The sequence below is a fragment of the Mixophyes fleayi genome, chromosome 4 (assembly GCF_038048845.1).
Source record: "Mixophyes fleayi isolate aMixFle1 chromosome 4, aMixFle1.hap1, whole genome shotgun sequence".
Taxonomy (NCBI): Eukaryota; Metazoa; Chordata; class Amphibia; order Anura; family Limnodynastidae; genus Mixophyes; species Mixophyes fleayi.
Window position 1 is genome coordinate 10,092,968 of NC_134405.1, and position 121,896 is coordinate 10,214,863.

Here is a 121,896-nt window from a genome sequence, read left to right on the forward strand (position 1 = left end):
TGGTAGGGTTTCCTCCAGCGGCACCATGACGCCTGGCCCAGAGTCCTTTTCGTTGATGTCTTGTACACCAGGAGCCTCCAAACTAGAATAGCTCCCCTGGCATTCTCCTCCCCTATATTATTTTCTCTGTCCCCAGCAAGTAGGGTCAAATGTCTGAAACCTTCCCCTTACAGAAGGGGTCTCCCAGTCAACACTTTAACTGCTAGACATACTGTCCCTGTTATCTTGATTATACAATAGAATGACTTGACTCAATTAGCTGTTTTGGCTGGATACACTACACATGGGGTTACAATAGTACATCAAGGAATGACACTGCACGCTTACATGGAACAATAAGACTTTTGACACATTATATCAGCAGAGTTACACAATATAAGTCTGTGATACCTTTTGATACAATTACATTTATATTGATACATGTTGATACATTTCCCCATGCCATTTCAACCAATATATTACTGTGGAGGCACATTGCATATCATTTAGAAGTTCTAACCTCATTACCTCTCAGATTACCTGTTGACCTAGCTAATTAACATGGGCTGCCAGCTAGTTAACTCAGACATTGTTCTGATTACAAACCAAATCTCAGCTGCATCTCATACAATAGACATTTCAGACAAATGGTAATTACATTAGCTAACACAAGCCAAATGACTGCTGCTGTTCTGATATTTTCACACAGTATGGCAATATTCTTTATATCTATACTACATACCATATCGCAGGTAATAACAAGGGCAAAATGTACCTAATAACATGAATAATAATACACATAATACACAGATACTCTGGTTTATATACTTAGACTGGGCCAAGGATTCAAAAGTACATTAAACTGTGAGAAACGGGTGATGAATACAAAGTTCTCAGTCCAGTAGCACCCCGTTTCATCACAATACTGCAACCCACCACTGCCTGCCAGATCATACATACTGCACCCCACCACTGCCTGCCAGATCATACATACTGCACCCCACCACTGCCTGCCAGATCATACATACTGCACCCCACCACTGCCTGCCAGATCATACATACTGCACCCCACCACTGCCTGCCAGATCATACATACTGCACCCCACCACTGCATGCCAGATCATACATACTGTACCCCACCACTGCCTGCCAGATCATACATACATACTGTACCCCACCACTGCCTACCAGATCATACATACTGCACCCCACCATTGCCTGACAGAACATACATAAATGCTGCACCCCACCACTGCCTGCCATAACATACATACATAGTGCACCTCACCACTTTCTGCCAGAACATACATACATACATACATACATACATACATACACACACACACATACATACATACATACACACATATATACTGCACCCCACCACTGCCTGCCAGATCATTCATACATACATACATACTGCACCCCACCACTGCCTGCCAGATCATACATACATACTGCACCCCATCACCGCCTGCCAGATCATACATACATACTGCACCCCACCACTGCCTGCCAGATCATACATACATACTGTACCCCACCACTGCCTGCCAGATCATACATACATACTGCACCCCACCACTGCCTGCCAGATCATACAGACATACCTAACTGTTATGGACGTATTCAGAAATAATTCAAAAAACGAAGTCTCCTCAGAAAATTCTCAATTTATTATGTATGCGCAATACAGACCATTCAATTCAAATAGAACAATGGTAATTTCATATTAATTTTTGCAAGCATTTTATGCCCTAAAACCACAAACTAATACGTAGGTAAAGCATCATGTAAGACTTTTAGACCAATAATATCACTCCACATATCAGGATCTCTCAACATCTCCCATCACCCCCCAGATATAGGCATAATCCAAGTAGACCTTGCAACATCTTATCAGGAGTTATCTTACTGTACCACAGCTTCCCCATTTCCTAACATGAACTTCGTAGAGCACATTTCAGTTTAAATACGTTACACTTTGTAATACATTTTAGACATGTTTCCCCATATACGCTAAGCAACACTGTCTGAAAAGCAGCTTAATTTGTCAAAATATATATATATATATATATATATATATATATATATATATATATATATATATGCACTGTAGTTTATTAACTCTTAAGCATCCTACTATTATTTTATAACCAGCTTTAATTCAACTTCCATTTGTGTGAATTGAGTATCCATATCACATACTGCACCCCACCACTGCCTGCTAGAACATATATACATACTGCACCCAACCACTGCCTGCCAGATCATACATAAATTCTGCACCCCACCACTGCCTGCCAGATCATACATACATACATACATACTGCACCCCACCACTGCCTGCCAGATCATACATACATACATACATACATACATACTGCACTCCACCACTGCCTGCCAGATCATACATACATACATACATACTGCACCCCATCACTGCCTGCCAGATCATATATACATACATACTGTACCACACGACTGCATGTCAGATCATATATACATAAACACTGCACCCCACCACTGCCTGCTAGTACATACATACATACATACATACATACATACTGCACCCCATCACTGCATGTCAGATCATATATACATACATACTGCACCCCACCACTGCCTGTCAGATCATATATACATAAACACTGCACCCCACCACTGCCTGCCAGATCATACATACATACATACATACATACATACTGCACCCCACCACTGCCTGCCAGATCATACATCATCATCATCATCATCATCATTTATTTATATAGCGCCAACATATTCCGTAGCGCTTTACAATTGGGGACAAACGTAATAAACTAATAAACAAACTGGGTAAAACAGACAAAGAGGTGAGAAGGCCCTGCTCGCAAGCTTACAATCTATGGGACAATGGGAGATTGACACATGAGGTTAAGTATACATTTTGCATCTTGGCCCAGCCAGACTGCAAAGGTAGGGTGACTCATAAGCTAAATGATCCTGTCACACAACAATGTTGGTCCGGGGGTAGTTGTCTTGTGTGAAATTGTGTAACAGGCTAAAGGTAGTGAGGTTAAGATGGTGGTTGAGGAATATTATAAGCTTGTCTGAATAGGTAGGTTTTCAGAGAACGCTTGAAAGTTTGTAGAACAGAGGAGAGTCTTATTGTGCGAGGGAGAGAGTTCCATAGAGTGGGTGCAGCCCGAAAAAAGTCCTGTAACCGGGAATGGGAGGATGTAATGAGGGTGGATGAGAGACGCAGATCTTTTGCAGAACGGAGTTGCCGAGTTGGGAGATATTTTGAGACAAGAGAGGAGATGTATGTTGGTGCAGCTTTGTTGATGGCCTTGTAGGTTAGTAAAAGTATTTTATATTGGATTCGGTAGAAGACAGGCAGCCAGTGTAGAGACATACAGAGTGATTCAACAGAGGAATAGCTATTTGCAAGGAAAATCAGTCTTGCCGAAGCATGCAAAATAGATTTTAGGGGTTTGAGTCTGTTTTTGGGAAGACCAGTAAGGAGGGAATTGCAATAGTCAATGCGGGAGATGATTAGTGCATGAATTAAGGTTTTAGCAGTGTCTTGTGTGAGATATGTGCGGATTCTGGAAATGTTCTTTAGATGTATGTAACATGATTTAGATATAGAGTCAATGTGGGGAACAAAGGATAGGCGTGAATCAAGGATTACACCTAGGCAGCGAGCTTGTGGGATTTATGGTCATGTTATCAACAGAGATAGAAATGTCAGGTATGCTCTTGTTGGCGGGTGGGAATATTATTAACTCTGTTTTAGAAAGATTAAGTTTGAGTTGACGAGAGGACATCCAAGATGATATGGCAGAAAGACAGTCAGTTACACGGGACAACACAGATGTCGAGATATCAGGAGAGGATAGATAGATTTGGGTATCATCCGCATAGAGATGATACTGAAAGCCAAAGGAACTTATTAGATTTCCAAGAGAAGCGGTATAGATAGAGAACAGCAGAGGACCTAGCACTGAGCCTTGTGGTACTCCAACTGATAGGGGAAGCGGAGCAGATGTGGCTCCAGAGAAATTAACAGTGAAAGAGCGATTAGAGAGGTAAGATGAGAACCAGGATAGAACTGTGTCTTGAAGACCTAGGGATTGCAGCGTTTGTATGAGAAGAGAGTGGTCAACGGTGTCAAATGCAGCCGAGAGATCAAGGAGAATTAGGAGAGAGTAATGGCGTTCAGTCTTAGCAGTGATCAGATCATTAACAACCTTGGTCAGCGCAGTCTCTGTGGAGTGTTGAGAACGAAAGCCAGACTGAAGAGGATCCAACAGGTTGTTTGCGGAAAGAAAGCGTGTGAGGCGAGTGTAGGCAAGTCTCTCTAGAAGCTTGGAGGGGCAAGGGAGCTGAGAGATGGGACGGTAATTTGAGAGAGAGTTTGGGTCGGAGTTTTGTTTTTTTAGAATAGGAGTAATCACTGCATGCTTGTATAGTGATGGAAAGATGCCAGTAGAGAGTGAGAGATTACAGACTTGAGTTAGAGGTGAAATGAGCACAGAAGACAGGGATCTACCAATTTGCGAGGGAATAGGATCAAGAGGACAGGAGGTAGAGTAGGAAGATAAGAAGAGCGTAGAAATTTCCTCTTCATTTGTGGGGTCAAATGAAGAAAGGGTGTCAGAGGGTAGTAGGAAGGAAATGAGCTGATGGCTTGTTGAGGAGGAGGATACCATTTCTAGTCTGATCTTATCAATCTTGTCCTTGAAGTAGGTAGCAAGATCCTGAGCACTGATAGTAGATGGAGGGTTCGGGGTGGGAGGATTGAGAAGATGATTAAATGTATTGAAAAGGCGTTTGGGGTTAGAAGCCTGAGCATAGATAAGAGATTGAAAGTATGTTTGTTTTGCAGTGTCCAGAGCATTTCGATAGGAGTGGTAGACAGAAGTATATGTGAAGAAGTCATTAGAGCTTCGAGATTTACGCCAGTGACGTTCTGCTTTACGGGACAGTTTTTGAAGATTTCGTGTTGCTTTGGTGTGCCACGGTTGACATCGAAGTCGACGTGTAGTATGAAGTGACGCTGGAGCCACTTGATCAAGGGCCGTTGCTAAGGTTAGGTGAAAATGAGGTACTGCCATCTCAGGGGATGAGAATGTAGAGATAGGGGAGAGAAGGTGTTGGAGAGAGGTGGAAAATTGTTGAAGATTAATAGAATTAAGATTTCTACGAGTATGAGGAGGCTTGGTAGAGTTAGACAGTAGAGAGGTTAGAGCAGTGGGGGTGAGAGTGTAGCTGATAAGGTGATGATCCGAGAGGGGGAAGGGTGTATTAATAAAATTAGAAACTGAGCATAGTCTAGAGAAAACAAGATCAAGGCAGTGGCCATCCTTATGAGTAGATGATTCAATCCACTGGGAGAGGTCAAGTGAGGATGTTAGAGAGAGTAGTTTGGAAGCAGCTTTGGAAGGTGGATTATCAATGGGGATGTTGAAGTCACCCATGATGATGGTGGGGATGTCTGAAGATAAGAAGTGAGGGAGCCATGCAGAGAAATCCTCAATAAATTGTTGGTGTGCTCCAGGGGGACGATAGATCACCGCAACACGTAGGGAGAATGGATTAAAAATGCGAATAGCATGTACTTCAAAAGATGTGAACGTGAGTGATGGGACATTTGGTAGAACTGTGTATGTGCACTGTGGGGAGAGAAGTAGTCCAACCCCACCTCCTTGTCTGCCTTCAGGTCTGGAGGTGTGGGTGAGATGGAGGCCACCATGTGAAAGTGCTGCAGGTGAGGCAGTGTCTGATTGCATGAGCCATGTTTCTGTTATTGCCAGAAGGTTGAGGTTTTTTGAGAGGAAGAGATCATGAACGGAGGTAAGTTTGTTACAAACAGATCGTGCATTCCAAAGGGCACATTTAAAGGACTTGGGAAGAGAGGGTAGACAGGTGATGTGTTTGAGGTTTGCTTTAGAACGGTAGTGTTCTGATGTATGTGTGTGTGAGGAGTGTGGGGGACCTGGATTAGGTGATATATCACCAGCTAATAGAAGCAGAGTGAGCGAAAGATAGGCAAGGGGATTGTAAGATGTGTGGCCTTTTATTTTCTGGCGACAGGTGGAGGCTGTACTTGTTAGAGATAATAAATAGGACAACAGTTCATGGGTGTTAAATAGAGGTGAGTGGAGTAATGCAGGTGCAATATGAACAAGTTTGTGTGTTGGTGGAGGGGTGAAAGATGACACAGTCCTAAAGATCATGCCATGAAAAGAGACTAAGAAAAGCAATTTGTGAAACATTGTGATAAAAGGGGTAAAAGCAAAAAGCAAGGGTATTTTAAGAATTACCTCTTAGCAGTATTCCATATAAATAGACAAGTAGTGCAGAAATAGGCTGTGGCAGATGTTGCTTATTGCTGGGAGTAAAAGCAAGTCAAATGTAGTCCAATGTTTGTCCAACTGTGTTGTCTAACTGTGCATTTTCGTCCACTTTGTGAGAAAATCCCACTTAGTGTAGTCTAACCCCACATACGTCTCCCCATAGAATGAAGCTAAGATGTAGTCAGTCTAATTTAGGAATACACTACAGATGTGCTAATTGGTCAGCTAATCAAAGGAAAAGAAAACATTTGTGGGATAGGATGGAGGAGGCCAGATACCTATCATAAATTAGGCAGCAATAAAAGACTGTGCCAACCTAAGTTTAAACAGATAACAGTTTCCTATAACATACTTAAACACAGATTGCAGGGATGAAATTCACAGAATAATGATCAGAGTAGTAGTAGTAGCAGCATGGATGAACATACTTAAACACAGATTGCAGGGATGAAATTCACAGAATAATGATCAGAGTAGTAGTAGTAGCAGCATGGATGAACATACTTAAACACAGATTGCAGGGATGAAATTCACAGAATAATGATCAGAGTAGTAGTAGTAGCAGCATGGATGAACATACTTAAACACAGATTGCAGGGATGAAATTCACAGAATAATGATCAGAGTAGTAGTAGTAGCAGCATGGATGAACATACTTAAACACAGATTGCAGGGATGAAATTCACAGAATAATGATCAGAGTAGTAGTAGTAGCAGCATGGATGAACATACTTAAACACAGATTGCAGGGATGAAATTCACAGAATAATGATCAGAGTAGTAGTAGTAGCAGCATGGATGAACATACTTAAACACAGATTGCATACATCGCATACATACATACATACATACATACTGCACCCCACCACTGCCTGCCAGATCATACATACATACATACATACATACATACTGCACCCCACCACTGCCTGCCAGATCATACAGACATACCTAACTGTTATGGACGTATTCAGAAATAATTCAAAAAACGAAGTCTCTTCAGAATATTCTCAATTTATTATGTATGTGCAATACAGACCATTCAATTCAAATAGAACAATGGTAATTTCATATTACTTTTGCAAGCATTTTATGCCCTGAAACCACAAACTAATACGTAGGTAAAGCATCATGTAAGACTTTTAGACCAATAATATCACTCCACATATCAGGATCTCTCAACATCTCCCATCACCCCCCAGATATAGGCATAATCCAAGTAGACCTTGAAACATCATATCAGACGTTAACTTACTGTACCACAGCTTCCCCATTTCAGTTTAAATACGTTACACTTTGTAATACATTTTAGACATGTTTCCCCATACACGTTAAGCAACACTGTCTGAAAAGCAGAAAAGCAGCTTAATTTGTCAATATATATATATATATAATACAAAGAGACAGGGGGCACCACACATAGTGTATTATCAGTGATAAACAATGAAGAGGTATCTCCAACGATAAGAAAACCCCGTACCAAATATGTGAAAAAATATAGCAGATATGATTATCAGGCTGACCGTACTATGGATCCACCTCAGGTCTGGATAACAGGAATCCACGATCATAGACCAAGTGATAGATGACGATCTGCGGACTCAAATAAATCCACAATAGTGTAACACAGTATAAAAAGAGACCGAACTAGTCTCAGAATACCACAGATTTAATGGCACCATATAAAAAATACAAATGCCCGTACATTAAGCACAATAAAACAAGCTTAACTGTCCGCTGGCACACACGTGGAAGATAAGGGTAGCAGCCGGCAACACCTCAGAATATCCAGTAATGAGCACAGGGACCAAGAACCTCTCCAACGCGTTTCGTCTTGTAGGTAAGACTTTATCAAGGAGTAATGAATCCAACATAATCGCGGGCTCCTAAATACTTAAGTCCTTCTGCAGAAAAGCCAATGCAAGCACGATCTTGGCATGTAGGCGGTAACCTCCAGCTCCCGATACGTCACATCCGGAACTCCACTTCCGGTATAGCGATTTTATGTGAAGACAGATTTTATGTTTGGATAACATCAGAAGGGGATATTCCCAATATATATATATATATATATATGCACTGTAGTTCATTAACAAGCATCCTACTATTATTTTATAACCAGCTTTAATTCAACTTCCCTTTGTGTGAATTGAGTATCCATATCACATACTGCACAGCACCACTACCTGCTAGAACATACATACATACATACATACATACATGCTGCACCCATCCACTGCCTGCCAGATCATACATACATTCTGCACCCCACCACTGCCTGCAAGATAATACATACATACATACATACATACTGCAACCCATCACTGCCTGCCAGATCATATATACATACTGCACCCCACCACTGCCTGTCAGATCATATATACATACACACTGCACCCCACCACTGCCTGCCAGAACATACATACATACATACATACATACATACATACTGCACCCCACCACTGCCTGCTAGTAGATACATACATACATACATACTGCACCCCACCACTGCCTGCCAGATCATACATACATACATACATACATACTGCACACCACCACTGCCTGCCAGATCATACATACTGCACACCACCACTGCCTGCCAGATCATATATACATACAAACTGCACCGCACGACTGCATGTCAGATAATATATACATAAACAAGGCACCCCACCACTGCCTGCTAGTACATACATACATACATACATACATACTGCATCCCATCACTGCCTGCCAGATCATATATACATACAAACTACACCGCATGACTGCATGTCAGATCATATAAACATACATACTGCACCCCACCACTGCCTGCCAGATCATACATTACATACATACATACTGCACCCCACCATGCCTGTAAGTACATACATACATACATACATACATACATACTGCACCCCACCACTGCCTGCCAGAACATACATACATACATACTGTTCCCCACCACTGCCTGCCAGATCATACATACATACTGCACCCCACCACTGCCTGCCAGATCATACATACATACATACATACTGCACCCCACCACTGCCTGTAAGTACATACATACATACATACATACATACATACATGCATACATACTGCACCCACCACTGCCTGCCAGAACATACATACATACTGTTCCCCACCACTGCCTGCCAGATCATACATACATACTGCACCCCACCACTGCCTATCAGATCATATTACATACATACATACTGCACCCCACCACTGCCTGCCAGATCATACATACATACATACATACATACATACTGCACCCCACCACTGCCTGCCAGAACATACATACATACTGTTCCCCACCACTGCCTGCCAGATCATACATACATACTGCACCCCACCACTGCCTGCCAGATCATACATACATACATAAATACATACTGCACTCCACACTGCCTGCCAGATCATACATACATACTGCACCCCACCACTGCCTGCTAGTACATAAATACATACTGTACCCCACCACTGCCTGCCAGATTCATACATTACATACTGCACCCCACCACTGCCTGCTAGTACATAAATACATACTGTACCCCACCACTGCCCTGCCAGATCATTCATACATATTCCACCCGACCACTACCTGTCAGATCAGAAATACATACTGCACTCCACCACTGCCTGTAAGTACATTCATACATACATACATACTGCACCACACTACTGCCTGCAAGTTCAATACATGCATTCTACACCCACCACTGCCTGCCAGATCATAAATACCTACTGCACTCCACCACTGCCTGTAAGTACATTCCTACATACATACTGCATCCCATCACTGCCTGCCAGATCATATATACATACATGCTGCACCCCACCACTGCCTGATAGATCATGTTTACATACTCCACACCACACTGCCTGCGAGAACATTCATACATACATACTGCATCCAGCCACTGCCTGCCAGAACATGCATACATACTGCATCCCACCACTGCCTGTAAGTACATACCTACATACTGCCCCCCACAACTGTCTGCCAGATCATACATACATACATACTGCACCCTACCACTGCCTGTGAGAACATATACACATAATCCACCCTACACTGCCTGTCAGTACATACATACATACTGCACCCCACCCCTGCCTGTCAGTTCATGCATACATACTGCACCCCACCACTGCCTGTCAGTTCATGCATACATACTGCACCCCACCACTGCCTGTCAGTACATGCATACATACCAGTGGCGAATCCAGGGGGGGCGATCGCCCCCCCCTAGCAGGGGCTTGCTGCCGGCGGCTGCACACTGTGCAGGTCCGTTCAGCAGTGACAGTGTGCTGCCCAGCTGCTCTGATTGTGTTTTAAACACAATCAGAGCAGCGGGGCAGCACACTGTCACTGCGAGCGGACCTGCACATACTGTGCAGCCGCCGGCAGCCTTAGAAATTAAAAAGGGGGCGGGGCTTAAATCGCCCCCCCCTAAAATCTTCCGGGGTATAGGAAAAAGTCTGGATCCGCCCCTGATACATACTAGCACCCCACCAATGCCTGCCAGTACATGCATACATACTGCACCCTACCCTGCCTGTGGAACATGCATACCTTACTGCACCCCACCACTGCCTGCCAGTACATGGATACATACTGCACTCCACACTGCCTGCCAGATTATACATACATCCATACATACATACTGCAGCCACCATTGCCTGTCAGTACATGCATACATACTGCCACCCCAACCACTGCCTTCCAGTACATGCATACATACTGCACCCTACCACTGCCTGAAAGTACATACATACTGCACCCCACCACTTCTGCCAGATCATACATACTGCACCCCATCACTGCCTGCCAGATCATATATACATACTGCCACCCCACCACTGCCTGCCAGATCAATGCATACATACTCCACCTCACCCACTGCCTGCCATATCATAAATACCTACTGCACTCCACCACTGCCTGTAAGTACATTCATACATACATACTGCACCCCACCACTGCCTGCCAGATCAAACCTACATACATACTGCACTCCCACCACTGCTGCCAAAACATACATACTGCACCCCAGCACTGCCTGCCAGTACATGCATACATACTGCACCCTACCACTGCCTGTGAGAACATATATACATACTCCACTCTACACTGCCTGTCAGTACATGCATACATACATACATCCTCCTCCCACCACTGCCTGTCAGTACATGCATACATACTGCACCCCACCTGCCTTCCAGTACATGCATACATACTGCACCCCACACCTGCCTTCCAGTACATGCATACATACTGCACCCCACTACTGCCGGCCAGTACATGCATACATACTGCACCCCACCACTTCTGCCAGTACATGCATACATACTGCACCCACCACTGTCTGCCAGTACATGGTCCACGCGCCATTCCCATCCTCTCCCGGGGCTACACCTCACCCTCTTGCTCCCGCTCTCCCCAGCACTCTGCCCACCTTGCCAACCTCATCCCTATCTCTCCTCTTCCCTCCTTCCCCCTTCTCCTGTGCCCTGTGGAATGCCAGATCCGTCCGCAACAAACTCACCGCCATCCATGATCGCTTCTTGTCCAACTCTTAACTTCTTGCCATTACGGAAACCTGTCTCTCCGACTCTGATACTGCCTCCCCCGTCGCCCTCTAATATGGTGGCCTCTCCTTTACCCACTTCACCAGACCCGGAGCCTGTCCAGGCGGTGGTGTGGGCTTCCTCCTCTCCCCCGCCTGGACTTTTCGTGTCATCCCCCTGAACCCTCCCTTTCCTTCTCCTCTTTTGAAGCCCACATCTATCCGTCTCTTCGACCCCATCCACCTCTGTGTCACTGTCATCTACCGCCCCCCTGGGTCCCACCTCTCTCTTCATCGACAACTTCGCCACCTGGCTTCCTCACCACCTCTCCTCTGACCTCCCCTCCATCATCCTCGGCGACTTTAACTTCCCTATCGACAACCCCACTGACCCTGCGTCCATTAAACTGCTCACACTCTCCTCCTCCCTTGGCCTCACACAATGGACCTCCTCCTCTACCCACTGCCTTGGTCACTCCCTCGACCTAGTCTTCTCCTACCTCTGTAATCTCTCTGACTTCTCCATCTCTCCCTTTCCTCTATCCGACCACCACCTTCTTTCTTTCTCTCTCTCCTCCTCTCCTGCTTCCCACCCCATGCCCACTCTACTCACTCCAGGCGCAACCTTGACGCCCTCGATCCTGCTACTCTGTCCTCTACTCTTGACACTCTCCTGTCTCCCCTTTCCTCCCAGGCCTGCCCCAACCTGGCAGTCTCCTTCTACAACCACACCCTCACCTCCGCTCTTGATGCCATCGCCCCGGCCCACTCTGTCAAACCCCGTTGCTCCAAACCCCAACCTTGGCACTCCTAATTCACCCGCTTCCTCCAAAAATGCTCCCGTATGGCTGAACGACACTGGAGAAATTCCTGCTCCCTGGCTGATTTTCTCCACTTCAAGTTCATCCTCTCTTCCTATAGCTCTGCTCTCTCTCTCGCCAAACAATCTTTCTTAAATCCCTATCTCCTCCCAGTCCTCCAACCCCTGCCGCCTCTTCGGCCACCTTCAACATCCTCCTGTTGTCGTCCCCCGCCCCTCCTCTCCCCTCCTCCCTGACCGCCACTGACTTTGCCTCCTTATTCTCCTCTAAAATCGAGGCCATCCATCTCAAATCTCCTCCTCCCCTCGCCTCTCCACCTACCTCTCTGATCACTCCCTCCTCGATCCTCTCCAATCTGGCTTCCGCCCCTCCACTCCACTGAAACTGCCCTGGCCATAGTCACCAACGATCTCCTCTCTGCCAAAGCTAGGGGGCCACTTCTCCCTTCTCATTCTCTTGGATCTCTCAGCGGCCTTCGACACCGTTGACCACCTGCTCTTGCTCCACACCCTTCAATCCTTTGGCCTCTCCGGCTCCGCCCTGTCCTGGTTCACCTCTTACCTTGCTGACCGTACCTTCTCCACCTCTGGATCTATCTCCCCCACTCCTCCTCCCTTCCAGTAGGGGTCCCCCAATCCTCTGTTCTCTGACCCCTACTATTCTCTCTTTACACCTCTTCCCTGGGTGTACTCATCAGCTCCTTTGGTCTCAAGTACCACCTTTATGCGGATGACACCCAACTTTACCTTTCCTCTCCCGATCTCTCTCCCTCCCTCCTCTCCAGGGTGTCCGCCTGCCTCTCCGCCATCTCCTCCTGGATGTCCTCTAGATTCCTTCAAACTTAATCTCACTAAAACCGAACTTATTGTCTTTCCCCCGCTCACTCCCCCTCCCCTTCCGACCTTTCTATCACCGTTCTCAACTCCTCTATTTCCCCTGTTTCTCAACTTCGCTGCCTCGGCGTCACCCTGGACGCCTCTCTCTCCTTTGCCCCTCATATCCTCTCTCTCGCTAATTCCTGCCGCTTCCAGCTGCGCAACATCGCACGCATTCGGCCCTTCCTCTCCCAAGATGCCACTAAAGCTCTTGTCCACTCTCTTATTATCTCCCGCTTGGACTACTGTAACCTCCTCCTTACTGGCCTCCCCCGCTTTCATCTCGCTCCCCTTCGCTCCGTACTCAATGCTGCCGCTCGGCTCATTTTCCTTTCTCGCCGCTCCTCTTCTGTCTTCCCCTCTACCAATCCCTCCACGGCTCCCCATCCCCTACAGAATCATGTTCAAGTTCCTCACTCTTACTTTCAAGGCCCTCTCCAACTCCACTGCTCCCTACATCTCCAACCTAATCCCCATTCACGCTCAATCCCGCCCTCTGCGTTCGGCTAACGACCACCGCCTCTCTTCCCCCCTGGTTACCTCCTCCCATGCTCGCATCCAAGACTTCTCCTGCGCTGCCCCCCTCCACTGGAACCATCAGAACTTCCCCCAACTTGTCCAGCTTCAAACGGGTCTTAAAAACCCACCTCTTCCTTAAAGCCCTCCAGTCCCCCACCTAATTGACCTCCTCCCAGTCTCCCCCTACCCCCCTCCCACTCCTGCCCTCTTCCTCCCTCCTTTTCATTCTCCTCTCCCCCCCTCTCCGTCTCTGCCTCCGTTCTCCCCATTCCCTCCTCCTACCATTGCATCTCTGTCCGTCCTACCCTCCCCTTAGATTGTACGCTCCTTTGAGCAGGGCCTCCTCTCCTTCTGTTCTCCACCACCTTAACTCTGCTCTCCAGCTCCTTGTCTCTTCCGTGAGGTCCTCCTGCCCTTCTACCCCTCTCTCTACCCCGCTGGGGGCTCTCACCTCTCATCTAGCTGTACATTGAGCTTCTGAGTTACTGTGCTTTTTGGTAACTGTACCGTGCTGTCTCACCCTGTATCGTGTTTCTGTCTGTCCCTGTACGGCGCTACGGATACCTAGTGGCGCCCTATAAATAAAAATGAATAGTAATAATAATACATGCATACATACAGCACCCCATCACTGCATGCCAGTACATGCATACATAATGTACCCCACCACTGCCTGCCAGAACATGCATACATACTGCACCCCACCCCTGCCTGCTAGATCATATATACATACTGCACCCTACCACTGCCCGTGACAACATGCATACATACTGCACCCTACCACTGCCTGTGAGAACATGCATGCATTCTTCACCCAACCACTGCTTTCCAGATCATACATACATACATACATACATACATACATAATGCACCCCACCACTGCCTGCTAGATCATACATACAAACGGCACTCTACCACTGCCTGCCAGAACATACATACTGCACCCCACCACTGCCTGCCAGATCTTACATACATACAGCACCCCACCACTGCCTGCCAGAACATGCATACCTATTGCACCCTACCACTGCCTGTGAGAACATACATAGATACTGCACCCTACCACTGCCTGTGAGAACATGCATACATACTGCACCCTACCACTGCCTGTGAGAACATGCATACATACTGCACCCTACCACTGCCTGTGAGAACATGCATGCATACTGTACGACACCACTGCCTGCCAGATCATATACATACATACTGCACCCCACCACTGCCTACCAGAACATACATACATACTGCACCCCACCACTAGCTGCCAGAACCTACATGCATACTGCACCCCACCGCTGCCTGCCAGAACATACATACATAATGCACGCCACAGCTGCCTGCCAGAACATACATACATACATACTGCACCCCACCACTAGCTGCCAGAACCTACATGCATACTGCACCCCACCGCTGCCTGCCAGAACATACATGCATACTGCACCCCACCGCTGCCTGCCAGAACATACATACATACTGCACGCCACAGCTGCCTGCCAGAACATACATACATATTGCACCCCACCGCTGCCTACCAGAACATACATACATACTGCACCCCACCACCGCCTGCCAGATAATACATACATACTGCACCACTCAGTGTGGCACATTAGACAAAGTTGTGGGAATACAGGGTTAGCATGTGATGAAAAGCTCATGGGCATATTTAGGTGACCTTTAAAGAAAAGCTGGTAAGAATGGGGTGCCATGTGAGAGAGACTGGTACACAGGCGGTGTCGAGAGAAAAAACTGGTGCACTTGGTAGTGACGTGTGCATGTGATCACACAGCTGGTGGGCAGTGGGGTATGAGTGAGAGAAAGCCATGCACTGAAATGGAGGGTGCTAGGCTTAGAGGAAATCTGAGGAAAAATTACTTTACCAAAATGGTAGTGGATAGGTGGGATAGGCACCCAACAGAGGTGATAGAGGTAATAATAATTATAATATAATAGAGCAACTTAATATTAGGGATTAAAAAATAGAGGAAACTAGATGGCCCAAATGATTCTTATCGGATGCCAATTTTCTGTGTTCATGTTTCTGAATTTGATTTCATACATATTTTAACTTTACAAAAAGCTCTGAAATTTCATAGACCAAAAACCTTACTGTTTAACATTTACAAATAAGGTTTCTTACACGTACACACCATTTAAAATGTAAGGAAACAATTGAAACTCTTTCACTCGAATTCCAAAAAACAATGAAATTACGACAATTAAGGCAGAAACCTTAATGGACGTGTTCGTTGCGCAATACAGCCATGGTATGTCATCACATCCTGCGGTTAGCTGCAGATTCAGCACTATCATGGAGTCAGATTGCTGTCACTCACACAATACAGCCATGGTATGTCATCACATCCTGCGGTTAGCTGCATATTCAGCACAGTTATGGAGTGAGATTGCTGTTACTCACACAATGATGGAGCTGCTAATTCACAGATTTGTTTGTTTGTGTGTGTGTGTGTGTGTGTGTGTGTGTATATATATATATTTATATTTATATATTATTTATTTATTCTTTCCGACACCCCTGCACTGATTGGGATGAAACCAACGTGAGGTGGTCCAGTTGGATCCTGAAAGAAACAAACACAAAAAGAGTTCCCCCAGCACACTGCTATAGCCAGCAACAGATCTGCTATTTCTACTGTAGATAAAAATGCAAAAGTCTCAGTTGCACACATTTGCAAATGTATGTTTAAGCCATCCGCCACTCCACGGCGCTTTTGCTAATATAGGGTAGTCCTAACTCTAAACAATGAGAGTCCCATATATTTGGGCCACACATATGTGTTTTTAAATTGAGAGCCAACTTACCAAAGAGGCACCTGCTATAGCCTATAAATTGATTGAGCAACTTTCATTTCTTTATTTGTCTGAGAGGCATGTTGGTGTCAGTAGCTGAGGGGGAGTGCTGACATTGGATTGCTATTTGGAGGTTTCTGGGGTACCTCTTTGGTAAGTTAGCTCTCAATTTAAAAACACATATGTATGGCCCAAATATATGGGACTCTCATTGTTTAGAGTTAGGACCACCCTATTAGCAAAATCACCGTGGAGTAGTGGGTGGCTTAAACATACATTTGCAAATGTGTGTAACTGAGACTTTTGCATTTTTATCTACAGTAGAAATAGCAGATCTGTTGCTGGCTATAGCAGTGTGCTGGGGGAACTCTTTTTGTGTTTGTTCTTTTTAGGATAACCCCACCCTTTCACGCACCTGCTATAGCCTATAAATTGATTGAGCAACTTTCATTTCTTTACCAGTTGGATCCTGGCCAGGTATTAGTGGAGGGTTAGGGTCTGTGACTGGATCACTTTTAAATAACTTATTGAGTAAATATATTTAAATTATTAGAGCAGTGCGTCAATTTATATCATCGCAAAATGTACTGATTTTGATGTTGTGTCATCTTTGTGTATTAAAAATGTACTGATGCAGTAGCCATGCTGGAGGAAATATGTTTGTGTAAGAAATGAGGAAAGGAAATCCTAAATTAAGTTAATTAATTGTTTTCATCTCAGAAGTGACAAACACCTGCTTTGACCTGAAAGTGCGGCAGGAGGTCATTACCTCTTAGCATGTCTAGTTAGGGAGACAGGAAACTTCCTGAGGTTGTTCTGAAAGTTAAATTGTGTTAGATGCAAGATTAGATTACATCCTGATGTTAAATATCTGATGTAATATCTCAGTCTTTGCGAAGCCATCTAGTATCAGGGGGCGGTATTACCCCCCAATAACGTGCGTCAGAATGTGTATAAAAGGGGCACTGTCTTACCCTGTAATGTATAATTTTCTATATGACTTCTGGATGATCACTAGTACCACAAACTGGTGTGTAAAAGTCCTCGTCAGGACTCTTGAGCAGCAGTCCTGATCCATAGTAAGCGGTCAGGAGGTACCAGCCAGCCCACAGCAAAGAGGCATTACAGCAGCTATACCAGCTACCCCAGAAGTAGACAGTTATGGGTGCCGAAAAGGAGACCGGTGGTGGCAGCCGAATTTGCCTACAACTATTGCGCAGTTGACATTCGCAGGTAGTGTGTGTCTGGTGGCAAGGTGACACCAGACAACATTCAATTACTGATGATGAAAAGGAAACCAAGATAAGCAGGAATAACATCCCTCCATTCCTCCTTTCCCCTACAGACCGGGTGGCAAAGTAAGTCCATCCGGTCACAGGGTCCTGTTCGGACCTCCAGTCAGTGTACTCTTGGCAGAATTTGACCCAAGGAGCCTGTTCCGGCCTTCCACTAGATGGATTTGAATGAAAACTTCACATACTGGTAACACAGGATCCCTGAAGACATACTAGGGAGTTGAGGTCCTGGTCGGACCTCCCATTGGTGTACACTGGCCAGAACTTTGACCCAGGGAGCCTGTCCCGGGCTTCCACTGGATGGATTTGGATGACATTTAATATAAAAACAAAAACGACACTGGGCAGCCACATCATGGGTGTGTTGGAAGAGCTCCTAAGCTGCTAATTATTTTTAAAATGTTGACAGTTACATCCAACTAATTAATAACTTTAGAACTTGAGGATTTAAACCCAGGCAAGGCCGGGGACTTCAGCTAATATGTGTATATATATTTATTCATTTTTATTTTAATCATATTGGCATCAGAGTTACGACTGGTATTTAGAACAGGTATTTCTGCAGACAAAAGGTCCATTTGTTGATTTATCAGGATTAGGTATATGGGGAGTGATGCTGATAGCAGGAAATACTATGTCAAATGCCTGCTCTGGCCAAAGGCCCAGCAGGGGTTCGTTACTGTGTGGCCTTTTTGTCCAGAGTGTTCAAACCTTTCTGAACATTGTAAACAGCATTTGACGCAGGACAACACAGCGTCTAAAGAATTTCATAGATAAATGTAAATATTGTTGGCTTTGCAAAACATGTAAATCCATGTTTGTGTAAACACACTGCATCCTGATTCTAAAAATAGTCTGTGTCCAAACTGTATAAAAGTCACTGGCTTGTATTAAAAAGTTGTTCTTTTGATTTCATCTGACTTGAGTGAGCAATGGTACCTTCAACCAGTGTGAGAGCAAATAAACATCTTGCTTCAAAGACCTGCTTGAAAACATCTTTAATATTGCTGTATTCCTGTGACCTACAGATTAGACCCTAAATCTAATCCGTTCTCCAGCTGTTTCTGAGGTTGGACCCAGCTTTTTTCAGTACCACCGCTCTGCTTGTTACCCTGCAGCTCTGGTCAGTGTGATTAGGCCAGGGGAAATCCATCCACAGCATCCCTGATCCATAGTAGGAGGTCGGGACTACCGGCCCAGGTACACCAGCAACGAGGTACGCTAGCAGCGTCAGTTACCCAGAAGAAACACGGTTCTGGATGCCGGTGTAGGAGTCGAGTGGTTGCAGCATTTGTAAGTCCCTCCTACTGCGGCAAGAGGGCGCATTTCAGATAACGAATGGGAACGGTGGCAAAGTAATCCCAGCTGGTTCCCAGTAACAAGAGACAGGGTGGCTTAGGCGGTCCATCCTGCCACAGTGCATAGAAAAAAAGGTCAGTACATTCCCCACCACACTGTTGAAAGTTAGGAGGGGTAAAGGGGGAGGAGGGTCATGAGGCTTTATTGAAAAACAGACATGTATAGGAAGAAGGGTAGGAAGGAGAAAATGTCAGTCCTCATTTTCTTCCTCAGGACTGTCCTTGATGGAATAGACTCTTAGCAGACTGCAGATCAGCCTGTGACAGTCCTGGATAGTCTTCTGCTTTTTCAAAATAAGGCGATTCCTGGCAAGCCATAAAGTGTACTTAACACTGTTCATATATCGTCAGTCCTCCATGATTGCCCTATATGAGTCGGTAGCAGAAATAGTCCATAAAGTACTGACTTGTACGATTGGCAGTTCCTGGACACACTGGGCCGGATTCATTAAGTTTACTCATGCAGTGTCGGACTGGGGCATGAAGGGCCCACCAGGGGCTGCAACGCCAGGGGCCCACCAGAAGTGGTGTGACCAGCCATCAAAGAGGCGGAACCAGAAACTAGAGGGGGAGTGATCAGCCCACAAAGGACAGCTAGCACCCTAGTGTAGTATAAAAAGAATGCAGTGTGTACATAAAGAGTACACAGCCTTGACCAGCCCCATAGATTGGGCAGAACAGTCACCAAAAAAAGAAAAAAAACAAACAAACAGGATTTTCCCACTAGACTCATTTGACAGACTGTCCTACCTGTTCTTGTCACCACCTGTGGCTGCTGGTTTCTTTAGTTGCGGCTTGTCTGAATCCTGGAATTTTGGGTGCCCTATCTGGAAAAAAATGGGTACATTTAGAAAATTCCAACCAGTCCCGATCTTAAATCAATAGGACCCACAATTAATACTTAAGCCTTCCTAAAGCCCCAACATTAAAGTAATAGCATTCCCATTTAATAAATTAACATAGTTCCCTCCCTTCAGACAACCCCAGCAATAAATTAATAGCATTTATGTATAATAAATATACCCATTTCCCTCAACCGTTGCTGCCATTAAATAATTCATATTCACATTTAATAAATAGACCTCATGCTCCTCAAACTCAGCCCCACATTCAATTAATAGTCCCCAAACCACCTCATTTTAAATTAATAGTCCCCACTATAAAATTAAATTGCCGCATCACTCCACAAACAAAATAGCACCCATTAGTTAGCCACCAGCTACCACACACACATTACATTGCCACAAGCCCGCTGTGCCATCATACACACATTACTGTGCCCCTTCATCACCATGCTCACCATGCTGTGCCTCCTTATGATCAAACTGCACCCTCCATGCTGCTTTTGCTCCCCCCTTCTCCTGGCCCCCCATCATCACCCTGTGTCATGCTGCTCTGCCCCCCCCATTCACACTCTGCCATGCTGTGCTCTGCCCCCCCATTCACACTCTGCCATGCTGTGCTCTGCCTTCCCCCATTCACACTCTGCCATGCTGTGCTCTGCCCCCCCCCATTCACACTCTGCTATGCTGTGCTCTGCCCCCCCCATTCACACTCTGCCATGCTGTGCTCTGCCCCCCCATTCACACTCTGCCATACTGCTCTGCCCCCCCCATTCACACTCTGCCATGCTGTGCTCTGCCCCCCCCCCATTCACACTCAGCCATGCTGCTCTGCCCCCCCCATTCAAACTCTGCCATGCTGCCATGGCAGTTCACATGCCCTTATTGCCCCTCATCTTTCATGCCACTTTGTTTCTCTCCCCTCTTCCCCAAAATGACATGCTGCGCGCTTTACTGAATTTTACTGACCTTGTCAGAAATGGCTTCTGCTGCTCCTGTATTGTTCATGTAGCTCCTCTGGGCGGCAGGAGCCAAGACCTCTCCAACTGCAGGCGGTTCTTCTTTCCAGATGAGTCATGTGACATGTCTCATCTGCCAATGACTGTGTCTGTACAGCGCATGTGCAGAGAGCCACAGTCGCATCTGGGCTCTCTCCACTTCAATCACCAGGCTGTCACCGGCAGTGCCGTAACTAGACATTTTGGTGCCCTGGGCGAGACAGGGCACCGGCACCCCCCATCTAAGTGGGAGGGGCATTTGACAAGTGGGTGTGGAAAACCTAATGTGTGGGTGTGGCTAGCACTTTACTGAAAGAAATTATATATATATATATATATATACACACACACACACACACACACACACACACACACACACACACACACACACACACAAAAAACCCATTAAACCCTGTCATTGTGTGTTATATAAAAGAATTTGACCTACTGCTCCTCTTTTTTTGTGTGTCCCAGCGGTGGAACTAGTTAGGTCATGTTTTGTAGCTCACATATGTTCTACGATAGAATAAATACAATTAAATATAAATAAAAATAATAAATTATATATATATATAATTTAGGAGCAGGAGGTTCATTACAGGGCCATGAGATAGGTGTTGTAGGAAGTCTCTCTTGCACTACTCTGTGCCACACTCACCATGCAGGGTCATGAGCTGGTTCAGCAGCACTAGAATACATTGGTCCTTTGGAGACTGATCATTACTTCTTAAACCATCTCCTCCTGTTTCCAAATCAGGGCACGTTATCAATTAATTAAAACACTAAATACTTTGCCTGTCAACCAAATAGGGAAGCTATGAAGCATTTTTGTCACATGCACATGACAAAAACAAAACTGCCATGTTAAAGATCTCCAAACATCTGCAATTGTCATCTTATTAAGTGTTTGCTTCACCATACTTAGTGCATATTTTACGGACTTCCAGACGCAAATGACTATAAAGCACAAATTAAAACAAACAAAATAAAATACTAGAATTAAATAAGACTGGCGGTCAGGAGATGGGGATTTCTGAAAAAGAGGAACTGTTCTTCCCATGGATGTGTCATTGTGTTTGCATGCTATGATGGCTTATATAAACATAAACCGTTGTCTTTTTGTCTGGAAGCAATCCTCTCCAATCTACCACATTTAGTTACTCTACGTCTAAAGCTAGGTACACACTACAAGAAAAACAGACAGAAGAGAAGAAAACAGCCCCGATCAGCATGCCGATACCTGTGTACACACTAGAATGATTTACCTTCAGATCTGTGTGTCTCTGATACATCATACTTGCCAACTTTTCCTCATTGGCTTCAGGGAGATCCCAGGGGAGGTGGGCGTGCGTGGGGCGGGGCCTGACGAAGTTCATCATTTTGACCACGCCCCCTAAACGATTGCCATAATTTGGCCAATTACATCAGGGGGCGGGGCTAAAATGACGCAATATTTGCGTCATTAAGCCCCGCCACTTATCTATTGCGTGGGCGAGAATCGGGAGGTTGCCCTGCTCTCCCGGGAGGTCTCCCAGAAATGCGGGAGTCTCCCGGACATTCTGGGAGAGTAGGCAACTATGCTTAAAGAAAAGCAGCTAATAAATCTCTAGAGACTGAAGTGTCTTTTACATTTCTGTCTCCATTACTGAAGTCATGTTGTCTTACCTGTCAGCCTTTGATTAAATCCCGGTCTCCATGAATATGGCCACCTCCATAAGCATCAATACATGGGCATAGGACACAATTTCTTAACTGTGTCATCATGCCACAGATAGCGACGCCAATCACGTCTTGTACTGGCTCAGCATCAGGGAGAATGCCAGACTCTTCAGGGAGTGAGGGAGATCACCCCTATTTCAGGGAGTCTCCCTGACATTCAGGGAGAGTTGGCAAGTATGTGATACATGTGACAGGATCCGTGGCTGAAGCAACATGCCGGCAGCACCAGCACTCTGTGCTGTCCCGTGTGTCTCTGTAATAAATCTCCTGCTGTTATGCACTTTGAAGTCATCATCATCATCATCATTTATTTATATAGTGCCACTAATTCTGCAGCGCTGTACAGAGAACTCATTCACATCAGTCCCTGCCCCATTGGAGCTTACAGTCTCAATTCCCTAATATAGACACACTCTCACACACAGACAGAGACAGACAGAGAGGGAGAAGTCATGCAAACTCAGGGGTGAAGGGTCTGCACTGAAGTCCCGGCTTTCTGTAGTTTGTTACGCTGTCAAGCAACTTTCTAGTTCCGTCGGGTTAGCTGCAGCAGTGAAGGATTTACTTTGTATCACTAAGTAATCTTGGCTGTGACAAAGCAGGAGCAGGAGGTTCATTAAAGGGCCATGAGATAGGTGTTGTAGGAAGTCTCTCTTTCACTACTCTGTGCCACACTCACCATGCAGGGTCATGTGACTAAGCTTACTAACAGGAAGTTCGGCATTTGGAACGCAAATGCGTTCCAAATGCCTTCCACATGCCTTCCACTGCACTGCTTTTGATGCCGGGAATGAATTGTAACATCCCGGATACAATGTAGGGGAGCTGGATTAGAGCCGTAGTTTCTTCTGGGCACAGAGGCAGGTATCGGGCGGCTGCGCCCTGGCAGTCGCACCGCCCGCACCGCCGTCGTTACGGCTCTGGTAACCGGTGAATTTAGAGAACGGACCTAGCGGGGGTGTGGCTAACGGACAAAGCGGGGGGCGTAGCTAACCAGCGTAGGGGCCTACCAGTGGATTGTCCGTCTCACCGGCAGGTCAGTCCGACGCTGTACTCATGGACAAAACCATGTTACAATAATAGGGGTGCCACTTATTTTATTATTTTGCACATAAGTTAAATACTGGCAATGTTTTCATGTAACACACAAATACTTGATAGCTTTAGTTTTACACTAAATTTCAAGTTGATCTAGGCCATGCCTGATCTATCACATTTATAATTTACCCCCCCTCAAATGCAACATGGTTTTGTCAAGATGCAAAGTTATTCCTTTTTTTTTTTTTTTTTTTGCTTTACGTTCCTTAATGAATCTGTCAAACTGTCTCTAAGTGCATGTTCTTGCCAACAATGCCTTTGCAGAGATGCAATCCTGAAAGAGATACTTAGATGTTTCCTCATGGATATGCACAGGATCCTGGAGTGCATAAATGTCCTGGGGGGCAGCACCCCCCCCCCCCCTCCCCTATATAGACATCCATGACAGGTCTTTGTGTCTCTTAATGAACCCTTTGAAGCCCACATTCTCCCAGACAAACTTTGAACTTAGTAATGTTTATTCCTCATTTACAAGTCAAGGAGCTTTAGGTGAGAGGCCTGGAGACAAATAGTCTGAGAATAAGTTGTGGACATCCCGGGAACTATTGAAGAGAGATGGAGAGGAATGACTATACATAGGCAGTATCAGCCCAGTGTTAGTGAGTTGGTGGCTGGAGATCTGGAAGGATGGAATAGTAAGAAAAATCAGGGGGTAAATGTATCAAGCTCCAAATTTTGCCATGCTGTGCTCTGCCTTCCCCCATTCACACTCTGCCATGCTGTGCTCTGCCTTCCCCCATTCACACTCTGCCATGCTGTGCTCTGCCCCCCCCATTCACACTCTGCAATGCTGTGCTCTGCCCCCCCATTCACACTCTGCCATGCTGTGCTCTGCCCCCCCTTCACACTCTGCCATACTGCTCTGCCCCCCCCCTTCACACTCTGCCATACTGCTCTGCCCCCCCCTTCACACTCTGCCATACTGCTCTGCCCCCCCCATTCACACTCTGCCATGCTGCTCTGCCCCCCCCCCATTCAAACTCTGCCATGCTGCCATATATATTATTATTATTATATTTCTACAAGTGCCAGCATGACCGGTCTGTAGTTATACAAGCATCAGCATGCCCAGACTGTTTATGGCACCCTGGCCTGGCTAGGACTTGGAGTTCCACAAAACAAAATGGCGTCTCTTTGTTTTTGTAACTCTATGAACGCCGTTAATACCCTACACCCACCTGCCAGGGGTGTAGGAAGAGCCCTAGTGCTTTCAGCACTGGGCTCGTTATTTCTAGAAGGGGTCCCGCTAGTTTTTTGTGGTGGACCCAGCGCTGAACAGCCTGGGGTTGGTTTGTCATTAGGGCAGGGGGACCCCTGCCGTGTGTCCCCTTGCTATAGTGCCACCCACCTCGGCTGGTTTGCCTAGTGCTGGTTGCTTGAAAATTGGGGGGCACCCCCACGCAAATTTCCCCCCAATTTTCACGTAACCAGCAGTAGGCTGGCAGCACTAGGATTAATAGTGGTCAGACAGGGGGGACCCCACGTAAATTTTTTTTCAACATTTATCTTTTTTTTTACTTTTAACAGCCGCAGGTACCTGCGGCTCTATAGACAGGGCAGTGTAGCAGTGATGTGTTTACTAGTCTCGCGGCTAGGAAGCAGTGTGTTGTATCTAGCAATTTTCAAAGCAAACTCGGGAGCTTAATCGCAGCTTCATACATTTGAGACTTGTATAGCCAGAGTGCCAAACAGTCGGGACTTTGATCTCTATTGTTTTTTGAAATAGCGATTTTGACAGAAGCACAACTCTGGCGATTTTACATCAAATCTCAGGTTAATACATCGGTGAGTTTCAACTCTACCAAGAAAATCGCTGTATTTTCAAAATTGAAGCTTGATACATTTACCCCCACGAGTGAAAGAGATAGAAGTAGAAATCTTCAGAGAAGGGTAATTATATTATGTATAGGAAGATACTGATACATACACAAATGTTTGTATGTTGTATATTATATTGTATTGTCATCAAACTGAGCAGAATGACTGGACTGTGTTCTCATTATCTCCATTTCCATAACTGGTACAGAGATTATACTGGCATCCTGGTGCATTGACTGCCCACAGGTGTGACACTATTGGTAGCATGTGTTATCTGCCCATGGTGTTATGCTGACGGTCTGTTCACAAACTTACAGAACTAGTTGGCGGAGGTCTTCACCTTTAGCAGCCGCCTTTCCCATAGAGCTTTAAACGCTCACCGGTACTCAGATGCCCCCAGAACTCAACTCCATGCATAGTGCAAGTTTGTAATACAGAACCGTAGTGGCAGGCCAGGAGACAAAGTAGAATGCAGCGGATGGTCAAACGTAAGCCGAAGTGAGAGGTCACTAGCAAGCAGAATGGTCCGATAACACGCCATAGGTCAGGGTCACAGGCAACACAGCGGGGTCCAAGGTACAGGCAGGGGTCATACACAGTAATCAATCCAAAAGGCTTTCACCAAACATAGCACAGGGGCAGGTTAGCTGACAGGGAAACTGGACGCTATAACTGACAGGGTGGCTAAGCCTTCCCTGCCTTAAATACCAGTTGCAGCCAATCAGAGCCTAGCTATGGAAGTATTCACAGCCCCTGTTAATACATAGTTAATTTAATTACTTAGCCCGCAGGCTGGTGGGGGTACTGCGCGCACGCCCGGCTTCCTTGCATTGCCGGGCCGTGACGCTGAATTAATTAGCGTTCGACCGTTGCCTGAGCAACGGTTGGGCCAGGCCCGGAAGTGACGTCCCGGTCGTCAAGGAGACGGCCGGGACGCTGGGGAGCACAGAGAGCGAGCCGCGGCGGCTGTGAACACCACCGCATCTCGTAACACATGGTCAGTGCAAAAGCTGCAGAATATATAATCAGTGCGTTCCGAGGTCAGAATATGATGAATGTGACGTTTTCATCATGGCCACGCTCGTATACCATTATTGACAGTGACACCTTCTGCTTTAATTACTCACATCTGTGTAGATACCTGTGAACATACGTAGTCTTTCATGTGGTTCTTTCAAGATATCTGAAAGTCTGTTATGTTGTCTTGAGCACCCTATTTATATTTGGTTAGTGTATACATTATGTAGGACTTTGTGTTTGTAACCAAGAACATTTGTTTTCCTTAAATGCAGCCAGGTGGTTGCCTTCACCTAATAAAATGTGATGAAATCAGTCGGGTAATGCAGGGAAGGAGACAGAGTTATCTGCCCTACCAGTCCTTGATGCACAAAGACCTAGACTGTCATGCCTGAAGATCTGTCTGTACCCAGACTGGGTTGTGTCTCTGGAGCAGGACTTTTGACTACGTGGACAAAACTGGGTGGCCTGATGATGTTCCTCTGTATGTAGAGAAGGGACTGGTGCAGATGGTGATTATGATAGCAGAGGAAAGCAAACAGGAACTGGATTGCTGGACCGGACTGTAACCGGAATGCTGGAAAGCAACCAGAGTGGATGGAACCAGAGTGCTGGAGTCAGACTGGAGCCAGAATGCAGACTGCCCTGTCAGAGCTAGATTAATAACAAGACTGTAGCAAGACTGAAAACTGCTGGGAACCAGGTTGGCGTCTGAAATACAACGTTGCAATGGCAACATGTAAGGGCTCCAGGTAGTCCTTTTATAGTAGTTGTTGATTCCTGATTGAAGACTGCAGTCAGCTGGGCAGAAGCAGCACTCTGAGTTGCTGAGATGGATCAGGTGACTATATCCAAGATGGCAGTTCCCATGGACTGGTTTTAGAGGAAATCTGAAATGGAGGCTGTTATAAACTGATTGGCTGAGAGGATTCTTGTGACCAAATCCAAGATGGCCACATACTCTGATTCTGGAGGGATCTCTGGAGTGGAGACAGACTGGACAGCATCTTACAGAGAGGTCTGAAACCAGCAGAGCCTGAGGGCCGCAGGGGCAACTTTGAAAGACAGATAAGTGAGAGAACCTAAGAGCCTGGTGTGTGACATAGACATCTTCACTATACTCATAAACCCAGACCTAATGACACCAATGACAAGCATTACAATACGGGAGATGCTGTGGGACTAGAGGGGCATGTTGGACTGAGCAGGAGCCACGGTTGGTTCAGTCAACCTGGACCAGAATCTTTGAATATTCGGTTGTATGAGCTTGTACCATTTGCTAGGAGACACTGAACTCTTTCCTGCAGTGTGTACTTTCGTTACCAAAGGTTGTACGCTATCGGCACAATGTGTACAGAAGCGATTGTAAACTATGCACAATATCCTAATTATTGGTATCTGCTGCAGGAGAATAGAGTTCACTGTACTGCACATTTGACTGGCAATGCAGTCATAAAACATTGAACATGACAGGGTCATATTTGTTCGTGTATATAATATTTTTGCGTTCCTTACACAATATAACACTGCTACTATTATAGTAGATTCATTAAGGTACTAATTAGTCTTCTACATATTAACATACTTTTATCTTTCAGGTGAATTAATGAGTAAGATTCTCACTAAAAACAGAAGACGTTTCGGAAAGGACCTTTGTTCTCTGAACATCTGAGTATTCCAAACAAAATAACCTTACATGGAAATTGTCTAGACTGCAGACATCAATTCTTTTTAAACACTAGAGAATTCAGACAAGCTAATTTCATTTTATGAACAGGAGAAACTTTCTACAACTTTACTGAACAAACACACAATGAATCTCAGAGGAGAGAAACCCTATATGTGTTCTGAATGTGACAAAAGTTTTACATATAAATCAGAAATGAACAAACATCGGAGGATTCACACAGGAGAGAAACCATTTAAATGCTCTGAATGTAGCAAGTGTTATACCCACAAGTCAGATCTTGTAAAACATCAGAGGATTCACACAGGAGAGAAACCATTTAAATGTTCTGAATGTAGCAAGTGTTTTACACTTAAGACAAGACTTGCAAAACATCGGAGGATTCACACAGGAGAGAAACCATTTAAATGTTCTGAATGTAGCAAATGTTTTGACCACAAGACAGTCCTTATACAACATCAGAGGATTCACACAGGAGAGAAACCATTTAAATGCTCAGAATGTAGCAAGTGTTTTAGCCAGATTTCAACACTTGTTAAACATCAGAAGATTCATACAGGAGAGAAACCATTTAATTGTTCTGAATGTAGCAAATGTTTTGCCCTCAAGGCAGACCTTATACAACATCAGAGGATTCACACAGGAGAGAAACCATATAAATGCTCAGAATGTAGCAAGTGTTTTACACAAAAGACACATCTTACACAACATCGGAGGATTCACACAGGAGAGAAACCATTTAAATGTTCTGAATGTAGCAAGTGTTTTACCTTTATTTCAGCTCTTAATGTACATCAGAGGATTCACACAGGAGAGAAACCATTTAAATGCTCTGAATGTAGCATGCGTTTTACGCTTAAGTCAAATCTTGCAAAACATCAGAGGATTCACACAGGAGAGAAACCATTTAAATGTTCTGAATGTAGCAAATGTTTTACAAAAAAGGCAAATCTTGCACAACATCAAAGGATTCACACAGGAGAGAAACCATTTAAATGTTCTGAATGTAGCAAATGTTTTGCCCTCAAGGAAGACCTTGTGAAACATCAGAGGATTCACACAGGAGAGAAACCATTTAAATGTTCTGAATGTAGCCAGCAAAAGGAACATCTAAATGACATTATCTATAAACTAGACACACATTTATACACGTGTCTAAAACGAGGTCTGCTCGAAAAGGAGAAAAAATAGGGTCAAAATGGAAATGCAATGACAGGTTTGTTACAGTATTCCGACATTTACGGGGAGCCACCGGGTGTCCTCTGTTAGGTTTGAGAGGGTGATTTAAAATACATTTAACGTTATTTTGATAAGAAATTTCATTAGAAATTGATTTGGCGTAATTGGCTGTTGGCACTTTCGAAGAAGCAGGAAATGGTTTTGGGAGTCTTGGATGAGCACCAAATGCAGTGAAGAAAGGAAATTTGGCGAATGAGTCATAAAAGTGGTTATTGTAGGCAAACTCAGGCCAAGGATGTAAACTGATCCAATCATCCTGATATTGGAAATATAGGACCTCAAATATAACTCCAAAAAGTAGCTGTCTCTCTCACTCTGACCGAAAAAAAATCAATTGTGACTCTCTAAAAGAAAACTCTTCAGTACTTGGCCACAAATTGTACCCCACCATCCGAGGTGATTTCCTGTAAGAGTAAACTAAAACATTTTTTGATGAAGGTGTCAGGAAGAAAGGAAGTAGAAGGAAAGCCTTCCAGAGGGATGTAATGGGACACTTGGGAAAAATTGTCTACTGTGATCGAAATAACAAAAAAGTCTTGTAGACTTAGAGGTTCTTCAGGAGACATATGAGATACCTTGCTCTGTGCCTATATGGAACAAGATGGAATGTATTCAATAATGTATTTCCAAATGTCTAGCGCCCAATAACTGTGACTAAAAATTCCTCACTAAACTATGAGTTGTGCACCCAAGAAAGCATCTTAATCCACACTTACTCAGCCACAAAGGATTTGCGGAGGGGAATCTTTCAAGATAACATGGAGGAAAGGATTCAAGATAGGTCAGCTATATGAGACAGTACTTCATGTTTTTGTGCCATTTACAGGTATCACAGATTATTGGTGATAGTAAATATTCCCCCTTCTATTAGATGTGTTCATTACTCTAATGACAGTTTAAGGGACAGAAGCTCCACATCTCTGTTGGAGTGTTGTGTGGCTTTAAGGCAAATTTCTTGTGGCCAATTCAGAATAAAAGACGCCTTTTCTGGATCAATTGCAGTATTGTGGCACCCTGAAAATAAAGGATGACTACTCTAGAGAATAGATCAAAGTGTCATATATGTATATGATGAAAAATGACAAAAATAGTCCTAATCTTGTTAATGAATTGCTGATACACATCTGAAGCATTTCATAGCCTGAAATGGGCTCACGAGTCACCTGTTGCAAATGGTCTTCCACTAGTTTTCTTTGTTCTTTGTTAATGTGAAAGAAACTGTAGGCTCCCTGTAGCTAAAAAGCTATTATGGCTCAGAAATTAGAACAACCAGGTCCTTTCAACAAGAAATGAAGTAGTGAATCAAAAATTGGTTCACTTCCTCTTTGCAATACATCTCATCATCATCAGCATTTATTTATATAGCGCCAGCATATTCTGTTGCGCTTTATCATTGGGAACAAACACAGTAATTAAACAATACTGGGTAATACAGAGAGGGAGATAAGAAGGTCCTGCCCGCAAGCTTAAACTCATGTTTGTTTGCAAACTCTGTACATACTTGTCATGAAGTTTGGGTTTCTTGGCTCCCATACAACAATTCACCCATCCCGGAATGTAATAGAAGTGTCTCAAGTGTCACCTCTCCTTAACACCCTGACCTTATGGTCTTTTCGTCACTCTTTCTGTTGTACAAACTTTAAAAAAAACTACATTTTATAAAAGTATCCTCTCCAAGGAGGTTCTTAGGTTGGATTTCATCTGTGGGTTTTTACACTGGCTCTTAAATTACCACAACATTTATGTTATCTATGACGTTATCATCTCAGTGGATGTTCAGTAATGTCTATGTGTATTAATATTATTGTGATAATGAATAAAGAGTTTTTAAAAAATAAACTGTGGCTCTTTAAGTACAATCCAAAAAATTCCAAGATGAGTGGCAGAGGGTAGCGGATGCTATGGTACGGTAATTTAGTCAGCCTTCGGTAATCGATATAGGATTTTAAAGAAAGATCCTTTCATGTGCCAAAGAAAACCCAGCTTTGGTAGAAGTAGGTTTCTGGATTTGAATCCCCTTTCCAAATTTTCCTTGATGTGTTCGGACATGGCCTTTGTTACAGGTATGGACACAGGACTGCACCTTGAGTATACAGAAGGACAAGACAGGAATCATAGTCAATATGAAGGTCAAGTTCAGGGCAGAGAGAAATGGTCTAGAATCAGTAGAACAGCCCAAGGTCAGCGTCACAAGCAAACAAGCAAGGTACAGAACAAGTTGGGTCAGTAAATATAAATTTGTCAAAATAATGCTCAACTCGACAAACGCCAACACAACCTCTTGCTTAGGAACCAGAGAAATAACGGAGCATGTTTAAATAGAGAAGTGAGTGACATCACCCCAACCCAATGCATACTCCCACAGCAAAAGGAACATCTAAATGACGTTATCTATAAACTAGACACACATTTATACACGTGTCTAAAACGATGTCTGCTCGAAAAGGAGAAAAAATAGGGTCAAAATGGAAATGCAATGACAGGTTTGTTACAGTATTCCGACATTTACGGGGAGCCACCGGGTGTCCTCTGTTAGGTTTGAGAGGGTGATTTAAATACATTTAACGTTATTTTGATAAGAAATTTCATTAGAAATTGATTTGGCGTAATTGGCTGTTGGCACTTTCGAAGAAGCAGGAAATGGTTTTGGGAGTCTTGGATGAGCACCAAATGCAGTGAAGAAAGGAAATTTGGCGAATGAGTCATAAAAGTGGTTATTGTAGGCAAACTCAGGCCAAGGATGTAAACTGCTCCAATCATCCTGATATTGGAAATATAGGACCTCAAATATAACTCCAAAAAGTAGCTGTCTCTCTCACTCTGACTGAAAAAAAATCAATTGTGACTCTCTAAAAGAAAACTCTTCAGTACTTGGCCACAAATTGTACCCCACCATCCGAGGTTATTTCCTGTAAGAGTAAACTAAAACATTTTTTGATGATGGTTTCAGGAAGAAAGGAAGTAGAAGGAAAGCCTTCCAGAGGGATGTAATGGGACATTTTGGAAAAATTGTCTACTGTGATCGAAATAACAAAAAAGTCTTGTAGGCTTAGAGGTTCTTCAGGAGACTGATGAGATACCTTGCTCTGTGCCTATATGGAACAAGATGGAATGTATTCAATAATGTATTTCCAAATGTCTAGCGCCCAATAACTGTGACTAAAAATTCCTCACTAAACTATGAGTTGTGCACCCAAGAAAGCATCTTAATCCACACTTACTCAGCCACAAAGGATTTGCGGAGGGGAATCTTTCAAGATAACATGGAGGAAAGGATTCAAGATAGGTCAGCTATATGAGACAGTACTTCATGTTTTTGTGCCATTTACAGGTATCACAGATTATTGGTGATAGTAAATATTCCCCCTTCTATTAGATGTGTTCATTACTCTAGTATTTTTTTCTGGGAGAGAAGATGAGACCAAGGGATCATAACAATACCTAATGGGAAAAAGAACACAGAAACCTAGAACAATACGTTTATTTTCCTACAATGTATAGTAATTATCAAAGAATAAACTGACACATCACAAGACCTTCACCGGACCTTCTGGGGCTGGTTCCTCCCACGCTAATGAAAAGTGAAAAGTTAGGTTTCCCACTCTCCTTTAAAAATGAAGTACCTGTTCGAACTGTGATATAGGTGGTCAAGTGACTCACCCAAGTGTGTACCTAAGAGATACTATTCGCAGAGTATTGAACTCACCAAGAGTTACTGAAACATCACAGCCTGATTGGACCTGCCTGAAAGTGGCGACCAGGGCTTCAGCAATCAACCCAAGTACTGAGGCCAAGGTATGAAATCGTAAAGCATACTGTTACACGATGATAGTGTCTTGTTGAAAGCATCCCAGTCTTGTAGAGGCAGGAGAGACTAAACCAGGCTCATCAAAGACCTCTTGAAATGCTGAAATTAAGGGAGTAGCTTTCTGAAAAATAGAGTAGTTCCATTTCTCAAAGGAGCGAGGCTCAAGCTCACTACTTGTGCACTCTCAGGAGTTATTTTTGACTAGGCTGCAGTTTTAATTGAATTATGCAATTAGGCTGGAACCCCCTGAAGATGCCCACTGTAGCAAGGTGGCATGGTATTACAGTACGTTAAGACTGGCTGAACAGGTGTAGGTACAAAAGATTCAGGAAGAGAATTAGCATGACACACAGATGCTTGTAGCAATCAATGACTGAAGGGTTCCAAGCAGGTAGACAGACATTGCAGAAACTGAACAGTGTGGTCCTCCTTCGCTTCCTGCTTCTTCACTCTTACACTGAGGTCCAGCATGACTAAACTGGGCAACGTAACATTAATGAGGTTCAGCAAATTGCCAGAAGCTGTCAGGTTACCAGGTTGTTAGGGCAGAGTTACACCAACATTCCATAAAACCCACACAGCATCCCAGTGACCAGTATCCCTTAACCGCTATATAAATAGTGACTCGGGCCAAGCTGTGTTAAACCGTTCTCAGGCCAAGTTGTAGCTTTTATAATGGTCGGGAGAAACACAAGGATGGTACATGAGTACGCTGAAAGTACCGCGGCCAAACTCAGTTCTAATAGAGTTCACTATAAGTACAAACCATATCTGAACCGCTGTTGAGGTCTATGGGAAAGTTTGTCTGGCCAAATTGTATAATTTTCACCCTGGGCAAAGTTGTTCTTTCGTATGTCATGGACAAACTGTTTGCCCCTAAGGCTGCCAAGCTGCTAGTTTGTTAGTGGCAACTTCCCGGCCAAGCTGTTACTGCAGTCTTCATGTCTTGTGAATACCGTCCCAGAGCTCTCTACTGAGATCGTAGGGACCTGCACCCCAGTCACCCTATTCCAGGATGCACACCAGGTGAATCTTCACATGCAGCTCCAGATGTAGCAGAGTTCCCCCCATAGCAAGATGTTCCACTGAAGATGCAAATAAGATGCAAGGTTTGAAGCAGGAATCACAAGTGAGCTGGTAAAAAACAAACACTCTAACACCAGGCGCAGTAGAACCACCAACACAATTTGGGTCCCACTCCCACGCCTTTTTAAACTGTCCAGATCTAGCACAGTGGACATCCTGCCCTGTAGGATTATCCCAAGTTCACTCTGGATGTAATGGTTCCGAAATCTTTAGGAGATGGAGATGGGAGACGAGAGCTGTTATCTCCTCATTGTTTCCCCCCTGCTAGTTTGGAGCTCAGGAGTTTTGTGTAGTACAAGGGAGAACAATAGTTGCTCAAACTAGTTGTTGATAGATTTAATCCGGTTTAAGCAATAGAGTGTCCCTGTTTTAACCCCTTCCAAGATTTTATGATAAAGAATGGGCTTTGGATGGTCCAGATTCTCTGTTCTTACTGTTGGGGACAGGAAATAGTAAAGCAACCACTTTGTAATCACACAGACATACACTTAACCCACCTGGCCTTATTTAAGATCTTGATGGGTATCAGTCCAGGTCGCAGTATAGATGTATGAAAACCAACAGTACATATTTTAGTCCATAAACAAATCAATCTCCATATCAATATAAGTAATCAACAGCATGATCTTTATAATGCTGTTTGGACAGATGGGTTATGGTCTTCCCTCACACAAGCTTTGGGAGATATCACGGCAGCACATGGGTCTGAAGATAATCTGCATCAGGAGTTACCGTGAAAATGCCAATGACTGTACAGGTGGTTGCTGTGGATATGCCAATGACTACACCAGGAATCAATGTCAATGGTGTGCGGTGTATGTGTGGGACGTCAGTGACAATGTTCGGAGGTGCAGGAACACCGAGCCTCAGTATCACAAAGAGAAAACAGGGATAGTGCAAAAACATTTTCCAGAACTTGGTTTTATGTCTTTGACGTTATGGCAGAGTGCTACGTAGCGGAAGGATCTTATAAACTCCACGCTGATGTGGCTGTAGTCACAGGTTGCCAGAGTACTGCGGAGGAAGAAGAGTGTAGTCCAGAATAAACACGTTGTTCTTAGTGACCACGAAGCGTTGGAAGCCATTGGAGATGACAGGAGCTACGGTGTTACCGCACACACGCTGCCGGCATGCAAATGTGTGGATATACATGCCCTTTGTGTCTGGAGAAGACAAAGCCAGAAGCTGGTTAGGTGGAGAGAGCAGGGTGACAAAAAAAATAAGAAAAGTAAAGAACAAGTAAGCAAAATATCATATAATTTTGTTGCCCTAACCAAAACGCTTTTAGTAACTGATTTTCACACCGATTTCTTACTTTACCCAGACTTTGCCAGTACTGTTTTTATAGTTTATGAATTTACTGCCTTATAATAAACCCAATATTTCCTCGCCCCTGGCCTGTCTCCCATGTCTTTGCCCCATCTCACAGTTTAAGATGGTTGATCTCCTCCAGTCAGTAGCTTCTTTCAAACGAGGACAGATTTTCTCACATAAGTTCCTCCAGATTCTTTGGGCATTACACATGTGGTGTAGGTAGCCACATGTCTCTCCTAATAACACGACATCTCTAACCGATAGGTAGGAAACTATTTCCTCCAACTGAGGGGGAGAGAAAAAGACAAACGATGGGAAAATGCAGTGAGAAAACGAGTGTTCACTGGATTGGGTAACTAGAGGTGAAGAAGATGAACTATGAAAATCAATCACATTAATGAGGAAAATAAAGATTTCAGTAATATATGGCAGAGGAAAGTAATGGATGTTGGATGGCAGAGTGTATTATTTGTGATTAGATGTGGGGGAACATCATGGCTCTGTAGAACATCCATAGACTATCTGTGAGGGGAGCATGTATCTGGATATTTCACCACCTCCTAACTCTTTCTACGGTGTGGAGAACAGGAGGAAGGTTGTTTTAAACTGGATCTCTTTAGCATAACTTGGGTTAACCAACTTAGACACCCCTTCCTTAGAAGGAGGATTTCCATTTCAGGTCTATCTTAGAGTGTTCTTTCTGTAAAGTTCAAGAGCCTGTTTCATACATGTGTAACTAATTTACTGAGCTGTGTGGTGGTTTATGGGGTGAATGTTTGAATGAGTAGAATAAGTGATCAGTCTGAGGGTGAGAGGACAGAGTGTTTCTCCCCTGATAGGTCATGTTTAAAGATAGACATCATAACATCCTAGTTTTCTTCTCACCAACTCCGCAGGTAAGTCCTGAAGGGTGGCTGTACTTGTCGTTGGGACTGGTTCATTTGACAAATTCAAAGAACTTCTTTTCACCTGGATAGACAAACTCAGTGGACTTGTACATTCATCACCAGGCACATGTCCAAATAGGAACACTCATTACCATAAATAGTTACACCCAGAGCATGCCAGCAGTCAGTCACTAAGGGTCAGATTAAGACTATAGAGGACCCTGGGCATCATGGGAGGGCTGGCAAACTTTAGCCCGAGAGGGGAGACTAAAAAATAATGCAGGTAGCCCATTGACCCAGCGCAAAGCAGCCTACTATGGGACCAGCCCAGCATCATGGGAGGGCTGGCAAACTTTAGCCCGAGAGGGGAGACTAAAAAATAATGCAGGTAGCCCATTGATCCAGCGCAAAGCAGCCCACTATGGGACCAGCCCAGCCAGCCCCTGCTGGGCATGCTAGCAGCTGTATTGTGCATTACACCAATCTCTACAGCAGACTCTCCAACATGAACGCTTCCTCCTGGTACATAATGCTCTAATCCTGAATTTACCATGTACTTTACTATGGCAGTCAACTGGGCTAGCCTAATTAACTGATATTTTTAATCAATTAATCCAGCCCAGGTAACTGCAATTGTAAACTACATGGTAATTTGGGTATATGTTGGAGGGTCTGCTACAGTATCAGCAGTGTCCCCACACATTTGTATAAAGCAGTGCCCATTATATTGCACCAGCAGTGCCCGTTCCCCATACATGATTACGGGAATGCCAGAGAACCTCACATAAATATATTATATTATTGATTATTTCTTATAGATTGATTACACCAGCATGTACTAGTGTCCACATCCCACATTATATTAGCAGTGAGGCACACATATCAGTGATGATTGCTTCTAATTGCTTACAGATAGGTTGACTGAAAGGAGGAGCTACTGATTACTGGAGCAGGTGAATGACTGGGAAGAGGGGGAGGAGGAGTTACTGACTACTGGAGCAGGTTCCTAACTGGAAGGAGGAGGAGGAGCTACTGACTGCTGGAGCAGGTTCCTAACTGGAAGGAGGAGGAGGGAGGAGGAGGAGGAGTTATTGACTGCTGGAGCAGGTGGCTGACTAGGAGGAGGAGGGGCTACTGACTGTTGGAGCAGGTTCCTGACTAGGAGGAGGAGGGGTTACTGACTGCTGGAGCAGGTTCCTGACTGGGAGGAAGAGGAGCTACTGACTGCTGGAGCAGGTTCCTGACTAGGAGGAGGAGGAGCTACTGACTGCTGGAGCAGGTGGCTGACTGGAAGGAGAAAGAGGAGCTACTGACTGCTGGAGCAGGTTCCTGACTGGGAGGAAGAGGAGCTACTGACTGCTGGAGCAGGTGGCTGACTGGAAGGAGAAAGAGGAGCTACTGACTGCTGGAGCAGGTTCCTGACTGGGAGGAAGAGGAGCTACTGACTGCTGGAGCAGGTGGCTGACTGGGAGGAGAAGGAGGAGCTACTGACTGCTGGAGCAGGTTCCTGACTGGGAGGAAGAGGAGCTACTGACTGCTGGAGCAGGTGGCTGACTGGAAGGAGGAGGAGCTACTGATTGCTGGAGCAGGTGGCTGACTGGGAGGAAGAAGAGGAGCTACTGATTGCTAAAGCAGGTGGCTGACTGGGAGGAAGAGGAGGAGCTACTGAATGCTGGAGCAGGTTTCTGACTGGAAGGAGGAGGAGTTACTGACTGCTGGAACAGGTTCCTGACTTGGAGGAGGAGGCGTTATTGACTGCTGGAGCAGGTGGCTGACTGGAAGGAGGAGGAGGAGCTACTGATTGCTGGAGCAGGTGGCTGACTGGGAGGAAGAAGAGGAGCTACTGATTGCTAAAGCAGGTGGCTGACTGGGAGGAAAAGGATGAGCTACTGATTGCTGGAGCAGGTGGCTGACTGGGAGGAAGAGGAGGAGCTACTGAATGCTGGAGCAGGTTTCTGACTGGAAGGAGGAGGAGTTACTGACTGCTGGAACAGGTTCCTGACTTGGAGGAGGAGGAGTTATTGACTGCTGGAGCAGGTTCCTGACTGGGAGGAGGAGTTAATGACTGCTGGAGCAGGTTCCTGACTGGGAGGAGGAGGAGTTACTGACTGCTGGAGCAGGTTCCTGACTGGGAGGAGGAAGAGTTACTGATTGCTGGAGCAGGTTCCTGACTGGAAGGAGGAGGAGTTATTGACTGCTGGAGCAGGTTCCTGACTGGAAGGAGGAGGAGTTATTGACTGCTGGAGCAGGTTCCTGACTGGGAGGAGGAGTTACTGACTGCTGGAGCAGGTTCCTGACTGGGAGGAGGAGGAGTTACTGACTGCTGGAGCAGGTTCCTGACTGGGGGGAGAAGGAGGAGCTACTGACAGCTGGAGCAGGTTCCTGACTGGAAGAAGTATGAGTTACTGACTACTGGAGCAGGTTCCTGACTGGGGGGAGGAGGAGGAGCTACTGACTGCTGGAGCAGGTTCCTGACTGGGAAGAGGAGTTACTGACTACTGGAGCAGGTTCCTGACTGGAAGGAGGAGGAGTTACTGACTGCTGGAGCAGCTTCCTGACTGGAAGGAGGAGGAGGAGCTACTGACTGCAGGAGCAGGTTCCTGACTGGAAGGAGGAGTAGGAGCTACTGACTGCTGGAGCAGGTTCCTGACTGGAAGGAGGAGGAGGAGCTACTGACTGCTGGAGCAGGTTCCTGACTGGGAGGAGGAAGAGTTACTGATTGTTGGAGCAGGTTCCTGACTGGGAGGAGTTACTGACTGCTGAAGCAGGTTCCTGACTGGGAGGAGGAGGAGGTACTGACTGCTGGAGCAGCTTCCTGACTGGAAGGAGGAGGAGGAGCTACTGACTGCTGGAGCAGGTTCCTGACTGGAAGGAGGAGGAGAAGCTACTGACTGCTGCAGCAGGTTCCTGACTGGAAGGAGGAGGAGGAGCTACTGACTGCTGGAGCAGGTTCCTGACTGGAAGGAGAAGTAGGAGCTACTGACTACTGGAGCAGGTTCCTGGGAGGAAGAAGGAGGAGCTACTGACTGCTGGAGCAGGTTCCTGACTGGAAGGAGAAGTAGGAGCTAATCATTGCTGGAGCAATAGGTTGATAGAGAGTAATTTAAACTGCAAAATTCCACGTCTTCTAAACATAAAACATCAATAATATTGGCTTAGCATTCATTTCACTTTTATTAAACACAAACATATATATATAAAACAAAAATGACATTAGATAATTGATTATAGCAGACACCACAGAGTCCTTCATAACCTCATCTTTGCTGAGATGGACATTACCTACATGAACACAAAACCAACCATAAAATCTTTATACCATAAAATATATTCAATGTAAATCATACAATTATATATTATAGGTAATGTAAAAACAAATTGCATTTTACAATTGTACAACCTGACTGTTAATTGAACACTTCAGATAAATCCTTTTGATCGGTTTACTATAGAATTGCAAATATTTGCACAACGTTCTCCATCTATATAGGAAATCCAATATAGTTCTTAATAGCAGGAGAGATAGTATGCAGTCATATTACCCTTTAATAATAGTGTCCTCCAAAATATACCAGTCAATGAGCCAAGAAACCCATTTGCCCCAGTAGAGCTTACAATCCAAATTCCCTACCACACAGACGTGGTTTCATTTTTTGCAGGCACAGGTGAACAGATAGGGTCCCAAGACAACAGCGCTGTGAGTCAGCAATGCTAACCACTGCGCCAATGTGCTAAATATACACAGTCTAATAATCTGATTGGCTAAATGCAATTCTATTCCCGCCCACTTCAAAATTGGACGTGCAGGAGATGAAGACTGGTGAACATAACTGCGCCCTGATCCTAGTCCATCACACTCTGTCCCTGTACTCACCAAGAGATGCTCCTCAGTGAATGAAGGCTGCGCCTGCTGCTTTCTGCTCGTGGATCTTGTAATGGTGGCAGATATTGTGTCTGTGCTCTGTTAGTGGAGAGACGGATCAGTTTCTGCCACAACATAATGATGAAACTTACATTTGGAAAGCAGAGAAACCTGGACTATACGTGACATGACGCGTTTTACAGAGAACACCGGACAATGACAATGACAGTGCCCGGCCAGTTGTTTTAGCGAGATGCAACAAATTTCTACTTCTCATTCCTATAAAGCTCCTTAGTTATAGAGAATTCACCCTGGTCCCTTTCTCGGTAATACCTATCCGTGACCTTGACTTTCCCTATTTCCTGCCATTATTTCACTTTATTTCAGGGTCACCCTAAAGACCATTTTTTACACTACCTAAATGCACAACTGGCATTTCAAAAGCACAATGTACAGGTGACAACCCAACTATATCTGAAGAGCTACTGGGCATGGAATCCTGCGTTCAGTATTATGCGCACATATATAGGCTTTGTGTCTGCCTGAATTCAGCACGACATGGATCTCAGATGCGTGTGCTTTTGAAATCGGGGGTAGGTCTGCTGTGCTCTACTACACCGGAAGCTGCAGGATGCATCCAATAACTATGTGGATTATAATTTCACAAGAAAAAGCACAAGAAAAAAACAAATCTTGCATTATTCTGGCAATATTAATAAAGGCAATAATGTTAAAAGAGTGGAAAAAAAAATGCATTCACTCCCTGAAATCGTAGGATACAGTAGGTGTCCTTTGCACTCGTAGGCGCAGTGATTTTGCATGCAATCTGCTCAAAATCGGCAGATACGTTCCTTGATGAATCAGTCCCACTATGTTTAAAAGACTAAACACAGGACGCAGCTAATTGGAGGCGGGCATTATTTGGATACACATAACAATTAAAGCGAATAAACAAATGTTTGATGTAGTCACACTTAAAAGTGTAATTCTGAGACTACATGTAAAATACAACCACTCATACATATGTAAGTGAGGAATAGTTATCTTATAATGGCAATAAGTCAATTCAGAAAAAGTGAGATATTATAAATACGATGATTACCGTGACTTAGCCGCATCCAGTTATAACAATGATAATTCAGCACATCATTCCTGTTTGGTATCTATACACTTATAATGGACACATCACTCCATAACACTTGGTATATGTACACTATTAATAGATGAAATCACTATGTTGTACTTGTGATCTGGAAACTGATAATTATATCCTATTATCTAGTATCTAGACATTAATAATAGATAAGTGACTCTGTGGCATATGGACACATCTGGAGCTCGCGGAGAGGTGAACCTACGTCAATTTTCCGCTTTATTTTAGAGGACACGCTCAGTAAAACTATGCGGATTGTAGAGTTTCACCGGCGGCTCCTATGCCTGAGGAGGTGGATCTGAGGAGTGCAAGTGCAACTGAAGGGTGTAAGGGGTGAAAGGGTAACACACCCCCTGGAGGTGCTGCCTAGACGGAGTAGACCGCATCTCCAAATACGCCTGTTTCCAGGTCTATTTCTCGAGGTGCTCGACCCCCTGGTGCACAGATCAATGCTATGATAGCGATCATCCATCAGATTTGGAATCTAGACACTAATAATGGATAGGTCAGATGATAACTGCTGGATACATCAATCCATAACATTTGTTATCTAGATGCTGATAATGGATATTCAAACTTACAATTGGAATCTAACTACTGACAATGGACATAATACAATATAACGTCTGGTATCTAAACACTTGGGGCCTGATTCATTAAGGAAAGGAAAGCAAAAAAATGAGTAACTTTTCACCTTGGCAAAACCATGTTGGATTGGAGGGGGAGGTACATTTAAAATGTGATGGCAGATTTATAGTTGGGATAGGGCATGTCATAGATCAACTTTAGATTTCAGTGTAAAAATAAAGCCATCAACTATTTGTTTGCTACATGAAAAAAACAGATAGTATTTAATTTATGTGCACAATAAAAAAAAACGAATTTGTAACATAGTAACATAGTTGATGAGGTTGAAAAAAGACACCAGTCCATCAAGTTCAACCTATTTTGGATCTCCTGCGATCCTGCACTTATATTTGAAATTGATCCAGAGTAAGCAACCGCCCATCTGTTTCAATTGTAAAAAAATCCCGCCAGACCCAATATTGCAGTCCTATTTTTTCCCTATATCCACTACTATCCTTCATTTTAATTAACGGTCGTATCCCTGGATACACTTTTCCACAAAAAATTTGTCTAACCCTTTCTTAAACATATCTATTGAATCTGCCATCACAACCTTCCCTGGAAGCGAATTCCATATCTTAACTGCCCTTACTGTAAAGAACCCCTTCCTATGCTGGTTGTGAAATTTCCTCTCCTCTAACCTTAGGGGATGACCACGTGTCCTATGTATAGTCCTTGGGGTAAAAAGTTCCCATGAAAGTTCTCTGTATTGACCCTTAATGCATTTGTACATAGTAATCATATCTCCCCTTAGACGCCTCTTTTCTAAAGTAAACAACTGGCTAACCTTTCCTCATAACTTAATGACTCCATACACTTTATCAATTTTGTCGCCTTTCTCTGAACCCATTCAAGTTCCAAAATATCTTTTTTATAGAGTGGTGCCCAGAACTGTACTGCATATTCAAGATGAGGTCTTACCAACGATTTATACAGTGGCAAAATTACACTGTCTTCCCTTGTATCTATGCCCCTTTCTATGCACCCCTTGCATTGTAACATGGTTTTGTCCAGGAGAAAACGTACTCATTGTTTTACCTTACTTTCCTTAATAAATCAGGCCCATAATACCCAAGGTCTAGATCCTGACAATAAATACAAACCTTTGACACATCATGTTCAGACATTTAGGATGTTGACAATAATTATGGATATATCGTTCCATAACATGTGGGCTGTGGGAACAGACCATACACATCATCCTGTAACATGTGGGATTTATACACTACAAGTGCACAAATGACTCCATAATATTCACATCTGAACAGAGATAGTGGACACATTAATACTATATTATACATCTAAAAATAGATGGTTTATAACTCACGCTCAGCAGCTTGTATTCTGATTGGCTACTGGTGTGCTTCCTCTTTCCCATCCTAGATTTTCTATAATAAATACTGTTCTGCCAGGCTGGGGTAGCGAGTAAGAGATCCTGACATTCCTTTCCAGGGCTTTGAGCACGTCCCGCTATCCATACACTGAGGTCCTAATCACGGAACACGGCAGCATTGTGACATCACACACCATTGTGACCAACCCAAGATGAGAGTTCTCAGAGGATTGTGTGTCCGGCTTCCACACATCACTCTGATTCGGTGCTATTGGTGCTCACCTAGGCCTGTGAAAAGGTCATTAGGTCTGCGTGTAGGGGGACAGAATTTAAGGGGCGTATGGCAGTGGGAAACACGGACCTCGTAGGACCTCGCGAGTGAGGATATTTAGTTACTAGATGAAATCAGTGGGCCAACAGTTACAATGGACATAAAATGGATGGAGAGAGGTACAATGGAAAGATCAGGGTCTACTTATCAGTGGGTAAACTGTGTGTGATTGAGGTGCATATAATCTGAAGTGTAAATCCTGGTCTGGAACAGTATATTATTCCATTAAAGGAGATACAATCATTTATTAAAGTATTTACCTAACCAATATCAATACAGAAAGTGTCTGTGTGTATGGGAGGGGTATCTGACAACCAGGGAGATTGGGAAAAACAAAATAATGCAGTTATTTAATAATACTATATCTGAGCAATGTCTTGTTAGAAACAATATCATTGATATCCCCTTTACATACCTCGGAACATTTAAAAGTGCAAAATTTGAGAACAAATAATCCTCACGTACCTACTCCACGGATACCCCACCCTGATTCACCCAGCCATGTCCACATATGTTCAAGACCTGCTTACTTCTAATTAACCCTCACCCATCTTGGGGTCTGCATAGCTAGACATTCTCAGTAAAATCTGGACCATTGGAAAGTATGCCAATAGGTGGGCTAATCTTAAAACAGGATCATTGTGTAATCTGGTTACAGACGTGGTTGGCCCCAGATCCTCTGCACTTGACTTGGGTACTGCCTACGGGATATAGACAGGAGTCGGTTAGCAAGAGCAGGAAAGGCTGCTATAGAGGATGGGCAGACGAGTCGGAGCGGTATGTATAGAGAATGGACTAGAGGTGGGGACGGAGGAGTGAGCTGAAGAGGTTGAGGTGGAGATAGAAGGGGATAGAGATGGTCAATTCTGTGGATTGAAGATTATGTAATGTATGTAGAAGAGGAGAGCTGTGTGCAAAGGGGGTTCTATATGCATGGACTGCTATTTATTAGTGGATACCATATATAAAAAAAATTAGGGTTTACTTGGCTCCTAAATTTTTTCGAGTGGCTCCTAAATTTTTTCGAGTGGCTCCTAAATTTGCTGGGTGCCTTCTAGACTCTAAAATCTTTGTTGAACTCTGGTTTATGATATATATATATATATATATATATATATATATATATATATATATATATATGAAAGGGAAACGAGACAGAACTAACTGACTTCTATATAAAGGTCAATTTCTAATAAAAGTTAAATTTGACCACAACTTGCCGTTCTAGCCTGCAGTCCCGTAAGCTCTGATCCTGACTGCACCAGGGATTTTCTCATTAAAACTCATCACTGGACACAGTCACTGTATCTCATTATTTTTCAAATCAAATGACTGCCTGGATAAATGATATATTTATGACATAAAGGTATTACTAAGCTGTGATTTTATTTGTATTTCTGTAAGCCAACCACAGACAGATCAGAGATAAGAGGTAAAGGACTCTTTAGAAGGAGGACCAGATGAAACTCTTGACCATATTCTTTCATGACTTTGGCTTTTGGCTCAGAAAGAAGATATACCGTTCTGTTATAAGCAGTCTACTGGGGGAAGCACAATGTCACCCTCGAGGACAGTAAATGTCACTTGAACAGTACCAAACGAAAAGTCATACCTTGGACAATGGGTTACATCAGCTTTCCTCCAGTCATTAATAACATTGTGAATTGAACACCATGGTGGAATGCTTGGAAGATGGATTGGTGCATAATGCACAATGTAATGAAAACTACTGTCAGAATCGCATAATCGCAAAAAAATAGGCCTTGGAAACGTTTTGCTTCATCTAGAGCCAAATGTGGAGAGGGTTAGGTAGTGACCTAGATGGAAGCACTAACAGAGAAGCACAGCTAGCATAGTATTGGAGAACATTAGTAGCCTGCAGAGGTGATACCACCTCCGTCTGCAAAATAGATTGTCTTTTTGTGATGCAAGTTCTGTGAAAAAGTTTCTAATACTCATTATGTGACTTGTTGCTCCTGAATCTATGCCCCAATTCTGGTACAGACGACCTTCTGTCGCACTCCACTGATTTGTACATGCGTCAGTGAGTGTGGTTCTAGCTCTCTGCTTGGACCCTTTTGGAAGTTTTTTCTGTTATTCCACTTTCCATATGGAGCAATCTTTCTTTAAGTGTCCATGTACCTTTCCTCTAAAACACGCTCGTTTCCTTATTGTGTGACTTGATATTTGTGGCTTTAATGGCCTTCGCGGTGCCATGTTCCAAGTTGTCGTGTATAAGTTTCTTTCTGCGCTGGTGCTCATCTAGAAGCCTGGTTTTCACAAAGTCTAGCGTTAGTTCTACTTCAGGCCTTGTTACCAGGGCCTTAATCAGTGCACTGTATGTATCGGGTAAACTGTTCAGAAGTATGGCTACCACGTAGCTATGCTTTATATCCTCGCTGGTTGACCGTAGTTGTGCTAACGTCACTATCATCCCATTTATAGACTTTCCTTTCCAAGTCTCATCTGGTATTCTCTCATCCACACGCATTACATCCTCCCATTCCCGGTTACAGGACTTTTTTCGGGCTGCACCCACTCTATGGAATTCTCTCCCTCGCACAATAAAACTCTCCTCTGGTCTACAAATTGTCACGGGCACTAGGAGTTTATACCCGAGTTTCACCTGATGTTATAACTGACAGAGGGGCGGTGTTGACCACGGACCTCAGGGCAGTTAGGTGAATGATTGGAATGATGATAACAGCAGGAAAGTAGAGAATGTCTTATGAAGTCAATGACTTGCAGCTGTTGATGGTGGAAGGTCAGCGACTTGGAACCGTAGAGAAGCGATATAGCTTCAGACGAGATGAGAGGACGTGAGTAGGTGAAGGTAGCTCGTGGAGGAGTCAGTGGTCTGCGTACAGCAAGTTGTACCACTGTAGTGATGAGGAGGTTGTCCTGGTGCAGGTAGGTAGTAGGGTAGTCGGTGGTCTGCGTATAGCAAGTTGTACCACCGCTGTGATGAGGAATGTCCAGGTGTAGGTAGGTAGCAGGGAAGTCAGTGGTCTGCGTGTAGCAAGTTGTACCACTGCTGTGAGGAGGAATGAGGACTTGTCCAGGTGCAGGAGAGTGGTGTGGAAACGGCAAACTGTAGCTGTGTGGAAACAGCGCGAGTAGAAAGGAGTTTTGTACAACACAAGTGGGTAAGTACAATGAATAGTCTGTCAATATAGTAGCTGGCTCTGCAGCGTGGAGAAGCGGGTCAGCGCGGATATGCCAGTAACAGCAAAGTCAATATGATGAGAGCATTCCGCAGCTGAGTGAGAAACTTGTCCGGGTAAACAGGCAATGTAGCATAGACAGTCTATCTTAGGTAACTGTACCTTAGTGCAGTAGTGACGTATAGTTCAATAGGTATGCAAGTAAACAATAATAGTCAATAGTGGTTATGCATACCAAGTAGAGCAGGAATCAGCTGGGAAGCTGAAGAAGCGATCAGCTGAGTAGACACGCTGTAGCGGGTATGGGAACCGCCGTTGAGTAGAGCAGGGAACAGCTTGGAAACTGTAGACGATCAGCTGAGTAGACACGCTGTAGCGGGTATGGGAACCGCCATTGAGTAGAGCAGGAAGCAGCTTGGAAACTGCAGACGATCAGCTGAGTAGTAATGCTGTAGCGGGTATGGGAACCGCTGATGAGTAGAGCAGGAAGCAGCTTGGAAACTGCAGACGATCAGCTGAGTAGACACGCTGTAGCGGGTATGGGAACCGCTGATGAGTAGAGCTGGAAGCAGCTTGGAAACTGCAGACACGAGTAGAGCTGGAAGCAGCTTGGAAACTGCAGACACGAGTAGAGCTGGAAGCAGCTTGGAAACTGCAGACACGAGTAGAGCTGGAAGCAGCTTGGAAACTGCAGACACCTATAGAGAATCACTGGGAATGAGACTCCAAGATCAGGCCACTACCTAAGGCTGCAGGTGCCTTAAGTAGGGAGGGGTGATTGATCCATCAATCACATTAGTGGTCAGGTGTAGTTGTTAAAGGGACCTGCGCATGCCTAGTGTGACAGGATGGCGGACGGCCGCGGTTCCACACAGGTGTAAGCGGGAAAGATGGAGAACCACGTACCAGAGTGGAGGCACTTACACTCCGGTGAGTGACACAAACTTTCAAATGTTCTCTGAAAACACACATCTTCAGACAAGCTTATAATATTCCTCAAGCACCCTGTTAACCTCACTACCTTACCCTATTACCACACGTTACACAATTTCACACAAGACAACTTCCCCCTGACCAACATTGTTGTGTGACAGGATCATTTAGCTTATGAGTCACTTTTACCTTTGCAGTCTGGCTGGGCCGAAATGCAAAATGTAGACTTAGCTTTAGTCTCATGTGTCAAACTCCCATTGTCCCATAGACTGTAAGCTTGTGAGCAGCCTTCTCACCTCTTTGTCTGTTTTACCCAGTTTGTTTATTAGTTTACTATGTTTGTCCCCAATTGTAAAGCGCTACGGAATATGTTGGCGCTATATAAATAAATGATGATGATGGTATAGCTTCTTCTGCATGTATAGACTAAGGGCTAGATTTACTAAACTGCGGGTTTGAAAAAGTGGAGATGTTGCCTATAGCAACCAATCAGATTCTAGTTATCATTTATTTAGTGCATTCTACAAAATGATAGCTAGAATCTCACGCCAAAAGCACCATCATGGCTCACGCCCACTTTTCAAATAAAGAGAAGCAGGATCCCAGAGGTATGGCTTACACTCACAGGACTCCAGAGGTATGGCTTACACTCACAGGACTCCAGAGGTATGGCTTACACTCACAGGATCCCAGAGGTATGGCTTACACTCACAGGATCCCAGAGGTATGGCTCACACTCACAGGATCCCAGAGGTATGGCTTACACTCACAGGATCCCAGAGGTATGGCTCACACTCACAGGATCCCAGAGGTATGGCTTACACTCACAGGATCCCAGAGGTATGGCTTACACTCACAGGATCCCAGAGGTATGGCTTACACTCACAGGATCCCAGAGGTATGGCTTACACTCACAGGATCCCAGAGGTATGGCTTACACTCACAGGATCCCAGAGGTATGGCTTACACTCACAGGATCCCAGAGGTATGGCTTACACTCACAGGATCCCAGAGGTATGGCTTACACTCACAGGATCCCAGAGGTATGGCTTACACTCACAGGATCCCAGAGGTATGGCTTACACTCACAGGATCCCAGAGGTATGGCTTACACTCACAGGATCCCAGAGGTATGGCTTACACTCACAGGACTCCAGAGGTATGGCTTACACTCACAGGACTCCAGAGGTATGGCTTACACTCACAGGATCCCAGAGGTATGGCTTACACTCACAGGATCCCAGAGGTATGGCTCACACTCACAGGATCCCAGAGGTATGGCTTACACTCACAGGATCCCAGAGGTATGGCTCACACTCACAGGATCCCAGAGGTATGGCTCACACTCACAGGATCCCAGAGGTATGGCTCACACTCACAGGATCCCAGAGGTATGGCTTACACTCACAGGATCCCAGAGGTATGGCTTACACTCACAGGATCCCAGAGGTATGGCTTACACTCACAGGATCCCAGAGGTATGGCTTACACTCACAGGATCCCAGAGGTATGGCTTACACTCACAGGATCCCAGAGGTATGGCTTACACTCACAGGACTCCAGAGGTATGGCTTACACTCACAGGATCCCAGAGGTATGGCTTACACTCACAGGATCCCAGAGTTATGGCTTACACTCACAGGATCCCAGAGGTATGGCTTACACTCACAGGATCCCAGAGGTATGGCTTACACTCACAGGATCCCAGAGGTATGGCTTACACTCACAGGATCCCAGAGGTATGGCTTACACTCACAGGATCCCAGAGGTATGGCTTACACTCACAGGACTCCAGAGGTATGGCTTACACTCACAGGATCCCAGAGGTATGGCTTACACTCACAGGATCCCAGAGTTATGGCTTACACTCACAGGATCCCAGAGGTATGGCTTACACTCACAGGATCCCAGAGGTATGGCTTACACTCACAGGATCCCAGAGGTATGGCTTACACTCACAGGATCCCAGAGGTATGGCTTACACTCACAGGATCCCAGAGGTATGGCTTACACTCACAGGATTCCAGGAGGTATGGCTTACACTTTGGAATCCAGTGAGTGTAAGCCATACCTCCATAATACTGTAAGTGTAAGCCATTTCAGAGTCCTGTAAGTGTAAGCCATACTTCCGGAGTCCTATGAGTGTAAGCCATACTTCCGGAGTCCTGGGAGTGAAAGCCATACCTTCGGAATCCTGAAAGGGTGGTTTCCCTCACAGGACTTACACTCACAGGATTCCAAATGTATGGCTCACACTCACAGGATTCAGAGGTATTGCTTACACTCACAGGACTCCGGAGGTACGGCTTACACTCACAAGACTCCGGAGGTACGGCTTACACTCACAGGATTCCGGAGATACGGCTTAAACTCACAGGACTCCGGAGGTACGGCTTACACTCACAGGACTCCGGAGGTACGGCTTACACTCACAGGACTCCGGAGGTACGGCTTACACTCACAGGACTCTGGAGGTATGGCTTACACTCACAGGACTCCGGAGGTACGGCTCACACTCACAGGACTCCAGAGGTACGGCTCACACTCACAGGACTCCGGAGGTATGGCTCACACTCACAGGACTCCGGAGGTACGGCTTACACTCACAGGATCCCAGAGGTATGGCTTACACTCACAGGACTCCAGAGGTATGGCTTACACTCACAGGACTCCAGAGGTATGGCTTACACTCACAGGACTCCGGAGGTACAGCTTACACTCACAGGATTCCGGAGGTGTTGTCCACACTCACAGGACACCGGAGGTATTGCTCACACTCACAGGACTCCGGAGGTACGGCTTACACTCACAGGACTCTGGAGGTGTTGTCCACACTCACAGGATTCCGGAGGTATGGCTCACACTCACAGGACTCCGGAGATACGGCTTACACTCACAGGACTCCGGAGATATGGCTTACACTCACAGGACTCCAGAGGTATGACTTACACTCACAGGACTCCGGAGGTATGGCTCACGCTCACAGGACTCCGGAGGTATGGCTCACGCTCACAGGACTCCGGAGGTATGGCTCACGCTCACAGGACTCCGGAGGTATGGCTCCCGCTCACAGGACTCCGGAGGTATGGCTCCCGCTCACAGGACTCCAGAGGTACGGCTCACACTCACAGGACTCCGGAGGTACGGCTTACACTCACAGGATCCCGGAGGTGTTGTCCACACTCACAGGACTCCGGAGTATTGCTCACACTCACAGGACTCCGGAGGTACGGCTCACACTCACAGGACTCCGGAGGTACGACTCACACTCACAGGACTCCGGAGGTATGGCTTACACTCACAGGACTCCAGAGGTACGGCTTACACTCACAGGACTCCAGAGGTACGGCTTACACTCACAGGACTCCGGAGGTACGGCTTACACTCACAGGACTCCAGAGGTACGGCTTACACTCACAGGACTCCAGAGGTACAGCTTACACTCACAGGACTCCGGAGGTACGGCTTACACACACAGGACTCTGCAGGTACGGCTTACACTCACAGGATCCCGGAGGTGTTGTCCACACTCACAGGACACCGGAGGTATGGCTTACACTCACAGGACTCCAGAGGTACGGCTTACACTCACAGGACTCCAGAGGTACGGCTTACACTCACAGGACTCCAGAGGTACGGCTTACACTCACAGGACTCCAGAGGTACGGCTTACACACACAGGACTCTGGAGGTACGGCTTACACTCACAGGATCCCGGAGGTGTTGTCCACACTCACAGGACACCGGAGGTATTGCTCACACTCACAGGACTCCGGAGGTACGGCTTACACTCACAGGACTCTGGAGGTGTTGTCCACACTCACAGGATTCCGGAGGTATGGCTCACACTCACAGGATTTCAGAGGTATGGCTCACACTCACAGGACTCCGGAGATACGGCTTACACTCACAGGACTCCAGAGCTACGGCTTACACTCACAGGACTCCGGAGGTACGGCTTACACTCACAGGACTCCAGAGGTACGGCTTACACTCACAGGACTCCAGAGGTACGGCTTACACTCACAGGACTCCAGAGGTACGGCTTACACACACAGGACTCTGGAGGTACGGCTTACACTCACAGGATCCCGGAGGTGTTGTCCACACTCACAGGACACCGGAGGTATGGCTTACACTCACAGGACTCCAGAGGTACGGCTTACACTCACAGGACTCGAGGTACGGCTTACACTCACAGGACTCCAGAGGTACGGCTTACACACACAGGACTCCAGAGGTACGGCTTACACTCACAGGATCCCGGAGGTGTTGTCCACACTCACAGGACACCGGAGGTATTGCTCACACTCACAGGATCCCGGAGGTGTTGTCCACACTCACAGGACTCCGGAGTATTGCTCACACTCACAGGACTCCGGAGGTACGGCTCACACTCACAGGACTCCGGAGGTACGGCTCACACTCACAGGACTCCGGAGGTATGGCTTACACTCACAGGACTCCAGAGGTACGGCTTACACTCACAGGACTCCAGAGGTACGGCTTACACTCACAGGACTCCGGAGGTACGGCTTACACTCACAGGACTCCAGAGGTACGGCTTACACTCACAGGACTCCAGAGGTACGGCTTACACTCACAGGACTCCGGAGGTACGGCTTACACACACAGGACTCTGCAGGTACGGCTTACACTCACAGGATCCCGGAGGTGTTGTCCACACTCACAGGACACCGGAGGTATGGCTTACACTCACAGGACTCCAGAGGTACGGCTTACACTCACAGGACTCCAGAGGTACGGCTTACACTCACAGGACTCCAGAGGTACGGCTTACACTCACAGGACTCCAGAGGTACGGCTTACACACACAGGACTCTGGAGGTACGGCTTACACTCACAGGATCCCGGAGGTGTTGTCCACACTCACAGGACACCGGAGGTATTGCTCACACTCACAGGACTCCGGAGGTACGGCTTACACTCACAGGACTCTGGAGGTGTTGTCCACACTCACAGGATTCCGGAGGTATGGCTCACACTCACAGGATTTCAGAGGTATGGCTCACACTCACAGGACTCCGGAGATACGGCTTACACTCACAGGACTCCAGAGGTACGGCTTACACTCACAGGACTCCGGAGGTACGGCTTACACTCACAGGACTCCAGAGGTACGGCTTACACTCACAGGACTCCAGAGGTACGGCTTACACTCACAGGACTCCAGAGGTACGGCTTACACACACAGGACTCTGGAGGTAGGGCTTACACTCACAGGATCCCGGAGGTGTTGTCCACACTCACAGGACACCGGAGGTATGGCTTACACTCACAGGACTCCAGAGGTACGGCTTACACTCACAGGACTCGAGGTACGGCTTACACTCACAGGACTCCAGAGGTACGGCTTACACACACAGGACTCCAGAGGTACGGCTTACACTCACAGGATCCCGGAGGTGTTGTCCACACTCACAGGACACCGGAGGTATTGCTCACACTCACAGGACTCCGGAGGTACGGCTTACACTCACAGGACTCTGGAGGTGTTGTCCACACTCACAGGATTCCGGAGGTATGGCTCACACTCACAGGATTTCAGAGGTATGGCTCACACTCACAGGACTCCGGAGATACGGCTTACACTCACAGGACTCCAGAGGTATGGCTTACACTCACAGGACTCCAGAGGCATGACTTACACTCACAGGACTCCGGAGGTATGGCTCACGCTCACAGGACTCCGGAGGTATGGCTCACACTCACAGGACTCCGGAGGTATGGCTCACGCTCACAGGACTCTGGAGGTACGGCTTACACTCACAGGATCCCGGAGGTGTTGTCCACACTCACAGGACACCGGAGGTATTGCTCACACTCACAGGACTCCGGAGGTACGGCTTACACTCACAGGACTCTGGAGGTGTTGTCCACACTCACAGGATTCCGGAGGTATGGCTCACACTCACAGGATTTCAGAGGTATGGCTCACACTCACAGGACTCCGGAGATACGGCTTACACTCACAGGACTCCAGAGGTATGGCTTACACTCACAGGACTCCGGAGGTACGGCTTACACTCACAGGACTCCAGAGGTACGGCTTACACTCACAGGACTCCAGAGGTACGGCTTACACTCACAGGACTCCAGAGGTACGGCTTACACACACAGGACTCTGGAGGTACGGCTTACACTCACAGGATCCCGGAGGTGTTGTCCACACTCACAGGACACCGGAGGTATGGCTTACACTCACAGGACTCCAGAGGTACGGCTTACACTCACAGGACTCGAGGTACGGCTTACACTCACAGGACTCCAGAGGTACGGCTTACACACACAGGACTCTGGAGGTACGGCTTACACTCACAGGATCCCAGAGGTGTTGTCCACACTCACAGGACACCGGAGGTATTGCTCACACTCACAGGACTCCGGAGGTACGGCTTACACTCACAGGACTCTGGAGGTATGGCTTACACTCACAGGACTCCGGAGGTACGGCTTACACTCACAGGACTCCAGAGGTACGGCTTACACTCACAGGACTCCAGAGGTACGGCTTACACTCACAGGACTCCAGAGGTACGGCTTACACACACAGGACTCTGGAGGTACGGCTTACACTCACAGGATCCCGGAGGTGTTGTCCACACTCACAGGACACCGGAGGTATGGCTTACACTCACAGGACTCCAGAGGTACGGCTTACACTCACAGGACTCGAGGTACGGCTTACACTCACAGGACTCCAGAGGTACGGCTTACACACACAGGACTCTGGAGGTACGGCTTACACTCACAGGATCCCGGAGGTGTTGTCCACACTCACAGGACACCGGAGGTATTGCTCACACTCACAGGACTCCGGAGGTACGGCTTACACTCACAGGACTCTGGAGGTGTTGTCCACACTCACAGGATTCCGGAGGTATGGCTCACACTCACAGGATTTCAGAGGTATGGCTCACACTCACAGGACTCCGGAGATACGGCTTACACTCACAGGACTCCAGAGGTACGGCTTACACTCACAGGACTCCGGAGGTACGGCTTACACTCACAGGACTCCAGAGGTACGGCTTACACTCACAGGACTCCAGAGGTACGGCTTACACTCACAGGACTCCAGAGGTACGGCTTACACACACAGGACTCTGGAGGTACGGCTTACACTCACAGGATCCCGGAGGTGTTGTCCACACTCACAGGACACCGGAGGTATGGCTTACACTCACAGGACTCCAGAGGTACGGCTTACACTCACAGGACTCGAGGTACGGCTTACACTCACAGGACTCCAGAGGTACGGCTTACACACACAGGACTCCAGAGGTACGGCTTACACTCACAGGATCCCGGAGGTGTTGTCCACACTCACAGGACACCGGAGGTATTGCTCACACTCACAGGATCCCGGAGGTGTTGTCCACACTCACAGGACTCCGGAGTATTGCTCACACTCACAGGACTCCGGAGGTACGGCTCACACTCACAGGACTCCGGAGGTACGGCTCACACTCACAGGACTCCAGAGGTACGGCTTACACTCACAGGACTCCAGAGGTACGGCTTACACACACAGGACTCTGGAGGTACGGCTTACACTCACAGGATCCCGGAGGTGTTGTCCACACTCACAGGACACCGGAGGTATGGCTTACACTCACAGGACTCCAGAGGTACGGCTTACACTCACAGGACTCGAGGTACGGCTTACACTCACAGGACTCCAGAGGTACGGCTTACACACACAGGACTCCAGAGGTACGGCTTACACTCACAGGATCCCGGAGGTGTTGTCCACACTCACAGGACACCGGAGGTATTGCTCACACTCACAGGATCCCGGAGGTGTTGTCCACACTCACAGGACTCCGGAGTATTGCTCACACTCACAGGACTCCGGAGGTACGGCTCACACTCACAGGACTCCGGAGGTACGGCTCACACTCACAGGACTCCGGAGGTATGGCTTACACTCACAGGACTCCAGAGGTACGGCTTACACTCACAGGACTCCAGAGGTACGGCTTACACTCACAGGACTCCGGAGGTATGGCTTACACTCACAGGACTCCAGAGGTACGGCTTACACTCACAGGACTCCAGAGGTACAGCTTACACTCACAGGACTCCGGAGGTACGGCTTACACACACAGGACTCTGCAGGTACGGCTTACACTCACAGGATCCCGGAGGTGTTGTCCACACTCACAGGACACCGGAGGTATGGCTTACACTCACAGGACTCCAGAGGTACGGCTTACACTCACAGGACTCCAGAGGTACGGCTTACACTCACAGGACTCCAGAGGTACGGCTTACACTCACAGGACTCCAGAGGTACGGCTTACACACACAGGACTCTGGAGGTACGGCTTACACTCACAGGATCCCGGAGGTGTTGTCCACACTCACAGGACACCGGAGGTATTGCTCACACTCACAGGACTCCGGAGGTACGGCTTACACTCACAGGACTCTGGAGGTGTTGTCCACACTCACAGGATTCCGGAGGTATGGCTCACACTCACAGGATTTCAGAGGTATGGCTCACACTCACAGGACTCCGGAGATACGGCTTACACTCACAGGACTCCAGAGGTACGGCTTACACTCACAGGACTCCGGAGGTACGGCTTACACTCACAGGACTCCAGAGGTACGGCTTACACTCACAGGACTCCAGAGGTACGGCTTACACTCACAGGACTCCAGAGGTACGGCTTACACACACAGGACTCTGGAGGTACGGCTTACACTCACAGGACTCGAGGTACGGCTTACACTCACAGGACTCCAGAGGTACGGCTTACACACACAGGACTCCAGAGGTACGGCTTACACTCACAGGATCCCGGAGGTGTTGTCCACACTCACAGGACACCGGAGGTATTGCTCACACTCACAGGACTCCGGAGGTACGGCTTACACTCACAGGACTCTGGAGGTGTTGTCCACACTCACAGGATTCCGGAGGTATGGCTCACACTCACAGGATTTCAGAGGTATGGCTCACACTCACAGGACTCCGGAGATACGGCTTACACTCACAGGACTCCAGAGGTATGGCTTACACTCACAGGACTCCAGAGGCATGACTTACACTCACAGGACTCCGGAGGTATGGCTCACGCTCACAGGACTCCGGAGGTATGGCTCACACTCACAGGACTCCAGAGGTACGGCTTACACTCACAGGACTCCAGAGGTACAGCTTACACTCACAGGACTCCGGAGGTACGGCTTACACACACAGGACTCTGCAGGTACGGCTTACACTCACAGGATCCCGGAGGTGTTGTCCACACTCACAGGACACCGGAGGTATGGCTTACACTCACAGGACTCCAGAGGTACGGCTTACACTCACAGGACTCCAGAGGTACGGCTTACACTCACAGGACTCCAGAGGTACGGCTTACACACACAGGACTCTGGAGGTACGGCTTACACTCACAGGATCCCGGAGGTGTTGTCCACACTCACAGGACACCGGAGGTATTGCTCACACTCACAGGACTCCGGAGGTACGGCTTACACTCACAGGACTCTGGAGGTGTTGTCCACACTCACAGGATTCCGGAGGTATGGCTCACACTCACAGGATTTCAGAGGTATGGCTCACACTCACAGGACTCCGGAGATACGGCTTACACTCACAGGACTCCAGAGGTACGGCTTACACTCACAGGACTCCGGAGGTACGGCTTACACTCACAGGACTCCAGAGGTACGGCTTACACTCACAGGACTCCAGAGGTACGGCTTACACTCACAGGACTCCAGAGGTACGGCTTACACACACAGGACTCTGGAGGTAGGGCTTACACTCACAGGATCCCGGAGGTGTTGTCCACACTCACAGGACACCGGAGGTATGGCTTACACTCACAGGACTCCAGAGGTACGGCTTACACTCACAGGACTCGAGGTACGGCTTACACTCACAGGACTCCAGAGGTACGGCTTACACACACAGGACTCCAGAGGTACGGCTTACACTCACAGGATCCCGGAGGTGTTGTCCACACTCACAGGACACCGGAGGTATTGCTCACACTCACAGGACTCCGGAGGTACGGCTTACACTCACAGGACTCTGGAGGTGTTGTCCACACTCACAGGATTCCGGAGGTATGGCTCACACTCACAGGATTTCAGAGGTATGGCTCACACTCACAGGACTCCGGAGATACGGCTTACACTCACAGGACTCCAGAGGTATGGCTTACACTCACAGGACTCCAGAGGCATGACTTACACTCACAGGACTCCGGAGGTATGGCTCACGCTCACAGGACTCCGGAGGTATGGCTCACACTCACAGGACTCCGGAGGTATGGCTCACGCTCACAGGACTCTGGAGGTACGGCTTACACTCACAGGATCCCGGAGGTGTTGTCCACACTCACAGGACACCGGAGGTATTGCTCACACTCACAGGACTCCGGAGGTACGGCTTACACTCACAGGACTCTGGAGGTGTTGTCCACACTCACAGGATTCCGGAGGTATGGCTCACACTCACAGGATTTCAGAGGTATGGCTCACACTCACAGGACTCCGGAGATACGGCTTACACTCACAGGACTCCAGAGGTATGGCTTACACTCACAGGACTCCGGAGGTACGGCTTACACTCACAGGACTCCAGAGGTACGGCTTACACTCACAGGACTCCAGAGGTACGGCTTACACTCACAGGACTCCAGAGGTACGGCTTACACACACAGGACTCTGGAGGTACGGCTTACACTCACAGGATCCCGGAGGTGTTGTCCACACTCACAGGACACCGGAGGTATGGCTTACACTCACAGGACTCCAGAGGTACGGCTTACACTCACAGGACTCGAGGTACGGCTTACACTCACAGGACTCCAGAGGTACGGCTTACACACACAGGACTCTGGAGGTACGGCTTACACTCACAGGATCCCAGAGGTGTTGTCCACACTCACAGGACACCGGAGGTATTGCTCACACTCACAGGACTCCGGAGGTACGGCTTACACTCACAGGACTCTGGAGGTATGGCTTACACTCACAGGACTCCGGAGGTACGGCTTACACTCACAGGACTCCAGAGGTACGGCTTACACTCACAGGACTCCAGAGGTACGGCTTACACTCACAGGACTCCAGAGGTACGGCTTACACACACAGGACTCTGGAGGTACGGCTTACACTCACAGGATCCCGGAGGTGTTGTCCACACTCACAGGACACCGGAGGTATGGCTTACACTCACAGGACTCCAGAGGTACGGCTTACACTCACAGGACTCGAGGTACGGCTTACACTCACAGGACTCCAGAGGTACGGCTTACACACACAGGACTCTGGAGGTACGGCTTACACTCACAGGATCCCGGAGGTGTTGTCCACACTCACAGGACACCGGAGGTATTGCTCACACTCACAGGACTCCGGAGGTACGGCTTACACTCACAGGACTCTGGAGGTGTTGTCCACACTCACAGGATTCCGGAGGTATGGCTCACACTCACAGGATTTCAGAGGTATGGCTCACACTCACAGGACTCCGGAGATACGGCTTACACTCACAGGACTCCAGAGGTATGGCTTACACTCACAGGACTCCGGAGGTACGGCTTACACTCACAGGACTCCAGAGGTACGGCTTACACTCACAGGACTCCAGAGGTACGGCTTACACTCACAGGACTCCAGAGGTACGGCTTACACACACAGGACTCTGGAGGTACGGCTTACACTCACAGGATCCCGGAGGTGTTGTCCACACTCACAGGACACCGGAGGTATGGCTTACACTCACAGGACTCCAGAGGTACGGCTTACACTCACAGGACTCGAGGTACGGCTTACACTCACAGGACTCCAGAGGTACGGCTTACACACACAGGACTCTGGAGGTACGGCTTACACTCACAGGATCCCAGAGGTGTTGTCCACACTCACAGGACACCGGAGGTATTGCTCACACTCACAGGACTCCGGAGGTACGGCTTACACTCACAGGACTCTGGAGGTATGGCTTACACTCACAGGACTCCGGAGGTACGGCTTACACTCACAGGACTCCAGAGGTACGGCTTACACTCACAGGACTCCAGAGGTACGGCTTACACTCACAGGACTCCAGAGGTACGGCTTACACACACAGGACTCTGGAGGTACGGCTTACACTCACAGGATCCCGGAGGTGTTGTCCACACTCACAGGACACCGGAGGTATGGCTTACACTCACAGGACTCCAGAGGTACGGCTTACACTCACAGGACTCGAGGTACGGCTTACACTCACAGGACTCCAGAGGTACGGCTTACACACACAGGACTCTGGAGGTACGGCTTACACTCACAGGATCCCGGAGGTGTTGTCCACACTCACAGGACACCGGAGGTATTGCTCACACTCACAGGACTCCGGAGGTACGGCTTACACTCACAGGACTCCGGAGGTGTTGTCCACACTCACAGGATTCCGGAGGTATGGCTCACACTCACAGGATTTCAGAGGTATGGCTCACACTCACAGGACTCCGGAGATACGGCTTACACTCACAGGACTCCAGAGGTATGGCTTACACTCACAGGACTCCAGAGGCATGACTTACACTCACAGGACTCCGGAGGTATGGCTCACGCTCACAGGACTCCGGAGGTATGGCTCACACTCACAGGACTCCGGAGGTATGGCTCACGCTCACAGGACTCCGGAGGTATGGCTCACACTCACAGGACTCCGGAGGTATGGCTCACGCTCACAGGACTCCGGAGGTATGGCTCACACTCACAGGACTCCGGAGGTATGGCTCACGCTCACAGGACTCCGGAGGTATGGCTCACACTCACAGGACTCCGGAGGTACGGCTTACACTCACAGGACTCTGGAGGTGTTGTCCACACTCACAGGATTCCGGAGGTATGGCTCACACTCACAGGATTTCAGAGGTATGGCTCACACTCACAGGACTCCGGAGATACGGCTTACACTCACAGGACTCCAGAGGTATGGCTTACACTCACAGGACTCCAGAGGCATGACTTACACTCACAGGACTCCGGAGGTATGGCTCACGCTCACAGGACTCCGGAGGTATGGCTCACGCTCACAGGACTCCGGAGGTATGGCTCACGCTCACAGGACTTCGGAGGTGTTGTCCACACTCACAGGATTCCGGAGGTACAGCTTACACTCACAGGACTCCGGAGGTATGGCTCACACTCACAGGACTCCGGAGGTATGGCTTACACTCACAGGACTCCGGAGGTATGGCTCACGCTCACAGGACTCCGGAGGTATGGCTCACGCTCACAGGACTCCGGAGGTATGGCTCACACTCACAGGACTCCGGAGGTATTGCTCACACTCACAGGACTCTGGAGGTATGGCTCACACTCACAGGACTCCAGAGGTACGGCTTACACTCACAGGACTCCAGAGGTACGGCTTACACTCACAGGACTCTGGAGGTGTTGTCCACACTCACAGGATTCCGGAGGTATGGCTCACACTCACAGGATTTCAGAGGTATGGCTCACACTCACAGGACTCCGGAGATACGGCTTACACTCACAGGACTCCAGAGGTACGGCTTACACTCACAGGACTCCGGAGGTACGGCTTACACTCACAGGACTCCAGAGGTACGGCTTACACTCACAGGATTCCAGAGGTACGGCTTACACTCACAAGACTCCAGAGGTACGGCTTACACACACAGGACTCTGGAGGTAGGGCTTACACTCACAGGATCCCGGAGGTGTTGTCCACACTCACAGGACACCGGAGGTATGGCTTACACTCACAGGACTCCAGAGGTACGGCTTACACTCACAGGACTCGAGGTACGGCTTACACTCACAGGACTCCAGAGGTACGGCTTACACACACAGGACTCCAGAGGTACGGCTTACACTCACAGGATCCCGGAGGTGTTGTCCACACTCACAGGACACCGGAGGTATTGCTCACACTCACAGGACTCCGGAGGTACGGCTTACACTCACAGGACTCTGGAGGTGTTGTCCACACTCACAGGATTCCGGAGGTATGGCTCACACTCACAGGATTTCAGAGGTATGGCTCACACTCACAGGACTCCGGAGATACGGCTTACACTCACAGGACTCCAGAGGTATGGCTTACACTCACAGGACTCCAGAGGCATGACTTACACTCACAGGACTCCGGAGGTATGGCTCACGCTCACAGGACTCCGGAGGTATGGCTCACACTCACAGGACTCCGGAGGTATGGCTCACGCTCACAGGACTCTGGAGGTACGGCTTACACTCACAGGATCCCGGAGGTGTTGTCCACACTCACAGGACACCGGAGGTATTGCTCACACTCACAGGACTCCGGAGGTACGGCTTACACTCACAGGACTCTGGAGGTGTTGTCCACACTCACAGGATTCCGGAGGTATGGCTCACACTCACAGGATTTCAGAGGTATGGCTCACACTCACAGGACTCCGGAGATACGGCTTACACTCACAGGACTCCAGAGGTATGGCTTACACTCACAGGACTCCGGAGGTACGGCTTACACTCACAGGACTCCAGAGGTACGGCTTACACTCACAGGACTCCAGAGGTACGGCTTACACTCACAGGACTCCAGAGGTACGGCTTACACACACAGGACTCTGGAGGTACGGCTTACACTCACAGGATCCCGGAGGTGTTGTCCACACTCACAGGACACCGGAGGTATGGCTTACACTCACAGGACTCCAGAGGTACGGCTTACACTCACAGGACTCGAGGTACGGCTTACACTCACAGGACTCCAGAGGTACGGCTTACACACACAGGACTCTGGAGGTACGGCTTACACTCACAGGATCCCAGAGGTGTTGTCCACACTCACAGGACACCGGAGGTATTGCTCACACTCACAGGACTCCGGAGGTACGGCTTACACTCACAGGACTCTGGAGGTATGGCTTACACTCACAGGACTCCGGAGGTACGGCTTACACTCACAGGACTCCAGAGGTACGGCTTACACTCACAGGACTCCAGAGGTACGGCTTACACTCACAGGACTCCAGAGGTACGGCTTACACACACAGGACTCTGGAGGTACGGCTTACACTCACAGGATCCCGGAGGTGTTGTCCACACTCACAGGACACCGGAGGTATGGCTTACACTCACAGGACTCCAGAGGTACGGCTTACACTCACAGGACTCGAGGTACGGCTTACACTCACAGGACTCCAGAGGTACGGCTTACACACACAGGACTCTGGAGGTACGGCTTACACTCACAGGATCCCGGAGGTGTTGTCCACACTCACAGGACACCGGAGGTATTGCTCACACTCACAGGACTCCGGAGGTACGGCTTACACTCACAGGACTCTGGAGGTGTTGTCCACACTCACAGGATTCCGGAGGTATGGCTCACACTCACAGGATTTCAGAGGTATGGCTCACACTCACAGGACTCCGGAGATACGGCTTACACTCACAGGACTCCAGAGGTATGGCTTACACTCACAGGACTCCGGAGGTACGGCTTACACTCACAGGACTCCAGAGGTACGGCTTACACTCACAGGACTCCAGAGGTACGGCTTACACTCACAGGACTCCAGAGGTACGGCTTACACACACAGGACTCTGGAGGTACGGCTTACACTCACAGGATCCCGGAGGTGTTGTCCACACTCACAGGACACCGGAGGTATGGCTTACACTCACAGGACTCCAGAGGTACGGCTTACACTCACAGGACTCGAGGTACGGCTTACACTCACAGGACTCCAGAGGTACGGCTTACACACACAGGACTCTGGAGGTACGGCTTACACTCACAGGATCCCAGAGGTGTTGTCCACACTCACAGGACACCGGAGGTATTGCTCACACTCACAGGACTCCGGAGGTACGGCTTACACTCACAGGACTCTGGAGGTATGGCTTACACTCACAGGACTCCGGAGGTACGGCTTACACTCACAGGACTCCAGAGGTACGGCTTACACTCACAGGACTCCAGAGGTACGGCTTACACTCACAGGACTCCAGAGGTACGGCTTACACACACAGGACTCTGGAGGTACGGCTTACACTCACAGGATCCCGGAGGTGTTGTCCACACTCACAGGACACCGGAGGTATGGCTTACACTCACAGGACTCCAGAGGTACGGCTTACACTCACAGGACTCGAGGTACGGCTTACACTCACAGGACTCCAGAGGTACGGCTTACACACACAGGACTCTGGAGGTACGGCTTACACTCACAGGATCCCGGAGGTGTTGTCCACACTCACAGGACACCGGAGGTATTGCTCACACTCACAGGACTCCGGAGGTACGGCTTACACTCACAGGACTCCGGAGGTGTTGTCCACACTCACAGGATTCCGGAGGTATGGCTCACACTCACAGGATTTCAGAGGTATGGCTCACACTCACAGGACTCCGGAGATACGGCTTACACTCACAGGACTCCAGAGGTATGGCTTACACTCACAGGACTCCAGAGGCATGACTTACACTCACAGGACTCCGGAGGTATGGCTCACGCTCACAGGACTCCGGAGGTATGGCTCACACTCACAGGACTCCGGAGGTATGGCTCACGCTCACAGGACTCCGGAGGTATGGCTCACACTCACAGGACTCCGGAGGTATGGCTCACGCTCACAGGACTCCGGAGGTATGGCTCACACTCACAGGACTCCGGAGGTATGGCTCACGCTCACAGGACTCCGGAGGTATGGCTCACACTCACAGGACTCCGGAGGTACGGCTTACACTCACAGGACTCTGGAGGTGTTGTCCACACTCACAGGATTCCGGAGGTATGGCTCACACTCACAGGATTTCAGAGGTATGGCTCACACTCACAGGACTCCGGAGATACGGCTTACACTCACAGGACTCCAGAGGTATGGCTTACACTCACAGGACTCCAGAGGCATGACTTACACTCACAGGACTCCGGAGGTATGGCTCACGCTCACAGGACTCCGGAGGTATGGCTCACGCTCACAGGACTCCGGAGGTATGGCTCACGCTCACAGGACTCCGGAGGTATGGCTCACGCTCACAGGACTTCGGAGGTGTTGTCCACACTCACAGGATTCCGGAGGTACAGCTTACACTCACAGGACTCCGGAGGTATGGCTCACACTCACAGGACTCCGGAGGTATGGCTTACACTCACAGGACTCCGGAGGTATGGCTCACGCTCACAGGACTCCGGAGGTATGGCTCACGCTCACAGGACTCCGGAGGTATGGCTCACACTCACAGGACTCCGGAGGTATTGCTCACACTCACAGGACTCTGGAGGTATGGCTCACACTCACAGGACTCCAGAGGTACGGCTTACACTCACAGGACTCCAGAGGTACGGCTTACACTCACAGGACTCCAGAGGTACGGCTTACACACACAGGACTCTGGAGGTACGGCTTACACTCACAGGATCCCGGAGGTGTTGTCCACACTCACAGGACACCGGAGGTATTGCTCACACTCACAGGACTCCGGAGGTACGGCTTACACTCACAGGACTCTGGAGGTGTTGTCCACACTCACAGGATTCCGGAGGTATGGCTCACACTCACAGGATTTCAGAGGTATGGCTCACACTCACAGGACTCCGGAGATACGGCTTACACTCACAGGACTCCAGAGGTATGGCTTACACTCACAGGACTCCGGAGGTACGGCTTACACTCACAGGACTCCAGAGGTACGGCTTACACTCACAGGACTCCAGAGGTACGGCTTACACTCACAGGACTCCAGAGGTACGGCTTACACACACAGGACTCTGGAGGTACGGCTTACACTCACAGGATCCCGGAGGTGTTGTCCACACTCACAGGACACCGGAGGTATGGCTTACACTCACAGGACTCCAGAGGTACGGCTTACACTCACAGGACTCGAGGTACGGCTTACACTCACAGGACTCCAGAGGTACGGCTTACACACACAGGACTCTGGAGGTACGGCTTACACTCACAGGATCCCGGAGGTGTTGTCCACACTCACAGGACACCGGAGGTATTGCTCACACTCACAGGACTCCGGAGGTACGGCTTACACTCACAGGACTCTGGAGGTGTTGTCCACACTCACAGGATTCCGGAGGTATGGCTCACACTCACAGGATTTCAGAGGTATGGCTCACACTCACAGGACTCCGGAGATACGGCTTACACTCACAGGACTCCAGAGGTATGGCTTACACTCACAGGACTCCAGAGGCATGACTTACACTCACAGGACTCCGGAGGTATGGGTCACGCTCACAGGACTCCGGAGGTATGGCTCACACTCACAGGACTCCGGAGGTATGGCTCACGCTCACAGGACTCCGGAGGTATGGCTCACACTCACAGGACTCCGGAGGTATGGCTCACGCTCACAGGACTCCGGAGGTATGGCTCACGCTCACAGGACTCCGGAGGTATGGCTCACGCTCACAGGACTCCGGAGGTATGGCTCACACTCACAGGACTCCGGAGGTACGGCTTACACTCACAGGACTCTGGAGGTGTTGTCCACACTCACAGGATTCCGGAGGTATGGCTCACACTCACAGGATTTCAGAGGTATGGCTCACACTCACAGGACTCCGGAGATACGGCTTACACTCACAGGACTCCAGAGGTATGGCTTACACTCACAGGACTCCAGAGGCATGACTTACACTCACAGGACTCCGGAGGTATGGCTCACGCTCACAGGACTCCGGAGGTATGGCTCACGCTCACAGGACTCCGGAGGTATGGCTCACGCTCACAGGACTTCGGAGGTGTTGTCCACACTCACAGGATTCCGGAGGTACAGCTTACACTCACAGGACTCCGGAGGTATGGCTTACACTCACAGGACTCCGGAGGTATGGCTCACGCTCACAGGACTCCGGAGGTATGGCTCACGCTCACAGGACTCCGGAGGTATGGCTCACACTCACAGGACTCCGGAGGTATTGCTCACACTCACAGGACTCTGGAGGTATGGCTCACACTCACAGGACTCCGGAGGTATTGCTCACACTCACAGGACTCTGGAGGTGTGGCTCACACTCACAGGACAACCTCCCGCCATACCACACTCTATTGCGCAAATTTACATCGCACAATCCCACACCATGAAATGGGGCGGGGCACCTGGAAAACAGATTTGTATTGTGAATCAGTCCTGGGGTGCAGGAGAGGTGACGGGTCCAGGGGGAGGTGTAAGCCTCCAGGAAGCGACTCCGGGGTAACTCTGCCCTGCGTGGGGCGGTGGAAGACTCGGCTTACCAGTATATTATAAGAAATACTGCAGGGAATTACTCCCAGGTATCAGTTCATTTATCTGCCTGCAGGTGGCGCTGCCACGTCTTCTACACTCAGGAGCGCGCATTGCCGCTTTAAGGCTGTAGGAACAGATGGGGACACAGAGGGCGCTGTTGCGACTTTAAGGGAGCGCGCACGTTTAACTACTGGAGCGCGCGCCCTCCCGCTCACAGGATCCAAGATGGCGGATCTGCTCGGTTCTATCCTAAGCTCCATGGAGCGGCCGCCTGTGGTCGGGGACAAGGAGAGTCGGCGGAAAGCTAAGGGTGAGTCCGCTCTTATCAACCTGGAGAGGGGACACTGGCCATTCGGCTCTCTAAGCCCGGAGCGCGGCGACGGCTGCCCGGTGTCCGCATATTCATGACCGGCTCCAGCCCGCGATCTCATTGGTTGGAGCGCTTGCCAGTCTGTTCTATACCGTATCCTAAGCGACCAATCAGTGTGAAACTCTGGCTGGTGCCGCATAATGATTGGCTGCGTAGTAGTTAGGAGGGTTATTTTTTCCTCCTCAGCCGCAGTTAGCTGGGCGACAGAGCGACCAATCGGCGCATGCTTTTCGTATTGTTTGGACGCTGATTGGTTGTTGTGTTTTCCAGGCTGTTGCGCAGTTCGTTTGTTATTGGTTGACTGAGGCGTTGATTCTTTCTGCCTCTGGATGAGTGGGGCTGCCAGTCTTCATCATGGCCCCATCTCTGTCTGTGACGTCATCTCCCCCTAATGGCTGCAGTGCTTGTCGCTCAAACTCTTTTAAAGGGCCAGTCTTACATGTGTTAAATCTAAAATTCTGACCCAAGTCAGCCTGTGGTGTCAAGTATATCTGGAAGCGCTTCAATCAGCTGGAGAGAATTGACACAGACCAAGTTCTGTATGCAAGGAATATTCTCTAGTTTATTGATACAAAGATACAGGTTTTTATAGGCTACTGAATAAATGAATCCTACGTCATATGCATACAATAGTTTATACCACTAGTTTATGAGAAGCGCTACTGATTAACTTTCTCACGTATTCTTGAGGTGTTTACTTTTCTCCCCCTTCTAAGGACAGATGAGCCTATTATTTCTTATCTCAAGGGGAGTTGGAGATATGCTATGTGCAACACCATGGATACAGCTCCCATACTACCAGCTGGATATGAAGCTCATTATTGTTTTCATAACTGGTTACATTCTTCAGGTGTTCTCTATTAGTTCAACTTCAAGGCCATAGGCTCACATATTGCAAAACTGCAAGTTAACAGAAAAATGAATAATCTCTTCTAGCAAATAATATTTCTATACAAGTTACAATAAAATGGCTGAACAAAGGCCTTATGAGGCCTTAACAAAAAATCATATTTAACATTTCCCATCTTTTATTCAATTTTCGACCCTTTCTCCTCCTACCTACCTAATCCTATCTATAGAACCACATTCTTAATAAGCAGGTACTTATACACATGTAGGAGGCCACATGCATAGAGTTGGTCCCCTTAGGAATCTGTCAACTCATCCCCCACTAATAAGCCTGTGATCCTCCCTGTCCTAACTTGATTTATGAGGAGATGCATTTTGGCAAATGTCCATGTCTAGAAAAGATGGTTTCTTAGAAGATGGTTTCTTAAAAGATGGTTTCTTAAAAGATAGTTAATGAGTCTATAGTAGTTCTGCAGGCCTTGCATGTCCTTTGTTCAATCTTTAGTAGTTTCTTGTTGCAAACTCTGCAGTTCTTTGGCTTTGCTAGTCCAAATAATTCATGACACTCATAGTCTGGTCAGGTTTCAGAAGTAATTTCTGTGATCATCAGAGGTTCGGGATTTTCAGTGGTTCCCTTTTTGGAGAGACAACAATCAAGTGTCAGTAACTTCTTAATCAGCCATATATTTAGTTTCATTATCACCTATACGATCAACAGGATTGCTAAACCATTTGCTACTAATGCCAATATTTCCAATATCCAACATGAATCATTACTGACAACTTTACCAATGAGGTTATGCATCTGCACAAAGACATTTTCAGAGTTTACTCTACTATGAGTGCAAATTGTTGAGCACTCCTTCCCATATGTTTCTCACAGTGGCATAGGCAATATGTCACTTAACTGTCTGTTTCATACTGGGTTAGGGAGGCCTTAATCCCTACTTCAGTCACAATTATTCTGGCAAGACATATCAATACAATGAGACAGTCATTTCTATTTATCAGAACAAGACTCCCCTGATTTGAAGACTTTGCAGTGTTATGCGTGAATCCAGGTGTCTCTTTCCTGTACTTTCACTGCCATGGGAGTTGTCAACAGGACTTGATAAGGACCCTTGTATCTGGGTTCAAGACTTCTCCTGATGTGCTTTCTCACGACCACCCAGCCCCCCAGGGTGCAGTTTATGGGTACCTGTATCAAAATTAGGGTTTGCAATGGAGGAGAATATTTGACCATGTATTTCAGTTAGTTGTTTCTATAATAAGGCAACATAATTCAACAAATCACTATATACATGGTGTAGTTGCTATGGAAAATAACAGCCTGTTCTGTTTGCTGTGCCAAACAATATCTCATATGGTGTTAAACCTGTGTCTTTCCTAGCAGTATTTTTTACTGAGTGCAGGTAAACATGAGATCCATGGCAGACCTGTTTCAGCCATTATTTTCTGCATTTTCAATTTCAGTGTACCATTAAGGCGCTCCATACATCCTGAACTTTGGGATCTGTAGGGGGTGTGATAGTTTCTGGAATCCTTGCCCCGTAAAGTGTATCCCTCTGTCACTTACAATGACCTCTGGTACACCATATCATCAGATTACCTCATTCGCAATTTTCTTGGCTAATGCTTTAGCATTTGCTTTTCTATACAGCCATGTCTCCAGCCAGTGACTAAAGAAGTTGACACAGACAAGCACATTCTCAAAGCCCGAGCATTTGGGAAGTTATAAAGTCTATCTGTATCCTCTTATAGGGATATTATGTCTGGGGTGTGCTTTTCCATAGGACAGACTTACTCGGGTTACTTTGTGCACAGACTAGGCATTCTGCCACTAACGACTGTGCTGCTTGGGCGAACCCTGGTACTATCCATAAGCTGCTAGTGAGTACAACCATAGCATCTTTTCCCAGATGCACTTTCTCGTGTGCTATATTGGCCATAATGGGATAAACTACTTTTGGCAGACACAAACGCTGACCTTTACACCACTCCTTGCACTTCTAGTGCTCCATGTATTGCCCAAGTCTTTTTCTTATTTTCTGTTGCTTGTCTTTCCATAAGTTGGAGTGTGCTCTGGTCAAACAGGGGTCAGGGGGTCACCATGTAAATAGACTCCCCTTGGGGTACTGGGGCTATGGCGGCTTCTCGTGCGGCCTGGTCTATTTCACTTAGCTTCGGGGGTAGTATCTCTGTGTGTGTCTTCATCTTCATCACTGTTTGGAGGACAGCTGGAATGCAGTGAACAATGCCCTGGTATGTTCATCATATTGACTGGTTTGCTTGCTGAACCCATAAGGTCCCTACTTTTCCATACAGGGCCATAATCATGCGCAATTACAAATGCATAACTTGAATCAGTGTAAATATTTACTCTTTGTCCTTTTGCATATATGCATGCAAGTGTCAGGGCCTTTAGTTCAGCTTCTTGTGCTGACATGTGACTCGGTAGAGTCTGTTGAATCACTATTTCTGTGTGTGTGGTTACAGCACACCCTGTATACGGGACAGGATCTATGTGATAGTGTGAACCATCTACAAAAAGAGTGATGTCTGCATCTGGTAATGGTTTATCTTTAATGTGAGATAAAACCAGAGATTCTTGTTTCATTAGTTCTATGCAATCATGTTCAGAAAAATTTTGTTTGCATTTTTTTTTTTTCCTTTCTTTCTGTTCAAGCTGGAATGAAATTCCCCCAAATCCCTAGGGTAACCCCAATATATACAGGTACTTCTCCCATCTTTTGAAACTTGCTGCAATAAGGCAGCAGGATTCAACATTGTGCACTGCTTAAGTGTAACGTTACTGGGAGTAAGCAGTGCTACTTCATTAGGATAGGCTTCAGTAAGGAGCATGTGGAATCCAAGGACAAGGTTCTTGGTTTCTGAGTTCCACAAAGTTTACACTCATTAGATGGAGTGTACAGTACAACGGTTAAGACAGATGTGGTAACTTTAATTCTTCTGGAAGAGAAACACTTAGCTTAAATAACCTGTTAATAAGCCACATCATCAGTTCTATTAGTGTATATAATAATGTGTTGGGCCACAATACTCACAAACACATTCCTGCATTGGGTGTAAACCCCTGTAGTCATGGGTTGCTCTTTTCTTTATTTGGTTGGGTTAAACTTTCATATTAGAATTTTCTAATTATGTATAATGATCTATACATTACTATGGGCCTGAGTCTGGTTCTTCCAAACTTGGCTTTCCTTTCTAGTCTAGTACACATCTACAGCGCACAGCAAAGGAAAATAACGTGCAATCTATATTCCTCCTGCTAATATCAATGAACTCCCCTCTCTGGTCTCCCTTGGACCTTTAAAAAACTTAAAATACAGTTTACTCAGATTCCCCTTGTCTGAAGGTCTTAACATATATCTGTGAACATGAGAGGCTCTGGGGCCTCTTGTGCTTCCTTTTTTTTTTTTTTTCTTCTAATAAAAAAAGGAAAGGGAGGAAGAAAATACACAGTGCGCTCGGCAAGTGTTATATGTCACTCATTTCACAATAGGAGGGAATGTCCTTTGTGCTGTATATCTTCATACTTAGTAAATCTGGCCGGTAACAAATGTTTTGCTTGTGCTTGGTTTCTGTCACAACGTACGATACCGTTAAGGTAACTGGGTGTCCTAGCACAATATCTATACTCTTTTCAAGCACTAAAGCAGAGTAGTATGCAAGTGACCTTAGCTTGCGACCATGTATTTGTGTCAGTACTCCTTGTACATGTGCACTGACTTCATAACAAAATAATGTGAAAGGCTTGTCATAATCTGGCAAAGCCAGTGCTGGCGTTGAAGTTATTTCAGCTTAAAATTGGTTAAACATTTGGTTCTGCTCAGAGGAGAGTATAAATGGCTTGCTATGATCCAGAAGTGCTAATGCAGGAGCACATACAATTGCTCTTAAAGTCTTAAATCTTTTTCATTTCTGTAAAAATATAGAATTCCCATCAATGCATTACCATACCCACAATAAAAAGAATTATTTACAGTATATGACAATTATAGCACAGTAAATAAGGGCAGTAAATGTCTTTACAAACACTGATTTACTCAAAACTGTAATGAGGATACAAATAAAAACCTTTTGCTTTCTGCACATACAGAAAAACCACCTAGTTCATGCATTTGCTATGTGAATAGCACATAAACTCTAATATCTCTTCCAAAACAAGGTAATCATTACTCAGAAGAGTTTACGTTATTTAAATCCTTCATTAGTTTATACTTATGTTTGTTGTGGTGCAAAGATGGTGCATTGGAAGTTAAATCAATGCAATCTGGATTGCCTAATGGGTCTTTGCAGCTGGAGACCTGTGAATAAAAAAACTTTTGCATAGAGATTAACATTTATTTACTAGGAATTACTGTAACTGTAACATGCGTGTATACTGTTATCAGGTAACCAGTGAACAGCTGCTAAAAGCTTAACTGTGACGCTATGCGTTCCATGCCTTGATTTCCTCAAAGGGGCAGTCCCTAATTTCACAAATAGAGAATGTCAAAGTGACGAGACCTGGGCGAGTGTTCAAAGCCACTCCTTTCTTATCATCTCTTAGTACAGCCCTTTTAAATGACACTAATTAAATTTCCGGGTTTAGAAACATTCAATCTGGAATCTTGGTTCCAAGTATTCAACCATTTTAAAAGCAGCACTGTCTCATAAATCAGAGTACTCTCGTTAGACACAATACATTGTGTCTGTAAATCATTCAACATTTTCTCAACAAAATCTCTCTCCCGTGACCAAATATTCACACATATTTCTAGATTCTGTGATTTTCGTGTTCAAAGTAAAAATATATTCACTTAAGTCTCGCTCACAGACGACATTTTATCTCGTAACATTTCTTTAAAGGCATAACAAACCCTCCTGATTTCTGAGAACATTCATCAGCGCCATTTTAACACAGATAAAAACAGCATGTAAGCTCACTCCCACAATTCTCAACTTCATTAAAGAGAAAGCTATATTTCTGAACTTCAGAAACAAAATTATTTTGTTCAAATACAGAAACGGCTTGTTGGATCCCAGCCAGCTTTGTTCTGACACTAGTACTTATAGTGATAATGTACATTATTTACAATCTTGTCCGTGCAATCGGACCAAACATTTTAAAACTTCTTTTGTATCTTTTTAAAAGCTTATCATTAAGCAATGAATGTACAACTTTTTCAACCTTGAAACATGTCTCTTGTAAAAAACGGACAAGACAGACAAACATTGTGATTTAAAGTAAATCAAACATCTCCCTTATAGAGCACTAAGACAGAGAACAAACAATGTGAATTATCACGGATCTCTCTCACACGCAGTAAGACGGAGACAAAACTCACATACAGAGAAAGAAAACTTAACTGACATCTTCCAGCCTACTGCTGTGGAACTACAAGTCCCAGCATTACACTAAATACAAGTTAGCTTCAACATGTTATCATCAATCAGCACTCCGGACACATTTTTTTAATTTTACATACATTGTCAAAAAACAAAAAACAGTGTGCTTCTTATCTCAACACACTGAAATCATTTACACAGAATAAGGGAGGGGCACATTTCACTTATTCAGCTGCACAGGATCAAACATACATTTATAATATACAACCTACTTGATTCATTATTCAGCTTCCGATGCATTTAGCATATCCACATATATTTCGACTTTTCAGATCTCTTAACTTTCCTGTGCCACCTCAAACAATCTCTTGGGGTTTGATCTCAATACCCCTTTGTTCTTGTCACATTACCACTTGCAACACCTTTGTTTCTCCATCCACACATATCTTTGGCTATCCCCGCTTTCTTGAAAAATTCCCTGCAGACCTTCTACTCCCCCATTTCCTTTAGTCTTTGTGCATCATATCTATGAGGGAGCTGCTGTCATTTGTTTACTATCTATATTACTCGTATTGACAGTATTCTGTTGAGTCCAAATCGAGACTCTTATCTAGTTTCTGTGGGTTGTCCTTGCACTGGACGTCCCGTTCTGTGGACTCCTTGTACTGGATGTCCGTGCTAAATAGCTTCTTTGACAGTATCTGGGACGAAGGTCTTTTGGAAATCTCTCTTACACAATTTGGGCAGATTACAGAATCTCCCTTCTTTGATATACCTCTGGGGATGGTGTCTAAAATGTTCACTCAATGTTCAAAACAATAACTCTCTAAATCCCTCTATTCCATTACATGCTTCTTTGATCAATGTCTTATGTGACTTTTATGCTTTATACATCATACATAGGTACAAACACATGCACTCAAAATTCAATCATCTTTCAAAAATCTAATCAACAATACAATTACAGTAAACAAATTGGGTTAATGCTGTATTATATTAATCAGATGATACTTGAGACTCACAAATTCGCGTGTCAGGTGCCTCAGACAGACATGAGGTGACCCAGACTAGGAAGACCAACGAGTAGAAATCTACTGACCGCGGATGTTGGGGTTCAATGTGCTGGGAAACCTCCGTTGTCTGTCTTGTAGCCTGCTGGACAGCGAATCTCTGTGGCGACCTCCAAGTTGTTAAATCTAAAATTCTGACCCAAGTCAGCCTGTGGTGTCAAGTATATCTGGAAGCGCTTCAATCAGCTGGAGAGAATTGACACAGACCAAGTTCTGTATACAAGGAATATTCTCTAGTTTATTGATACAAAAATACAGGTTTTTATAGGCTACTGAATAAATGAATCCTACGTCATATGCATACAATAGTTTATACCACTAGTTTATGAGAAGCGCTACTGATTAACTTTCTCACGTATTCTTGAGGTGTTTACTTTTCTCCCCCTTCTAAGGACAGATGAGCCTATTATTTCTTATCTCAAGGGGAGTTGGAGATATGCTATGTGCAACACCATGGATACAGCTCCCATACTACCAGCTGGATATGAAGCTCATTATTGTTTTCATAACTGGTTACATTCTTCAGGTGTTCTCTATTAGTTCAACTTCAAGGCCATAGGCTCACATATTGCAAGACTGCAAGTTAACAGAAAAATGAATAATCTCTTCTAGCAAATAATATTTCTATACAAGTTACAATAAAATGGCTGAACAAAGGCCTTATGAGGCCTTAACAAAAAATCATATTTAACACATGCTATTGGTGTATTATACTGTGGGAGTTCTATATAGTGTGTGAGACTGTTGTATAGTCCATAGGTGGAATGGATTATGCAAATTCACACTCTGGGGGGAGTGGGGTGTCTATACACAGAAGTGCATGCTGGGGCTTGTAGTCCCAAATCTGCAGGAGAGTTACTGGTCATCTAAGTTTGTTCTAGCATGTGGTGTAAACCTCCTCTGTGCCGGTGCCCAAAGTTCGTAATCTACACACCCATTGATGTTCAGTGTTTTTCCTAGTCTTTTACAGATGATTGTATGCCAAGGACAAGCATAATTCAGACGCCAGTGTGGATGGAGACATAGGCCGTCATGCTGGCACTATTAACTGTTGGCGGGACGCAAGTTGACTATTATTGGAATAGATTGTTGTGTGCACTGTAATTACAGGTGCACTTGTCTTACACAGAATAAGGGGATTTCAGACGCTGGTCTCCTTATATTACACTACTGTAAACTCTGTGCATCACCCCCTCCTTTCATAGGTGCAAGGAGAGAGATGTTGGTGCACAGAGCTGGAGGATGAGGGCAGATCAATGATATGGGTTAGTGACACACAAGGACGATTGAGATACAAACAATCTCAAAATCTTACAATTTCCTATAGACTATTATTTGATCACAAATGTCCTATGCACTTAATAATTGACCAATTTTGTGTTCAATGATGGCATCGGCAGAAAAAAAATCAGTGGTAAAAGATTTGATCTTCCCTCCGTCCACCCGTCAAAAACTAAGCAGGAGGAGAGGAGTTTAATCTATGGGAAGAGGTCATTGTGTTCCATTCCAGCCTGTGGAATTATGTTCTCTTCAATGGTTGTAAGTAGTGTCATGGTGATGGCTGAGGTTTATATGTTAGATAATGTTGTTGTCTGATTTTACAGAGCAAGCAGCCCGGATCAAGAATCTTCAAGAACATGAAAAGAGACAGAAAATGGAGTTTAGGAAAAAGGTGAGTGACCGACAGGTAGGAGGAAGCCATGAGTCTGTCCCTCCCCCTGTAGGGTAACACAGACAGAAGGGAGCTATGAGTCTGCCCCTCCCCCTGCAGGGTGACACAGACAGAAGGGAGCTATGAGTCTGTCCCTCCCCCTGCAGGGTGACACAGACAGAAGGGAGCTATGAGTCTGTCCCTCCCCCTACAGGGTGACACAGACAGAAGGGAGCTATGAGTCTGTCCCTCCCCCTGCAGGGTGACAGACAGGAGGGAGCTATGAGTCTGTCCCTCCCCATACATAATAACTCAGATAATCCGTGTATTCCAGATGGAGAAGCAAATCTCGCAGTTTATCCAGGACACCACAATGACCAAGAAGAAGTTTAAGCCGATGGGGAAGATTGAGCGCAGTATTCTGTGAGTGATCTTGTGCGTGTTGTGTTTGTGGCAGGATCCTGTATCCTGAAGCTTTTCCTCTCCTAGTACTGAAATGTTTTACTTATTGTTGTAAGGTACTTTTTTGTGTACATGTGCTGCATGTTCATGTACATAGCTGTATGTAGTATATGGTATACACTCTTAGGTAGTCTAACGTTACTACTTGACTTTCTACAATGCAACCACAGCCTAAATTAATGCAGGGATTATTTATTATATGCCAAACAATTCCCTGCAGTTATTTATGTAGCGTTCTAAAAGCGTTGCTGAATACGTGAATTCTTTAAGAACACAAAGATAGAACATTATTAAATGAGTGTTTAATGACAAGTCGCAAAACACTTATTGTACAAAAAAAAGAACAAATCGACAGACATATAGAAAATAAAAATGCAAAAACATTTTCGTAATACACCTTCATAATTCACCAGCCTGGTATATGCTAGCCACAAGAGCTGTCAACTTCTAACAATATTTCAAGACTTTTAAATACATTTATTTTGCTCTGTGAGGTCACTGACAGAAGTTTGTGGGTATGCTAATCTGTTTTACAACTGGCTTTATTTATTTATTTTGTTTTGTTCCGATACACTTCTTGCCAGCAGTTCTATACATAGGATATATTTCTTTTGACACATAACTGTGGTATATTAATATAATATTAAGTCCACTAAACAAGTTATAAATCTCTGCTCATATGCATAGGAAACCTGAATGTGTTAGATTGCTTGTTTAGGAAGATATTGTTTTCTATCCTCATACAACTTGTATCTATGGATTACTTTATTGATGCAACTAGTTTCTCTGATTACAAATGTAGACTAGGGATTAAGGAAAGTGGTGTTTTCATGTATATGGATTTCCTATATTAATGTCCTTGGAGTGACCCCCAACTGTCCTTTTTGTCAAAGGAATTTCTGGAATCTTCCTGTATCCTTGTTATTATCATTGGTAACAAAGAAAAATATAAAGTATCTTTTCCAAAATTGTTGGTATATACATTGTGTATGCAGTGCGCACATGTCTCCTGTACCAAAGTTTTTTCCGTTTCTCTCTCTTCCAGTCATGACGTTGTGGAAGTGGCCGGACTGACGTCTTTCTCATTCGGAGAGGATGAGGAGAGCAGATACGTCATGATATTTAAGAATGTGAGTTGGCCCTCTGCTAGTCTCTGGGGTTTGTCGTACACTCAGGGGTATGTTTACATACATACTGCAGGTTTGAAAAAGTGGAGATGTTGCCTATAGCAACCAATCAGATTCTAGCTGTCATTTTGTAGAATGTACTAAACAAACGATAAGTAGAATCTGGTTGCTATAGGCAACATCTCCACCTTTTTCAAACCCGCAGTTTAGTAAATCTAGCCCCTCGTCTCGTGAAACCTTCGATCTCACAGTGTTTCCCTTTCAGGAGTTTGCCCCGTGTGATGAAGAGCTGGAGGCATATCGTAATGGCGAGGAATGGGACCCCAGCAAGGCGGAGGAGAAGAGGAGGTTGAAGGTACAAGGGCTGGTTGTCTACACTGAACATGGGACTGATTTTAATGGGGAAGGGGGACTGAGTATGGGTGGTTTGTGGGAGGTCCTAGTACCTGACTTGTAATGTCATAGTATAGTGTGGAGTCTTCTAATCGCTGGTACAGTAGGATCTCTGTAATACTATAATCCTAACTAAAGATACCTCCCCCAAGTTAGGATGGTGCCTGGAGTCCCTCAGCCTCCAGTTTGATTGTATACTCAGACAAACGGCAGCGGCTGTGACAGCTGAACGAACAGCCGTTACAAGGACAAAGCCTACTTTGTACTGCTGTACACCGAGGAACATACACCGTAATAAAACAAGACAGGGTATTAACAGACAGGTATGAGGGTATTGCTTACAATCTATAAGAAAATTGGAGACATACGAGAATAAGAGCCAGTTATTGCGTATTGGTCCATCCAGATTGTCATTGTGAAGAATTACTCGGTGGGCTATGTGATCAAGCAGTCGTACTGCAATGTTGGTTTGTAGGTCAGAGGGTTGTTTCAGCATAGACAGTGAATAAACAAAGCGGTGGTACCCTGGTAGAATAGCCCACTAAGGGTACGAGGGTGGTTCAGGGTGTTTGATGTTAAAACATTCTGTGTCCCGGCAGGAGTTGGCTCGGAGAGAGGCAGAGGCTGACGCGTTGAGGGGTCCATCCTGTGTCAACCCCACCACCGACTACAAGGATAAATACAGTCACCTGATTGGGAAAGTGGCTGCCAAGGACGCTGCCCACACTCTGCAAGCCAACAAGACGTACGGCTGCGGTAAGAAGCCTCCATCTACCAAACCGTTATTTCTGTCCCAAGTTTTCTGAATCAACAGATGCTCCCAATGTTTTTTTGCGCACATCCTTCAGATGTCAGTCAAGACCGGGATGACGTTACGAGATGTTTGTTCTATCCCCGGGAGCTCTATTTAACTTAAGTGTATAATTTGCTGACCTCTAGAGGTGCTACCTATAGAGATCATTTGAGGGAAACCTGGAGAGTAATCAAAAAATTCAGTCTTGTCCACCTAGAAACTTTTAAATTACAAACAGAGGCTGCTGACCCTTTCTTGATCGGAGTCGAAGGACGTAGAAATTGTAGGAAGCAGAATGTTGGAGATCGTCCGTTCTGTCAGACAGTTGTAGTATTTCTGTGGATAGAACAGAGCGGCTGTAGTAGAATCTGTGACCATTGTTGTGAAGTGTTGGCTCTCTTGTAATGTTTGTGCTCCTTTCCGTTGTCCTCCAGTTCCTGTCGCTAATAAGCGAGACACGCGATCCATCGAGGAGGCCATGAACGAGATACGCGCCAAGAAGCGCCTGAAGCAAGAGGACGGGGAGTCGGCGACCAGCAGCTCCTAAGACTCTTCCGAATGCCGCCCCTACTACCCTATCTGTCGACAAGAGGTGTACAGACACCTTTGTGACACGGAGATATTTTAACTGCTGGCAATTTTTACATTTTAAAACATTTTTTAATTTTCCATTGCAAAGGCACAGCGCAGTGTGTTCTGGTTTTTTTTTTTTGGTTTGATTGTTTTTTTTCCATAAGGTAATTTTTGGAAGACTGGTAAGTCGAGAAGGAAGGATTCTAAAGCAACGTCCACTGATCCTTTATGGAGTCGTTGCATCTAATGCTTCCGCTCGGAGAAGAAGGGTCTGCTATCTGGAGCTGATGTCGCTCAAGAACGCTGGTGTCCATGAGACCTCCTTGGTCCCCGAGACTTATGATTGTGACTTGTTTTATGGATGGACATCCGCAGGAGATAGGATATAGAACTGAATGTCTCAGAGCTGTCTGAAGGACTGGATTCCTGTGGCGAGTGCACTCCTTTGTTTTAGCCTGCTCAAAAAAAAATGTAAGCTGAGTTTGTTATGTCTTTTTAAACCTTATATTTGTGACGTTTATAGAGTTTTTACGATGGCCGATGTGGAAGGAACAGGCACCTAAATTGGTGACGGCAGATTTCGTGTGGCCAGATGCCCCATTCCCTTTGTGAAAGCCGCAGTAACTGTTCTAAGCCAGAGTAGAACGTATGTGATCTCTTACAGAAGACTTTGCTGGGTGTCCTTCCCTTTACTCTGACTTGTTGATTCCTGGAAACGTGTTAACGGCTGCTAAGAGGGTTCTGGGAGAATTATTTAACTACCGCTATGAGGACACCCCCTTTCACTCTGCTCTGGGATCTCTGAATGTTCTGTTTTCTGCATTTATAGACCTTTTCCTCCCCCTAAAGCTACCTCCTCTTCATTAAAGTGAACAAATCTGTTGGATTTAAAGAAATGTGTGTGTTGGTTCTTTTGGCTTTTTATTTTCTCGATTTCATGTCATTAAAAAACAAAACAGGATTACACCTTTGTTAGTGGGTAACCGAGCATTACCTGCTCCTAGAACGTGCCTTTCTTACTCAAGTTGCAATCAAGTCTAGTCCACTCCCTCATCATATCCCGCCTTGACTACTGTAACCTAGGTGGCTTTCACTCTCGCCCATCGCTCCCTACTTCAATTAATTGTCAATGATACAAGACTTCCTGCTACTTCACTTTGCAAATACCTAATTTGGGTCCTCTTACCCTCAAAACTTCAATTGAAAGTTCTCACCTATACCTACAGAGCCCTCAACACCAGCAAGCCTTCCTACATCTCTGCTGTCCTTAGGGCTCCTCTATTTCTCCAACAGTCCTGGCCAAAAACATAGTGAGCGGGAGGAGGCGCAAGCAGGAGCTTGTGGCTCGTGGTTGGTCCTCCCACTCTTCTGGCGCCTTTTAAAGATGGTGACCTATGATTGCTGGTTCTCTATGATGGGCTCGGGAGAGGGGACACCTATAATGTTTCCTTGGTGGTAATACATAGTTAAAGGGACCAAGGACAGATCAAGTATCGTATTATGTTCTCTTAGAGGAAGAGAATCATACAAAACACTGAACACTCCCTACTGAATGAGAGCAAAGACTATATAGCACAGAGACATCATGGATGAAGATGGGGGGGGCTTATTTAACCCCTTGTACAGGCAGTGGTTTTGCTAGTATTGCGTAGCTTGTTCTTTGGGAAGGGGTGGGGGGGGGGGTGTCAGTCCATGACATGGGCACTTGGACAGATGTCCAACGTTACAACAGAAGAAGAGTGCCTTGACTAAGAATCTGTAAGTCCGATAACTCATTCCATATCCGGACTAGTTCATACCGACTAGCTGGAAAACGCCGCAAATCCCATGCCAAGTCTTGTGTCCTTCTAACAACTACAGCTGAACCTAGAATCCAGTTCACCGTCGGTGCTCTCCTCTGTTTTATGATCACTTTCATGGTTGAGTTTCCATTGAAATATGATCTTCCAGCTCTTACCAGTTTAGGTAGACGTGCCAGCGACGGTTTGGAGAACCGGTGCTTCCCTGTGCCCCCTGCTGTGGTCACAAGGACACATTAAAAGTAAGGGTGTGCACCGGCCACTTTTAGGGTTTTGGGTTCTGATTTGTTTTGCCAAAACATCCGACGAAAGGTTTTGGTTCTGATTTATTTTTAAAAAAGCATAAAAAGTGCTAAAAACCAGTTTTGTGATTTATTTTTTTTCACTCCTACGCTATTATTAACCTCAATAACAATCATTTCCACTAATTTCCAGTCTATTCTGAACACCTCACAATATTGTTTTTAGGCCAAAAGGTTGCACCGAGGTAGCTTGAGCACATAATGCCAAAAAAAGAGGTACAAGATGGAATTGTTCTGGGCCCTCCCTCCCATCCATCGCGAGATTCGACGCGAGACTTGGACGACAGAGCCTCGTTTCCAATTTTTTGCCCGCCGGAAATATCCGAACAGTGCTCAGATCCCGTTCGGGTGGGCTCGGATTAGCGGAATCCGAGCCCGCTCATCTCTAATTAAAAGTGGTTCTTTTATCATCAGAACTTTTCCTTACAAACATTTTTCAGCTTGGTGCATCTAGTCCTTGTGTGTGGTGGGAGATTTAGAGTGCAATTTGCAGTGTGTCAGGGGGCTGATGTAGATAAATACATAGTCTATGTCACGTTTGTGGCACTATATAAATAAACGATAATAAATAGCTGTCCCGTCCTCTAATTCCAATACTTGTTCTTGTACGACAGGCCTGGCCAACCTGTGGCTCTTCAAGTTTTGGGTAACTACAAGTCCCAGCATACCCTTGCAACTATCGGCTGCCTCTCTACTGGCAAAGCATGCTGGGACATGTAGTTTCACAACACCTGGAGAGCTAGGCCTATTCTATGAGTATTTGATTACACGTTACAATGAAGCAACACAACCCTCTGAAATCCTTACATCCTGGCTAATTCCTTTTCTCATTAATTCAGGTAATGTCGGTGCCGTTAAGACTTGTGACTGATGCCCAGACAGGGCTATTAAGTGTTTTCTCCCTATGGGTCTTGGCCTTGAGTTAGGAGCAAGTAATAAAAAAAAAAAGGAACATTTGCACCTTGGCAAAACCATAAAACTGCAGCGGGCAAAGTAGGGGAGTCCAATTTAAAATGCACATATTTAGAGATGGGTAGAAGCAGTTTAAAAAAATAAAGCTGTCCAGTATTTATACGCTTCATGCAAAAGAAACCAGGATTTTTCTTTTGTGTACAGTCATGGCCAAAAGCTTTGAGAATGAGACAAATATTGGTTTTCACAGTCTGCTGCCTCAGTTTTTTTATGATCACAATTTGCATATACTCCAGAATGTCATGAAGAGTGATCACATGAATTACAATTAATTTCAAAGTCCCTCTTTGCCAGGACAATGAACTTTATCCCAAAAACATTTCCACTGCATTTCAGCCCTGCTACGAAAGGAGCAGTTGACATCAGGCCAGTGATTCTCTTGTTAACGAGGACAAGACTTGAGATCACTCTGTCATGCTGATTGAGTTAGAATAACAGACTGGAAGCTTTAAAAGGGTGGTGGTGCTTGAAATCATTGTTCTTCCTCTGTTAACCATGGTTATCTGCAAGGAAACACATGCAGTCGTCATTGCTTTGCACAAAAGGGGCTTCACAGGCAAGGATATTGCTGCTAGCATGATTGCACCTAAATCAACCATTTATTCGCTCATCAAGAACTTCCAGGAGAGAGGTTCAATAGTTATAAAGAAGGCTTCAGGGTGCCCAAGAATGTCAGCAAGCTCCTAAAGTTGATTCAGCTGTGGGATTGGGGCACTGCCAGTGCAGAGCTTGCTCAGGAATGGCAGCAGGCAGGTGTGAGTGCCTCTGGACACACAGTGAGGCGAAGACTTTTAGAGGATGGCCTGGTGTTAAGAAGGTCAGCAAAAAGCCACTTCTCTCCAGGAAAAACATCAATGATAGACTGATATTCGGCAAAAGGTCCAGGGATTGGACTGCTAAGCACTGGGGTAAATTTGCTCTTTTTTGTTTTTCTTTTGCTCTTAACTGTAAATGAGGCCAGATACATATAGCTAATCCTGGGACTCTCAACGCTGCCACTTCTCCATACAGCAACAGGGTTACTCTGTGGGCAGCACGGTGGCTCAGTGGTTAGCACTTCTGCCTCACAGCACTGGGTTCATGAGTTCAATTCCCAAACATGGCCTTATCTGTGTGGAGTTTGTATGTTCTCCCCGTGTTTGCGTGGGTTTCCTCCGGGTGCTCCGGTTTCCGCCCACATTCCAAAAACATACTGATAGGTTAATTGGCTGCTATTAAATTGACCCTAGTGTGTGTGTGTGTGTGTGTGTGTTAGGGAACTTAGACTGTAAGCTCCAATGTAAGCTCCAGACTGATGTGAATGAGTTCTCTGTACAGCGTTGCGGAATCAGTTATGATGATGATGATGATGATGACTCAACTGACACCAAAGTCCTCTCCAACCTATTTTGAAATGTGTTAATGTTAGGATGTGCAAATTTTGGGGGAGTGACTTTTGAGTAACTCTAAATGTTACTATAATCTTTCAAATGAATGCTTTTATTTCGATATTGGCCTGGGGAAAAGCCATTTTGTGATGGCCTTGGTCGTTGGGTTACCTGAAAACACAACCATTAAACCTGACCCCTTGTAAATTTACCAAGGCCTTCCTGTGCTCAGAAATCTATCATCTAAATTTTGGTGGGTGCAATCTTGGCCCCTCACATTGTTTTTCTTTCTTGTTGCCTCATAACGATGCTTAAAGAAACAGCTGCAATTGCTACATTCCACCACTGGAGGGAGCTATCTTACCACTGTTTGCATCCTTTAAAGATTTCCGCAGGTATAAAACTTGTGATATCCACTAGTCAGACTTGGGCATCAGCATTAGATTTCCTTTGCTTCTTCATCTCAATAGAGATAAATATCAATCGTCTAGAATAATATATAATCTGTGTCGAAAAAATGTATAAATCACTTTTTTGCGCTGTAGTTTCCCAAACAAGACAAAATTGAGTAAATATTGAAAAAAACAATAACGAATATACTTATTGTTGTTGATATGAAATTCGATTCCCTTCAGATGATCATACACAAGTTTTCACGTTGACAATCAGACCATATGAAAAGAAAAAGAATATACAATAGTGTAACACAGTAGAGTACAATGGTGTGTATTTCTGAGTCCAAATGATATATATAAAAGTTAAAAAAATATCCAATCTTATTGTTGGTGCTTTCAATCAATATTTCACCATAGGTAACAAAATTATTATTCCAAGTTGATATATGATGTGGAGATTTCCTCCTTGTCTGCGCTGGGCGATGCTCCTTTGGTGGTAACACGTTGGAGCGAGAGTTGTAACAGAGAATAGCACTGTACTCCAACGTTAGGGCGTGTCAGTGTCTCCAGGGCCGCCGAGAGGAATTTGGGGCCCTCTTAGAGGAACAGGAAATGGGTTGTGTGCTGTTGCCTAAGAGGGCATGGTTTTCGTGGGTTCATGGTCAACATAGGGTGTAGCTGAGTCTCTTTGGTCATGACAAACTGGGCCTGATTAAGTAAAGCAAAAAAAAAAAGTAACTTTGAACCTTGGCAAAACCATGTCGCATTAGAGGGGGAGGTAAACTTGAAATGTGAGGACAGATTTATAGTTGGGGTAGGGCATGTCCTAGGTCAACTTTTACTGTCAGTGTAAAAATAAAGCTATCAAATATTTGCGTCCTACATGAAAAGACAGCTAGTATATTCTTTATGTGCAAAATAATAAACTCACGTGAACCCCTTGCATTGTAACATGGTTTTGCCAAGGTTCAAAGTTACTCATTTTTTTGCTTTACTTTCCGTAATGAATCAGGCCCATTATGTATTAAAATAGTGTTTCTCTCACCTACCTGTCATTGCAGCTTCACAACCTGGTCCTGGATTCTTGTATGAATCCTGGAATGTTGGGAACTTGTTTGGAAAATGTACATGAAACATGGAATTCCGAGCTATAAGTGACCACAGTACATAACACAGACCACAGAGTATATACTACATACATTATAATAAAACATTACATTTATTATGCCCCCCCCCCCCCCCTCAGACACATCACAAACCCCTTCCCAGACACATTACGACACCCTCAGCCCACTGTACCTATGCTGCACTGGTGTGACTGACATCCATCAGGGTGGGAACTTCCTGTAGAGTGAGCAGAGAAGCTCGTAGTCATCATTATCAGTTATTTATAAAGCGCCACTGATTCCGCAGCGCTGTACATAGAACTCACTCACATCAGTCCCTGCCCCATTGGGCTTACAGTGTAAATTCCCTAACATACATACAGAGAGACTAAGGGCAATTTAATAACAGCCAATTAACCTACCAGTATGTTTTTGGAGTGTGTGAGGAAACCGGAGCACCCAGAGGAAACCCACACAAATGCGGGGAGAACACACAAACTACACACAGATAAGGCCATGGTCGGTTGTGAGATTACCAAATCTCGTAAGATTTAGAGCTCCTCGGCTTGTTTTGCTGTTTCCCGTGAAGCTTTTTCCCCCCTCTCGGTGCCCCTGAGTGTCTCTAGTGATTAGGAATCTCTATGGGGGTTTCCTCTTTTTCACACTGTACCATGGTGCCATCTTTATCACACTGTTCCTTCATCACCACACTGTGCCCCCGTATGATCACTCTGTGCCCCTTCATTATCATCGCACTGTGCCCCCGTATGACCACTCTGTGCCCCCGTATGATCACACTGTGCCCCCGTATGACCACTCTGTGCCCCCGTATGATCACACTGCAGTCTCCATGCTGCTTTTGCTCCCCTTCACCAGGTCCCCCTTTATCGCACTGCACCATGATACCTCCGTTCCTTTACTTACCTTTCTTCTATTTTCTTTCTTCTGTTTTCTTCTCTTCCTCGTGGCTCCTCTGTGCTCCGCTACTCACTAAAAAATTTCAGGCGTGATGACGTCATCAGTGCCAACGTTACAGGGAGGGGGGTAGGAGATTGCCGGGCGCTGTGATCAGGTAAGTAATTTTTGTTCTGGGCCAGCAGACAAACAGGGGATGGTGTCATTTGGAGAGGAGTGCCGCTCAGGCTTGGTGCCCCCCCCCCCCCACCACACACATTGCTTATCCCGCAGTCTGCCTGCCCTGTGTCTATCTCTCCTTTTCTAACTCTATGTGTCTCTATCTCCATGTCCCTCTCTCTCTATGTCTCTCTCTCTATCTCTCTCTCTCTTTCAAAATCAAAGTAAGTCAGAATAGTATATTTATTAAGGGCCTCCGTGCAGCAGACTCCCCATTAGCCGTGGTATTTATTTAATGTAAAGTGTCCTGTCCTGGATACACATTCATTGTTTCATTGGCCTCCTCTGGTTACCTGACCTTCCTCTCACTGCTCTCCTCCATATGCTCACTGGGACTGGCACTGAATTCCAGTGACCTTAAGATAGGAGCCACCACTTTAATCTGTTCCCCGGCTGTCCTGTGTTGAACCAAGTGTCATGGGTCAGGATGCAGTGGGATATGTTCTCCCCAGGTAGGATCCCATTGCAGGTTTTGAGCCGGCATATAACCTGCCTAGCGTGGCTTGCTATGGCCACGGACCAACTGTATATGGTTCATTCATCCACGTCACTGACACAGAATTGATCCTATAGGGCTCTACGGAAGTACTGCAGGACCAATATTGTAATTCCAGCTGTTGCGGCTGCGTCATTCACTAACACAGGTCTGTGTGGAGTCTTCCCTGGAGTCTGTTCCAATGGACGCTGTGTGAATCCTGCTGGGTCCTTCCAGTGCTTGTGTCCAGAAGGCCTAACTGTGACTGGGTCTGGCTGAATCTGTGCTTCATATCGGTTCATAGAGTTTGGACCAGCTGTGAAGTTGCTCTTTGTTATTGAACCTCTGCCTAACATATAGTTCACTTGTATCTACGTGTATGATTATGATATCATACTTGACAGGATGGACCTCCTATGCCACCCTGTCCATGTGTTGCTGGGGACCAGCTGGGCTTACTTTGCCGCCATCCCCTTTTCGTTATCCCAAATGCGCCCTCTAACTGGCTTTTGCTGCTGCCACCACTGGGCTCCTTAACCAGCACCCCAAACCGCGTCCTTCTGGGTAACTCTCGCTGCTAGTTTACGCCCTTGCTGGGCACCTGAGCTGGTACACCTGACCTCTTACCTTCAGATCAGGGTTGCTGGGGATGGTTCCCCCTGGCCTATCACACTGGCCAGAGCTGCAGGTAGCAGGCAGAGCATTAGTACTGGATACTGGGTTCCAACCTCAGAAAAGCTGGAAAACGGATTAGTTTGGTCTAATCAGTAGGTCACAGGAATTACAGCAGGGAAGTAGGCGTCAAAGCAGGATCTTGAAGCAGTGATGTTTTATTAGCTCAAGTGTCCTAATACCGACAGTTACAGACACTAGTTTACGGTACTAGTGATCTCCAGAAGTACAGATAGAATAATAATACTACATGGTCACACAGAGCTCCTTTTTATACATATTCTGTGGGCAGCACAGTGGCCTAGTGGTTAGCATTTCTGCCTCACAGCACTGGGGTCATGAGTTTGATTCCCGACCATGGCCTTATCTGTGTGGAGTTTGTATGTTCTCCCTGTGTTTGCGTGGGTTTCCTCCGGGTGCTCCGGTTTTCTCCCGCACTCCAAAAACATACTGGAAGGTTAATTGGCTGCTATCAAAAATTGACCCTAATCTCTCTCTGTCTGTCTGTCTCCCTTTCTGTCTGTCTCCCTCTCTGTCTGTCTGTGAGTCTGTGTCTATATTAGGGAATTTAGACTGTAAGCTTTAATGGGGCAGGGACTGATGTGAATGAGTGCTCTGTACAGCGCTATGGAATTAGTGGCGCTATATAAATAAATGATGATGATGATGATCCGACCAGGCACCGAAGTGTCTGACATCACATCAGATAATTTAACATCAGGATGTGATATATCTCTAGATGTGGAGCAAACGCAATTTATCTTACAAAATTCACAGCAACCTGTGAAATCCTAAATTACTTGTATCCTGAGTCTACATTGTTCAGACGGGTTCCTGTCTCTTTAACAAGACAACAGGTAACAACCTCCTGTCGGGTCTTTAGGTTAAAGCAGGTTTCTGTCACTCCCTGCTTTTAGCAAAACACACTTTCTCTAACCTGACATAATACATTAGAAATCAACACATTTCCTATACCGAAATACACTCAATATAAAAAAATATCAGTACATTTGCAATGATATACAGAGGAGCCCTGCACCCTTATTTAAAAGAAATATCTACAATAAATTGTTCCTATGTGATCCAGCCACAGTAGGTATCACCTTTTTTCTTTTTATCGGCTCTCAATAACTGTTATATTTGCCATATTCAGGTTCTAAATAATGTGCTTTATATTTGTAGAACTGACTTACATCATGTTTTGTGCTGTTGCATTACATTGAAAGTGTGTTACATCTGCATGACAATAGGTCTGTTTCTCAGGTAACATTTTAACAAGTTGTAGGAATCTGAATAATAAAACGATCAGTAGGTTATACATAGGGGTATGTAAGGGGGAAAAGACTGATAGCGGTGAAAGTGCCCTATATCACCAGCAATGGAACTGGTCAATAGTTTTACAATATATATATCCCCTGATAGATACAGTAGGTTGATATTTTCTGTGACAGGTTCAAGAGTAGAAATATTTACTAGTCTTTTAAAAAAAACGAAATCACTCGTTTGTGTTTTTCAATTACGTTTATTTTATTTGAAATTTGTGTTGGAAGTGCACTGCCGTACCTTAAAATGCTACATGGAAGTCTCTGTATGTCATGTTATATGTATATAATACACACGTGATGTTAATTTAGCTATAAGCCCCTGTGAATAAAATCGGCATAAACAGTGAGGTCTTAGGTCACCTGAGGCCACGTCTTCCTGTTTTAGTAATATAGATATCTTAGTACCGGGTGCACAGCTACTGCCTCATACTGAACATGTACATATGTGTGCAAGGTGATCCCGTGTTACAGGACAGGGATGTATACAGGTAGATATTTACACCTCACTTCAAGGTGACATTTTAAGGAAACGGCAGATAACGCTGGGATTTCAGTGTCGCAGACCATTGGATATCACATTAGGAGATGATTCCTGGGTGTTGTCAGTGTGCTGCAGAGGATTCTGGGATATTGGTTCGGTGTTGCTGAAGGTTTCTGAGTATGGAAAAGGTTTTTTTTACTTGGCTCTGGGGTTCCTGAACTTCCGCCCGGCAAAATGAGCTTTATCTCCCAACTCTTCCTCGATCCTGTAATGAGAGAGGCACGAATGAGATCCCAGTAATATTTATGTTGTGCTTAAGTGAAATGAAGTCTTGAGGTCAGCTAGGATCACCTTCCTCATTACAAATATATGTCGGCATTAGCCAACCTCATACCCTACATTTCCAGTTATCTGAGGCCCAGGTGACCACCCCCAGGAATGGGTCCAGTTACGACAACAAAGGATTGAACTAACACTGCAATCTCTCTAACCCTTCATAGACCACCCCCATGTCTGCTGGGATTCCTGTCCTGGGTTACGGTCCTTGGGAATACGGCTCTTACCTCATCAGCTGGTTGTACTTGGACAATCTCTCTGACCTGCAGGGGGCGCCAGTTTTAATCTGAGGAGAGAGGAGGACATTAATAGAAATGCATTTAAAGTGCAGGTCTAGAATGGCTGGTTATATTCTCTATGGTATCAGCCTCTCCACCCATAAATGTGCTCAGGTTTATTATTTAACTTACTGCACTGCATATAAAACAGTATTTCCATAGCCAGTGTTATTACAATGTCTATTCCTGCAATCAGTTCAGGACTGGTGCACAGGGCTGATGTGGGAATACATAGCCCTCTAGTCTTTCTCTTTCCTGTCCTCTACAGTCCCCGCAAACCATCCCGTATCTGACCTCTCCATAGTCCAGGGTTTCCCAAACCCAGTCCTCAGGGCTCCCTAACAATGCAGGTTTTCCGGATCACATGTGACATAATTAGGACCACCTGTGGATTTGTTACAATGTGTCAGTCAGGGATGAATACACCTGTGCTCCAGCAAGGAGATATGGAAAACCTGCACTGTTAGGGAGCCCTGAGGACTGGGTTTGGGAAACCCTGCCATAGTCCATAAATACTTATATTCTCTGTCCTCTACATAATCCCTGTCTCCAATGTCCTGTACACAGTCTTTTAAAATCCTCCCTCATCTGTCATATACATAGTCCTCCAGTCCCACTCAGTCCTGTCATCTACACAGCCACACCCGAGTTATCCCTCATCTGCTCTATACATAGTCCTCCAGTCCCACTCAGTCCTGTCATCTACACAGCCACACCCGAGTTATCCCTCATCTGCTCTATACATAGTCCTCCAGTCCCACTCAGTCCTGTCATCTACACAGCCACACCCGAGTTATCCCTCATCTGTCATATACATAGTCCTCCAGTCCCACTCAGTCCTGTCATCTACACAGCCACACCCAAGTTATCCCTCATCTGTCATATACATAGTCCTCCAGTCCCACTCAGTCCTGTCATCTACACAGCCACACCCGAGTTATCCCTCATCTGTCATATACATAGTCCTCCAGTCCCACTCAGTCCTGTCATCTACACAGCCACACCCGAGTTATCCCTCATCTGCTCTATACATAGTCCTCCAGTCTCACTCAGTCCTGTCATCTACACAGCCACACCCGAGTTATCCCTCATCTGCTCTATACATAGTCCTCCAGTCTCACTTAGTCCTGTCATCTACACAGCCACACCCGAGTTATCCCTCATCTGTCATATACATAGTCCTCCAGTCCCACTCAGTCCTGTCATCTACACAGCCACACCCGAGTTATCCCTCATCTGCTCTATACATAGTCCTCCAGTCTCACTCAGTCCTGTCATCTACACAGCCACACCCGAGTTATCCCTCATCTGTCATATACATAGTCCTCCAGTCCCACTCAGTCCTGTCATCTACACAGCCACACCCGAGTTATCCCTCATCTGCTCTATACATAGTCCTCCAGTCTCACTCAGTCCTGTCATCTACACAGCCACACCCGAGTTATCCCTCATCTGCTCTATACATAGTCCTCCAGTCCCACTCAGTCCTGTCATCTACACAGCCACACCCGAGTTATCCCTCATCTGCTCTATACATAGTCCTCCAGTCCCACTCAGTCCTGTCATCTACACAGCCACACCCGAGTTATCCCTCATCTGTCATATACATAGTCCTCCAGTCCCACTCAGTCCTGTCATCTACACAGCCACACCCGAGTTATCCCTCATCTGCTCTATACATAGTCCTCCAGTCTCACTCAGTCCTGTCATCTACACAGCCACACCCGAGTTATCCCTCATCTGCTCTATACATAGTCCTCCAGTCTCACTTAGTCCTGTCATCTACACAGCCACACCCGAGTTATCCCTCATCTGTCATATACATAGTCCTCCAGTCCCACTCAGTCCTGTCATCTACACAGCCACACCCGAGTTATCCCTCATCTGCTCTATACATAGTCCTCCAGTCCCACTCAGTCCTGTCATCTACACAGCCACACCCGAGTTATCCCTCATCTGTCATATACATAGTCCTCCAGTCCCACTCAGTCCTGTCATCTACACAGCCACACCCGAGTTATCCCTCATCTGTCATATACATAGTCCTCCAGTCCCACTCAGTCCTGTCATCTACACAGCCACACCCGAGTTATCCCTCATCTGTCATATACATAGTCCTCCAGTCCCACTCAGTCCTGTCATCTACACAGCCACACCCGAGTTATCCCTCATCTGCTCTATACATAGTCCTCCAGTCTCACTCAGTCCTGTCATCTACACAGCCACACCCGAGTTATCCCTCATCTGCTCTATACATAGTCCTCCAGTCTCACTTAGTCCTGTCATCTACACAGCCACACCCGAGTTATCCCTCATCTGTCATATACATAGTCCTCCAGTCCCACTCAGTCCTGTCATCTACACAGCCACACCCGAGTTATCCCTCATCTGCTCTATACATAGTCCTCCAGTCCCACTCAGTCCTGTCATCTACACAGCCACACCCGAGTTATCCCTCATCTGTCATATACATAGTCCTCCAGTCCCACTCAGTCCTGTCATCTACACAGCCACACCCGAGTTATCCCTCATCTGTCATATACATAGTCCTCCAGTCCCACTCAGTCCTGTCATCTACACAGCCACACCCGAGTTATCCCTCATCTGCTCTATACATAGTCCTCCAGTCTCACTCAGTCCTGTCATCTACACAGCCACACCCGAGTTATCCCTCATCTGTCATATACATAGTCCTCCAGTCCCACTCAGTCCTGTCATCTACACAGCCACACCCGAGTTATCCCTCATCTGCTCTATACATAGTCCTCCAGTCTCACTCAGTCCTGTCATCTACACAGCCACACCCGAGTTATCCCTCATCTGCTCTATACATAGTCCTCCAGTCCCACTCAGTCCTGTCATCTACACAGCCACACCCGAGTTATCCCTCATCTGCTCTATACATAGTCCTCCAGTCCCACTCAGTCCTGTCATCTACACAGCCACACCCGAGTTATCCCTCATCTGTCATATACATAGTCCTCCAGTCCCACTCAGTCCTGTCATCTACACAGCCACACCCGAGTTATCCCTCATCTGCTCTATACATAGTCCTCCAGTCTCACTCAGTCCTGTCATCTACACAGCCACACCCGAGTTATCCCTCATCTGCTCTATACATAGTCCTCCAGTCTCACTTAGTCCTGTCATCTACACAGCCACACCCGAGTTATCCCTCATCTGTCATATACATAGTCCTCCAGTCCCACTCAGTCCTGTCATCTACACAGCCACACCCGAGTTATCCCTCATCTGCTCTATACATAGTCCTCCAGTCTCACTCAGTCCTGTCATCTACACAGCCACACCCGAGTTATCCCTCATCTGTCATATACATAGTCCTCCAGTCCCACTCAGTCCTGTCATCTACACAGCCACACCCGAGTTATCCCTCATCTGTCATATACATAGTCCTCCAGTCTCACTCAGTCCTGTCATCTACACAGCCACACCCGAGTTATCCCTCATCTGCTCTATACATAGTCCTCCAGTCTCACTCAGTCCTGTCATCTACACAGCCACACCCGAGTTATCCCTCATCTGCTCTATACATAGTCCTCCAGTCCCACTCAGTCCTGTCATCTACACAGCCACACCCGAGTTATCCCTCATCTGTCATATACATAGTCCTCCAGTCCCACTCAGTCCTGTCATCTACACAGCCACACCCGAGTTATCCCTCATCTGTCATATACATAGTCCTCCAGTCTCACTCAGTCCTGTCATCTACACAGCCACACCCGAGTTATCCCTCATCTGCTCTATACATAGTCCTCCAGTCTCACTCAGTCCTGTCATCTACACAGCCACACCCGAGTTATCCCTCATCTGCTCTATACATAGTCCTCCAGTCTCACTCAGTCCTGTCATCTACACAGCCACACCCGAGTTATCCCTCATCTGCTCTATACATAGTCCTCCAGTCCCACTCAGTCCTGTCATCTACACAGCCACACCCGAGTTATCCCTCATCTGTCATATACATAGTCCTCCAGTCCCACTCAGTCCTGTCATCTACACAGCCACACCCGAGTTATCCCTCATCTGTCATATACATAGTCCTCCAGTCCCACTCAGTCCTGTCATCTACACAGCCACACCCGAGTTATCCCTCATCTGCTCTATACATAGTCCTCCAGTCCCACTCAGTCCTGTCATCTACACAGCCACACCCGAGTTATCCCTCATCTGTCATATACATAGTCCTCCAGTCCCACTCAGTCCTGTCATCTACACAGCCACACCCGAGTTATCCCTCATCTGCTCTATACATAGTCCTCCAGTCTCTCTCAGTCCTGTCATCTACACAGCCACACCCGAGTTATCCCTCATCTGTCATATACATAGTCCTCCAGTCTCACTCAGTCCTGTCATCTACACAGCCACACCCGAGTTATTCCTCATCTGCTCTATACATAGTCTCTCATTTCATTCTCTTTCTTGTCCTCTAGAGTTCCCTCAAACCCTCACAAATCTGTCGCATACACAGTCCCTTTCTTCCCTGTCCTCTACATTCCCCTCAAACTATCTCCCCACCTGCCATATATATAGTCCTTCCAGTACATCTTTTCTCTGTCCTTTACAGTCCCCTCGAACTATCCCCCATCTGTCATATATATAGTCCCTCCAATACCTCTCTTCCCTATCCTCTACATTCCCCTCAAACTATCCCCCATCTGTCACATATATAGTCCCTCCAATACCTCTCTTCCCTGTCCTCTACATTCCCCTCAAACTATCTCCCTATCTGTCATATATATAGTCTCTCCAGTACCTCTACTCCCTCTTCTCTACAGTCCCCTCAAACTATCCCCCATCTGTCATATATATAGTCCCTCCAATACCTCTCTTCCCTATCCTCTACATTCCCCTCAAACTATCCCCCATCTGTCACATATATAGTCCCTCCAGAACCTCTCTTTCATGTCCTCTACAGTCCCCTCAAACTATCTCCCCATCTGCCATATATATAGCCCCTTCAATACCTCTCATCCCTGCCCTCTACATTCTCATCAAACTATCTCCCCATCTGCCATATATATAGTCTCTTCAATACCTCTCTTCCCTGTCCTCTACAGTCCCCTCAAAATATCTCCCCATCTGCCATATATATAGTCCTTCCAGTACATCTTTTCTCTGTCCTTTACAGTCCCCTCGAACTATCCCCCATCTGTCATATATATAGTCTCTCCAGTACCTCTATTCCCTCTCCTCTACAGTCCCCTCAAACTATCCCCCATCTGTCATATATATAGTCCTTCCAGTACATCTTTTCTCTGTCCTTTACAGTCCCCTCAAACTATCCCCCATCTGTCATATATATAGTCTCTCCAGTACCTCTATTCCCTCTCCTCTACAGTCCCCTCAAACTATCATCTGTCATATATATAGTCCCTCCAATACCTCTCTTCTCTGTCCTCTACAGTCCCCTCAAACTATCCCTCCATCTATCATATATAGAGTCCCTCCAGTCCCTCTATTCCCTCTTCTCTGCAGTTCCCTAAAATTATCCCTCATCTTTTCTATACATAGTCCCTTCTTTCCTACTCTTTCCTGTCCTCTACAGTCCCCTCAAACCCTCATTCATCTGTGGTATACATAGTCCCTCCAGTCCCTATCTTCCCTGTCATCTCTAATGCCCCTTTCTCACCTGTCCTGTACACAGACCGACCACCAGATCAGCAATGAAAGTGTCTTCTGTCTCTCCAGAGCGATGGCTGACCATCACACCCCATCCGTTGGACTGGGCCAGCTTACACCTGCAGAGATTATAATGTAACAGGTAGATGGACATATATAAACCGTGCACAGACAATGTCGGGACAACCAGTGGGTTTATATGATCTCACAGGACATCTTGGAGGTATGAGTTAAGCTAAACCAAACACTATTTGAGGACAAAAACAGAACATTTTAATTGGGTGGTAATAAAGTGGTCGTCGGGTACAGCTGACACAGTGCTACTTATCAGATGTTCCCTCTTCTCCGCACTTCAATTTACAGAGGCATCTCCTGGGATTGGAGAGCCGGGTGGACTATCCAGCTGCTGCGATGCAAAACTAATGTGATATCTGGTTGCCTCACAAACAGGGATCTCAGTGTTACTCTACACGGCTCAGGACACTTACGCCTGGATGGACTCGGTCACTGATCCAATCTGATTGACTTTCAGCAGGAGACAGTTACAGGCCTTCTGCTCTACGGCCTTCTGGATCCTCTTGGGGTTTGTGACAGTCAGATCATCCCCAACTATCTGGATGTCAACTGTGGACAAGAAGCTCTTCCAGGTGTCCCAGTCATCCTGGTCAAAGGGATCCTCAATAGAGACCACTGTGGGAAGAAAGGTCAAAGTGTCAGTGAAAGGGACAGACTCATAGCTTCCTTCTGTCTGTGTCACCCTGCAGGGGGAGGGACAGACTCCTAGCTTCCTACTGCCTGTGTCACCCTGCAGGGGGAGGGACAGACTCATAGCTTCCTACTGCCTGTGTCACCCTGCAGGGGGAGGGACAGACTCCTAGCTTCCTACTGCCTGTGTCACCCTGCAGGGGGAGGGACAGACTCATAACTTCCTTCTGTCTGTGTCACCCTGCAGGGGGAGGGACAGACTCATAGCTTCCTACTGCCTGTGTCACCCTGCAGGGGGAGGGACAGACTCATAGCTTCCTACTGCCTGTGTCACCCTGCAGGGGGAGGGACAGACTCCTAGCTTCCTACTGCCTGTGTCACCCTGCAGGGGGAGGGACAGACTCATAGCTTCCTACTGCCTGTGTCACCCTGCAGGGGGAGGGACAGACTCATAACTTCCTTCTGTCTGTGTCACCCTGCAGGGGGAGGGACAGACTCCTAGCTTCCTACTGTGTCACCCTGCAGGGGGAGGGACAGACTCATAGCTCCCTTCTGTCTGTGTCACCCTGCAGGGGGAGGGACAGACTCCTAGCTTCCTACTGCCTGTGTCACCCTGCAGGGGGAGGGACAGACTCATAACTTCCTTCTGTCTGTGTCACCCTGCAGGGGGAGGGACAGACTCCTAGCTTCCTACTGTCTGTGTCACCCTGCAGGGGGAGGGACAGACTCATAGCTTCCTTCTGTCTGTGTCACCCTGCAGGGGGAGGGACAGACTCATAGCTTCCTTCTGCCTGTGTCACCCTGCAGGAGGAGGGGCAGACTCCTAGCTTCCTACTGTGTCACCCTGCAGGGGGAGGGACAGACTCCTAGCTTCCTACTGTCTATGTCACCCTGCAGGGGGAGGGACAGACTCATAGCTTCCTTCTGTCTGTGTCACCCTGCAGGGGGAGGGACAGACTCCTAGCTTCCTACTGCCTGTGTCACCCTGCAGGGGGAGGGACAGACTCATAGCTTCCTTCTGTCTGTGTCACCCTGCAGGGGGAGGGACAGACTCATAGCTTCCTTCTGCCTGTGTCACCCTGCAGGAGGAGGGGCAGACTCCTAGCTTCCTACTGTGTCACCCTGCAGGGGGAGGGACAGACTCATAGCTCCCTTCTGTCTGTGTTACCCTGTAGGAGGAGGGGCAGACTCATAGCTTCCTACTGCCTGTGTCACCCTGCAGGGGGAGGGATAGACTCATAGCTCCCTACTGCCTGTGTCACCCTGTAGGAGGAGGGACAGACTCCTAGCTTCCTACTGTGTCACCCTGCAGGGGGAGGGACAGACTCATAGCTCCCTTCTGTCTGTGTCACCCTGTAGGAGGAGGGACAGACTCATAGCTCCATTCTGTCTGTGTCACCCTGCAGGGGGAGGGACAGACTCATAGCTCCATTCTGCCTGTGTCACCCTGCAGGAGGAGGGGCAGACTCATAGCTTCCTACTGCCTGTGTCACCCTGCAGGGGGAGGGATAGACTCATAGCTCCCTACTGCCTGTGTCACCCTGCAGGGGGAGGGACAGACTCATAGCTCCCTTCTGTCTGTGTCACCCTGCAGGGGGAGGGACAGACTCATAGCTCCCTTCTGTCTGTGTCACCCTGTAGGAGGAGGGACAGACTCATAGCTCCATTCTGTCTGTGTCACCCTGCAGGGGGAGGGACAGACTCATAGCTCCATTCTGCCTGTGTCACCCTGCAGGAGGAGGGACAGACTCATAGCTCCCTTCTGTCTGTGTCACCCTGCAGGGGGAGGGGCAGACTCATAGCTCCATTCTGTCTGTGTCACCCTGCAGGGGGAGGGACAGACTCATAGCTTCCTACTGCCTGTGTCACCCTGCAGGGGGAGGGACAGACTGATAAAAACTTATTTATCAAAAGGCAAAAAGCCCTATCGCTGGTATACATGAGAGGGACCGAGCCTCAGGCTTCTCTCTCACCAGGATAGTTCTTGATGAATGTCTTGTACAAGTTGCCGAGCTCTTCCCCGGAGATGTAACGTTTTGGGTCATCGGGAGATTTGAAGTCCAGATCGTATTTTCCTTTGCGGTAGAATTCTGATGCAGCGATGTCCATTCCAATGACAATCTTATCGGGATACCCAGCCTTCTCAATGGCAGCCTTCAGGAGCTCCAGAGCTGCAGAGCCAGACAATAAACATTCATTTTCTTCTGTCCATAATTGGTCAAATTTGTGTAAAACCCCACCCACTTTACTGTTAGCCCCACCCTTTTTGCGATCCGCGAATCAAAAGTCCCTCCAAAATCTACACCATTGGTTGGTATGTTATTGTTATTACGCTACCTTATGTATCACGTGTTCACCTCACCTCTTAGAGTGTAAGCTCATGAGGCAGGGCCATTGTCACCTTCTTCTTCATATAACTATATGTTATCTATTTGTATCATGTATCTTTTACTGTACCGTGCTGTATGATATGTTGGCACTTTATAATTAATAGCTTTTAGAAGTGCAGTACATGATGTATAGACGATTCCTGTTCTGTCATCGAATTAAAATAATATTAATTTGTTATGACTTTAAAATATCTGCCCTCAGGCTTTCATCCTATCTCACCCTCATTGTTCTCCAAGATATTGGGAGCAAAGCCACCTTCATCACCAACATTGGTTGCGTCCTTGCCATACTTGGCCTTAATGACAGCCTTTAGGTTGTGATAAACCTCTGCCCCAATGCGCATCGCCTCCCGGAAGCTTGATGCCCCCACAGGCAGGATCATGAATTCTTGCATGGCCAACTTGTTCCCTGCGTGTGAACCTCCGTTTATGACATTGAATGCCTGAAAAGAGACAGACGCCATCCTCCTGTCACCAAGGAGTACATGAATGAACGAGAGATAGAGAAGGAGGAGAAGAGACAATAAGAGAGAGAGGATGGAAAGGAAGGCACACTAACATAGACATAGTGAGGAGGGGGGAACGGTTACAGAGAGAGAATGAGGAGTGGGGGACTGTTACAGAGAGAGAATGAGGAGTGGGGGGACAGTCGTAGAATGAGTATGAGGACGGGAACTGTGAGAGAGAGAAGTACGAGAGGGGACAGTTACCAAGAGAGAATTAGCATAGAGGAACAGTTACAGAGGGAGAATGAGGAGTGGGGACAGTTACAGAGAGAGAATGAGGAATGGGGGACAGTTACAGGGAGAGAATGAGGAGTGGGGACAGTTACAGAGGGAGAATGAGGAGTGGGGACAGTTACAGAGAGAGAATGAGAAATGGTGGACAGTTACAGGGAGAGAATGAGGAATGGGGGACAGTTACAGGGAGAGAATGAGGAGTGGGGGACTGTTACAGGGAGAGAATGAGGAGTGGGGGACTGTTACAGGGAGAGAATGAGGAATGGGGGACAGTTACAGGGAGAGAATGAGAAATGGTGGACAGTTACAGGGAGAGAATGAGGAATGGGGGACAGTTACAGAGAGAGAATGAGGAGTGGGGACAGTTACAGGGAGAGAATGAGGAATGGGGGACAGTTACAGGGAGAGAATGAGGAGTGGGGGACTGTTACAGAGAGAGAATGAGGAGTGGGGGACTGTTACATAGAGAGAATGAGGAGTGGGGGACAGTTACAGAGAGAGAATGAGGAGTGGGGGTCTGTTACAGAGAGAGAATGAGGAGTGGGGGACTGTTACAGAGAGAGAATGAGGAGTGGAGGACTGTTACAGAGAGAGAATGAGGAGTGGGGGACTGTTACAGAGAGAAAATGAGGAGTTGGGGACAGTTACAGAGAGAGAATGAGGAGTTGGGGACAGTTACAGAGAGAGAATGAGGAGTTGGGGACAGTTACAGAGAGAGAATGAGGAGTGGGGGACAGTTACAGAGAGAGAATGAGGAGTTGGGGACAGTTACAGAGAGAGAATGAGGAGTGGGGGACAGTTACAGAGAGAGAATGAGGAGTGGGGGACTGTTACAGAGAGAGAAAATGAAGAGTGGGGGACTGTTACAGGGAGAGAATGAGGAGTGGGGGACTGTTACAGGGAGAGAATGAGGAGAGGAAAGACAGTGACACAATGAGTAGTGGGGGGATGCACAGTGACAGAATTAGAAGCAGTGGGGGTCAGTGACAGATTGAGGAAAAGGAAAGGACAATGACACAATGAGGAGTGAGGGGGGGGCACAATGAGGAAATGGGTAGAATGACAAAACAAGGAGTGACAGAATGAGGAGCGGGGGGGGGGCAGTGACAGAATGAGCTGTGGAAGGCAGTATGAGGAGTGGAGGGGCAGTAGTGACCACCATGATGAGGAGAGTGACAGAATGAGGAGTGGGGGGGCAGTAACAGAACGAGGAGTGGGGTACATTAATGCTCACAGGGACAGGAAGTATAATGTCGGGGTTTCCTGCCAGGTCAGCGATGTGTCGGTACAGGGGGACTCCTTTCTCTGCTGCGCCAGCCTTGCACACCGCCAGTGACACCCCCAGAATGGCATTAGCACCGAATTTTGCTGGTGAAGAAGAAAATGTCATCATTATAGTCTCCTCCTGTTATGGACCTGTCTGTCTGCGTTTGGGGTCTCCTCTCTGTGTCCTTCCCAGAGTCCAGATGCCATCAGTGCAGTAGTGTTATGGGTGTTATTCCACCCAAGCCCAGGTCCCCTCTGTCCCTTCTCTCTCGATGTCTCCATTTATCGTCCCAGTTTTGTTACTTACATTTATTCTCCGTCCCATCAAGTTCAAGCATTAATTTGTCGATCTTTTCTTGATCCACAACATTGAATTTCTAGGTAAAAAGAGCAGAGATTACAATCATTACTGCAAGTCTTGCGGGCAAATAGCTAATCTGTATTTTACAGCGATGCGGAGCGCTATAACGGAGCACATCACATGCGCACAGCAAAACGACTTGGCTTTGCCCTGGTACAACTGAATGGTCTGATCGCCTGGTCTCCGCTCTCCATTACAAACTAGAAGAGCACCTAGATGTCCACACCTAACCAACCACGGGTACATCAGACCATGTACATCATCCATCTCCCCAGTCTCCAAGTCCATCTAGGGAGGGTTGTCCACCATCTGTTCCACGGTCAACTGTACAGTCACAATCCTATTCAGTCAACTAAAAGCTTGACATTGACGATCCAAGACTAAGACCAATCCTCCTGACCCAATGTTTTGTTCCAATGCAATTAATCGTATGTAGGACAGCCACAGCCCACCAGGGTGTTAACGAAGCCCTCTCAATAAACACACTTATGACAATTAAATGGTCTGTGGAAACCTCTATGTGAGACAATCTCTTACTGGGTCTTATTTAGTGACGCATTTCACACTCTGAACAAAAAAATGAAGTGTCATATACACAAAATAAAATAGTGTCTTGACCGTGTTGTTAATGAACGTCGCATTTACCTTTTCCAGTAAAGCTGGTACAATGGTCTTGTTGATGTGATCCACGGCCTTGAGGACACCTATGGGGCAGGTGAATAATAGGTTAGATAATCTGCATAACTGTCTAAACAGTACATGCATCATCGAGGGACTGAATGAAACTTGTAAAGGATTACAAGGCAACAACCAGACATAAGAATGAAGATGTTCTATGTTCCATGTTCTGTACGAAGAGTATAAGAGCCATTATTTATCCAGTCATTGTTTCTTACAATTTGGAGTATAATAGATATAAGTGGGGTCACTGCAATCAATAGATTCCACTCCTATACAGGTTAAAAAAGTTATGTGTTCTTCTTACTCCAGAGGCTAAGGAGAGATGTAAATTTTCATAGAATATGACATAAATAACCTTCTTAGGTCACTTTTTATATAGCTTGGTCTAAATTTCCCTGATAGGATAATCCTCAATGAAAAACATAAAGAGCGGTGAGACCTATAGAGTCTAGTGAGTTTGACCACAACCAAACATTACCGCTTAGTCGAACGAGTAGAACATAGCCAAATTCTACAGGCTGAAGTGTATTGTCTGCTTTACCAGCCTACGGAACTCCTTTATGAAGCTCAAAAGGGCTGAGCCGCAGGACAAACCCTCTCTGGTGGCGTGTCCTGTTTTGGAATGCACGAATGCTCTTAGAGTTTCGATAAAACGCATGGGGTTTGGAGCAGAATGGAAGTGTTTGTGGACAGTCCTTGATGTTTCCTCACTCTTATAATTAACTTAATCTACGGATGAGGCTAAACCGAGCAGTGTTTTAGAATACTTTTATTTCATGAGAAGGGTTTTTAAAGTGATAAGACGTTTCAGGGGACATTTAGACTTTTGCACATTCTGCCCCTGTTCTCCACCTTTGCGCAAACCAAGACGCACTTCTGGGCCTCTCCATAGAATGGAAAGCAGGCACTCCGAAATGCGTTGTGCAGAACTGTACAATTTGTAGGGCACATCCAGTGTGCTTGGTACATGAGGCCCTGTGTGTCTCACCTTTCCCCAGGTATCGAGCTTTGTCGCCATCCCTTAGCTCGAGGGCCTCGTAGATCCCTGTGGATGCTCCGCTTGGTACGGCAGCCCGGAAGAGACCTGTAGCCAAGAGACAAGATTAAAGTCACTCATATACGATGTGCTCGGTGGACAGTCCATTGATCTGATTGGCTATAGGTTATTCTATCCCGCCCACATCAAAATGTTAGACGAATGGATGAGCAGGAAATGAAAAATGATAACAAAGGAAGCACTCTGACCCGAATAAAACACTTGGGAATAAATGTATCAAGCTGAGAGTTTTCCAGCGGGATTGAAAAGTGGAGATGTTGCCTATGGCAGCCAATCAGATTCTAGCTGTCATTTTGTAGAATGTACTAAATAAATAATAGCTAGAATCTGATTGGTTTTTCAAACCCGCCTGAAAACTCTAAGCTTGATACATTTACCCCTTGGTAGGTACTCTAATGCTCTATACTTATTTGTATCTTAGACTGTTTCTCCAATTGCATAATTAATGTATTTAATGTACATATTTACATCCAAACATTTTATTTTCACATTTTGTTTGTATGTTTGCAATAATTGAACATTTAAATAAATGTTACAGAATATTTTAATAACATATGCTCTACGGTCTCTCTATAAGACTCACCTTTCCCGGTATACAGGTCAACCTCTACGGTGGGGTTACCCCTGGAGTCCAGGATCTCCCTGGCGTGAATCTTCTGAATGGACATGTTGCCTTAAGAAGGAAAAGAGACGTAAATATATAGAGAGACACTGAGCAGATGCAGAACTAGCTTATTGCTACAGAAACATAAACCACAGACTCTAATATTTTGTCAATTTATTTTCTACAAAAATGGCTCAATATCACGTTATCTATCATCATCATCTATTTATTTATATAGCGCCACTAATTCCACAGCGCTGTACAGAAAACTCACTCACATCAGTCCCTGCCCCATTGGGGCTTACAGTCTAAATCCCCAACATACACACACAGACCGAGAGAGACTAAGGGCAATTTAATAGCAGCCAATTAACCTACCAGTATGTTTCTGGAGAGTGGGAGGAAACCGCAGCACCCGGAGGAAACCCACGCAAACACAGGGAGAACATACAAATTCCACACAGATAAGGCCATGGTTGGGAATCGAACTCATGACCCCAGTGCTGTGAAGCAGAAGTGCTAACCTCTAAGCCACCATGCTGCCCACTATGGACTAAAGATGGACGGCCAGACCTGATTGTACCTTATTAGATTGGAATAAGCTTCTTATCAGGAAATTGGATGTTTGGCCGGAATAACTCCACACTCAAACCTAAAGAATCGGGTTCATTAGTGAGATTCTTGATGATGTACTGGTACATATGGGCAGCACGGTGGCTTAGTGGTTAGCACTTTTGCCTCACAGCACTGGAGTCATGAGTTCAATTCCCGACTATGACCTTAGCTGTGTGGAGTTTGTATTTTCTCCCCATGTTTATGTGGGTTTCCTCCGGGTGCTCCAGTTTCCTCCTACACTCCAAAAGCATACTGGTAGGTTAATTGGTTGCTATCAAACTGACCCCAGTCTGTGTCTGTCTGTGTGTGTGTGTGTGTGTATGTTAGGGAATTTAGACTGTAAGCCACAATATGGCAGGGACTGATGTGAGTGAGTTCTCTGTACAGCGCTGCGGAATTAGTGGCGCTATATAAAAAATGATGAGGATAACATGTGACACCAAAACTAGGCTGTAAGCTTTACAGGTCAGCCACATAGGGTACCTATAGATTATATATAGGTAGCTATATTGTAGGTTACTATAGAATTAAATGTCTAACACGCTTGTAATGAGAATATGATAAAAAATGTTACCCTGTATTGCGCAAATACAATGATCACACTGTATAATAATACTGAGTAAACACTGATAATGATCACACTGTATAATAATACTGAGTATACACTGATAATGATCACACTGTATAATAATACTGAGTATACACTGATAATGATCACACTGTATAATAATACTGAGTATACACTGATAATGATCACACTGCTCTGTATAATAATACTGAGTATACACTGATAATGATCACACTGTATAATAATACTGAGTATACACTGATAATGATCACACTGCTCTGTATAATAATACTGAGTATACACTGATAATGATCACACTGTATAATAATACTGAGTATACACTGATAATGATCACACTGCTCTGTATAATAATACTGAGTATACACTGATAATGATCACACTGTATAATAATACTCAGTATACACTGATAATGATCACACTGTATAATAATACAGAGTATACACTGATGATGATCACACTGTATAATAATACTGAGTATACACTGATAATGATCACACTGTATAATAATACTGAGTATACACTGATGATGATCACACTGTATAATAATACTGAGTATACACTGATAATGATCACACTGTATAATAATACTGAGTATACACTGATAATGATCACTGTATAATAATACTGAGTATACACTGATAATGATCACACTGTATAATAATACTGAGTATACACTGATAATGATCACTGTATAATAATACTGAGTATACACTGATAATGATCACTGTATAATAATACTGAGTATACACTGATAATGATCACACTGTATAATAATACTGAGTATACACTGATAATGATCACACTGCTCTGTATAATAATACTGAGTATACACTGATAATGATCACACTGTATAATAATACTGAGTATACACTGATAATGATCACACTGCTCTGTATAATAATACTGAGTATACACTGATAATGATCACACTGTATAATAATACTCAGTATACACTGATAATGATCACACTGTATAATAATACAGAGTATACACTGATGATGATCACACTGTATAATAATACTGAGTATACACTGATAATGATCACACTGTATAATAATACTGAGTATACACTGATGATGATCACACTGTATAATAATACTGAGTATACACTGATAATGATCACACTGTATAATAATACTGAGTATACACTGATAATGATCACTGTATAATAATACTGAGTATACACTGATAATGATCACACTGTATAATAATACTGAGTATACACTGATAATGATCACTGTATAATAATACTGAGTATACACTGATAATGATCACTGTATAATAATACTGAGTATACACTGATAATGATCACACTGTATAATAATACTGAGTATACACTGATGATGATCACACTGTATAATAATACTGAGTATACACTGATAATGATCACTGTATAATAATACTGAGTATACACTGATAATGATCACTGTATAATAATACTGAGTATACACTGATAATGATCACACTGTATAATAATACTGAGTATACACTGATAATAATACAGATCTATACATTAATGCTGAGTATGTACAGAAGGACAGGCAGTGTATGTTAGTATAGTACTGTATGACTACGTGAGGTATTTTAATTTGCCATCTAAAATGATGCCTGAGAGGTCTATAAATAGTGTGATGTAAAAGTCACTGAGGACAGATAAAGGTCAGGACAGTTATAGCTCCAGACAAAGGTCACCGGCTGTGACATTACCCCGACCCCCACACACGTTGTTGCACCCTCCACTTCTAAATCTCTGTATCACTGCAATGGGTCTGATCTGTCTGTAATGTATATAAATGTATCTAAGAATATGATCACATATATAAAGTAGAAAATGTATAGTTAATTATTCCTTGTAGGTTGGGTTTACAAAAGCCACCAAAAATTTTACATATTAGGGAACCCCACAATGTGTGTGCCCCAACATCAGTAGACAGGCATAATACAGTACATATGTGTATAGGTATTATTAACAAGAGATATAATATACAATGCAGTGTAGGCAGTAAGTCCTTACCTCTCAGTACTGATATAATATACAATGCAGTGTAGGCAGTAAGTCCTTACCTCGGTACTGATATAACATACAATGCAGTGTAGGCAGTAAGTCCTTACCTCGGTACTGATATAACATACAATGCAGTGTAGGCAGTAAGTCCTTACCTCGGTACTGATATAATATACAATGCAGTGTAGGCAGTAAGTCCTTACCTCAGTACTGATATAACATACAATGCAGTGTAGGCAGTAAGTCCTTACCTCGGTACTGATATAACATACAATGCAGTGTAGGCAGTAAGTCCTTACCTCGGTACTGATATAACATACAATGCAGTGTAGGCAGTAAGTCCTTACCTCGGTACTGATATAATATACAATGCAGTGTAGGCAGTAAGTCCTTACCTCGGTACTGATATAATATACAATGCAGTGTAGGCAGTAAGTCCTTACCTCGGTACTGATATAATATACAATGCAGTGTAGGCAGTAAGTCCTTACCTCGGTACTGATATAATATACAATGCAGTGTAGGCAGTAAGTCCTTACCTCGGTGCTGATATAACATACAATGCAGTGTAGGCAGTAAGTCCTTACCTCAGTACTGATATAATATACAATGCAGTGTAGGCAGTAAGTCCTTACCTTGGTACTGATATAATATACAATGCAGTGTAGGCAGTAAGTCCTTACCTCGGTGCTGATATAACATACAATGCAGTGTAGGCAGTAAGTCCTTACCTCAGTACTGATATAATATACAATGCAGTGTAGGCAGTAAGTCCTTACCTCAGTACTGATATAATATACAATGCAGTGTAGGCAGTAAGTCCTTACCTCGGTGCTGATATAACATACAATGCAGTGTAGGCAGTAAGTCCTTACCTCAGTACTGATATAACATACAATGCAGTGTAGGCAGTAAGTCCTTACCTCGGTACTGATATAATATACAATGCAGTGTAGGCAGTAAGTCCTTACCTCGGTGCTGATATAATATACAATGCAGTGTAGGCAGTAAGTCCTTACCTCAGTACTGATATAACATACAATGCAGTGTAGGCAGTAAGTCCTTACCTCAGTACTGATATAACATACAATGCAGTGTAGGCAGTAAGTCCTTACCTCGGTGCTGATATAATATACAATGCAGTGTAGGCAGTAAGTCCTTACCTCGGTGCTGGGTGCCACTGGCCGGTGACTCTGGTCTGTGTGTCCTTCTATATATAGAGGGAGGGGGATACTGACAGTGACACAGAGACCCCGAGGGGGAGGGGGCAGCTGTACACACATAGAGACAACATAGACACCACTGATATAACACACACTAACATAACATACACATAATGATATATCATACACACTAACACTACACACACTGATTTATCACACATACTGTCACAACATACACACAATATATCTATAGATTGTAAGCTTGCGAGCAGGGCCCTCTTGTACCCAGTATTATTTTATTACTGTGTTCCTTCCCAAATGTGAACCGTGGCTGCTGGTGCTATATAATTATTATTATTATATATATATATTATTATATACACACAACTGAGGTACCGCACACTGATACAACATACACACAACTGATATACAATACACACTGGCACAAACCACACTCATAGAATATATAAATACTGACAATGACACAATGTATATTGGTAATACATATACACAATAACACAACACCTGCTGATGCTGCACATGCAGAGAAGCTAATTTACAAAGCGAAAAACATCCACTGCGCCAAAGTAGCTAGGGACCCATCGGACTGAGGACCAGGTGGGTGCACTGCAATAGTAATCTGCATTGGCCGTGCAGAGAGAAGACAACCCTAGTTAAGTGCGTCATGTTTTGTGGACCAGAACTGAAACAAAATTTTGTTTTCCAGAGCAAAATTAGGCGACGAACTCGGGGGTGATGTCAGCAACACATGATTGGCTCACATCCTCATACCTCCCAACATTTATGGATGTAAAATCAAATCAAGGCCAAATAAGCCATGCTCTCCATCCGCCCAAGTCTGCCCCTGACCCCCCTCCCTCCCAGAACAACTTGGTTTTTTTTTGCTTGTGACATCATCATTTTCTAGCACTTTTGGTGAATACGGAACTGAACCACCTCCAGCAGTGATTACAGCCCTTAGTGTTGTTGGATAAGTCTCTATTCACTTTGGACACCGAGATGGAGCAATCTTTACCCATCCCACCTTACAAAATTGCTTTTGTTGGGTCAACTTAGTTGGGAAACGACTATGAGCCGCACGTTTGAGATCTTCTCAGATTTTCCTGGGGATTACAGTCAGGAATCTGAATTGTCCACTCAAATGCATCCTTTTCTTTACTTTGAGCCACTCTGATGTTAAATTTGCAGTTGACTTTAGGTCATTGTCCTGATTAAACAAACTTGCTTCCACTTGGAACTCTTTGGCATAAATAGTTCAGCCAGGGCTTCTGCCTTGTATGATTCTCATAAAGGTCGTTTTCATCAAATGCTCTGGAGATTGTTGACCTACGTACATTATCTTGCATCAGACCTACATACATTACCTTCCATCAGACCTACATACATTATCTTCCATCAGACCTACGTACATTATCTTCCATCAGACCTATGTACATTATCTTCCATCAGACCTACGAACGTTATCTTCCATCAGACCTACATACACTATCTTCCATCAGACCTACATACATTATCTTCCATCAGACCTACGTACATTATCTTCCATCAGACCTACGTACATTATCTTCCATCAGACCTATGTACATTATCTTCCATCAGACCTACGAATGTTATCTTCCATCAGACCTACTTACGTTATCGTCCATCATACCTACATACACTATCTTCTATCAGACCTACGTACGTTATCTTCCATCAGACCTACGTACACTATCTTCCATCAGGCCTACATACGTTATCTTCCATCAGATCTACGTACATTATCTTCCGTCAGACCTACGTACACTATCTTCCATCAGACTTACGTACGTTATCTTCCATCAGACCTACATACATTATCTTCCGTCAGACCTACGTACATTATCTTCCGTCAGACCTACGTACGTTATCTTCCGTCACACCTACGTACGTTATCTTCCATCAGACCTGCATATGTTATCTTCCATCAGATCTACGTACATTATCTTCCGTCAGACCTACGTACATTATCTTCCGTCAGACCTACGTACGTTATCTTCTGTCAGACCTACGTACGTTATCTTCCATCAGACCTACGTACCTTATCTTCCATCAGATCTACGTATGTTATCTTCCATGGGACCTTCATACACTATCTTCTATGAGACCTACATACACTATCTTCCATCAGACCTACGTACGTTATCTTCTATCAGACCTACGTACATTATCTTCCATCAGACCTACATACGTTATCTTCTATCAGACCTACGTACACTATCTATCACGTTATCTTCCATCAGACCTACGTACACTATCTTCCATCAGATCTACGGACACTATCTTCCATCAGACCTACGTACATTATCTTCCATCAGACCTACATACGTTATCTTCTATCAGACCTATGTACACTATCTATCACGTTATCTTCCATCAGACCTACGTACACTATCTTCCATCAGATCTTCGTACATTATCTTCCATCAGACCTACGTACGTTATCTTCCATCAGACCTACGTACGTTATCTTCCATCAGACCTATGTACCTTATCTTCCATCAGACCTACGTACGTTATCTTCCATCGGACCTACGTACCTTATCTTCCATCAGATCTACGTACGTTATCTTCCATGGGACCTTCATACACTATCTTCCATGAGACCTACATAAACTATCTTTCACCAGACCTACGTACGTTATCTTCCATCAGACCTATGTACGTTATCTTCCATCAGACCTACGTACCTTATCTTCCATCAGATCTACGTACGTTATCTTCCATGGGACCTTCATACACTATCTTCCATGAGACCTACATACACTATCTTCCATCAGACCTACGTACGTTATCTTCTATCAGACCTACGTACATTATCTTCCATCAGACCTACATACGTTATCTTCCAACATACCTACGTACACTATCTTCCATCAGTCTTACGTACGTTATCTTTCATCGCACCCACTGTCTTCTGTAGCTCTTTCAGTGTCATATAGGGCCGTGCAGTTGCTTCTCTAGTAAGTGTTCCCTCTGTCCGGTAACTTTCATACTTCTTCCACTACTGTATAATGGACTGCACCTACACCATGGATGGTCATTGTCTTTGTGACGCTGTTGAGCCGTTGTCTACATTGTGCCCCTCTATAATCATATCTCTGACTTGTTTGGAACAATCTTTCATCTCCATATTGAATCTATTGTTGGGGATGCTTATAGTCAGTTGTGAAAACAGAAATTCTATTTTTGACAAATTGAATTCAACATTAAATAGACAAATAAAAGAATGGTACGTTCCAGAACACATGTTGTTACTGTGACTCTCGCACCTGTTTATATGAGGCAGTCCGTCACATTAGAGAGGCAGGTCGAGTAGTCATACAGCTCAAGCTGTAGTGTGTCACGAGACTAGCGCTTACTGGAGGACTAGAGTAACCGGGGTTTAGTGTTTTGAGGGTCTTTTTACACTCACCATTCAGTTTTGTATCCTCATGTCCTAGTCTGTATGAGACTGTATGAGACTACCTGCGTATGTTCACCTGACCAAGTCTTTGTTTGTTGGCATGCAGGGACAAGATTTTAGATCAGTCACTCCTCTGTTTGGAAGTCGGTGAGACTACGTAGTCGGTGTTCGTGGCAGTCGGTGAGACTAGTGGATCTGTGTTCTTGGCAGTCGGTGAGACTAGTGAGTTGGTGTTCTTGGCAGTCGGTGGGACAAGTGGGCCGGTGTTCTTAACAGTCGGTGAGACTAGTGGATCTGTGTTTTTGGCAGTCGGCGAGACAAGTGGGTCTGTGTTCTTAACAGTCGGTGAGACAAGTGGGTCTGTGTTCTTGGCAGTCGATGAGACTAGTGGGTCTGTGTTCTTAACAGTCGGTGAGACAAGTGGGTCTGTGTTCTTGGCAGTCGGTGAGACAAGTGGGTCTGTGTTCTTGGCAGTCGATGAGACTAGTGGGTCTTTGTTCTTGGCAGTCGGTGAGACTAGTGGGTCTGTGTTCTTGGAAGTCGTGAGACTAGTGGGTCGGTGTTCTTGGCAGTCGTGAGACTAGTGGGTCGGTGTTCTTGGCAGTCGATGAGACTAGTGGGTCTGTGTTCTTGGCAGTCGATGAGACTAGTGGGTCTATGTTCTTGGCAGTCGGTGAGACTAGTGGGTCGGTGTTCTTGGAAGTCGTGAGACTACTGGGTCGGTGTTCTTGGCAGTCGGTGAGACTAGTGGGTCGGTGTTCTTGGAAGTCGTGAGACTAGTGGGTCGGTGTTCTTGGCAGTCGGTGAGACTAGTGGGTCGGTGTTCTTGGAAGTCGTGAGACTAGTGGGTCGGTGTTCTTGGCAGTCAGTGAGACTAGTGGGTCAACGTTTCTGGCAGTCTTGGCAGTCGGTGAGACTAGTGAGTTGGTGTTCTTGGCAGTCGGTGAGACAAGTGGGCCGGTGTTCTTAACAGTCGGTGAGACTAGTGGATCTGTGTTTTTGGCAGTCGGTGAGACAAGTGGGTCTGTGTTCATTGCAGTCGATGAGACTAGTGGGTCTGTGTTCTTGGCAGCCGATGAGACAAGTGGGTCTTTGTTCTTGGCAGTCGGTGAAACTAGTGGGTCGGTGTTCTTGGAAGTCGGTGAGACTAGTGGGTCGGTGTTCTTGGCAGTCGGTGAGACTAGTGGGTCAGTGTTTCTGGCAGTCGGTGAGACCAGTGAGTTGGTGTTCCTGGCAGTCGGTGAGACTAGTGGGTCAGTGTTTCTGGCAGTCAGTGAGACCAGTGAGTTGGTGTTCCTGGCAGTCGGTGAGACTAGTGGGTCTGTGTTCTTGGCAGTCGGTGAGACAAGTGGGTCTGTGTTCTTGGCAGTCGGTGAGACTAGTGGGTCTGTGTTCTTGGCAGTCGGTGAGACTAGTGGGTCTTTGTTCTTGGCAGTCGGTGAGACTAGTGGGTCGGTGTTCTTGGAAGTCGGTGAGACTAGTGGGTCGGTGTTCTTGGCAGTCGGTGAGACTAGTGGGTCAGTGTTTCTGGCAGTCGGTGAGACCAGTGAGTTGGTGTTCCTGGCAGTCGGTGAGACTAGTGGGTCGGTGTTTCTGGCAGTCAGTGAAACTAGTGGGTCTGTGTTTCTGGCAGTCGATGAGACCAGTGAGTCGGTATTTCTGGCAGTCGGTGAGACTTGTGGGTCAGTGTTCCTGCCAGTCAGTGAGACCAGTCAGTCGGTGGCGCTGGTATTTCTTCTCCTCTGTTCCTGGTGTTAGTTCTTGCAGTGTCTACTTATGGAGACCAAAATGGCCTCCACAGATGTTAGTATGTTCCCAAGTGAGGACCCTTCATTGTGTGGGGTGGACTGTGGCTGTCTCAGTGACTTCTGCTCCATTCCCATAGTTTCCTCTACCACTAGTTACTAGGACTAGATTCCGCATCCCACTCTCCCCTTAATGCTACTCTACTAGACATTTTATATGAGTCTATTCTCTGACAAAAATAAAATATCTATCTCTTTACTTTTACTCTTACCTGTCGCTGTCACCTACATCTAGGCACATCCCTACTCCTACCTATTATCCCTGCTCTCCTCCATTATCTGCTTTCTCACAATCTAATGTCTGTTTACCCGATTTTCTTCCAGCTTCAGATCTCTCATTGACCTTGTATCTGTCCTCCGTTTATTGTCCCATTCTGTACCGCCGGCCATCCAGATGCTCAGCATGACTTCTCTTACATCAGTTGGTTATCCTCTATTCTGAACTTCATAACATGTTACCCCTGTGCAACTCCCCAATGTACAGAATCAAACGCCTCTCCACGTTCATTTATACTGAATATAAATACTGAAATATACTCAGTTTTAACCATCAAAGGCATATCAATAAAGACCAAGCTCATTGTGTAGGATTCTACGACAACTTTTAAATGTATGGTAGTAAAACAGTAGAACCCCTCCTCTAATGTCCACACCCCCTCCCCCTCTCTTCTACAGGTGCCCTAACGTGCCACGCTCAAGATCTTGTTTGCCGCTAATGGGAGATCCAGTAGACATGGAACACCATAAAAGTACAGCGACCATTTAGTTTCACCAGATGCCGGGTGCATCTCGTCATGGTACAACATGTAGTTATATGACACATACACACTAATACATGTAGTGACATAAAACACACATCTCATTCAACATGTCATATCTGGGACCACTGGGTAAATACTCATTTCAGGTGCCTCAGCAATGTCTTATTCAAAGGCCACCATCCACGTATGGGCTCAGTAGTTCTGGTATGAAGAATGGAGTCTTGATGAGGCATTGGGTGGAGAATGGGTGGAGAATATTGGGTGATTATAGAGGTTGCATATAGGTGAGGGGGTTCCACGGTTCAGACGATGTTGCTGATAGGTGGACCCTCCAGAAAGTTGCATTGTATTTATATATTTATTACATACGTCCAGCAATTGTTACACCCACTTCTATATATCTATAGAAGTAGGCAGCACGGTGGCTTAGTGGTTAGCACCTCTGCCTCACAGCACTGGGGTCATGAGTTCAATTCCCGACCATGGCTTCCAACATTATCTGTGTGGAGTTTGTATGTTCTCCCCGTGTTTGCGTGGGTTTCCTCCAGGTGCTCCGGTTTCCTTCCACACTCCAAAAACATACTAGTAGGGTAATTGGCTGCTATCAAATTGACCCTAGTCTCTCTCTGTCTGTGTGTTAGGGAATTTAGACTGTAAGCTCCAATGGGGCAGAGACTGATGTGAGTTCTCTCTACAGCGCTGCGGAATTAGTGGCGCTATATAAATAGATGATGATATCTATATATCCACAAATATGTTTAACCCCTTCCGCTCCCCATAGCTCTGTGTCAATTACATATATATAGATGATGGAACACTGTGTTTTCAGGAATTATCTGGTAAGGATTAAAGTGCTACACAAATACCTTGTGGGACAGATTGTGAGACTATATAACTGTGTGGTATAAATGATAAGTTTATGGCTCTCAGATGAGCTCTGGCAGATTTTCACCAGCGTTGCCAGTTCAGTCGTTTAAATGCTGGGAATAGAAACAGCAGCACTATGAGCAGCTCAGGGCATTACAGAGATGCCAACTTAAAGGGGTCGTACAGTGGCTGGGTTGGCATGAATTGGTAAGGAGAGGATTGACGAGGGGGTGTACAGATGATTGGCTAGTATAACAGGCCCTTTAATTGATTTTATTTATATACTTCCAATATATTAAATAACGCTGTGCAATGGGAGATGGTTTATTCATTCACATATATATCTATCCTCATTATCCACCATTTGAATTAACCTGTCTGGAATTAATTCATCACATTAAGAAGAAAACTAATCATTGGTTCTCGTCGATTATTTGTGGGGGTGGGTGGGGCAAGCTGAGATTTATGGGCTAATATGGCCCTCACAAATGGTGAACAGAACGCTGTTCTCATGAGCTAACAATCAAACGGCAAAGAAATAAACTACTTTTCTAACAGAAATGGACTGACAGCAGATAATTTAATCAAAGGTCTTGTCCACTCCCCTTCCTCTGGCAAGAAATATAGTGAGTGGACACTCACCGTCATAGACTCCCGCGGGTACGTACGCACTATAAGTTTGTAGCTTTGCAGGCATCCGGACACTGGTCTCAGAAAGACACAGTTTGCCCCATTTCAGCATTTTTATATATATATATATATATATATATATAGAGGGAGAGAGAGATAACGACTATATAAAATCATACAAAAGGTTCAATAAAAATAATAAAGTCATAAATGAACGAGGCTCCAATGAGCGGCATTTTAGGAGAGGAACGTAGAAGTCGTAATGGACAGAGAGGTCCAACGATGACAGTCGGCCGGACTTTATAGTGGCGTTTTTACATTTGTAGACATATCCAGTCTTCTCAGGGACCACAACCCCAAGAAAGGTTACAGATAGCACCTGGACGGGAAAGCAGAGTGGAGGCTGACGCCTGTGCATGCTTTTGGCTCTTGGATTTATGCACCTGCACAATATTGATTTCGCTATGTGGTTGCATTTTTTTCTCTTTCCTAAATAAACCCCATTTGATTTCTAGGCCCCCATCTGCGTTGCAGGTTTACCTTATCTGCAACACTGAGGGTTGCAGTTCATGCGAATTAATGGATTTCCGCTCAACGCATTAAGAATGCATTAATATACGAAACGCAAGGGTTTCGTTTTTTTGTATTTCTGCAGATGTTAACGGGCCCTATCCACGCTTTTTATTCTGCAGGATTAACTGGAAGCATTGACACCCCGATATCTCCTGGAGGCTCAGCCTGCAGGAGGAGGGGGTGTCCCAGGGTCCTGTGGCAGAGACAATCAGACTTACTAAGACCGCTCTAGTCTCCTCTGCCTGACCTTGTCAGAGGTCAGCTCGGTCTCCTATTACCCCTGTCCTTTAGGAGGGCTCAGGAATGAGAGGGGAGAGAAGGGGACTGCTTACCCTGACCTTAACATGAGATAAATATACCAGCAGCACCTGCCCCGCACTTAACCCCCTCACTGCCAGGCCAGCCGCTCTCCCACCGCCTTGTCTGGCCTCCGACCCGCTCTCCTGCTGTCTCCTTCCATCCTCCTCACTCTCTTCTGTCACACGTATCGGGTTATTGCTGCCCAGCCGGCCATTTAAAGGGACACGACACTGAGACATGAAAAATTACGTGGAACCACAAAGGCTCTTTTGTTTGATAAAACATCACTTGTATTGTTTAAGTTTTACTGTTGGGTAAATAAAGGAGTCCATGACAAACTGTCGTATATCGCAACTGTTTCTTCTCCAGTAGTCTAAATCTGCCGGATAGTTCCATAGCACCAACACATGACGCAGAGATGTACAGGGAAAATGTAGTCATTCGCATCAGCTTACAATTTACATCCCCCTACCACTTGGACACACACGTGTTAATATTGTCGGCAGCCAATTAACCCACTAGTATGTTTTTGGAGCACGGGAGAACACCGGAGCACCCGGAGGAGACCCACGCAAACACGCAGTCAGCAGTCAGCTATTATTACAAAGGCTTCTGCAACAATAGGACATGATGCAGAGTCGGCTGAAATCGGGGCGGAAAATTTGCTCGCCCAAAAAGTCGCAATGGCGTGCCTGTGTGAAACTGCGACTATGGCACGATGCGTGTAGGTCTCCAACAGTAGCTTACGTAAATAATATGACATTTATGCGTCTCTCTGTGTTGGTCTGCATCTGTTCGCAATTATGTGAACATGCCGGCGACCACTAAGTTGCAGAATCGCGCAAATCCGCATAGGCGCATATGCGTGCGTATGCTTTCCGGGAATCCGCACAGCAAATTTCCGCAAGTAACTTGCAGTCAGCTGCGACCCAGGGAATAGGACAGTAACTGGTTCCTAATCGGGACACCCGAGCACACACAGGAGTTAAAAAAAAGTGCAAAGATCCCATGGATGGGAAAGGTCAAGTTACAGGCAAAGGTCAAGGCAATCATAAAACAGCAGTCAAAGGTCAGGCCAAGGTCATTATCGGTAGAATCCGAATAACCAGGAATAACGTTGTCAGCAACATGCAACGAATGCATTCCTTTTGTAGTGCAGAGAAACCAGTTCTGATCAGATACTCCGAATTTCCACAACACAGGGTAGACTTGAATCCTCGCCAAGAGGAACAACTATCTGATATTCTGCTCTCCAGTCTCTGAAGTAAGATGTATGCAAATAAATGCTTCTGTAAGAGAAGACGTCCTTCCTCATTCTTCCTGGTTTTCTCTCTGAACTCATAAAACATATTTTTTTCCACCTGGGACTCTTATATTTTCATTGTGCAGATTTTTAGCTACAGAAATCTTAGGGCATTGCACACAAGCGACAAAATTGTACTAATAGGATACCAAAAAATCTATATACATAATATATGACAGAATCACCAGTATATACACAATCTAATACACAGATATAGGCTAATACATAATATAAATATCATACGACACACAAAGCAATACAGAGCAACAAACAGGTGGAATACAAAGGCGTTAAGAGAAAGACCCCCAACATTTCACGGAACTCGGTTACCTTGGCAACACATATATAGGAAGTATAGTAACTAATACCTAGTGTATGAAAATCATAGAATTCCGAATCCGGAATCGGAATGTAGCAGGACGCGATGACAACACGTTCCAGCGTGAAACGCCTAAGGCAGGATCCATGGTGATTGTGAGCCAAAAACAAGGAAAAACAAGCCTGCCATAAGCAAACAAATGAAGTAACACATTTAAAAACAAATAAATTCAACTAAAAGGCAGTCAGTGTAATGGGTATTGTGAAAATGCCAAAATATATATATAAATTAGATATATCCTTCTCATCATTCATCCCTTTCGGGAACAAGGTGTCCAGTGCAGATATTCAGTCCAGTTCTGTTAGTGGTCAGTAAGTCATCTTCTGGTCCATGCCCGAAAAAAAATCATCTGTGACTCTTAGCCTGACAAGGATGGTCTACACAAACCTCTCTTGGACACAAAACATGTTGCCTAAACCGCTACCGCATCTGAACCCATTGTGACCCCGTGTTGACGAATGTTGCATTTATCATCAAATTAAAAATAATTCAATCACCAGTCATCACAAGTTTTCAATACCCTATCGCCTGTCTTATACTTAATGTCAATAAATGGATCATTAGTAACACTACGATAATTTAGCTTGGCTTAAGATAAGCTAGCTGTGACAGTATGGACCTCCTATGCCACCCTGTCCGTCTTCTTGGGGACCGGCTGGGCTTGTCTTGCCACCGTCCCCTTTTTTTCTACCAAGTGCTCCCTTTAAACCCAGTAGGAGTGACCTGCTGACACCATTAAGCTTCTTCACTAGCATCTAGAACTGTTTCCTTCTGGGCAACTCTCGCTGCTAGTGTACCTCCTCTGCTGGGCACCTGGGCTGGTACCCCTGACCTCTTCCTTTAGATCAGGGTTGCTGTGGATGGTCCCCCCTTTCCTATCACACTGGTGAGAGCTGCAAGGTAGTGGGCAGAGCGGTCGTTCTGGATGCTGGGTCCCAACCTCAGAGCAGCTGGATAACGGATTAGATTGTTCTAATCTGTCGGTCAGTGGAATTACAGCAAACTAAGTAGGCATCAAAGTAGGATCTTGAAGCAGTGTATATTAGGTCAAGTAGTCCTTACAAGGACAGTTACACACCAGTTTGAGGTACTAGCGATCTCCAGAAGCTCAGATGGTATAATACAATACATGGCCAAACAGGGCTCTTTTTATACAGTTTTGGACACATAACCTGGCAGGAGGTAAACCGGCCCCCTGATTCCAGATGGCGTTTACCCTCGGGATGTAATATCCTCTAGACTAAAATTTACATCAATCTGTGGTTTCCCAAACCACTTGCTGTTTACATTGCTTGAAGGTTTCCTTTCTAACACACAGGATGAAAAAGTTACACAGAGTAGAAAGGTAGTGACCCCTCTGCTGTGCATTCAGACTAAAAAGATATGTTGGTCAATCTGAGATGAAAAGACTTAGCATGGGATTAGTATTTCCTTTCTTCAGAGGTTGCAAAAACAATTTTCCTCCTACATAGCATACAGCCTCAGAAACTAATATATTTCCAATGGAAAAAATCAGTACGTTTGCAATGACATACATTGCCGCAATGCACCATTAATTAAAATACATTTATATAATAAGTTATCTATAAGTGATCCAGCCACACTTACACCTTAATTCGATTCATGATGTGATAGCAGAGAGGCCTTGTTACCCTCTGTGATAGGATGGACCGTCTATGCCACCCTGTCTGTTGTTGCTGGGACCCGACTGGCCTTATGCCCGACCTAAATGAGTATTTTATACTCACCTGCTCCGCACAGGAAACTCATCTTGGCTCGCTGTCTTCTGGTTTTCCAGACCCTCCAGCCGGCAGCGCCTCTTCTCCTGTTTGGCGCTCCCGCAGTCTTCTTGGCAGGGGCGCTCTTAGCCCTTACAAGGGCTCTCCGCCGATGGTCGCCTTGCCGGCTCTTTCTCCAGGGTCTTCGCATGGTAGGGTAGCCCTTACAAGGGCTCCCTGCCACTTCCGACGGCATCTGCGGTGCTGGACGTCCCTTGACGTCCTCTTCTGTTTCCTCCGCTGGCTTATAAAACCGCGGTCGCTGCCGACATCATCAGCTGTCGCCGCGGGCCCTAATTGGCTTGCGACGGCACCAAAAGTTTAAATGACCGGAGGTGAGCCAGGATTGGCTCGCCTGTCTGGCCACTGATTGGCCAGCAGCAGGAAGTGAGCCCTGACTGGCTCACTTGCCCGCTCCCACAGGGACCTGTAGGGAGAGAGGAATACTCCCCGCTGGAACGGTGAGTAGCTTCTTTTTTCGCCCTCTTCCCGGGAACCTCGTCCACGGGGCACCTCTCCACACTACATCATGTGATGTTTACAATATTCAGACACTAACACCCTTCAGCTTCTAACACGCTTAACAAAAGCCACTCCGAAACTCACAGTAATGACTTCCTAGGGTCACTTTCATGTAACCTCAACTAGGAAATGGATATAACATTCTTCTAGCTTAGGGGACAACCCATAGATAATGCTGTATTGTGGTGACCATGGCAGCATTGTATCAACTTCTATTTTTCCTGAAATCCTGATTAACATAGAATGAGTGCACAGCTGAAATGGGACAGTTACATAGGGGTCGACCTCTCTCCTATCAGACTCTTGTGTTATTATCTTATTGTGTCTTAAATTATGTCAATATTTGTTAAAAAAATTGTTTTTTTCTCTTAAGTCTGTGTTCAATTTATGCCCCAAATTAGTTGAAGTGATTAAAACGGGTGTAAATTTGAAAGGTCTGGACTAGTACCTTGATATCACAACACAATTAACCTGCTCAAACCCCAACCCTCCGACCCCAAAGCCAAGAGTTCTAACATGTTAAATATCCCAAAAAAGATAGGGCCATGGTCAGAATCCAACCCCAGCGCTGTGAGGCAGCAATGAATAGCGGTGTAAAAACAAAACTCAGTCCAGATATTGCAGGATATAAGAAAAACAGTCCATGGGGTATATTTACTAAACTGCAGGTTTGAAAAAGTGGAGATGTTGCCTATAGTAACCAATCA

The 121,896-nt window shown here is 45.9% G+C and overlaps 4 protein-coding genes and 1 long non-coding RNA gene across 9 annotated transcripts; 2 read left to right on the forward strand and 3 right to left on the reverse strand.

Annotated features, from left to right (window-relative positions):
- The first annotated feature begins 28,871 nt into the window (after positions 1-28,871).
- Positions 28,872-29,936, forward strand: LOC142150364 (uncharacterized). Its single transcript, XM_075205559.1, has one exon. It carries the CDS (start codon positions 28,872-28,874, stop codon positions 29,934-29,936), a length of 1,065 nt encoding a protein of 354 aa, XP_075061660.1.
- A 5,300-nt stretch (positions 29,937-35,236) lies between these two features.
- Positions 35,237-67,927, reverse strand: LOC142151031 (F-box only protein 24-like). Of its 3 annotated transcripts, none has more exons than XR_012691132.1 (5): positions 67,737-67,927; positions 40,954-41,040; positions 37,078-37,161; positions 36,306-36,477; positions 35,237-36,041 (listed from the first exon to the last, which is right to left on the reverse strand). XR_012691132.1 is itself a non-coding variant. In XM_075206284.1 (5 exons), exons 1-5 carry the CDS (start codon positions 44,097-44,099, stop codon positions 35,875-35,877), a joined length of 561 nt encoding a protein of 186 aa, XP_075062385.1. In that variant the 5' UTR covers positions 44,100-45,400; the 3' UTR covers positions 35,237-35,874. The 3 variants fall into 3 exon arrangements, 1 of the variants encoding a protein (XP_075062385.1); XR_012691133.1 differs by lacking the exon at positions 67,737-67,927 and adding an exon at positions 45,998-47,153; XM_075206284.1 differs by lacking the exon at positions 67,737-67,927 and adding an exon at positions 44,049-45,400.
- Positions 67,920-81,264, forward strand: SPAG7 (sperm associated antigen 7). Its single transcript, XM_075206283.1, has 7 exons — positions 67,920-68,038; positions 76,974-77,041; positions 77,355-77,443; positions 78,528-78,612; positions 78,875-78,964; positions 79,602-79,758; positions 80,230-81,264. Exons 1-7 carry the CDS (start codon positions 67,954-67,956, stop codon positions 80,340-80,342), a joined length of 687 nt encoding a protein of 228 aa, XP_075062384.1. The 5' UTR covers positions 67,920-67,953; the 3' UTR covers positions 80,343-81,264.
- LOC142151032 (uncharacterized) lies at positions 68,634-75,226 on the reverse strand. Its single transcript, XR_012691134.1, has 2 exons — positions 74,572-75,226; positions 68,634-70,145 (listed from the first exon to the last, which is right to left on the reverse strand). It is a non-coding gene; the product is annotated as an uncharacterized LOC142151032 (long non-coding RNA).
- An 8,828-nt stretch (positions 81,265-90,092) lies between the features above and the next one.
- ENO3 (enolase 3) lies at positions 90,093-120,870 on the reverse strand. Of its 3 annotated transcripts, none has more exons than XM_075206286.1 (12): positions 120,867-120,870; positions 104,434-104,525; positions 103,782-103,877; positions 102,758-102,816; positions 102,059-102,128; positions 101,720-101,853; positions 99,966-100,188; positions 99,329-99,526; positions 97,139-97,340; positions 96,661-96,769; positions 90,960-91,018; positions 90,093-90,661 (listed from the first exon to the last, which is right to left on the reverse strand). In XM_075206286.1, the coding sequence occupies exons 2-12, from the start codon at positions 104,516-104,518 to the stop codon at positions 90,592-90,594; spliced, it is 1,305 nt and encodes a 434-aa protein (XP_075062387.1). In that variant the 5' UTR covers positions 104,519-104,525; positions 120,867-120,870; the 3' UTR covers positions 90,093-90,591. The 3 variants fall into 3 exon arrangements, with proteins under 3 accessions (XP_075062387.1, XP_075062386.1, XP_075062388.1); XM_075206285.1 differs by lacking the exon at positions 120,867-120,870 and adding an exon at positions 108,827-108,927 and having other exon boundaries at positions 104,434-104,523; XM_075206287.1 differs by lacking the exon at positions 120,867-120,870 and adding an exon at positions 108,203-108,211 and having other exon boundaries at positions 104,434-104,523.
- Positions 120,871-121,896: the final 1,026 nt, after the last annotated feature.

Coding starts and splice junctions, on each gene's coding strand:
- LOC142150364 (XM_075205559.1), top strand. CDS start 28,872: ATGAATCTCAGAGGAGAGAAACCCTATATGTGTTCTGAATGTGACAAA.
- ENO3 (XM_075206286.1), bottom strand. CDS start 104,518: ATGTCCATTCAGAAGATTCACGCCAGGGAGATCCTGGACTCCAGGGGT. Junction 102,129..102,757: donor TACCAGCTTTACTGGAAAAG/GTAAATGCGACG, acceptor CTTTTTACCTAG/AAATTCAATGTTGTGGATCA. Junction 90,662..90,959: donor AAGTACAACCAGCTGATGAG/GTAAGAGCCGTA, acceptor CTCTCATTACAG/GATCGAGGAAGAGTTGGGAG.
- LOC142151031 (XM_075206284.1), bottom strand. CDS start 44,099: ATGGGAAAGAGGAAGCACACCAGTAGCCAATCAGAATACAAGCTGCTG. Junction 41,041..44,048: donor CAGAATACAAGCTGCTGAGC/GTGAGTTATAAA, acceptor CTCCACTAACAG/AGCACAGACACAATATCTGC. Junction 36,478..37,077: donor AGGACTTACCTGCGGAGTTG/GTGAGAAGAAAA, acceptor TCTCCCCCTCAG/TTGGAGGAAATAGTTTCCTA.
- SPAG7 (XM_075206283.1), top strand. CDS start 67,954: ATGGCGGATCTGCTCGGTTCTATCCTAAGCTCCATGGAGCGGCCGCCT. Junction 77,042..77,354: donor AAATGGAGTTTAGGAAAAAG/GTGAGTGACCGA, acceptor CGTGTATTCCAG/ATGGAGAAGCAAATCTCGCA. Junction 78,613..78,874: donor ACGTCATGATATTTAAGAAT/GTGAGTTGGCCC, acceptor TTTCCCTTTCAG/GAGTTTGCCCCGTGTGATGA.